Source organism: Elgaria multicarinata, chromosome 6 (assembly GCF_023053635.1).
Source record: "Elgaria multicarinata webbii isolate HBS135686 ecotype San Diego chromosome 6, rElgMul1.1.pri, whole genome shotgun sequence".
NCBI classification, from domain to species: Eukaryota; Metazoa; Chordata; class Lepidosauria; order Squamata; family Anguidae; genus Elgaria; species Elgaria multicarinata.
Genome location: NC_086176.1, coordinates 98,351,395 through 98,473,290, shown reverse-complemented (window position 1 = coordinate 98,473,290; position 121,896 = coordinate 98,351,395). Strand labels below are relative to the sequence as shown.

Genomic DNA, 121,896 nt, shown 5'->3' with positions numbered 1-121,896 from the left:
TCAGCTTCTCAACTTGGAGGGCTTCTGCCCTGAAGGCAGCCAAGAAACGTTTTAAATAAATAAAATAAAATAAAAAATCCTATGCAGAACAGGAGGAGTGTGGAGGTGATAGTCACCTCCACGCTTCTCCTGCTCTGCATTTTTGCTAGATGGGCAGGGTTTTTTTGCCCATCTAGCATGGGCACTGTGGAGGTAGAGTGCAGGCAGCTGGAGAAGGCTAGGGATAGCTTGTATCCCAGCTTCCGGATGACCCTCCCCTCCCCGCCCACAGAACCACCCTCTTTCTGTCCTCTCCGAGGTCACTTTTGAGAGCTCGGAGAGGCAACCATGTGATTTTCTCCACATTGGCTGGGAGGGGGAGGCAGTGGAGAACTCGAACTCTTGGGTCTGAGGTCAGAGCACCAACTCTGACCTCAGACCCAGGAATCCAGACTATCCTGTGGCACCCCATATGCTGCCTAGGGTCTAGTATTGTACTCCTCAGCATTTTTAAAGTAGACCCATGACTAACAAGTCCCACTGGTTTCAAATACAGTCCTTGGCTCAAAAGACATACACATTTTTAAATAACATTTCTTTTTGGGGATGTTTGGAAAATTGAGGAGGGGAAGGGGTTTGTTTTGTTTTTTGGTTAATTTTCTATTCTCCCAGTCCCCCTCCAAATCCCTAGTTACACCAGCCCTAGGCTGGCACAGAGATGGGCCCAATCCTGGAACTTCTCCAGGAGATTCTGCTTCCAGCCCAGGAACACCTCATTTGGGAGCCTGATGCCAACTGCTGCTGATGGGATACTGCTGTTCCTACTTGTGGTAGATTTCACCCACAGTCACACGTGCATAACTGGAGCCCCTTCCCCACTGCCTGTAAAAGTCCTCTCCATCAGTGGAGGGGTGCTTCTGCCCCATCCTAACTCATACTAGTCGGGTGACCGTATGAAAAGGAAGACAGGGCTCCTGTATCTCTAACAGTTGCATAGAAAAGGGACTTCCAGCAGGTGTCATTTATATGCATGCAGGACCTGGGGAAATTCCCTCTTTATCACAACCGTTAAAGCTACAGGAGCCCTGCCCTCTTTTGTATCTGGTCACTCTAGTATAACTCCTGCAACTTTAACAGTTGTGATGTATGCTGCTTGCATACGAATGACACCTGTTGAAATTCCCTTTACTCTACAACTGTTAAAGATACAGGATCCCTGTCCTCCTTTCCATATGGTCACCATAAATACTAGAGAACTGGTGAAGAGGGTTAGGATTCCTCTGACCTTTAATCAGTTTGGGATTTCTAAGCTGCTTTTCAATTCAAATGAGGTTTCAAAGAGAGATTGCATCCAATTGTACTCCCAGAACAGTATGGGTGAGTATCTGGAGTTGGCAAAGAGGGACACATCTTTGATGTCACAGCTGGAGAGGTGTGTGGTAACATTTATTTATTTATTTATTTATTTATTTATTTATTTATTTATTTATTACATTTCTATTCCGCCCAATAGCCGGCGCTCTCTGGGCGGTTCACAAAAACATTTAAGGGCGTCTCTACATTAACCAAAAATACCCGCACCCTTCCTAGGTTTCCCCCCCCCCCCGGTCTTTGCGTGTTCACTACAGGCTTGTTCATTTGATTTATAATTGAAAACTTATCCTCCGGGCAGTGCTCCATAAAGTTCAATGAAACAGCTCCATCTACTGGGTGAATTGTAGCACAATGCCAACTTTACACACTGGGGATATCCCACAGTATCTTGTGATAATTTTAAATAGTGCATTATCTCTGATTTTTTTTTTAAAGCGAGATAATCGGGGAAAGTATGAGAGACATCCTGGAAGTTGATGGCGTTATGAAAAGGACCCACCAAGTTCCGTGAGTGACCATTCATGAGCGTGCAATAAATTGCTCATGTAGAGAAGCTCTTAAAACTTGCAAAACATAACTTGTGAATAGGAGCAATGCACATTAATTGAAACTGAAGAAGATTATAGAGGGATAATTAAAAGCATTTAAAATGTGGCTATCACGTAATGCAACCACATGTTTTATGCCCTGGAACATTCCTGGAGACATCTGGCTACCCACTGTCAGGAACAGGATGCTAGAGTAGATGGAGATTTAGGATCCCCAGAGACATGTGGCCACCCACTGTCAGAAACAGGAAACTAGACTAGATGAAGATTTAGGATCCCCGGAGACATGTGGCCACCCACTGTCAGAAACAGGACACTAGACTAGATGGAGATTTAGGATCCCTGGAGACATGTGGCCACCCACTGTCGGAAACAGGACTCTAGACTAGATGGAGATTTAGGATCCCTGGAGACATGTGGCCACCCACTGTCAGAAACAGGACTCTAGACATGATGGACCTTTGTTCTGATCTGAGCATCTTCATGTGTTAAGTTTGCATTCACATCCCACCCTACCTCTGGAATTTCTTTATGCTCTGGGAAGTGGTGGGCAGGGAGTGGGGTGAGGATGCAAAAATGTTATCCCCGCCCCTCATATCATATGCCAAACAACTTCAATTTATGTTCTAACTCTGAAAAATTACCCAACTCAAGAAGGAGGAGGAGGAGGAGGAGGAGAAGGAGGAAAAGGTGCCAGACAGTAATTCCCCTCTGGTTACAATGGCTTTTACAAAGCCAAATAAAATAGGGAAGACATTCAACAAAACATGTTAGTGACTCAGAGTATCAGATGTGCGATGTTGAAACCCCAGAAGGATGGAGGTATTTCCATCCACCCCACTCCCATCCCCATTTATCATCAGCATTTGCACTGCTAAACTGCAATCCACGGACTCCTTACTGCAGATTTCAGTGGGAGATTTGAGGGAGACATCGCTGGTGTGAACGGTTTGCGGGTTGCAGCCGGAATGGCACCAGGAAGTGGACCGAAAAACCTTCCAGGCTGGCAGAATGCCTGTCTGAATTTAGTGATGGGAAAAACATAAAGAGGATATATAAACAAGACATTTAACATTGCCCTTTGTTCCCGTAAAGCTTCTCTCCAATGAGAAGTTCTTTCACAGCTTGTAGCTTCTCATTTCCTTTCTTTCGCTAAATAATGAACTATTGTTACAGCCGGTCTAGGAGAGCGCTCTGCCCTGCGTAGCCAAAATGGCACCATCCACCCAGAAGAGGGAGGCAGCAGCAGGCTTGGGAGAAGTCCAAAGTTTGCAGAAGTTAGAAACTATTTTATTTATTTTATTTATGCATTTATTTATTTATTTATTGCATTTTTATACCGCCCAATAGCTGAAGCTCTCTGGGCAGTTCACAAAAATTAAAACCATTCAAAGTATAAAACACATAGTATAAAGGCATGATATAAGATACAATATAAAAACACAACCAGGATAAAATCAGCAGCGGTGCAGAAATAAAAAAAAATAAGATACACATTTAAGATACACATTTAAGATACACATTTAAAACAGCAAAGTTAAAATGAAGTTTATAGACTGTTAAAATGCTGAATATAAAATATATTCAGAAAAACACACACACCATAGTTTGGGGAAAACCTCCAAATAGACTGCTGAGGACTGAGTATGCTCAGTGGTCACAGAAGTGTCTGTTGGGATGGGGGCAATGGAAAATGGGGGGTTGGGAGTTAGAATGGAGAATCCTGGAAGAGGACATGGCTGGCAGGCTGGAACCCTGAACAGGAGCACTCAGTACTGCAACATTTTGTTGCAGCAGGTTCCACGTGCATGCTATGCTTTTCAAACAGGATATCATGAAGTATTAAATGATATAGTAAAAAAGCTGAGTGGAACTACATTAGGGTGGCCATATGGAAAGGAGGACAGGGCTCCTGTATAGAAAGGGTTCCTGTATACAGTTGTAGAGAAAAGGGAATTTCAGCAGGTGTCCTTTGTATGCATTCAGCACCTGGTGAAATTCCCTCTTCATCACAACAGTTAAAGTTGCTGGAGCCCTTCCTTTTTAAAATCTGGTCAGGAGGGCAGGGCTCCTGCAGCTGTTAGTGATGAAGCAGTGACAATAGTGATAACTATTGTGATGAAGAGGGAATTTCACTATGTGCTGCACGCTTGCAAATGACACCTGCTGGAATTTCCCTTTCGATACAACTGTTAAAGATATAGGAGCCCTGTCCTCCTTTCCATATGGTCACCCTAAACTACATACTATAAATTACACAGAGCTAGATCCCCATAATGGTGGCTTCATGTCAGGCCGTTCACCCCACCCCCTTCAACCTCTCCTCTGTAACGTTAAGCTCAATTCCCCCATGTTTTGAGATAATTATGTAGTGTATTTCCTTGTTTCTCATTCCACGTGCTGCTTCTGGTGGTAGGGCAATGCAATGGCACAAGATAAGCTGCACTAGAATTTACAGAGTTGGAGTAGAACTCAACGCGAGGCTGCCATTTTCAGCAACAGCTGTCCCATGTTGTTTGTAGCAGGTAACTTGTTTGTCAAGTCAGGTGGAGTGGAGTAGCTAAAGAGCATGGTTTGGGTGTGGAGAAATGACATTCAATCCCATGAAGCTTTTGAGGCCCTTATTCGGGGCCAGTGTTAATTCCTCTCTTGTTATTTTAAATAGTGTACCAAAGTATTTAAAGGATCATCCCCTTTTACACAATCCCATCTGCCTATTGCACTCAAAATCAGAGATCTTGGGGCTTCTCTGCATTAGGAAGAGCCTTACCAGGCTTTCTTCTTCCAGGTCTTTCTGGGTTTACAATGGGCTCCTTTAGATGAACACATGAATTGAAAACTTTCCTTCTTGACAATGCTCTGCATGATCAATGAAATGACACCATCTAGTGGCTGTATTATAGAGTAACGCTGGCATTACAAATTGCCAATACGTCAGCATTAACTCTTATTACAGCTTATCTCCAATCTTTTTGAAACCAAGCTAAAGAGGGAGATGTCCTGGAGGTTGACGACATCATGTAAAGGACCTGCAAACTTCCGTGAGTGACCAATCACGAGCATGCAATAAATCAGTTTTGTTCTAAAGCTTTTACTCTGTTCATGCATTTACTCTTGCATAAATAGGGCCTTTATGGCCATCATTTACACAGCGGGGGGAATTACATAATTTCCAGAGCCTCCATTGAACACAACAATGGAGGCTCTGGATGGAGGCAGCCAGCTGCTGGAGGCTTGTTGGACAGTTGCCCAGCTGATAAAAAAGCTCGTCGAACCTGGGATGAGTTCATCCATCCCTACTTGGAGTCCCACTTCTTTTGGAGGTAGACTTGGTTAAGATGAGAGACAGGGCCTTCTCTACTGCAGCACCCAGATTGTGGAATTACTTTCCTAAAGAGGTTCTTCTGGCTCCTTCCCTTTTCAACTTTAGAAGCCAGGAGAAGAGAAGATTGAGGGGAGACATGATAGCACTCTTCAAATACTTAAAAGGTTGTCACACAGAGGAGGGCCAGGATCTCTTCTTGATCCTCCCAGAGTGCAGGACACGGAATAACGGGCTCAAGTTAAAGGAAGCCAGATTCCAGCTGGACATCAGGAAAAACTTCCTGTTAGAGCAGTATGACAATGGAATCAGTTGCCTGGTGAGGTTGTGGGCTCTCCCACACTAGAGGCCTTCAAGAGGCAGCTGGACAACCATCTGTCAGGGATGCTTTAGGGTGGATTCCTGCATTGAGCAGGGGGTTGGACTCGATGGCCTTGTAGGTCCCTTCCAACTCTGCTATTTTATGATTCTATGATTCTAAGAGCTGGTAAGACTTTTGTTTATTTCTTTGTTGTCTTTAACAACCTTTTTCTCCCCTTGCTGATTATGCTTTGCTGTTTTACCCTGGTGGTTTTTTCCTTTTTTCATTGGTTTTTATTGCATTTCTTTGTGTTTTTACATGAATCACTGCAGGGCCCATTTCTAGGGCCGAAAAGCGGCATATGAATATTTTTGAACTACTGAATCCATCAATAGAACCTTGCTCTGAGTTTCAGCACCTGGCACACTCGGGCAAATGCTAGGGCCCATGTGCTACAGTGGGGGTCCACCAGGACTGTCACCTTGCCTGCTGCCACCTTCCTCACCACCACCAGATGTAAAGGACACGAGAACCTGTTTACCTCTGATGGAGTTGGACGGCTGCTAATTTTTATGCCCCTCAGTCCAATGCCTGGGGCTGGGCATTGCATTTTGCGATATAAAAAACCCCAATGGCTGCCCAGTTCCAGTTGGCTCCTGTCTAGCCGATCACATTGCAACTTTTGCTGCTGCCTTCCAGCCCTACTGCTTACATACAGAAGGGGGTGGGAGGCAGTGGCTGCAGGAGGGGCCATTGCTTTCACGGCTTCCTGGCCACTCAGGGAAGGAGGAGGTGGGTGGCAGCAGTTGCAGAGGCATGGCTAGATGAGGGGGGTGGAGGGCGATGATCTCGTGATTTTATGATTGCGAGATCGGTCCCCTCATCTACACGTGGTGTGCGGCGTCCTAGGAGGAAGAGGACGTTGCACCCGCCATTTTGGATATTTTTTTTAAAAGGAAAATGAGCACCTGAGTGCTCGAATGAAATTGTAAAGTGTTTTTTTTAAAAACAACAACAACCTCGTGCTCCCCCCCAACCCACCTCCGATGGAGCTCTGTGCCCCATGCCCGGTTCCCGGCTCTTCGTGTTTACTCACAAGGAGCCGGGACAAAACCGGGATGATCACGGGATGATCCCTGGGATATTGCCCCGTCTAGCCATGCCCCAGGAGTGCTGCCACCAAGCGGGTGGGGGGGGCGGGTAAGTAAGTGGCAGCGGGAGATGCTGACACTGTCAGCATGGGATGTGTGCGCACGCACGTGTATGTAATTGGTGGCAGTATACTAAGGGTCTACTCATGTCTGGTGCCAGCTCTGAAACGCAGAATGCAAACTTAATAAATATAGCATACCCAGCAAGTTTATTTTCAACTTTCTTTATTTTATTTTAAACATAGCAGTAACCGGAGCTTTGAGATCAGCTGGCATATCTTTTAAATCTCTTTGCGAGCAGGAAGCTTGATGTGTAGATCAAAGGGCCGTTCAGGCTGTGTTACTTTCCCATCAGACACCTGCCAAAAGATGCACAGACAGAGGGTACAATGATGAGAGAAACAAGATGGAGGCATATGCACACTCAGAGAGACTCTGGGCTTTTGGGAAGTACAGAAATAAATCTTGATAAACAAACAAATACATCGAAGGGGGGGAATCTCCCAAAAAACAGAACATCAAAGACAAGCCATGATCAGTAGCATGAAATGTAAGTGTCGCTTGGAAAAGAAAAATGGGGTTGGGAAAGGAGTGGAATTTCCTGGAAAGGAGTGGAATGAATGGCTGGAATACTGTATTGGATCTCTCCACCTGGGAGAGAGGATATGTTGCAATGTATTTTGGTAGGTCCAACTAGACTGCTGACTGGTACATCTCACAGAGACCATATAACATTGGTCTTAAAAGAATTGCACTGGCTGCCTATACACTTCCGGTCAGAATTCAAGGTGTGGGCAATGACATTTAAGCCCTAAAAGGCTTGGAACCTCGGTACTTGAGGGAGTGCCTCTCCCTATGTATGCCTGCCTGAGATTTGATATCTGTTGAAGGAGCCCTCTTCTTCGTCCCACCAATGCAAAACATACATTATGGTGGGACGTGAGAGAGGGCTTTCTCTGTTGTGGCACCCTAGTTGTGGAATACTCTCCCCTGGAGGCCCAACTGGCCCTGACACTGACTTCATTTTGGCTCCAAGTTAAAACATGGTTTTTTATCAAAGCCTTTGAGGGCTAAATTCCCCATGGTTACACATAGTTTTAACTGTTTTTAATTGTTTTTATTGCTTTTAAAAATGTTCCACCGGGTTCAATTGGTTAACGATTTAATACATTTTTAGCTGTGAATTGTTTATGCTTATCTTGTTATTTTATCTGTATGCCGCCCTGAGATCCCAGTGATAATAGAGTGAGATACAAATATTTTAATAAATAAAAATGATAATAAATAAATAACAGTAATCATACTTCCATTTCATTGATTATACCTCTATACCACCCAAAACCTGAATCTCCCTGGGTGGTTTAGAAAGATTAAAGCCTTAAAAATACATAATAAAAACCATTCACAATGCCCATTCTTTTCTCCTGACTTAACCGTTAAGGCCTCGAAGTAATTATTTCCGCCTTCCATATCAAGACGGCACACTACTTCCAAAGGCAAACAGTTATGAGAAGTTGAACTGTATTTATTACACACACCGAGTAGCTACAAACCTGTTTCTGGTCTTCGCCAATTGTTTTCCATCAACAATGCCCCGCCTCTGTCTCTTCTCCTGCGCATGGCTTGCCTGTAGCTGAGCGTTCAGGGTTATTACACCGTCTTGTCCGAACGTGTTCTCCATGTTCGCATGAAGACCAGCTAGACCAGCAGCTCCAGCTTCCATCAGTGGCTACCTGACCTGTATTGCGATTGGAGTGTAAAGGTCTTAGTAGCCCAACATGAGAACATCAAGATGACTTGCACTGCAGTTATCACAACAGTGTAGGATCTGACCATGTCACTCCGCTTCTGAAATCTCTTCGTTGGCTTCCAATTCACTCCAGAATCCAATATAAACTTCTCCTGTTGACCTTCAAAGCTTTTCACGGTCTAGCTCCTGCCTATCTCTCCTCTCTCATCTCACACTATTGCCCCGCTCGTGCTCTTCGCTCCTCTGATGCCATGCTTCTCGCCTGCCCAAGGACCTCCACTTCCCTTACTCGGCTTCGTCCTTTTTCTTCTGCTGCCCCTCATGCCTGGAACGCTCTTCCAGAACACTTGAGAACTACCAACTCAATCACAGCTTTTAAAACTCAGCTAAAAACTTTTCTTTTCCCTATAGCTTTTAAACATTGAGTTTGTTCTGACTCTATACTGTTAGCTTCACCCTACCCGGTGCCTGTTTACACTTCCCTGTGCCTGTTTGCATTCTCTTTCCCTCCCTATTGTTTACTCCAACTTTATTAGATTGTAAGCCTATGCGGCAGGGTCTTGCTATTTACTGTGTGGTCTGTGCAGCACCATGTACATCGATGGTGCTATATAAATAAATAAATAATAATAATAATAATAATAATAATAATAATAATAATAATAATAATAATAATAATAGGATCTACACTGGAGCCTGGTATCCCACCCCTATCCCCACAACATAATTGCAGGCATACGCTGCTGTGTTTATAATGCAATCAAGTGCCACACAATCATGCATAATGTTGTAATCGTGGTAAATGCAGAAAAGTTTAAGAAGTCACATGTATTTTATCATTTGTGTTTACAAGACACTGTATCATGCTGCAATTGCTGGACAAATAGTACGTCATACTGCTTTTTCAGGGATCTCTGCTGCGTATTTGTTTCTCTCTGTTGATCATTACTGGTTTTATTAGAGGTGTTGCATTTTATTGTTTTAACATTGCTCATTGCATGTTATTGTTTTAATATGTTACCCATCCTGGAATTTTTATGCAGAGTGGGATATACCCTGTTGAGAGCGTAGAGGTTAGAGTGTTGGACTGAGATTCCGGAGATCTGGGTTCTCAGCGGGTGACTTTGGACCAGTCACTTAATCTCAGCCTAACCTCCCTCACAGGGTTGCTGTGAGGATAAAACGCAGAGAAGGGAGACTATGTAAGCCACCTTGGGTTCCTTTCAAGAGAAAAAAGGTGGGATATAAATGTAGTAGTAATAATAATAATAATAATAATAATAATAATAATAATTTAAAGATTGAATCAAAGAAATATATTGGAATGAAGCCTATATTCTGTTATTCAAGTTTAAGTGTAAAGTGAAATCTCCCTAAGGCATTCTTTGTCTCTAGGCTCAAGTTCAACAATTCCCACACATGTGTACAGTTCCATGTCAGGCTATGTATATGACTGGAGACACATGGGGGGGGGGGTCTACACTACTGCTTTAAAGCGCTTTATAACAATTTTGACAACTTTTTGGGGCCCAGGACACAAATAGGATATACAGTTTTCAAAATGTTTTCAAAGTGCTTTTAGATTCCCCCCCCCCACGGTAACAAAGGCTAACATAGGGGTAGAGGGACTGTGGCTCTCCAGATGTTGTTGGACTACAACTCTCATCATCCCCGATCATTGGTCATGCTGGCTGGGGCTGATGGGAGCTGGGAGTCCAATAATATCCAGAGAATCATAGGTTCCCCATGGTCTGCCTCTGTGAAAGGCAGCATTGTAAGTTTTTCATAACCCACTTTTTTCCAATCCATGCTAAATCTTTGAGCTGCTCCTAACCTGGTCGAAGAGTCGACGTGGGGATTTCGCAGGCCTCTCCCTTGAAATAGGCGGAGCATCCGCATTCGCACCTCCCATTCACCAGAATTACAGTCCCACCATTTTGACAGGGCTGGCACTTGCACACGTTATATTCAGCAACGTAGTCTTCCACCGCTTGCTCCAGATTGCGCTTCTTTAACTCAGAGTCATGCATCTTCAATGGGACGAGAGTAGAAATTGGACTGATCTGTGGAGAGATTTAAGCAAGAATAGAGGTTGGACTTGTTTGCAGAGAGCTTCGGCTATGGGGCGGTATAGAAATGTAATACATCATCACCACCACCACCATCATCACATCAATGTATACATTACTTTCACCTCAGTAATTACTTACTGCTATTTTACAGTTCTGTACATAAACTTGGCCATCGTTTCATCAGCACCGTAACATGGAGGGCAACCAGCATGCACTTCTCTTATACTTACGTTTGTGGGCAATTATTCGACTTACCTTCGAAACAGCAGTGTGGCTACGCTATTATTTTACCACAACTGAGGCCTCAGGTAGACGAGGGGGTCAGAAGGAGGCGATCTCGCGATTTTATGATTGCGAGATCGTCGCCCCTTGTCTACCCGCGGTGTGCAACATTGCGGGCACCTTTTTTTCTTTTAAAGAACATGGAGCGCACATGCGCAGAAGGTAAGTGGGTTTTTTAAAAAAACAACAATTTCCCACGCTCCCCCCCCCAACGAGCACAGAGTGCGTGGCTCCTGGCTCTTTGAGGTTACTTGCGAGGAGCTGGGACAAACCGCGACGCCTGGCCACGTGTTCCGTGGTCTCGGGATCAGCCCGGGACCACGGAAAAACCGGGCTAGAAGGGTAGGGCAAAATCCCAGGGAAATGGAGGAATTATCCTCCTTGCTCCCAGGATCCCCTGTGCGTCATCTGGACGCACAGGGATGATCCCAGGGTGATCCCCAGGATAAGCCTTCAACTAGCTATGGCCTGAGAGTTAAAAGGCCAGTATTTACATGGGGGTCTTTCATGGCATTAACAAGTGGGGTTTACATGCGGTAGGGAGTAGGAGTGAGCCATAGGCTCCGTGGTGCTGTAGGTGTAGGCCTTTGGGGCAGATGCCCAGAATGAGCAGGAAGCCCCCTCCCCCAAATGCATTAGGACTGGCTTATTGCAATTGGGGAAAAAGTGAAGTAATACTCATTACCCTCCAAAGAAGGGATGGGCCACTTTGGGAGATCTGGGTTGAAGTTCCCGCCCCTGGGCTGGCCTCTCCTCCCCTGCATGGTGCTAAATATTTATCTGGAATGGCTGTGGAATGCCAAAGGGTCAAAATTAGCTTGAAAGCAGGCTATTTCTGATCCCTTTCATGCTCCGTATTAGCTATGGGGAATGAAAAGGGTAAAAAAGGCTACAAAATGGCTGCTCCATTTTGAGGGGTGTGTGTGTACTGGGCCATACATTGGCTAAAGATCCCCCACTTCCTGTATGACCACGTAGGGATGGATCCATCAGTCTATTTTGTGTGCTTTGTCCTATATTTGATTTTTTAAAACGTCTAAAGTTCTTTCCATCCCAAATCTAAAGAAATCTACCAATTTTGGTAAAGTCTTATCAAAAACTGAAATGAAATGCTCGTGCATCTGCACTGGCCAAACTGAGTAGGAATCCACTCCCATTCAGCACTAGCATGGTTTAATATAGAGGGATTGAAATCCAGACTTTTAAGAGCTAGGCACTAAAAACCCTGGACCTGAATGGATGAATTTTTTAGTTTCAGTTTCTTCCACATTCAACATTTTTTTATATCTCAAGTCCTGTCTATCCCAAATATGAAGGCAGTTGTAAACATTGTGCTAAATGCTTGTCAAAAACCAACTTAAAGAAAACTCTCACCCAGCCCTACTATTTACTCCAGAACCTAGAATGACCTAACTGGACCACTGCTTAGATTTATATGCCCTTCTCAATATGTGCAGAATCTTTAACGTGAACTGTGTCCTCCTGGGCTCATGGGAAAGGGATGCATGCATTAAAAAAACTCCTGACATGATAACCCATGATGGGTTAAATAAACCATCATGGCTTATTTAAACCATAATGGGTTATTGTGATGTCCAAACCCAGTCTGTAAGTGGGTTGGGCCAGTTTGAATTCACATTATAAGTTCTATGCAGGTCTACACCTTGTGCCAAGTCATTATGATCCCATCATTGTAACACTGTATTCCTGTTACACATTTATACCTCGTAGGACATACAATGGTAGCTCCCTAACTTTGGTCTCAGTCAGATCCTGAGGTCCTTAGTGATGGGATTATTTATTAATAGTGCCTCCTGTTAGAAAGGCAATTAGCAGAGAAAAACAAAAAGGCAAAACAGAATGAGCATTTACTAGTCTCACATACGCACATGGCTGTCTTAGAATAAAAGGAGACCACAGTCTTCTTTGGGGAAGAGAAGCTAAAATGGTTTTGCTCACAAATGATCTTGCATATAGATGCAGGTACAGCATAGAGTTTCAAAAAAGAAGTTTGTTCAGTCTGTTTTGTATTCCATTATACAGGCAGGAATGAGAGAGCAAACACACGGGCTCCCAGCAACGGTGGAAGTTGGAGAGAAAGAGAAGGTGAAGGAAGGAATCAGAGGGGCACAGGAAGCCACACTGCAAGCTATAGAGATCCTAAGGCTAGCTGTGGTCAAAATAGGGATATCCAGTGTGGGGAACTCTGAGCCTCTTGGGGCTCAATGGATTTTCCTGAACCCCTGGCTCAGCTTGCATTAACAAGGCGAGCTTCAGGCTCCCCGCCAGAACTTGTGGGCGCTGTATGCAAATGGCTCCTTTTCCCTCCTGGGACCTGGGAGGGAGAAGCAGCCATTTGCACACAGCGTGGCAATGGTGGAAGTCCACAAGCTAGCTCAACTCGACCTATCTCAAATTGGGCTTTCTCGCAGACAAACAAGATGGAGTCTGAGGAAAACTTGTGGAGCTCCAACACTCAAATGGATTCCTCCGACATCCCTAGGTTAAAATTCTCAATAACTAACTAACTAACTAACTGTAACACTGTCCCCTTTTAGTAATTTGCTGGCAATATTCCCAACCTTGACACCCCTGACAATTCTTGCAACACATGCACTACCTTGAAGAAAGACAGACACTAAGTCAGTAATGGTATTACATTTCTATAAACTGATAATTTGGAAAGGCCCTAAAGAAAGCTGTAACAACTTGAAAAAACATAATTTTTAGATCATTCTGGTTCATAAATTACCAATGTCTTCCCAACACATCAGTATATAGGGAAATAAAATGAGGCAGAAAATCCTCTTACGTCTTGTTTGATCACAGTGGGAGAGTCAGGGACAGTAGCAGCCCATTGGACATAATCTTCTACATCAATCACCTTTCCGTCCCTTGACAGCATTTCCTTCAGCCTAGCTAAAGCAATGGTCTTCCCTCCTTCAACTAGAGAGATGACGTCGTGGATAATTGGCTTGCTGCTTGAGGTTTCACCTACAGGAGAAAGACATAGCGGCGAATGGATCAGGGATTCTCAGGAAGAGCATCCCACCACAGACTGATTTCATTTTGCCAAAGGGATAATAGCATAAAGTCAAGAAGGACGCAGACAAGCTGGAGTGTGTTCAGAAGAGGGCAACCAGGATGATCAGAGGTCTAGAAACAAAGCCCTATGAAGAGAGACTGAAAGAACTGGGCATGTTTAGCCTGGAGAAGAGAAGATTGAGGGGAGACGTGATAGCACTCTTCAAATACTTAAAAGGTTGTCACACAGAGGAGGGCCGGAATCTCTTCTCGATCCTCCCAGAGTGCAGGACACGGAATAACGGGCTCAAGTTAAAGGAAGCCAGATTCCGGCTGGACATCAGGAAAAACTTCCTAACTGTTAGAGCAGTGCGACGGTGGAATCAGTTACCTAGGGAGGTTGTGGGCTCTCCCACACTAGTGGCCTTCAAGAGGCAGCCGGACAACCATCTGTCAGGGATGCTTTAGGGTGGATTCCTGCATTGAGCAGGGGGTTGGACTCGATGGCCTTGTAGGCCCCTTCCAACTCTGCTATTCTATGATTCTATGATAAATAAATAAATAAATAAATAAACAAACAAACAACCAAGACTGGTAAATCAAGTGCAGGGTCAGCATCAAGGGTTAGCATTGTTGTGCACCTGCTGAGGTCCTGCACCCAAGAGAGGGCCCACTGATAATGCCAGCTGGACCTGTTCCTCTTCTTCAGCATTGCAGCCTGCTTCTTCACTAACCCCTTCTTCACTAACCCCCTCACTCTTGCCCACACAACCGCGGTGATGCAAAGGAGAAGGAGCAGTAGATGTCACTGCCTTTATGCTCGTTGATTCTCTGCTTGGCAAACAAGTAGGTGGTAGCAGTGAAAAGGAAGAGGAAGAGGAGGAGCAGTAAGTGAAAATGCAGGGGAGAAGGTAGACTCTCTGAAGGAGAAGGCCCCATTTTTGTAGATCACAAGATGAATATGAGCCAACAGTGCGACGTGGCTGCAAAAAAGGCAAATGCTGTTTTGGGCTGCATTAATAGAAGTATAGCTTCCAAATCGCGTGAGGTACTGGTTCCTCTCTATTCGGCCCTGGTTAGGCCTCATCTTGAGTATTGTGTCCAGTTCTCGGCACCACACTTCAAGAAGGACGCAGACAAGCTGGAGCGTGTTCAGAAGAGGGCAACCAGGATGATCAGAGGTCTAGAAACAAAACCCTATGAAGAGAGACTGAAAGAACTGGGCATGTTTAGCCTGGAGAAGAGAAGATTGAGGGGAGACATGATAGCACTCTTCAAATACTTGAAAGGTTGTCACACAGAGGAGGGCCAGGATCTCTTCTCCATCATCCCAGAATGCAAGACACGGAATAATGGGCTCAAGTTCAGGAAGCCAGATTCTGGCTGGACATCAGGAAAAACTTCCTGTTATAGCAGTACGACAATGGAATCAGTTACCTAGGGAGGTTGTGGGCTCTCCCACACTAGAGGCCTTCAAGAGGCAGCTGGACAACCAACTGTCTGGTATGCTTTAGGGTGGATTCCTGCATTGAACAGGGGGTTGGACTCAATTGCCTTATAGGCTCCTTCCAACTCTACTATTCTATGGTTCTATGAAGGGAGTCTTGCCCAAGGGCCCTCCAAAATCTAGAGCTAGCGCTTGGGATGTTGCAGGCACCCAACTGGGTCCAGGAGTCCATCAGACTCATAGAATCATAGAATCATAGAACAGCAGAGTTGGAAGGGGCCTACAAAGCCATCGAGTCCAACCCCCTGCTCAATGCAGGAATCCACCCTAAAGCATCCCTGACAGATGGTTGTCCAGCTGCCTCTTGAATGCCTCTAGTGTGGGAGGCATCTCCCCTGCATCTGCCCTCCCCCAGACCTAGTTGGACGCCCATGGTGCATTTGTGGGCTCACGGTTTGAGCACCTGCACAGCCCAACAAGTGCACGGCAGCCATCTGCCCTTGTCCGGAGCCTCCACTGTGCACAACAATGGAAGCTCTGGAAATTATGTAATTCCCCCCATGTGTAAATGGCACTGCAAGCGAATGGTGGTGGTGAGGCGAGTGTCCAACAAATCGGACATGGGTGAGTTCGTCCTTCCCTAGCCTGGGACTGTTGAAGTAAAGGGCCCATTGATTTTCCTATTTTCACCTTCACTTGGGAAAAAAGTAGTAGTAGTAGTTGGTGTTGAGAAACAGGATGGAGGTAAACTAGCTGGAAGTCTGGAGATGCACAGACACATCCAGGCAGCCTCTCTCAGATACGTTGTCTAGACTGAGGGAATACAGCCAGTCTGCTTGTCTTTCTATCCCTTAGTAGCAGCTGATTGGTCCTTCAGCATCACCTGACTTCTCAAGTCAGGAGGATCATGGGATGCTGTGGCAAATGTCCTCTTGGTTAGGCCTGTAATTCTCCAGCCAGCAGCCCCAGTGGCACAAGAAGCCAGTGCGTGATTCACATGATTCCTGGTTTGCCTAGAATGATGCTTGATGGTAGTCAAGCAGTCTTCAGCAATAGGGACAATGCCTACGATGTGGTGTCTTCCTGTAGCCAAAGATGTATTGCATGCCTAGGGGTCCTTTCAATATCCTTTCTTCCATAAGTACCCTGCTTGTCATAACCGCTATTTCGCTCGTGGAGAAATAAACACCCCCAAGCTGAGAGAGCTTAGCAAAAGAAGTCTCAAGGCAGTAATCCTTTCAATGTGCGGGAAAGGGTTTGAAAACACATATGCTGCATGCCAAGGGCAGCTACCATGTGTTCCAACCAACACAATTTAAAGTGTTACATCTGTCTTCAACTTTTCACACAGATGGGTACAGCTTATTTTCCCCACACGAGGCAAGTAGATATACTATCCATAGGTAGAAGATACAGAGTGTCTCTACATTAAAGGAAATTGCATTGTTTACCTGGGGCTTTTGTGCTTCCTGGTTCTTTGGCACAATAGTTATGGGCTGCATTACATGGGAGGAGGGGGTGACAAGGGGCTTGAATTGAATACTTCCTTTCCCTTCAGTTCTACTGACTTCTATTGAAACACCGCCATCTAGTGGCAGAAGATCCTGCTGTTTCCAGGCTATTACCACTTTAAAAGTGGTTCTTTTTATCCTGGGATTTCCAGAGGATTCCACAGGAGACATTCCGGTTGTTGATGATGTCATGAAATCAACCCAAACAATTCTACGAGCATGCAATAAATCTCTCATTTACAGACAAGTAAATCCCATTTTTTCCAGGTTCATCATGGCATTTTTTGGGGGGTGGGTAGGGTGTGTGTGTCTACATTACTGAATTGTGGAATCTGCATGTTAATGGGAAGGAGTCCAGGTGTAGGTGTTTTAAATCATTTGGAATGCTCAATGTGGAAAACATATCCACTGGTCTTTGAAGCTGCCAACTTGGGCAGCTAAAACATCAGAAGAAAGTGGGGACAAATGCATGTCCACACATTGTTGGGGGGTTTGATGTTGTTTTGCATTTTGAACATGAACCTATTTTATTCCTTCTACTTACCGTGTGTACTTCTCCCTTTATTACAGTCATTATTTCTATGTTCAGCAATAAAACTTCCAGAAGCTATATCAACGTTTATGTTATAACCCAGGCAGCTGCTTACATCTTCAGTGGTGACTCCTGAAAATTATTAATAAATTATTAGAAGCGGAAGGAAGGAAAGGTAGAAAAACAAATTTCCTGAATCACAGAGTACAAAAGAATGCACAAGGAAATTATATCCAGGAAGACAATCTAGTTGTATTCATAAAACAAGCAATAAAGATACAGAAGTATCTGTGGCGTTACACCCCACAAGTCAGTTCCCAAATGTATGTCTAGAGTTTGTAAGTCTGTGGTTTTTACAATGTTGGCCTGAGTGGGTGGAGTTAGAATGTCTGGGGAGTGGGAGGAGTGGTATATAAGGGAATGACTGAGGGGATTGAGAGAGACTTTTGGGTACTCTTAGAGTTTTTAGCTCTCTGTGCTTTAGCTCTCTGTGTTTAGAGTACTTAAGTTCTAGAGTATTTGAGGTTCAGTGTAGAGAGTGGTGTCTTTGGAGTGTGGTGTGCACATAGTTGATGTATATTAAACAATACTGATAATAAAGAAAACTCAAGAGTGATTGTGTGAGAGAAAGGAAAGCGCGTATGTGAATGGGTGAAAAGATTGGATGAAAGGTTTCAAAAAGGTTTTTAAATGTTTTATTTGAAACAAAACTTGTGAACTTTTAAAAATAAAATTTATTTATTTTGTTTTTAACTACCACAAAAATCCCACGTGTCTGTTTGGCATTTATCATCTGAAGTTTACACATTTAGCGCCCACTCTGACAATAATTCACCCCAGCACATATAACTCACAGCGCATTATTTTATTATTGAAATCCTTCTCCATTTAACCCCTTTCTCCACATAGTTTGGAGAAAGGCAGTTTTTGTCCCTTGCCTCAGGCGTATCAAGCGGTGGTGCTTGGCTTGAGCACGGAGTAGCCCCGGCCAGGCCTGACGTTCAGAGCCTGTGTTGTGGCAGTATCCACTGATACGTTTTTAATCCTACCTGGCTTTCATGCCTCTCTGATTATTCCCAATTTTACAACAGTCCAATACAGCAAACTATAGTCACTAATGAAAGTCCTGTTTCACTATTTCATAACGGTTGTGACATCAGTTAATCATCAATTAATCAATCATCAGCTGGTGGAAGGACAACGCACAGCACCTAGAACTCTTCTGTAGGAAATAAATACATGTTTGTGAACTGCCCAGAGAGCTTCGGCTATTGGGTGGTATAAAAATGTAATAAATAAATGAATAAATAAATAAAATGTATCCAGCCTGAGCTCCTTGAAGGAAGGGCAGATAAAAACAGAATAAAAGAACCAACTAATACAATTTAAAGCCCCTCAACATGAATATCATAAGTAGGGGTGTGCTCCGCTCCATTACAGATCCGCAGATCCAAAACGGAGTGGGCTGATCCCGACCTCTGAAGCCCGGTTCTGGAGCGGATTGGGGAAGGTCCGGATCGAGATCCGAAGTGGTTCGGGGGCCCTGTGCACTAGTGGTGTGCACGGACCCCCCGCTCCGCTTCACTTGCAGATCCGCCATTTTCCGGATCGGGCCGCTCCGCCCTGCCCCCGCTCCGCCCACTTCCGCTCCGCTCCGCCCGGAGCTCCGGATCCGGATCCGGAGCTCCGTTTCCCCCCCCCATAGGCTTGCATTGAAAGCTAAAAAATTATACAACTTTTTTTCTGTTCAAGTTAGAAACCTCATGTTTGGCACCATGACACCTCATGGGGATATACACACGCACGCCAAGTTTCAAAGCAATCCCATCATCCCCTGATTTTTGGCGAATTTTTGAAAATCGGGCACCCCACACACAACATCCCTGCGAGGTGGGCAGGGGAGGAGGGAGGGAAGGCAGGCAGGCATGCAGCTGGCATTTCTGGGGGCATAAAGAAGTGAGCCAAGGATAAGCCAGTAATGCATATAAAATGGAATAAATCAATCAATAAACAAAGGAGGGGTGGAATTAAAAGCAGCAGTGTTGCTCAATAAACAGCAAGAATAATTTTTTTAAAAAGGCTATATCTGTCTTTTACCAGCAATAGGGGGACGTGCCCGGGGGAGGGGGAAGTAGCTGCCAGTTCAAGACACTGACAGCCACCAACAGCTCTGAGAAGAAGTAAAACGCTCACTTCGACTCATAACAGGCATTGCTCCACCACTGAAAAGTGACCATTCACTTCAACTCATGATAGGCATTGCTCCACCGTTTTACTCTCTTTGGAAGGCTCTAATGGCCTTCCAGTGCAGGAGAGAGTGGGGGCACGTCCACGATGAGATGCCCTAGGGGAGCTCATCCCCTTGCACCACATTGATTCAGTTGTTCACCAAGGTTAGGGTGGGGAGCAGTGCTGTGTTTCTATCTCTTATTCTTGGCTTAGTATATGATTTCAGGTTGTGTTTGTGCATTTGGTGGGGCTACTGTGTTAAAAAACACTGGGAAAAGCCCGTTCAGATGAAGAAAGAGAAGTTTCCCAGAATCCCAAGTTACCTGTTTTGCCTATGCCCTCCTCCAACTTTGGGATCATCATGACCGGGAGCTGACTCTGCCCCTCAGCCCTTTGAAAAAGGTATTTTTCCCGCCGATTTTTTAAAAACGTCTAGCCCGCGACCCGTACGATGCAGAAAGTTGAGAGTGGTCTCAAAATGACCCCCATCCACGACTCTCTGTGCACAAGAATTTTCAGAATGATAGCTTAAACCCCCCCCAGTTATCCCCGATTCTTTCCCTCAATGCAATCCTATGGGCGAAAAGCCGAAAACGCAGTTTGAGCCGCGCGGTTGACCCGATTTTCACAAAAATATAGCCCGCGACCCGTACGATGCAGAAAGTTGAGAGTGGTCTCAAAATGACCCCCATCCACGACTCTCTGTGCACAAGAATTTTCAGAATGATAGCTTAACCCCCCCCAGTTATCCCCGATTCTTTCCCTCAATGCAATCCTATGGGCGAAAAGCCAAACGCCGTTTGAGCCGCGCGGTTGACCCGATTTTCACAAAAATATAGCACGCGACCCAGACAACGCAGAGAGGTGAGAGTGGTCTCAAAATGACCCCCATCCACGACTCTCTGTGCACAAGAATTTTCAGAATGATAGCTTCAAAAACAACGTAGTTATGCGCGATTATTTGCCGCAATGCAATCCTATGGCGAAATGTTTTCAAGATGGCGACCGGAGCGCTCCGCCTGAACTCGGAGCTCCGAAAAATGGGCGCTTCTCTTCGCCTTGCTTCTAGGGGGTCCGCGGTCCGCTCCTACTCCGCCTCTGGGTAAGGCGGAGCAGGCCAATCCGCTACTGCTTCTACGCTCCTAATCGGAGCGGAGCACATCCCTACTGTGCACAGCCCTAGTCATAAGATGCAATGGGTATCTTGACTAAGGACAAAGTTAAACTATTTGTGGGAAACAGTATCCAAACTAACAAGGGTCATAGCTAGGCTAAGAACATAAGGAGAGACATGCTGGATCAGACCAAGGGTCCATCTAGTCTAGTATTCTGTTCACAGAGTGGCCAAACAGCTGCCCATGGGAAACCCACAAGCAGGGCATGTGAAATAACACTGTCCTGCCCATGTTCCCCAGCAACTGGTGCATATAGGCATATTGCCTCTGATAATGGAGGTAGCATATAGCCATCAGGACTAGAAGCCATTGAAAGCCCCACCTAATCCCCTTTTAAAGCCATCCAATGTAGGAAGCTCACACGCACCCAGGTTTGAGGGCCGAAGCGAAGTTTATTGAACATACACAGAGTTTAAGTAGCCAAATCCCTGCTCCTTCTTCCCCCTCCTTCTCGGCCGAAACCCCTTTGATCACCTCGCTTGTATCCTGAATCAACACCCTTAATCCCTTCTGTCTGTCGAGTTAGTCTGCCCTCGTGTTTGTTCCGCGCTAATCTGGAAGTTCAACAGGACATGCTTGCAGTTAGACAATGGCCAATTTACTGGGATGAAGATAACAACAAAAGCCCGTTCTGCCCACGGACAGTTTTCTATCAACATGGAGTTCCGGGCCTGTGTGTCATACTTCATCTCCCCCTTTTTTATTCATTTTATTGTGCAGAAAGGGTGCTGTCCTGAAGAACTTCCAGATTAGCACGGAACAAACATGAGGGCAGACTAACTCGACAGACAGAAGGGATTAAGGGTGTTGATTCAGGATACAAGTGAGGTGATCAAAGGGGTTTCAGCCGAGAAGGAGGGGGAAGAAGGAGCAGGGATTTGGCTACTTAAACTCTGTGTATGTTCAATAAACTTCGCTTCGGCCCTCAAACCTGGGTGCGTGTGAGCTTCCTACAGAGTGGGGCCTGTCGAACAGGGACCACCACTAGCAGCTGCCTAACATACTTGTCGTCGCCTGGCACAGGCTCCGTAGGTACCTCAGTCTCCTCGAGACCCCCGTCTTCTAAAGACTCCTTCAAGCGGTGAGTATGGGCTGCAGGCTATCTCACCTCCTACAATCCAAATTGGTGTCCATCTTGTAGTAGCGTTTAACTATAGTTTAACTATTCACCAGGTGAAGAAGTACTTCCTTTTATAAGGCTCTAGTATTCCTGCTTGCCATCAGGTTACTCTAGAATCCTATCAGCAAATCTAAGAGAGAGACTTTCATTCTGAGTCCATACCTTCTTTTGACATAGTTTCTTGGTCCAGTACGTATACTAGCTCATATCTTCCTCCAACTGTTCCCTTGTGTGCATAATGAGTTCCATACATTTCCAGAAACGTAAAGTATTCTCCCCTATCATAAGTACTGGGCAGATATTTTAAATCATCGACGAACGTGTCAGTCAGGCGGATATCGCGTCTTCGCATGATGTAATTTCCCAGCTCAAGATTTGCTTTTACGTGTAAAAATACTTGTTTCTGTAATGGAGAATGAAGATATTTACGTTCCGCCCTTCTACCAATAGGAAGAACACAGGATTGGATCTTCTTCTACCTCTTGCACTGATAACTGCCTACCTGATGGAAGCTGTATGTCTATTGACATTGCAAATGTAGAGTAATTTAATGGTCAGTGTTTCTAGCAAGGGATTCTGGGAAATGTAGTTATGCAGAGGGGTGATTAGTTTGCAAGGGGGTTGGTTCCTTGTCAAAATTAACATCCACAGGGCTCCTTGTGGGAAACAATGATAGAGCAGCATAACATGTTAGTGTGATCAGCATCCTGCATCAGAAGCTGCACCTACCAACATTCCCTCTTCTGTTGTTAAAAGGATGGAGTAGAAGTGGCTTATTTACATCTGGTCACACCATCTGAAACAGTCCAGTTTCAATGACCACTGCCCTAGACTAACAAGGGGGCATCAACACTCAACACCTTTGTGGGCCTAAGTGCCCCAGCAAAGCCCCCCCGCCCCCGGTGCTAATGGCTTTATGGCCACCATTTCCGCAAGGTAGGAAATACACAATTTCCGGAGTCTCCGTTGTGCGCAACAATGGGGGGTCCAGAATTTGCATTTGCAAGGGGAAGGAGAACTTCCAGAGATAAAAACACGGACACCAGAGCTTGGGGTAAATTAGGTTATACATGGATATGCTACCCTCCATGGATCTGAGCATGAACATGTGGGAATCTATTTGTTTATCTGCAGGCTCTAGCCTGCCCACAGGGCGAGCCACTCCGCTGGAAACAGAGCTCAGTTTTTCCAGCCCCCTTTCCAGCTACACTTAAGTGTTTGGTGAGACCAACCTGTGTCATCCCCATTCTGGCTGCGTAGCCGAGTAGATGAGACAAGAAGGTCCCCAAAGGCAAACCATATCCTGACATGAAAGCTGCAAAGCCCCTGAAGAGCAGGACCTCTGATTTGTCAATCACCATAAAGGTGCCAGAGTGGTTCACCATCCCTACTCTGATTTCTCCAAATTCCCGCACAACCCTGCCTTTTAATAATCAACCTATTTATCCTCCATTCTAAGATTGAGACCAGTACAGAGTAGGCAAAACCCTGAACATTCCTAGATGACAGGGGAAATTCCTATTCAGCCCCTCTTACAAAAGAGGCAACTGGGTTTGATTCCCATCCTAGTTCATAGGGAGGGAGGGTAGAGCCAAAATCGAAAGAGGTCGTTGAATGCCGGGGGCGGGCCTTTATAGCTTTTTGGCTCCGCCCATGCCTCACAAGGTAGTACATGTGCCTGGCACCTGTACTAGTTTCATTTCTTTTTTATTTATTTATTTATTTATTTTATTTATTTAAGGATTTTTATGCCGCCATTCAGCCAAAAAAGGCTCTCATGGCGGCTTACAAAAGTATTTCTTGACAGTCCCTGCCCACAGGCTTACAATCTAAAAGACATGACACAAAAGGAAAGGGGATTGGGAGGGAGGAGGAGGAGGAGGGAAAGGAAAGCAAATTCAGGCACTACAATCTTAGTTGGAAAGTTCAGCAGTTACAGGTGACAGCAGGAGGGAGGGGTGCTCTCAGCTGGAGCTGGACCCAGGCACGGTGGAGAGGTGCCTGGCTGCTGCTTCCTCCCTCACTGGTGGCCTCTCCAGAGACAGTTTTTTGGCTCTCCTCCCGTCGCAACACTCGACCCCCTCTCAAGCCGTTCCAGCTGGGTGGGGATCGGACATCTACCACGTTTTATAAATGGCAGCCATAATGGCCCTGTTTACGCAAGATTAAAGGCATGAATGCTCTGTTCACATCTGTTGTGGTAAAGAGGGAATTTCACCAGGCGCTGCATGCATACAAATGACACCTGCTGAAATTCCCTTTTCTATGCAACTGCTAAAGATACAGGAGCCTTGTCCTCCTTTCCATATATGGGCCGGATCTACACTACTGCTTTAAAGCGCTTTATAACAGTTTTGAAAACGGTATATGGAGAGTGTCCTGGGCCCCAACAGTTGTTGAAACTGTTATAAAGCACTTTAAAGAAGTAGTGTAGATCCGGCCACGGGTCATTCTAGACAAGCAGAGTAGGCCATGGCATTTACTGCTCCTCTTTCTCGCCACTGCCTTGTTTGGATCAGAGTGAGGGGTGATTGAACAACGAGGTTGCAGTGGTGAAGAAGAGGAGTGACTCTAGAGGGGCCCTACTGGGATGTGGACCCTTGGCAGGTGCCTCCACCATGCCTACCCTTGATGACGGCCCTGGGCCTTTTGGGGGTGAAGTCTGTGGCCTCTGCTGCTGAGTTGTTGCCAAAAACATGCAGGATTAGAGCTTGTGCCCATGTGCATTTACTTGGATGGTCCACTTTGGCTGTTGGGTGGTTCAGAAATGCAATAAATAAATGGGATATTCACAGATAAGTGTGCTGAAGATGGCAGCATTGATGTATCTTTGTTCCTAACGGCATGCTAATATCAAATCCCCTGGAATCATGCATAGCTCTCCACAGATTTGATCAACTTACCTTTCCTTTAGACTCTTCCAAGAAGTTACTTATATTGGTACTTCGGCTAGCTGTGAAGTCGAATTTCAAACGCCCTCCTACTTCTTTCTTAACAGGGACTTTGGCTGCATCTTCCGTCTCCGCAGCTGGCGCGTCTGCCCCTTCCGGAAGCGGTGCCGCTGCATCTTCTGTCTCTGCAGGCAGCGCGGCTACATCTCCTGTGTCCAAAAGTGGTGCGGCCTCAGCTCTTGCCTCAGTTGGACTCAATTTTAGAGATAAGCTCGTCTTAAAAGTCTGGTCCCTGCTGCTGAACATATGTTTCAGTGTTGTCACCTGGTCGTCATAGTCCTCGCTTGTAAATCTCTTGTCTCCTTTGGTCTTGGTAGGGGGAGAAAATGGAATTAAATTGGGGTTTTAGTAAGTTACTTGAAGGACCACCTTCTCCCATACCATCCTGCCTGCATTCTGAGGTCATCAACTGAAGCCCATCCCACTTGTATTCACCAGCCTAACCTCCCTTGGCAGGGAACAAGAGAAAGGGCCTTTTCAGTGGAAGCCCACACCTCTGGAATCAGCTTCTATGAGGGTTTGTCAGGCCCCTTCTTTGCAGGACTTTAGGAAGGCTCTGAAGACCTGCCTGTTTTTCCTTGCCTTCTCCTAATCGGTGCAATGCAGGTTTTATTGGTTTCATCTGTTTTTATAGTATTTTATTGAAAATTTATTTACTGCCTCTTTGTGTATTTTTGTAATGTTTTCTGTCTTGTACTTTGCCTTGAAAGGGTTCTTAGGCTGAATTAAGACATATTGAGGGCCTAAACTATATCAAGATTCAGAGGCCCCATATTGTATTTATTTATTTTATTTATTTATTACATTTTTATACTGCCCAATAGCCGAAGCTCTGTGGGCGGTTCACAAAAATTAAAACCATAATAAAACAACTAACAGGTTAAAAACAAATACAAAATACAGTATAAAAAGCACAACCAGGATAAAACCATGCAGCAAAATTGACATAAGATTAAAATACAGAGTTAGAACAGTAAAATTTAAATTTAAGTTAAAATTAAGTGTTAAAATACTGAGAGAATAAAAAGGTCTTTAGCTGGCGACGAAAAGAGTACAGTGTAGGTGCCAGGCGGACCTCTCTGGGGAGCTCATTCCACAGCCAGGGTGCCACAGCGGAAAAAGCCCTCCTCCTAGTAGCCACCTGCCTCATTTCCTTTGGCAGGGGCTTACAGAGATGGGCCCCTGTAGATGATCTTAAGGTCCAGGCAGGTACATATGGGAGGAGGCGTTCCTTCAAATAACCTGGCCCCAAACCATTTAGGGCTTTGAATGTCAATACCAGCACTTTGAATCAGGCCCGGACCTGGACTGACAGCCAATGAAGTTGTAAAAGAACTGGCGTGATGTGATCTCGCCGGCCAGTCCCTGTTAGTAAACGGGCTGCCCTGTTTTGTACCAGCTGAAGTTTCCGGACCGTTTTCAAAGGCAGCGCCACATATAAGGCATTGCAGTAATCCAAACGAGAGGTTATCAGAGCATGGATAACTGTAGCTAGGCTATCTCTGTCCAGATAAGGGCATAGTTGGTATATCAACCTAAGCTGATAAAAGGTGCTCTTTGCCACTGAGTTCACCTGTGCCTCAAGTGACAGTTCTGGATCCAAGAGCACCCCCAAACTACGGACCCGATCCTTTAGGGAGAGTGCAACCCCATCCAGGACAGGGCAAACATCACCTCTTTAAAAATAAAGAGGAAAAGTGTATTACATTATTAAAAGAAGGGTAATGAAAGAGTACCACCCAGCCTTAGGGGATGCTTGTAGTTAAGCAGTGTTAGATTATTATTATTATTATTTATTTATATAGCACCATCAATGTACATGGTGCTGTACAGATAACACAGTAAATAGCAGGACCCTGCCGCGTAGGCTTACAATCTAATAAGTTGTAGTAAACAATAAAGAGGGAAGGAGAATGCGAACAGGCACAGGGAAGTGTAAACAGGCACCGGGCAGGGTGAAGCTAAACAGTATAGAGTCAGAACAAACTCCTTCTCTGAAGATGTATATAAAAGGACTAATAAAGCAAGTTGATTTGAACTTTTAAACTGCCTTTACTTTACACTTATTGCCTCTAATACCAAATGTTGTGTTGCCACACTTTCTCTATGTAACACAACTCTGCTGTAAGTCACAGAAGACTTTCCAAGCCAAAGTGATTTCATCTTAGTTATCTTACATTTTATTTATCTCCAACATAATAGCCCCTCATAATAAGAGGCTCTAAACCATGGCTTATTTGGCTTGTTTCTAAATCAGGCACTAGTTCTACCCTTCAGATGCACTCCTCCAGATGTCCCCAACAAATGAGGTGAGGCAGATGGCTACTATGAAGAGGGCCTTTACAGTGGTGGCCCTCCTTAGAAAGTCTCAAGTGGTACATTGTGATCCTTTCAGTGCCAGGTGAAGCCTTTAAAATAATAATAAAAAATCAGCCAAGTGTTTTAGGCATTCAATTTTGTTTTTGTTTTTAAAAACTGATTTTTAAGCTTTGCACTGCTGCTGGTTTTTACTTTGGTTTTATTCTGCTTTATACATTATGTTGCTGTTTTTTTACAGTAAGTTTTATTGCATTTTTATATTGTATGGGTTTAATTTTTATTTGTTGACCCACCCAGGAAGCTTTGGCTATTTGGCACCATAGATATGTAATAAATAAAATCAGCAGACAGGAGAAGTTGAACTAGGCATTCTGGAGCAGGAGGAAAGAACTACAGAGCTGCTGTTTTCAGCGGCAGCCCTGTGTTCTTTGAAATGTGTAGTTCTGCTCCAAAGCATTTACAGTAGCTGGGTCATGTCCGACCCGCCCCCCCCCCCGCCCCCAACTCAGTTTACCATAAAGAGGCTTACATCATAATTGAGAACTGCAACATTCCATGGCTTGCGATAGTATATACCACTATTCCCATCGCGGACCCTGTCGCAGACTCCATTATAAAACTCATTGTGAAACGGGCTTCCCTTCGGCTCCATACCTAGAATGTTCAGACTGCAAGAATACCACAAAAGAAAAGAAAAGAAAAGGAAAGAGAAAGGGAGTGCATCTTCCATTATCATATTTATTCCAAACAGCTGCCTTATCACACCATTGAAATATCATCAGACACAACAACAAAAATAAAATGGTAAATATCAGCATATCCTGGGTGCTTACATACATACATAAATGCAGAGAAGCATGAAATACAGCTATTTCATATTGTACACAATTTCCATCCTGCCAGCATTTTAAAAAGGCACTGTCATTGTTGGTATACATTGTTGGTATATCTATAGTTGACCACTTGGGAATGGCTAATGGAAAAAGCTGTTGCAGAGGCCATTTATGTGCAAAGTTACTTACTCCACCCACACCCACCCACACCTGGGATGGAATTGATTTTATTTTAAAAGAAAAGACTCCTAAAAATGTGCTTGTTTTTTTTTTTAAAAAAAAAAAACACCCTAAGCCATCTTTTAAGGAAAAGCCTCCCAAATTAATGTACAAAATTTAAAACCACAAGACACAAGAAAGATGTAATCCTATGGATATCAGATATTTGTAAATGAATTTACTAAGGGTGCAATCCTATGCAAGTTTAGATAGAAAAAGTCCTACAACTCCCAGCATTCCCCAGCCAGCCATGATTCCCTTTGTAATCAGAAATAAAGAGGAACCCTTATCAAAGATAACACAAACAAAGAAGGACCATGAAAAGTGGATTACTAAGCTAATGTAATTCTTAATGCCTGCTGTGTGAATAAAATGCTCACTTGGCTCCACAATTCAATACATCGCATATGGAATATAGAAATGATCAGGCATGATTATATCTACATGGGCTATGCCACTCAAATAATGTTATATGGAAGATAAACAGTAACAATAATCAATAAAGCCCATAGAAAGAGAATCATGTTTTCATGGTCCATGTTTGTTTGGGTTATTTCCTTTTGTAATCAGTCATGAATTTTATGTATTACACTAACTGATGAAATGCATTTAAAGAATTCTCTCTTTCTCCCTCCCTCCCCCCCCCCCCACACACACGCACATTCAAGTTGTTTACCAATTATAATTGTTTCTGTGTTGGTAGGTTGAGTTCAAATATTGCAGCCACATTCATAACTAGGTTACCTGCTGATTTAGCTGCAGCAGCCTGTAATTCTATGAGCATTTACTAGGGAGTAAATCCTATAGAAATCAGTGCTATTTACTTCTCAGTAAACGTGCAACAGACAGGACTGTGTTCTAAGACAGACTGCTTTTTATTAGAACTCTCTATATCAGAAACTTTAAAAAATCAATACGATTTGCCTACACACCTGTTCTGGGCTTTACTTATAATGCCACCTGAAAGGAAGGAGAGGCACAGAGGCAGGAAAATAGAGCCACCTCTGTAATCTGATGCCCCAATGGAATGGCTTGATATTGCTTTATGGTCAGTTCAGCACCGAATTTACCCATAGGAAAACCTCAATTGCAAGTTTCCTGGGGATCGTCTGAACTCATTTGATATAGCAACCTTGATGAAACCTAGTCAGGGAAGTGATCTGGGGACTCTATGGCCACATGAGCACAAAAGGACAGTAAGCTAGGATTCCTGGTTTGTTGTAAAGAAGCTCCATACCTTCCTTTGCATGAGGTGGTAAGGCAAATGAGGAAGTGACAGCTTATTGTGGCATTGTGTTGCTTATTGTGTTGCTCCAAAACAAACCAGGGTTGTTGCTGGTTTATGATCCTGGCTTGTTTGGAAGCAACAAACTAGCATCCAGTGCTCAGCTGTCACAATAAGCTATCACTTCCTTGTTAACTTTACCTGATTGCGAGAAAGAAGGAGCAAACAGGCTGTGTCCTCTAGCATGTGCAAATGTGACCTATTTATACTGTTCTATTTTCCATGGGAGAAAGCTGAGATATAGAGACAATTAATGAGTTGCAAATACACCAAGAGAGCCCTGCAAGAGGAAGCTGTATATTCAACATCTTTAATTCTATGAAACAAAAGGGGGAAATGATCAGCAAAATGGGTTCGTAGCTTCTTCTTCTTAACGCTGGAAATGTCAGAGCTGAGCACAGATGCCTACACTCCAGAGAAAAGTCTAAGGAACATCGTAAAAGGCTAATCTGCGGCTTGGTATTATAAAGAAGGGCATCTTTGTTCTTTGGCCATTGCAGGGGGCACCAGTTTTAAAATGTTGGGAATGTAGTGTCAGAGAAGAGATGCACAAGTCAATAATGTAATTCTCATCCAATAGTAGCGGGTGCATTTCATGTTCTTTTTGGACAGACACTTGAAAGCTTACCCACGTCCAGCTGTTCTTCCAATTTCCGATACGTCGATGATACGATCGCGGCAGGGAGCTGGGCGCATGTCTTCGCAGTTGTCTTCATCACTGACATCGCCACAGTCATCTTCTGTATTACACATCAACCTACTCTTTATACATTGTCCTAAGGATAGAACAAATAACAGAAGAGAAGTTTTCTAGTTTGGGCCCTTTGGTAATCTTTCTAAATTAAAGCATGGCAAATAATATAACAGACTGCCAAGAACATCAGAATACCTGCTTGGTTTACAGCATTCCTTTGCTTGGGAGGAGATAGTGGGAACAGGTGATTGAATGATATGTAACCCCCTCCATCATTTGCCAAGATACCCTCTTGCTCTTTTAGTTGAGCCAAACTTTGCTGTTTGTCCACCACAAATAGATTTTTCCTCACCAAGGAAGTGGAAATCTACTTTTACCTTTCCAATTTTCAATTGGTACAGGCAAGCCCATTTAAATATAATCGTATCTGGTCAAGAGGAGAATGGGACAGCTTTCACCTGACACTTAAAGATGAGGAGGGTGTTACATAAGTCATTGCAAAGAAGGCCCTCTCTTTAGAGGCCCCTCCCTCTACTCTCTGAAAGTTGGGGGCATCTGGAGCAAGTGATCCCAGTGCATTTTTTGCCTTAGCCAAGGTCCACAACTCAGTACAACACCGGTCCAAGACATTTTGCTGTCTAAGAGAAAGGACAAGATGGCTCCCCCTTCCTTCCCATGGAAGCTAGTCTGGCTCCCTCCCTGGTGTGTTTCCGGAGGCAGGCTAAAACTTTCTTGTTCCAGCTGGCCTTTGGGGAAAAGTCTGGACCTCTTTTTATGTGTTATTTATATACTGGATTTTTAAAAATATTTATTTATTTATTTATTTATTACATTTATATACCGCCCCATAGCCGAAGCTCTCTGGGCGGTTTACAAAAGTTAAAAACAGTGAACATTAAAAAGTATACAAAATTTAAAACCATCAAAAGTGTAAAAACAACAATATCCATTTAAAAACAACAGTTCTGGGGTCCGTTAAAAACAAGCAAACTCAACATATGACATTAAATGCTGCTGAATGCCTGGGAGAAGAGAATATTTGAAATCTTTTAAAATGTTTTAAAAGTTTTAATATTGTAGTATGTTTAACAATTTTTAAATTTTTGTATATCTCTCTCTGCCTTAACTGTACATGATTTAATTTGTAAAGCCGCCTTGAGTCCCAGTATTGGGGAAAAGGCGGGATATAAATAAAATAAATAAATACATAAATTACAGGTACAGAAACCAATTGGACTGGCACTTCAACCTTAATTCAGCACTGGCAATAGGATAGAGTCCTTGATCACACTCGAGGGAAGCAGACTAGTTTAGGTGATGTAGGACAGACTGTGAGGCACACACAGCTTTGTCTTCCTAAGAGAGAAGAATGGCTGGGGGATTACCACTGCCGCCTCCTAGCTTCTGCTGCTTGAGGCGGTCACCTCACTCTGCCTAATGATAGGGCTGGCCCTGCCTCAGTAGAGGTCCCATTGCTGATCACCCGAGCTCCTGGATCTGCTGCTGCTCTTCTTTCCATTGCTGCCTGTCGAGGATGCCATCAGTTCAGGAGGACATTGGGAATGAAGTCCAAGGTCCCACTCAGCAGAATGAGAGAATGGATTGGGAGGAAGCAGCGCTGCAGGAGTGACATACCACATTTTAAAGTAAGCGAAGTAACACACATCGCATCTAAAGAGAGATGGGCAGTGGACCATTCAATCCAGAGTCTGAAACGACCTAACGGCACTATTGCTGCCTGCTCTCTCCATCTGACCCAGGGGAAGATGTTCAGCAAATGAGCACAAGACTGGAGTCAAGAGAAAAGGTCTGTTTGTTTGCTTGCCTGTCCGTTCCCTCTGGGTGGCAGTGAAATTATGCCCAGAGGGAGAGAAAATGGGTAAGAGCAAGGAGAGGATGGAAAGGAACCCCAAAACGTGGGTTTAGCACTGAGTACATGGACAGGTTTCTACGTGAGTTCTTTGTAGAAGACAGGCTCACTGATGACAACGGTGGCACATAACAGTATCACTCTAGCTTGCACTGTGTTGAGGTGAAGCAATAATTACAAAGATGGCTACAAAAGCAGTAGTGCCTACCATTCTCACACGTGAAGTCATTGCCACAGTCAACTTCCTCTTCAGGACAAGGGGTGTCTGGTACACAACTCTGTCGGTCTCCCAGAGATTCCACGCACGGCTTCCCTCCAAACTGTCCATACTTCACGACACTCCTCGAGCGATACTTTCGGGAAGATATAAGAAGAATGACAGATATGCTAGAACGGGGTGGGGTGCGCATGTGTAAAACAGCCATGAAAAATGATGTGCAAAATTACAGGGATACAAACTTATTACGGCTCCAGAATGGGGCAGGGAGTCCGTTATTTAGTAAGTTGAGGGCTCAGGGATGAATTATTTTTATAGTTAACCTAAAAAACAACCAACTGCATGAAGCAGAATCCAGGTGTAGTCCACCTTACCAGGCCAGAGCCAACACTTCAGCAGTGAAAACTATGAAGTGTCTTGTGGCAAAACCAAAACCTGAACCCGCTCCCCACCCCCAATGGGCATGGACTGCCCCTGTGCAGCTCTGTGCCCATTTTAAGAAGAGATGACCCGGGAGCAGCGGCCACACAGCCCGCGCTTCGCGGGATGGTCCTCAGACCGCCGTGGTTCCCTATATCCCAGGGAAAGTCCCTGGTCATCCTGGGTTGTCCCCAGGATCCCCTGTGTGTCATTTGGAAACACAGGGATGATCCAGGACAATCCTGGGATATAGGGCTGGTGTAGACATGCCCAAGATGTTGCCGGGTGATAACACAGTCATTGCAGTGTTAAGCCAATTCACATGCTGAAATGCAGATTGGCAATGCAGGAAAGTGCAATCCTAGATGCATCTACTCAGAAGCCAACCCCAGTGAGTTCAATGGGACTTACTTCTAGGTAAGGGTGCAGAGGATTGCTCCCTAAAATGTCTTGGTGCACCATTCTGATAACAATTCTTGCCTTCATCTATCTTCCCTATTCTGCCCTTCAGGCTGCCACCTGAAGCAGGTCACTTCATCCTATAGCATGGTAGGGCCGATACTGGCACTTGTTGTTCAATTGATAGTCTTGCACTAATTCTCCCCCCATCCTGCCCGCCAATGTTTGCCAGTCATTTTGTGGATTGAGGGAGGAAAGTGGATCACAATTGCCTGGCCATTTCAAGGCTCACTATTTGGGGGTAGGCCTACATGTCCAGAGTAAGGGGAGAGCTCTGACCTGGGCCGGATCTACACTACTGCTTTAAAGCGCTTTAAAGCAGTAGTGTAGATCCGGCCCAAAATGTGATCTAACATGCCTAACACATAAGCTACCTGTAGCTACTTCTCTATAATGAAATTTATTGTAGGTTTTATTATCTGAATGGCATATATATATATATATATATATATATATATATATATATATATTGTGTATTCCTAGTCTCTTTCCAATTCCCAACAAGTCATGAACTTTTTTTTTTAAAAAAATCTCTTGTTCTTTTTGTTGATCCTTCCCTATAACATTTAAACATTGTCCCTCATTAAACCAGTTGTAGTCTCTGGATGCTTCCAAGCAAGGCTTTTATCACCATATCACCTCTTTCACAGCGTTTTTATGGTGTGTCCAGATGTTATCATTGGAAGCTGCCTCATACGAGAGAGGGCCTTCTCTTTGGTGGCGCCCCAACTGTGGAACAACCTCCCTGACGAGGCCCCCCTGGCGCCGACATTGTCATCATTTCGGCGCCAGGTCAAGAGTTTTCTCTTCTCCCAGGCATTTAGTAATATGTAATGATCCTGGGTCTGGGTTTTTTTTTTGGCTCATCTTTTCTAAAGTTGATATAGTGGTTTTAAATGTATGTGAATTTTGCATGTTTTTGTGGTTTGTAATTTTTGTATATTGTTTTTAAATGTTTTATCTTATGTGAACCGCCCAGAGAGCTTCGGCTATGGGGCGGTATATAAATGCAATAAATAAATAAATAAAATGCTGAGTCAGACCATTGGTCCATCTAAGCCCAGTATTGCCCAACACTGGCTGCTAGCAGCTCTTCAGAGTTTCAGGCAGCAGGTTTTCCAGCTCTATCTGGAGACCCTGGGAGCTTCTGCAGACCAAGCATGTGCTCTTCTATTGAGTTAGCTCTCACCGCTATGTCACCACTTGTAACTCTGCCATTCTCCCATCATTTCCCCCATCTTTTTTCTACTGCAGAAAAGCCATTTAGGAAGAAAAGATGGGATAGCTGCACAATGGCTTCTGATTGGTAGTGCTAGGAGCCCTCTGTCTGGAAGAATCCATATATTTAGAAACCTTCTTAAACTATACTGCAATGTGCCACTTGGTGGCACTCTGAGTTTTTATTAACCACCAATACACACTTCCTACCGTAGCTTTCCCCAACCTGGTGCCGTCCAGATATTTTGGAGGACAACTTCCAATTTTCCTGAGCATTGACCATGCAGTCCAGGGATTATGGGAGTTGAACTCCAAGACATCCGGAGGACCCCTAGTTGGGGAAGGTTGCACTATTGTATGTGGATCTTACCATTTCCTTCATTTAGCATTTCAAGCAGAGTCTGCAGTGGATAATTAATTAATTATTTTTATAATAAATGTTTATAAAATAATGTATAAAATAAATAAGAATGAAAATATTTATATTTTTTTATAATATCTATATACCTAGAATATAAAATTATATTAATCAATATAATTTTACACACATCTTAGATTTATATAAAATTTGAAATTTTATAAACTATTTATATATATTATAAATAATAAATAATTATTTATAAATAATAATAATAAAATTAATTAATTAATTAATAATTCTCTGAATTACGGGAATAGAATATAAGGGCTGAAAGAGGCTCATCTATCACAGAGATTCTATTTTGTTGCCTCGCTATTTTTAAGAACATAAGAAGAACCATGCTGTATCAGACCAAGGGTCCATCTAATCCGGCACTCTGTTCACACAGCGCTAACCAGCCATCAGCCAGGGCTGACCAAGCACAACATGGCGCAACAGCACCCTCCTGCCCATGTTCCCCAGCAACTGGTGCACACAGGCTTATTGCCTCGGATACTGGAAGTAGCACATAATTCTTCCTCATCACCACCACTTTACCTCGCTGTTTCTCCCCTGCCCTACCCTCTGGCCTAGCTCTTTCTCTTCCCTCAACCCCTTTGCCTTGCTATTTCCCCCCTCCCAGCTTCTAGCCTCACAATTTCTCTAACTACCCACTCTTTTGACTAGCCACCCCGCCCATGGCAGCCATTATATAGGGTGACCATATGAAAAGGAGGACAGGGCTCCTGTATTGAACAGTTGTATTGAAAAGGGAATTACAGCAGGTGTCATTTGTATATATGGAAAACCTGGTGAAATTTCCTCTTCATCACAACAGTTAAAGCTGCAGGTGCCCTGCCCTCTTTAAACTCTGGTCACTCTAGTATAGCTCCTGCACCTTTAACTGTTGTGATGAAGAGGGAATTTCACCAGGTGCTGCATGCCTACAAATGACACCTGCTGAAATTCCCCTTTCTATGCAACTGTTAAAGATACAGGAGCCCTGTCCTCCTTTTCATATGGTCACCCTACATTATAGGACTAGCCACATCCTCTGTGGGAGCTATTTTGTGGTGGCAGCTTCTCACAGCAGTTTTCCAAATGTGCCCACAGGTCCAAAAAAGGTTAAGGACTCCTGGGGGGGATCTACACCACTGCTTTAAAGTGCTTTATAACAGTTTTGACAACTGTTGGAGCCCAGGACACACACTGCATATACAGTTTTCAAAACGTTTTCAAAGTGCTTTAAAGCACTTTAAAAGCAATAGTGTAGATCCCCCCTGTTCTAAGAATTGCCTTGATGAAGGACTCAAATTAGTCTGAAATGCGTCGGCAGTAATAAATCCTTTTGGACACACAACTCCTGGTTTCACCCCTTGCCTTTTGGCTTTTTTGCTCACTCGTTATCTGGAGTTTCCTTTCTCTTTCGGCTATAGAACCAGGAAGCAAGCCTGAGAATTGCATTATGGGACACAAATATAACCTTTAGTTAAAGAGATACTAACCAGTCAAAATAAACAACACAATACAAACATGTCTCTAACTGATTAACTATCTGATTCTCTGCTGCACTCCTTCCTTATGACAAGCTGAGTCTCTCGCACACTCGATGTTTATTACATCTAACAGAAGGGAGGCAGGGAGGGAGGGGGCGAGCGGGGAACCCAATGGACTCCTGGTCAGCCTTGCGGGACGTCAGGGTGCCTCGAAGGTTTCAGACCTATTCTGATCTGCTTTGGCCGTGGCCCGACCCGGCACCAAGGCCAAAGCATTTGGGCTGAATCAGCCTGCTTCAGCTTGGATTTGGGGTTCGGGCCAAAGGCAGTGCACAGCCCTAGTCTTAACTGCCCATTCAAAACCCCACTCCCAAATATGTTGCATTACAACATGGAACAATATATTACTGCTGGGAAAATTCTCCCCCTCCCACAAGCTACAGTGAGAGTTGTAGTTCAACAGGAAGGCCTGAGAGGGGTGGTGATGGCAGGTGACATCCTATGAGCCCTGGGGCTCTACTACACCACTATTTTTCTGTCAGGGATGCTATTGTTGCAGACTCTTGCACTGACCAGGGGGTTGGACTATATGGTCTCTAGGGCACTTCCCAACACTAATATTCTATGATTCTTGGACTGCAGTTTATCAATGGCTCTGAACAGGAAGGCCTAACCCGAACCCAAATTTTAGCTCTTGAGGGTCATGCCCAGTGATCAACCTATCCTTCACGAATGTGTATAAAGCCCCCTAAAGCAACTAGAAGATAAGTCACATGCTCACGACTTACTCTTTCTTTTGCACAGGAATTACATGGCCCCCATTCACTCCAGCGGCTCAGCAAGCAGTCGATGGGTGCTAGTGCAGCAGGTTGTCTCGTTAACCTTGGGTAGAACAACAAAATAGTCATTTCCACCCTCTAATGTCCAGTAAATAGGGATGTGCTCCGCTTCTAATCAGACCGGAGAAGCAGTAGCGGAGTGGGGGGCTTCGCCTGCCCTTAAGGCGGAGGCGAAGAGGATTGGGGGGCCGGCGGAGCGTGGCAAAGAGGATCGAGGTGGAGGCGGATCCTTCGCCTCGATCCGGAGCTCCGCCGGAAAGGTAAGTGGGGTTTACCGGGCCCTGCCGCTGTCCCTCTGCCCTCCTCCCCCTTATCTGCCTCCGTCCGCGGTCCGTCAGCATCTCCAATTGAGCCCGTGGTTCCAGCAGGAAGTCTGGGCTGCACTGCGGCCCAGACTTCCTGGTGGAACCGCAGGCTCAATTGAAGACGGCGACGGACCGCGGACGGAGGCAGGTAAGGCCCCCTCCCCCTTGGTCCCTTACCGGGCTCTGCTGCCGTCGCCGCATGGGCGGCGATGGCGGCAGGGCCCGGTAACCCCCCCTATGGGGGGGGACCGGAGCTCCGAGCGGAGCGGAGTGGGCACAGGCGGAGTGGGGGCGGGGCGGAGTGGGCCGATCTGAAAATGGCGGATCTTAAAGTGAAGCGGAGTGGGTGGTCCGTGCACACCCCTACCAGTAAACACTTGCACAACTGCACAGTTGTGCAGGAATGGAGTTTTTAGGGAAAATATATTATGTGGTTATTCATGTTTGTGTAGCTTTGAAGGTGCACATTGACAATTAGCCTTCCCTCAAATATGGCTGATCAGCCCCACCCCATCATCAAAGGAGAAGGCGTGGAGAGCATCCTGGATATCCTGCCCACAAATTCCTTTCCCCTAGCCTGTGGTCAAAGGTGAAGGTGGGCAAAAATCTTGCAAAACAGATTCTGAAGTGTTGAAACCACACTCGCCAGTAAAAGGTTGAATACAGCTCGATTAGGACACACATAACCCAGTAGCACAGAGAAACCACAGTCACAGAAGAAGAAAAAATAAAAGTCATCTGGGGGTGGGGGACCAAGATATTGAGGAAGAAAGACAATGTGCCATGCAAGTGAGTGAGACACTGCAGTAGCTGATTTATTTATTTAAAAAAAAAAAAAACTAGTGTAGATTGGCCAGAAGATTTGAGTTTAATAATTCTACAACATAAAAATATTTGCATTGACATTTTCATTTCAAATAATGCACAGCTTATGGACTGATTTTATGGGGCAGTGGGGTTGTTTGTTGAACCATGGGTTAAGTGTTGTCTGAATGTCTGCAGGGTGGCTTGTTAAACATACAATGCTGCTTATTTTTTTTTAAAATAAGCTGCCCTGAGAACCCATGGTTTGTTTTTGGGTTGTTCAGGGGGGTTAACAAGCCAGACTGCATGGTTAACAAGTTCACCCTGCAGATGTTCAAATGACATGCTAACTCACAGCTCAGGAAACAACCCATGGATCAACAACAACCCACACTCAAACACTGAATGTGGGTTAGTGTGTTGTCTGAATGACCCCTTTGGGTATTTAATTGGAAATAAATCTCACCAAGTTCAAGTATTTCAACTGTACATCCTGATACTGCTTAGAGGTACTAAAACCGCATGGAAAATAGCAGGAAGCATTACATTTCCTCAGATTCTGACTGGGTTTGCACGACACATTAAACCACAATGGGTTGTTTTCTGGAGCAACCTATGATGGGTTAGCACGCCATCTGTGGGCTGCTTTAGCCACTCATGGTGGCTTGCTTCTCCCAAGCAAACAACTCTGTAAATCTATGGCCTACTGAATGGGTTGTTTTATCTGTGTCATCTGCCAGCCCATCGTGGATAAAAGGCAGCAGGCAGTGAGCTGCTTGACATCCCCTTGTCAGTGACACCATGGAAGGGCTGACATGGGCTCCCCCTTCTCCCCTGTCATGGATGCCCCCTTTCCCAGCTCTGATCACAATCTTCATTTATTTATTTATTGCATTTATATCCCGCCTTTTTTCCTTCAAGGAACCCAAGGCAGCGTACATAATCTTCCTCCTCTCCATTTTATCCTCACAGCAGCAACCCTGTGAGGTAGGTCGGGCTGAGAGTCTGTGACTGGCCCAAAGTCGCCCAGTGGATTTCCATGGCCAAGTGGGGACTAGAACCCAGGATCTCCTGACTCCCAATCCAACCAGAGCCCTTTTAAAAAAATTCCCAAGCCCTGTTTTGCACAAAATGGGGCAGTGGAAAATTTAAAAAGCCATAAATCAGGTGCTGCTGGTGATGGAACCCAAACCCCTCAAGGACTGGGTGGTGGTTAGGATTTGGCCCTCTCACCCTTGGTTTTCCATACAGGGCACTTAGGAAATCCAATGGAAGCCTATGGAGATCATTGCCCCATAGGCTTCCACTGGATTTTCAAAGTGCCTCCCTCAAAAATTGGATTGGGGGGGGGAGAAATCCTGTTGCCCCAAGGACCATGGGTCCTTGGGGCAACAGGATCCATGGCTTGGGGCAGGTGAGATTCCCTTCCCCCACCTGATTTTCAGGAGGAGCACTATTTTATTTATTTCCCCAGCCTGATTTTGCACAAAATGGGGCTGCGTAAATTTTAAAAAGCCAAAAACCAGGGGTGGGGTTGGGAGAAATCCAAGCCACACGAAGGTCTATGGGGGCAAAACATTTTTGGGGGGCTTGGATTTCATCACCTTCACCCCCAATTTCCTGCATGGGTCACCTTTAAATTCCCATGCAAGGTAATGGAGGCAACCTCCATTGGCTTGCATTGAGATTTAAAGCATCTTGTGGGCAAAAGGAAAAACCTCTTTTTTATGGCAAAGAGGGTGGCATTGGGGGGGGGGGGCACCCCACCCTAGCACACATGGGAAACTTGCAGGGAGAAAATGGGTGGTTTTAAAGGTTGTGTACGTCGTGGAAAGGGATCGCAGTTACCCCTTTGCCTGCACGTTTCCCATTCATGCTCAAGAAGAAACTTTCATAGAAAGGATAGTTGAATTTATTTATCTTGAAATGTTAACTTACCTTGTCTTCCCTGCTGAAGCAAAGCCAAAAATCAAGAGGGCCCCTATAAGAGGCAAGAAAGTAGACATGGTGCTATTCTTGATATCAATATCAATGCCAGAAAAAAGTAGTCTTGAAACTGGAGGCTTTTAATCCATTCCTTTTTGTTATATATTAGCAGGACAACAAACAGACACAGTGCCAGATGTAGGCTGGTTCTGGTGTGGACTTACGAGAAGTGCTCTAGTTTATTGACCATGCTGGATTTGGAAAGTCTTGGGCATTCCCCAAGTAAAAATGGAAGGGGAAGCCAACCTTTTGTACTTCCTTTCTCCAAGTCCACAAATTCTGAGCAACCCTGAAAACCAACAGTAATACTTCTTTGTTTCACTATAGTGAAACAAAGCACAGCAGAAACTTCCACTAGAGTGAATGTGGAGAAAGGAATGTGGGCAAGACATCTAAGAGCAAGTTAGACCACATTTACAGGGTCCATATTTCATAGAAGTGAAAAACTGTCGCTCGTGTTGCATGGCAGCATGCACAGTAAAGTTACAAGTGTGACTGGCAAGTGATGTTCAAATGGTGTCAACAGAAAACTATGGTGTCCTCAGCAAGAAGCTATTGGTAGATAAATTACCTGGAAGAAGAATTTTATCACACTTTTGAAGCTCTTCAAAAGACTTCACTCCAGTGTGAGAAATTTTCAAATGCTATGCAAATTGGTGTCCTCTTTTGCCCTCTGTTTTGGTGATGCATAATGGCCACCCTACTTGGAAAAAGACAGGCCCAAGGCATTTCATTTCCTGAGGCAGGCAAGACCCCCAATTTTTTTTAACAGAGTCCAACCAGACTGGGGTGTTTCCATACGGAGGCCTCCTAGCACTACTAATCAAATGACACTGTGAAGCTATTCCCTGTCCTTCCTTGACAATTTTTTTGTAGAAAGAAAACAGTTGGAAAATGTGGTGGGAAAACATGGCAGGCTCACAAGTCTAAAGTGATGTCATCCAGACCATGATAAATTCCATGAATGAGGCAGGGTGACTCCATGATAAAAGTCTTGTGTGGATGCACCCTTGTCTTGAAACATGCTAGCAGTGTTACTATAATATTGGTGACAGGACAGGGTGGCCATATGGCCGGATTTGCCTGGATGGCAGATCCGGAGGGGGGAGAGGAAATCCGGATTTTTTTTAAAAGAGCAACTTTAATGGGAATTAACAAAAATGCTTGTAACTCCATTATTTTTTAAGATAAAGACATGAAACTTGGAACAATGGTAGCTCTTAGGAAGGGCTTTAGTCATACCAAATTTGAAACAGATCCATTCATCCATTGATTTTTTAGGAATTTTTTAAAAATTGAGGTTTTAAAATTATTATTTTTAAAATCATCATTTTTAAAGCTAAAGAGATGAAACTTTGCACCATGAAAGGATTTAGGTAGAGCTTTAGCCACACCAAATTTGAAACAGATCCATTCATCCATTGATTTGTTAAGGATTTTTTTAAAAATTGAGGTTTTAAAATTATTATTTTTAAAATTGTCATTTTTAAAGATAAAGAGATGAAACTTTGTACCATGATAGGATTTAGGTAGAGCTTTAGCCACACCAAATTTGAAACAGATCCGTTCAACCATTGATTTTTTAGGAATTTTTTTAAAAATGAGACTTTAAAATTATTGTTTTTAAAACTGTCATTTTTAAAGATAAAGAGCTGAAAGTTGGCACCATGATAGCTTTTAGGTAGAGCTTTAGCCGTACCAAATTTGAAACAGATCTGGGGCCAGTAGCAAACCCTGTTAACAACAACAGCAGCTTGCAATGAGTGAAGATACAGTCAGAAAAGATATTTGAGGGAAGGGGAGAATGTAACACACAGAGTAGAGCAAAAGCTTCAAAGTACAGCAAAACCTACAAAAGTAGGAGTGAGTGAAGTTAATTTCAGATACATTGAATCTCTCACTTGTTCTTTATTTCAGTGATTTTAACATTAAGATGTTATGTAGAACAGATTTGTCTTAAATGTGTGCTGTAAAATCAGACATGTGACCAAGGCTATGTTCGGGTGGGCACGCCCCCTTGGTGCTGGACACGCCCCCTTGGGGGCGACCATGTTGTCCTCCTTTTTGATTTCCAAAATATGGTCACCCTAGACTAGACAGTATCCTTCACCACACCTGAAGGGAGCAGACTAGCGTAGGGGGCTTAGAGGGAATGGCAGGAAGGCTTCTGCTACTACCACTGCCCTGTCCACCCAAACATTTGCTGCCTGACGCAGCCGCCTCATTCTGCCCAATGGTAGGGCTGGCCCAACCTGGAAAAGTGTTGCTCATTCTTCAGTCCTGTTCAACCACAAGGAACTTTAAATACATCCCGAGTTCATGTGGCCACAGGGAAACCCAAGCAGGCATGAACTGAGGCTGCAACTTTTATATTGGAAGCAGATTAATTTAGTTGAATGGAATGTACTACCTTAGACCACAGGTGGGAGACATTACTTTAAAAAAAAATGTTCCCCACATCAAAACACGCACCCTGCAAAAAAGAATAGCATTGGACTTGGGGGAAAGTAATCACTCCCCTTTTTGACTATACTGATTTTCTAACCTGTTGGTTGTTTTATTATGGTTTTAATTTTTGTGAACCGCCCAGAGAGCTTCGGCTATCGGGCGGTATAAAAATGTAATAAATAAATAAATAATTCCAATGATTATTTTTTAAACAGAGGAGAGAATTCACAAGTGAATGTGAACCCTGCCGAAGGAAGTGAGGCAGGTGGCTACTAGGAGGAGGGCTTTCTCTGCTGTGGCACCCCGCTGTGGAACGAGATCCCCAGAGAGGTTCGCTTGGCGCCTACATTGTTTTCCTTTCGTCGCCAGCTGAAGACCTTTTTATTTTCTCAGTATTTTAACACCTAATTTAACTTAAATTTTAACTCTGCTGTTTTAATCTCATATTTTAACCTATATCAATTTTTGCTGTGTGGTTTTATCCTGGTTGTGCTTTTTATATTGTATTTTGTATTTGTGTTTTAAAATTGTTGGTTGTTTTATTATGCTCTTCATGGTTTTAATTTTTGTGAACCACCCAGAGAGTTTCGGCTATTGGGCAGTATAGAAATGAAATAAATAAATAAATATTCCCCACGTATACACTGAAGCGGTGCAGTCCATTGGACAACCTCCTACTGCATCTGGAGGCCAGGCCTCAGAATGTGCCCTGTAGATATTTTAGTGTCTATGAATGGTTGAAAATCCACCCTGCACAAAGACAAATCTTAGAAGAGCAGGGCAGGTTAAATGTGTGGAATGTGGAGCATAATCTCGCCTGCTGACCAGAAGTCGTGCAGTTGCTTGGGATGACAGGGAGCTGCAGGCAGTAACAAAGCAGGGAACACAAATAGGAAAACTGCCAGTACTTTGATTCCGAACAGGGGTTAGTTAGAGATTGTTTACTTTTGGAGACACTCCTATGCAAGGGGGAAGGTTTGATTCTTTAGGAATCCATGCCTGATAAAAGAAATTAAACATTCACTAGCCGTTTGTCTTAGTACCTGTTGCTTGCTCCTCTAGCGCCAAGCTCTGGATGAAGCAACAAATCCTACTACAGGCTAGAACAAACTTTTGAGATTCCCGGACTGTTTTGGGAAGCGTATTTAAAGAGAGCTGTGGCACGAACAGCCACAGTGGGATGGGGACATAGTCCACAGTAGAATGCATGCATAGAATACAAATGTTCCAAAGCGCAATCGCTGGTATCTCCAATAAAAGAATCAGTCAATCGTAGATCCCTGCCCAAGACTGCAGAACGTAAGAGCCATGCTGGATCAGACCAAAGGTCCATCTGGTCCAGCCTTCTGTTCATAAAGTATCCAACCACCTGCCTGTGGGTATCCCACGAGTAGGCCATGAGTACAATAGTGCCATCCCACTTGTGTTCCCCAGCAACTGGTGCAACATACTGCCTCTGAAATGAGAGGTAACATTATGGCAGTTAATGCAGAGGTAGTGATGATGCACCACAGAAAGAACTATACTTATATGTGTCAGTTACACTTGCATGGCTGTGGGATGCATATGTCTTCACATGGTTCCCTAGCAGAGTTCAGAGTTTTCTAAACATCCTTGTCCACGATGGAAGCTTGCATATTGTAGATTATTCTGAGGAATGCATACCATTCATGCAGGATGGTCCAGCCCTGTTTTTCTCTATTGCCCATTAGGGATTAAGTGCTCACTATGTCCCCAAAGTTGCACCAATGTAGGAGTGGTAAGTTCTTTAAGATGGACATCCTTTCTGTTCAAGAGCTTTATTATTCCCTGGATGAATTCAGTTACCCAATTATTGGCTGTTTTCTTTTCTCTGCTGCTATCCTTTGGAGGAGGTATGTGGTGGTGATGATGATAATTTAAGGACAGCCATGCTGGATCAGACCAAGGGTCCGTCTGGTGCAGCATTTTGTTCACACAGTGACCAACCAACTGTCAACCAGGAAGCCATAAGCAGGACATGGATGCACAGCACCCTCCCATCCATGTTCCCCAGCAACTAGTGTATACAGTCTTGCTGTCTTTGATATTGGAGGTAGCACACAGCCTCCTCTTCTCCAGGAATCTAACCCACTTTTAAAGCCAACCAAATTGGTGGCCATAACTCCATCTTGTGGTAGTGAATTCCAAACTTTAATTATATGCTGTGTGAAGAAATACTTCCTTTATTTGTCCTGAAGTGCCCTGGTTTCTAGTATTTTGTGATGGGGAGAAACATGTCTCTTTAGCCACATTCTCTGCACCATGAATAATTCTGAACACCTCTATCATGTCTCCCCCACCCAGCTAAAAAATCCCAGCTATTGTAACCTTCCATGATCCAGCCCCTTGATCATTTTAGCTGCTCTTTTCTGCATTTCTTCCAGTTCTATATCTTTTTTTAGGTGTGGTGACCGGAACTGTACACAGTATTCGAAGTGTGGCTGCACCATAGATTTGTACGAAGGCAGTATGATACTGTCAGTTTTATTCTCAATTCCTTTTCTAATTATGCCTATCATGGAGTTGGCCTTCTTTACAACAGCGGCACACTGGGTTGACATTTTCATCGCGGTGTCCACCACAACCACAATTTCTGTCAACCTTTTTCTGCTCCTATTTTGATTCGTTTGGTTGTTTCTCTTCTATTGACCATACACAAGCCCAGGGTTGTGTACCAAGTCATGGGGGTGGGGGGAGTAGTATTAATGCCATATGTCCTTATCTACATTCCTGGTGACTCAAGGGCCCTGGCTTGATCGTAACATTATCTGTTTTAGTAAGTTAGAGCTTTCATGAGCAAGTGAAGAAAACGTTTAACCATATCAAAGTGATTTCATCTATAAAGTTACGTGCCACACTTGAAATGAAGTTACATTTAATTGTCGGAACTTTTGACAACTGCTTTTTACAGTGTAACACAATCCATAAGTTCCTACATTTCCAGTCTGAGACAAATACATATAAATTGATAGCTTTTTTTTTTTTTTTGCATTACAGGAAAAGTGCAGTAAATTATGTACAGAGCAGATTGCATAACTGGCTGGAAGAACAAATCACTGCAGACTTAATGTTTTCTAGCGAGCAGATCTCCAATTTTGCTTTAACATAAACATGGATACCATTTCAAGTCTGTATTCGTAAGTGCCATGATGGAGAGACCCCCCCTCCCTGGCTCTTGCATCAGTTCCACCCAGTTCTTAAGACTCTTGTTTAAATGGTGCAGTATCACTTTGCAGATTAACACCGGCCATACCATACTTCAGCTTCCAAGATTGCAGAGTTTGTTGTTCAAGAGTTTGATTGCTTTCCAGTTCAACGGCATATTCACTGAGCCTTTTTATAAACACTTGCCCATTTTTGCATCCATCCTTTTCTCAGTCTTGGTTTGCTTTAGGAACTTGAGAATCTTGCTAGAGGACAATTCTGTAACACTAGATGTGCCGGGGAATACAATATTAATGTCATTTCAAACGTCCTGGACAAGAGGCTGCCAAGAGTATCTCAACTTCCGTTGGACAGCATCAGCATTAGAGCTAGCAATTACAGTTTAGAACTCACCAGATTGGAGCCAAACACAGTATTTGCCCATTTTGGAATTCAGACATTCACCTTGACATTTTGAGTGGGAGGGAAACTGCAAGTTTTAAAAGCTTGCAGTAAGATTAGGAGAAGTCTACAACAGTACTTGACCATGTAATGTTCTAGGTGACTCAGTGCTGCAAATTCAGCTCATGGTCCTCTTCCCTTGTGTGAAGGTGAACAGAAGTTTGTGTGGTTTTGTCCTAGAAGGGTGTTTAGTTTCTCATTCATATTACAGTTAAGTGCTTCCAAGCCTCGATGGAAGTGAAAGTGAAGGACTAGGAGACACCATAGAGTGTTCAGTTACTTAAATCTACATGGGAAGAAGGTCTCCAGCAGTTGCAGTTTGGTCTCTAGCAAATTCCTTCCTTGACTTCCAAAGGCTGCAATCCAAGGACGTCCCAGAATGAATTGCAATCCAGAAGTGGATGAGGAATGAGGCAGATAATGCAGAGTGAAGACAGTAATTTGTTACATCCTTTTTTTGCCGCAGCAGTCCAGTTATTCCTTTGCTGATTACACGCACTTCTGGTCAAGCACAATGAGAACTTTACCATCTCACAGCTGGGCCACCCAACACTTGTCTTGAAGCTCTCTGTATGGACTATTGAAAATATGGAGACAAAATATCAGATAAGGTGATTACTCAGATGTGTAAGGGGAAGTGGATGCAGGATTCTGCAGGCATGAGTCCTACTTTTCCATCTTTTGCTAGGGAGTACTTTTTACGTATTATCTTATAGAATTCAACATCATTCTTGGTTTTCAGGAACAAGGCATAATTCTAGGTTATCAGGAACAAAGTGTCAGGCTGGTGCACACTGCCTGATCAACCTTTCAAATACATGAAAGGTTGTCACACAGATGAGGGCCAGGATCGATTCTCGATCCTCCCAGAGTGCAGGACACGGAATGAGGGACTCAAGTTACAGGAAGACAGATTCCAGTTGGACATCAGGAAAAATTTCCTGACTGTTAGAGCAGAACAACAATGGAACCAGTCACCTAGGGAGGTTGTGGGCTCTCCCACACTAGAGACTTTCAAGAGGCAGCTGAACAACCATCTGTCAGGGATGCTTTAAGGTGGATTCCTGCAGGGAGTTGGACTCGATGGCGTTATAGGCCCCTTCCAGCTCTACTGTTCTATGATTCTATAACTCTTGCTGCAAGTGGGAGTGGCTTAAACAAACCCAGACCTTCCAACCACGCTCAGTCTTACATGCGATCCAGGCACTCTGGCTTGTCCCTCCCTGACACGCCAGAAAAATGAATGCTAACCAAACCACAGGCAGAAGCTCCATGATTTGTTTTAATCACACCCACTTGCAGGAGAAGTGATGGGGCAGCATGAACCACCATGTAGCTAATTTTCCAATTACCCAGAATCGTGCCTCGTTCCCAAGAACCCAGAATTACGTTAAATTCTGGGTTATCATTACATGCAAACCAGTTCATTATTTAGGTACATAATATAATGGTTAACCTCTGCACCAGCCTTTTGAAACCTTGAAGGGTGAAAACTGAATTGTTACCGGCCAGGTGGTATCTGGTAACACTTAGCCTCAAATCACTCTCAACAGTTGCCTCCTTACAGTACACTCAGCTAATTTTTAAAGAAAAGCCAAGATTTGCCTTTTAGATGGTGGAGCTTCAATTTTAAGACAAACAGAATTGGGACGGACTGCCACTAAACTAAAAGACACTCACCTATCAAGTCTATACAAATGGATTTCCAAAAGGATCACCAAATGGAGCAGAAGACAGCAGCTGTGGAGCCGTGGTCTAGAAGGGCGACAGAAAACAAATTAGCCTCTTCAAATGATACTGAAATAGTTTGCGGATAATGCTTTAAAGCAGAGGAGCTGAACCCAAAGGCCCTCGTTCAGGGGGCACCTTCCAGGGGTAGGTGTGGCCATAGACTAGGGTGACCATATGAAAAGGAGGACAGGGCTCCTGTATCTTTAACAGTTGTATCGAAAAGGGAATTTCAGCAGGCGTCATTTGTATATATGGGGAACCTGGTGAAATTTCCTCTTCATCACACAGTTAAAGCTGCAGGTGCCCTGCCCTCTTTTAAATCTGGTCACAGTATAGCTGCAGTATAGCTCCTGCAGCTTTAACTGTTGTGATGAAAAGGAAATTTCACCAGGTGCGATATGCATACAACTAGCACCTACTGAAATTCCCTTTTCTATGCAACTGTTAAAGATACAGGAGCCCTGTCCTCCTTTTCATATGGTCACCCTACGGCATAGACAAAAGGGGTGGAGCCAAAATAGCAGCATATTTGAATTCAGTCTTGGAAGAGGCAACTTCAACCCATTATAGCAGCCCAACAGCCATCCCTCTGATGAAACCCCCACACGGTTGCCCACCAGCCAGCCAAGCTCCCTCCCCCTTGAAGCCCCTCCCCCACCTCTTGCCGAAGTCACCAGCCAAGTCATCCAATCCCTTCCTGCCCATTTCTTTTTCTGGCGCAGCGGCAGTGGCTTTTCCTCCCTGAGAAAAGATCCATGGCACCAGGCTGGCCATGCATGCAACCTATGTGCAATTTCCAAAGATTTTTTTTTTTAACTTGCATTTTGAGTAGCAGCACTCTGAACCAATCAGATGCTGCCTTTGGGGATACTGGGCCAATGAGGGCACAGGAGCGATGTAAAGACCACCCTATGCCCTCGTTGGCCATGTCCCCCAACCAATGCCGCATCTGGTTGGTGCAGATTGCTGCTACTCAAAAGGTGACTTAAAGAACATTGTTTTAAAATGGGGGCACTGTGGGGCTACTGGTCTTGGCTATGGCACTTCCCAAGTAGGTGAGGAGAGGTTGAGGTAGCGGCAGGGGCCCAGGCACAAATGGCAGCTGCCTACTCATGCCAACCCATGACACTAGGCCTGCCCAGGACACATGCAGGCATGCAACCCCCTGCTAGCTCATTTGGTTGAGCATCATTTAGGAATGGAGGAACTAGCAATGTTTGAGGTCATCAAGGTTCTTTGAGCTCAATGCTCATCTTGTCTCACTCTCATTCCCAGGAATTATACCCCTGCTTGAGTTTGGAGTTGCAAATGGGACACATTCGCCTGATTTGCAGACAGGAACGAAATTCTCGTACACCCCTAGCATCGATTCAGTCCGTGTAGATTGCCTGGAGCAGGCCCATTGTTTGAGCATGCCCTTCATTCTAACTACAGGCTCAGTGTGTTAAGAGTATTGTTTAAACTTCTAGAACCCTTTAAAAAAAGGAGTGATAGAGTCTTCACTGAAATCATCTCCTCCTCCAATTCCTTATTTTCATCTGCATAGACTAGTGGCACTGTAATGAGCTAGCAATGCTTGTAAGTAGAGCTGTGCACACAGGGCCCCCTCAAAATTCTCTACCCTACTTGTAGGGAGAGAAATTGGGACCACAGAGGAGACACATTTTAACCAAATTTCTCCAGGGAAAGGAGAAATTCTCCACAGTTTCTTACAACCCCATTAGCAGGGGATGTAGCACAGCTTTTCTTATTTTATCTTTTGGGGTTTTTTTTGTTAAGGGTTTTGTTGCCAGGGTAGGTGGGGTTGTACTGCCACTGCAAGTGGCTACAGCAGCAAATGTGTTGGCAGGCTGCCCCCACATTTTACATCCACCATAATGCAGGGATGAGGGGCCGGGGGGACAGGCAATGTTGCAACTAGCTCTAGGGAAGAGGTGGAGCTAGTGCTGAGCCAAAATCTGTCCTCCACTTTGCCGAAAGAGTTCTTCCCCTCTGAAAAAGGCTTCCATTCTTCTGCTTCATCCTCAGAGTGTTTTATAATTTATTATTGTGATGTTTTTGAGCTTTTCTAATCACTCGGAGGCAGCTGATGGTGCGGTGTGGATGTTTTCTCTGTTTCTATTATACATCTGGGATGCACTGCAACATCCCAGACTGGCTGCACTTCCTAAGAGCTTTGACTATGGGGCTGTATATAAATGTAAATGATGATGATGATGATGATAATAATAATAATAATAATAATGGCCTGTGGTGGGAATTATCTGATGATGCCTGAGGAGGCTACAGACTGCCAGGCTATTGAGAGCCATGCTATATTGATTTTATTCTCTGCTGATATTTATGGTGTATCTTATATTTTGGTTTATAGTGCTGATTTGTACAATGAAAAACAGGACACATGTGTACACTCCTCGGCCGCTTCCAAAGTAAGGTACGTGCAAGAAACCCAAACCCACTTCAAACAGCATGTATTTGAATTTTTCTTCAGCATTGATACCCCGCCCTCAAAAGCCATCTCTTTTTCGACCATTTAAGAGAATGGTCGAAAAGAATGCGGGAGGAATTTTTGGCACAGCACTACTTGTAAAAACACACGGCACACCATTATTCCACCAGCTGACCCGTTTCATGGCCTGGCCTTCAAGTTTAGGCAGCGCTAGGGGTGAGCAAATTTGCCTGCGGTTGCCTGAGCAGGTGCTTGCCCCGCTGCTGCCTACTCCCGCTCACTGGGAAGCTTGAGCGTCTCCTGAGGCTCAGCTTGGCCCGTTGAGCACTCAGCAGCCACCCACCCACTGAAATCACAAACTTCCCCTTCCTGCATCAAGGACAGCTGCCATTGATGCAATGAGGGGGAATTGCACAATTTCAGGAGCCTCTGAAAATTGCACACTCCTCCCTTCTGTGCCAGTGGTGGCTTTAAAGGCCCCCATTACCGCAAGAGTTAAGGCATGAATGGAGCATTTGCGCCTTCACCTTTAAGGCCCCCATTGACACAGGGAAGAGGGAACTGCATCAATGGTGGGCCCCAATTTACAGAGGCTCCCACAATGGTGCAATTCCCCCATTCCCCCAATGGTGGCCGCCACTGATGCAGGAAGGGGAAGTGCATCCGCCCGACTCCCGTACCCAACCGGCTGTGCGGCATCCCTAGTCGGCACAGCTTGCCATCACCTTTGATCATGCCACCAAGGTGGAACAGGAAGGGGCGAGACAGATTGTAGTGAGTGCAGGCACAATGTTTGGATAACTCTTAGGCGACTCATCTTCCAAAGGTCATAGGAATGAAAGGCTTGGCATATTATTCCTCATATTGAGGCAGTAGCTAAATCCTGTCGTTTTTTCCTGTATAATATTGCCAGGATTCGATCATTTCTGTCTGTCTCTTCTGCCAAGACGCTTGTTCATGCACTGGTTATTTCTCGGTTGGACTACTGCAACCTTCTTCTCACTGGCCTTCCTTCTTCTCACATCAATCCGTTGGTCTCGGTCCACCACTCTGCCGCTAAGATCATCTTCTTGGCTCGCCGCTCTGATCATGTTACTCCACTTCTGAAATCTCTTCATTGGCTTCCAATTCACTTCAGAATCCAATATAAACTTCTCCTGTTGACCTACAAAGCTTTTCACGGTCTAGCTCCTTCCTATCTCTCCTCTCTCATCTCACACTATTGCCCCGCTCGTGCTCTTCGCTCCTCTGATGCCATGTTTCTCACCTGCCCAAGGGCCTCTACTTCCCTTGCTCGGCTTCGTCCATTTTCTTCTGCTGCCCCTTACGCCTGGGACGCTCTTCCAGAACATTTGAGAACTACAAGTTCAACAAGTTCAACTGCAGCTTTTAAAGCTCAGCTAAAAACTTTTCTTTTTCCTAAAGCTTTTAAAACTTGATTTTGTTCTGACTTTTATACTGTTAGTTTTACCCTACCCAGTGCCTGTTTACCCTACCCTGTGCCTGTTTGCATTCTCTTCCCCTCCTTATTGTTTCATTATGATTTTATTAGAATGTAAGCCTATGCGGCAGGGTCTTGCTATTTACTGTTTTACTCTGTACAGCACCATGTACATTGATGGTGCTATATAAATAAATAAATAAATAAATAAATAATAATAATAATAATAATGGCTTACTATACCAAGCAGATGGGCAGCCCCATAGAGCACACTCAGATACTTACAACACTTTGTGAGGGAGCTGCAAAAGGGTCCATCTTAAAAGGGTTTTCAAAGAGGTCTTCAGCAGGCTTGGTCGATGGTACAGCAGTTTGCCTGGGAACGGGCTTTGGTGGTGCTAGATTGGGGAAAATGACAAGTATCAAGCTACCATTTTCAAGTCATTCTAAGCAGCCCATTCCATATTATGCAGCAAACAAATCCACTTTTGGTCAGTGAGCATACCCGTATTGCACACATGTTGTGCAGCGACAAGCTACATGGTGTCTGTGAGCACCAATGTGCCCCTGGATACATTTCCTGGAGTCTGCCAAGGTGCCCACCCTCTCCCACTTAAAAAAGAAATCATTTCTAATCTGCCCCAGAGGGTTGGAAGACCTTTGGAGAAGATTTGGGGGCACATGGGGGTCTGCAGAGTGGAGGAGAGGATGCAGAATTCCAATTCCGCAAGTTGTGTCCTTCCACTGGTGGGACAAAGGATCTGGATCCAACCCAATAGCTTCTCCAAGGCCACCTAGTGAGCTTGGGCTGAGGGTTGACTGGGGACTGCCATCACGAAGATCAAGAAAGCCTTCCAGTCAAAAAGGATAAAGGAATATTCTCTTCCCTGGAGACTACTTAAGGTATCCACAACATACATTCAAGCATTTGCCCTTAGCTAATCAAAAAGGGGGGAACAAAAAGGCCAACCCTTTTAAGATTACCCAATGAGAACAGCAGCTTTACCACCAATTTTAGCAGACAGCCAACTGGCTTCAAAGTCATCCTGGTCAGCCAAGTCTTGAGGAACCCCCACTTGGTTATTGAAGTAACTGGCAAAGGCTCTGGACGCGCCGGACAGACCTTGTTGCTGTTGCTGCTCTGCCTTCCTTGCCGGCACGGGTGGCTTCGTCAGCTGGAAGTCTTTGAACATCTCCTTTACGTCCTTTATCTCTTTATCCCCAAGTGGATCCAGAGCAGTGAAGGCATCACTCTCTTTCTTGACGAGCTCCTTCTGAGGCGCAGTTCTGGGAGGGAGCTGAGGAGGAGGACTAGCAGATGACATGGGAGACAGCATAGATGGAGGGTGGGCTGCTAGTGTCGATGAGAACTGGTTGACCTGAAACGGGTTCCCGGTGGACGATGGCTGTGTCCAAGCATTAGAAGGAGAAACACGTGTAGGCTGACCCCAGAGGTCGGGAGCAGGAGACTGGACTGGGGCGCCCAAGGAGGCAGGCTGGTTCCAGTTCGGAACTTGTGGAGCACTCGCAAAACCAAGAGCTGGAGTAAAGCTGGCAGGCCGAACACCCAGAACAGTGCCAGGAAAGACTGGAGGCGGTTGGTTGAAGATGGCGGATTGGGGACCCCATACAGGTGTTGGAGGTGCAGCAGGCAAGCCACCTGAAAAGGGCGGAGGGGGACCACACACACACACACTTTTAATCATTATGCCGAAGTTCTCCTCGGGCAACTCCAAGCACTTTTGCGAGAAAAAGACTTAATACGTTGTAGATGCCAATACATGGGTGCACATAGTGCATTGTGCGTCTGTATTGTAAACAAGACTTTTAGTGGTTAAGCAAATGCAAAAGTTTGTGGCAGGCCTAGGAATGTGAAAGCCTGGAAAAATGGGGGGGGGGCTTCCCCATTTCCCCCAGTGATTTTTTAATTTTTTTTAGGTATTTGGAGGAAAAAAAACATATGTTCCTTAATTTTTCCACTTCCTTCCAGTTTCTCAGCTTTCACATCTCCAGGCAGGACCAATATTTGTGTGTGCAAGATATAAGTATTTTTCTTAGATTCTTGCTAAAAATATTTTTTATTTATTTATTTATTTATTTATTACATTTTTATACCGCCCAATAGCTGAAGCTCTCTGAGCGGTTCACAAAAATAAAATCTTCTAAGTGCTTAGGAGGAGTAAAGTTTTTTTTCCTTCTTGCTAGGTCTCCAATGCATCTACTATAACAGTGTTCTTCAGCTCCATATTTGATCGTATTTATTAACATTGCATGTTTAAACAGAAAAAAAGTCCTACAACTCCCAGCATTCCCCAGCCAGACGGGGAAGAGACTTTTTCCCTGTCTAAACATGCATAGGATCACACCTTACAAGAGAAATGTAGTAGTTCTACTTTAGCAACAGGGTTCTTGAACAATGGCACATTTCTTCCTGTCCCAAGGAAGCTCTCTCTGTGCACCCGAGACCTTGCAGAAGTATGGTTACTACTAGCCTTTTATATAAAACATGGGATGCTACCTTCTCAGTAGCTGCATACTCCTTACGGCAGGAGTGGGTAACTTGCGGCCCTCCACACATTTTGGACTACAGGCTGCTCAACCTCTCCAAAGATAATCAATGGCCTACTTTGAACATAAGAACCCAGCTGAGAAAGACAGCCTGCTGAGGTACACAGGAACAGAGCCAGTGTCAAGAATCTCCTCTCCACCCTGCCAGGACATCAACAGTGTTGTAGTGGATCCAGGGCTTGCAGGGACACAGCGACAGCATGTTTTTATTAGCAGGGACCCTGACATCATCTGCCACCCCCCAGCACTGCAGAATTCCCTGATGCTTGAGCTTAGGCTGCAATCTTCACAGTAACTGCGGGTGGGGATGGAATTAATTTCCTTAGCAACAACATATTCTTCCAGGTTGTAATGCAAAGCATCTTGGGGTGGCTGGGTCTGGAATGGGCAATTAGGACTCATCAGCTATATGAAAGACCTCCTCCTGGTGGAGATGAAAACTACCACAACTGGTTTGTTGATATGGATCAAGCCATCTGCCTGCAATGTTTGGTCTCTCCTTGAGAGTGTGGCTATGGGGACTTTGGTGATTGCCTGCCCTTCAAAATGTACCACTACCCCACTACATATGAGCTGGATAAAGCTATGGGGAACATACATGTAGTTTTGTTTCCAAGTATCTGTGCCTGTCTCTGCAGGACTGAATTAGATGGGATGTTTGCTAGAAAAGTCTTCTTAAAAAAAAGTTTAAATGAATAGTGTAATATATTTATTTATATCCCACCTTTTCTCCTCCTTCAGGAACCCAGGGCAGTGCACATAATCCCCCTCTTCTCCATTTTATCTTAACAGCTCTGTGAGGTAGGTTGGGCTGAGAGGCTGTCACTGGTCCAAAGTCACCCAGTGAGCTTCCATGATCAAGTAGGGACTAGAACCTGGATCACCCGACTCCTAGTCCAACTCTCTAGCCACTAGACCATACTGTCTGTCTGCTGTAACCCAACCTTTCAGATGATTACCCAAAGACACATTTCCCATCAATGGCCTTAAAAACACACATTACTAACCCACTCCAGGCATGGGAGCTGCTGTAGGAGCACTAGCTTTGAAGAGGTCTAGATGGCTGTTTTGCACAGGAGAAGGCTGCCGTGCAGTTATCAGTGTGTTTGTTGCAGTCGGTCCAGGAGCAAAGATGTCCGAGCCGAACAAGTCATTGGCTGCACTCTGGAAAGGAAAAGAGACTTGATCAGAATGGTTATTTTTGCTCAGAATGTTCAAAATTACCAGGGATCAGGGCACTTCTATGTCACTACCACCCACTCTCAAACTGCGCTAGTGTCTTTGACATCACAGCTACAAAAACTAAAAAGTGGAGTTGTCAAGTGGAAGAGCTAAATTTGTTGCGTTAACAGGTGCTCCAGAAGAGAAATTCAACCCAATTCGGATGCAGCCATACTCCCCTCAAAGGATCAGATATGCAGTTTGGGGACACTTCTGGATTCTATTCTGCACCTGGATGTTCAGGTGACAGCTCTAGCTAAGAGAGCCTTTGCTTGGCTTAGGCTGGTGCAGCAGCTAGGTCTGTTTCTGATGAGGTCTGACCTGGCCATGGTGGTGATACATGCTTTAAGTTATATCTAGACTTGATTATTGCAGTGCAATCAACATGAAGCTACCTTTGAAGAGTCCTTGGATAGGACTGGAATGCAACAATGAGAACACTGGCGGATGGTCACTTACATGACCCTATTCCACCTGTCCTGCAAGAGCTGCACCAGTTACCAATTTGGTTCTGGGCATAATTCAAGGTGTTGGTGATAACTAAGCTCTCAATGGCTTAGGTTCAGGATATCTTATGGAGTGCTTTCTCCCATGCCAGCCTTCTAGCACCCTAAGGTCTGACAGAGAGTCCCTTCAGGGTTCCAGCTATGGTGGAGACTCAGCTGATGGGCATGAGAGAAAGAGCCTTTCCTGTGGATGTACCAAAATTGTGAAACTCTTTGCCCTGCTGAGCTGAGTTACCCTCCTGCCTTATGGCATTATGATGTTTTGCTGGAACATTTAGGTAGGCTTTTGTTTAATCAAATAACTACATTTTTGTTCGATGCCTCTGCTTAGTCTGCTGTACCTGTTTCTATGACATTCACTTGCTTGGGAATGTTATGGAATGTTAATGTATTTTATGGTTAGTTTCTAATGTTATTAGCCTCCCTGACCTGTGTGTAAGCACCAGAAGGGGGAGATATACACATTTTTATATCAATGAAGAATCCCTTCGATTGCATCTAGAGATGGTTGAGTCAGAATAATAATAATAATAATAATAATAATAATAATAATAATAATAATAATAATAGGAGTATCAGCCTCCATGACTTGTATTTGTGTTAGGTCTGTACAGCACTGACCAAGGGAGGATCTACACAGCGTCCTGAAGGCGTTTGCGTGCGCCTCCAGTGCGCCCCGAAACTCCTTGTGTAGATCCTCCCCTATCCTGGCCAGAAGAGGTGGCGGAGGAGGAGGCGGCCCCTCGCGGGGATGGGGCGAAAAGTTTCCAGGCTCGGCGGCTTCTTCCGCCGAGCTCTCCGACCTTCGGGACACCATCTGCCAGGCCCCAGACAGCGTGGGAGAACTTCCCCCGGCGCGGCGGCGGTTGGCAGCGCCTGAAACCACGCGGCGGTGGCGGCGAGACCCCGGCTCCCTGGGAGCCGCCTCTGTTGGGGCTGAGGGAGGTGAGTTCGCCGGGCGGGCCAGGAGATCCTCGCCCCAAACCCAGATCGGCAGCATGGCCAAGTGGGAGGAGGAGGTGAAGTTAGGCAAGCAAGGGGCTGGCCACGCAAGGCGGAGCGGGCTGGGGGAACGTGATAACAGCAAGAAGAAGGGCCGCTGCCTCCTCCTCCTCCTCCTCCGCCTCTTCTGGCCAGGTAGGCAGGATCTACACAAGGAGTTTCGGGGCGCACTGGAGGCGCACGCAAGCGCCTTCAGGACGCTGTGTAGATCCCCTCAGGATGTCACTGCTAAGAATGTTAGATGGGTGTACATAGCAAGACCTTGATCTTATTTCCAAGCTTCTGAAGCCTACCATGCTGTGCAATGCTGCACATGTAACAGCTCCTGCCGGCTCCGCTATGTGAAGTGCTTCTTTTAATCCTCCTGTGGCGATACCCACCTTTCTGTCCCTTGGGTATGTCTGGATTTGTATGTCTAGCGAGTGCGGAATATTTGACTGAGTAGGTGTGGCTAGTGATGCTGTGAGAAAGGGGGACAGAGGAGTATAAATAGATTGGCTGAGGGGATTGTGGTTTAGTTTGATTTAGTCTTGTCTGAGTCTGATTATGATTATTATTCTTGTGGAGCGTCTGAGGCTTGTGCTTCTTGAGAGTGTTTGGTGTGTGAGGAGTGAGAAGAGACAGGACTTTAAGGGACTTGGGATTGTTGTTTTAAATATAAAAATAAGCAGGTTTGATCTAAATTGAAATACCAAAGATCTGTTCAATTTCAATAAACTTTACTTTGTGTTCTGTTACCACAAACCACGAGTCAGCTCGGATTTATTACTTGCTATTTTACACAGTGTAAAAACATCTACCAATACACCTGCCATTCAGTACCTCAACAATAGAACCTATTTTTCAAAACCCTTTACCTTGTTCCCTCACATATAGGGGAAAGGTTGTGTTGTTTTCACCCTTTCCTCAGGCTTTTCAAGAGGTGGTGCTTGGCTTGAGAAGGGTGTGCTAAGCAAGGCCTTCTGTGTGAGGTTGGTGTCGTCACCCTTCCATTTCTAGGTTTGGGTTCTTGAACTAGACCGAACCATCTGCTTTCCCCCTCTTCCCTTCCAAAGCCACATTCAACACATGCATCACGAGTTTGAGCATCTTACTTACCAGAGTGACAGAAACATGGCAGCATTAGGAGAGAGAAAGTTAGGTTTAGAAAGAATGACTATGGATGGACACACAGAGCGCAAAAGCCACAGAGCAAGCCTTACAGTGGCTGGAGATCTACAGCTTTTATAGGATGGGAAGCAAGTATTTCTCTGCCAGCAAAGCTTTTGTTGAGGAGCGGGGAGGGAAATTCCTTCACCTAGTCCAAGTAGAAAACATGCATGTCACCACTTTGTGCGTGCACCAACGTTCACCTTAACAGTCCTCCTTCCTCTTCCTGGCTTGGTACTTTGTGGAGGTGGGCTAATCGTTATAGAGTCATGGGAGATCAATTGGACGCCGTTCTCGGAGTCTAGCCGCAATCCATTTTGCATGGGCAATCCTTTGGAAGAGCTCTCCATGAAGACGTCGAGCGGGGAGTTGGCAGCAAAGCCGTTCTGTTCTCTCTCCGGGACCCCATTTGGAGTCTTCGCCGCTGGTGGTGTTGGCTTACTCTCAAGCGGCCACTGGCCAGCCTGCATTTCCTGCTTGCCAGTCCGGTTGGAAATCTGGTCAAACTGTTTCCCAAAGTAGTCTACGTCCCCATTCACCCCGCTGTTCCCCCTGGGGCTAGCCACGCTTCCCATCTTCTGACTGGGAGGCGAGAGAGAAGAATCAAGTGGGGGCGGTGCCAATTGGTCGGGTTGCGTGAAAGGGTCATCGCTGAAAGGGTCAGGATTGGGGGTAGGAAAGAAGCTGAGGTTTGCAGAGAAAGCATTTTCAGGCAAGAAAGGTGGCTGCGGCTTGGGCATTGGCAGGGAAGGTGTGATGTCATTCAAGAAAAGATCCTCCCCCTTGAGAGAAGCCGGAAGGGCCTCAATTTCAGAGTTTAAATCCACTAACAGGATCTCTTTATCCTCCTCCTATTAGGTTTGGGAAAGAAGATAGATTAGCAGAAGCGTCATTTAGACATGAGTAAGTAGTCTCATGGGGACATTGATCAAAAGTCATGAGCAAGCAGATTTGCAATGATTTCTTTGCCCTTTAAAAACAAGAAAGGGATATCTGTGACCTAGATGCATTTTCCCAATTTGGACAGTTACTGTTTAGCAGGGGTGTTGAACCTTAGGCCCACGGATGAAATCCGGCCCAACCAATTTAGCCCTCCAGGCTTGGCACACCGCATTCCTGTGATCCCAACCCCTTTACTCCAGACTTCTGGTGGTTTCCTGGCTTTTTGCCCCCAGTTCTAAAAGGTTTATATGCCTCTCCTAAGGCTTAGTTACAGGCAGTGAGGGCTTCAAGCAAAATATGCTGGCATTTTGGGCATTCGGCGCCACCCCCTTTTAGCTGCCTGCCACTCGAATGCGGCCCTCTGAGAGCAACATTGAATTCCGCCCTTGGGTTGATAGAGGTTCAACAACCCTGCCAATATAGAAAAGTTCAGTGCTCTTATTGTGTAAGCCATTTGATATTAATTGTGAGTTATATAGACCAGGAGCATCAATTAGGCAGTTCTGAAATAGTGGTTATGTAGGCAGCACTCCTTGAAACAGCTCTGGTGGCCCACTGGGAGCAACAATATTTGGCCCAAGAACTGCAAGCTTCTCAGAGACATCCGACTGGTAATCTGTTCATCTGAATTTGACCAGGGCTCTCTTTGATTTCTACGCCAAGCTTCCTTTATTATCCTTACTGACCATGTTCTCCAAAAGCATGCTGAACTTCTGCATGTACTTCCAACCCTACTGCTTTCTGATCCAGCCACATGGATACAGAGATGCTTTACACCATCTCAGAGCTTCAGTTGTCCATCTATAGTGGATACCCACCCCCCTTGAATAGAGCCACCCAAGATGCCAGGTTCAATCACTAAATATCGTTGAAAGCATATCACCTTCCACTAAACTATGACCACTTTTCTTCCAGCACTGCTTATTGTACTTATTAGGTCAGTTTAACCAAGGACTCATTGTTGTGAACATTAAGAGGGTGAAAATGATACTAGCTTCATTTCTATATATGGGAAGATTCCGTCGTACAATTGCTCAATAGAATCCACCCTAGGCATCAAGGATAGACAAGTTCTTAAAGATCCCTGCCACTGAAGTCATTTAAAGCAGGGGTGGGCAGAATTGAGGTCTTACAGGATCTAATTAAGGTTTTTCACTAGAACCCCAAGGTCCACCAACAGGAGCCAGGTGTGGAGTAGCAGCTCAAGAAGATGGACATAGAGTTGCAGAATAAGGAGCTTCTGAGCACATGCTCAGACCAGGATTTTGTTTTCATTACCAGAACTAGACCTTGCACTCACACAACACACTTACACACACGGCTTTTTAATAATAATAATAATAATAATAATAATAATAATAATAATAATAATAATAATAATAAGAAGCCACCTAATTCAGGGAAAAAAAGCCTTTTGGGCTGTTAAACAGTTGGGAGTCATGTGCACCCATTCCTCTTGCTGATGTACTGCAATTGTTCAGATCTACCAGTAGTTCCTGATCTATCTGATCCCAACTCTGAATACTTCAAACAAAGCCTTTACTACTCACTGTGGGACTATTCAGGTCAGGAGGAGTAGACATGTCTCCAAATAGATCCATCTGGTCAACACCCTTTAACAGCAAAATATGTAAGAATTAGGACTGCAATCGTCAGTCTACAAGGTCACTCAGGTTCAAGCAATACCATGCACGTGAATGCTTGAAAATCACAAGCCTCTGTAGTCTTAAGTCTAGCCTAGCATAACATGCCCTTTTAGTTCAGCTAAATTTGCTTAAATAATTGGCTCTGTTCTAGTTTAACTGCTATTTGGGAGTCAATTAACCGGCTATTCAAGCTATCGGCCTCTACATACCAGCTTTATTTTGCCAACTTGATCAGCAGTTGCTTCATCGTTACCGTTCTGAAACAAAGCAAAGTCAAGTCAGGGTTGCTCATCAAGCGCTGGGCTCTCGTGCATGAAGAAGACCTAGCAAGAACAAGCTTTTCTCCTGCTTTGTTTTGCTCGAAAGCAGCAGTGGAAGCCTGACAGCCAACTGGCTTTTTGTACTCGGAGAGAGTTGCTTGTAGATTCCTTACCTCAGAGGGTTTATTGGCCTCTTCATTCTGAAAAAGAGAAGATACAGCTTCAGTATTCATAGAGAACGGTTTTATGCCATGTCAATTATTTGTCCATCAAGTCCAGCATTCTGCTTCACAGCGGGGTTCTTCAGGGTCTCAGGTGGAGGTGCTTTCCCATCACCTGTTAATCTTGTTGTTTTTAAACCCAACAACTAGAGATGCCAGGGATCAAATTTATTTATTTATTTATTTATTTATTTATTTATTACATTTTTATACTGCCCAATAGCCGAAGCTCTCTGGGATCTTCTGTGTATAAGGCATGTCTTCTACCAGTACCTATCATCTAGGAGAAGGATATAGTCTTATGTTTCTCCATCTTGTCGACAGGATGTTCACCTTTCGAGTGAATTGCTCTATTAATAACTTGTATTACTGAGCTTAGCTAGGCTCCTTTCAGCCCTGTCTGATATCTGGAAACTCCAGCTGGTACAAAATTCAGCTGCCTGCATCCTTGTTGAGGCTAAGTGTTTTACCATTTCTGTACCATTGCTGGTCAGTGCATTTCTGGGCTCAGTTCAGAATTTACTTTTAAAGCCCTAAAATCGTTTTGTTCCAGGTTACTTGAAGGACTGCCTACACATGTATGGACCCTTGTGTGGAAACCCACAAGCAGTAGATAAGTTCAACAGGAGGAAGCTATTGCACTCATGTCCTGCTTGTAAGTTTCCCATGGGCAGCCGGTTGGCCATGGTGTGAACAGAATTGCTGCACTAGATGGGCCCTTGGTCTGATCCATCATGGCTCTTCATAGGTTCTTATGGCCTTCTTTATGGTGGCCCCTAGCTTATGGAACTCCCCAGTCAAGACATATGCAGCTGGCTAAATACCAGAATAATCAAGTTAAAAGTTTAAGGTGTAGCCAAAACAGGTTTCATTGATCTCTTATGTACAACTATTGGGGAGCTTGAAATCTGAAGAGCTTTAACATTCAGCAGCATTACCTTTCTCTTATCATCCTCTTCTTTTTTCTTGATGTTATAGATTACTTGGAAGAGATCCTTCAGATCCACAACTAGAGGTTCAGCCTAGGGAGACCACATTTAAAAAAAAAAAAAAAGCAGGAATGTCTCAAACTGATTGAGCTTCTGGGGTCAACTGAATTGCAATTCGTATCATTTAAATTAAGTAGTAAATAAATCACTTCCAAAAACTGGAATCCACTTAGAGAAGAATCCTACTATGGTTCTTGGGTGAGTGCTCCAGAGACTACAGGATGGCCCAGAAAACCCCTTCTGAGGTTGGTGACAGTGCTCGGACCTCTGAAAGGGGAATTGGAGATCCGCCCCTTCACAACCAGTGTGGAGAGAACCGTGCCGGCGGCCTATCTGATATTTATTTATCAGAAAAATTGACCTCTCAGAAAAGGGGTTCCATTGGGTGGGAAGGGGAGGAGAACAGAGAGACCAGGATATGATTTCTCCTGAGCCTCCTTCAGCCTCCTCCCCTCCCCTCCAAAGCACCCTTGCTAGACAGGCTAAAAAGTCTGTCAAATGAAAGTAAGAGGAGATAGGAAGAGGAGGAGGCAAAACTCGCCTCTGCCGCTCCTCCCACTCAGTCCAGCATGGAACAGGAATCTACGGAAGCCTCTGCGTTTGGGGGCTTCAGAGCAGGGAGGACTTCGCCATTAGTAATTTATCAAAGGAGATAAACTATGTCAGCTAATCTGCACAACCTAGTGGAATTGCTTTAAGTGTTTCCCAGCATTCCCACCCATAATGGTAATTGGCTGGAGGATAATGGACAGCAGCTCTTGACCTGCTGCGTTGTTCACTCTAGGATCCAACAACAGAGTCCTTGTTCTACTTTGGATACTTTTGAGGAATGTGTAGCTGCACATGGTCTTGGAGGTGTTCATTCTGTACCACCACCACCCCACACACACACCTTGGCTGGAGACAGATATGCAGCTCTTCTTTCCAAGTATCACTCTAGTATGCATTTCCTATAATTTCCATGTAGCGAATAGTGTTACTGACCATTACAGTGGGTTGGATTAGACCAAGTTAATAGTCAAGTTGATGGAAGAGGCGGGGGTGAATCTGTCACACCTGATTTTACTCAAGGTTCTCATTTTTCTACTACTAAGTTTGCTACATCCTTTTTCTACATTGGATTGTGATTTTATTTGTTTTAGCCTGCATGAAGTTTCATAAGCATTTGTGCCCGTTTTTCAAAATTAACTCATTTTTGTTCGTCTTTGTCAAACAAATGCATTTGTGTGCACTTTTTAAAAATACATGCATTTCTTCAAGCGATTTCCCCACTGAATCAACTATCTGTGCATTGTTTCAAATGTATGCAGTTTTTGTTTGCATTTTGTTGTGAATGGCATCACAAACTTTGGAAACTATGGATTTTGATGGATAACTGCATTCTGGTTCTGCTTAGTTTCAGAAAATGCAAGTTCTGCATTACAAGGAAAACTGAACAAATTTCTCGCCCATCCCTGATTAAGTCTCACTGAAATAGGACTTGGGTCAGTCATGAGTGATTAACTTAGTTTGGATCCAACCCAATCACTTTTATTGCAGATATAACACATGCAAGCGAATCTGCAACTGATAGAAATTAAGTGAACACAGAGGTGGAACCAAATGCATTTCAGAAGATCTGATTCACAACTGTGGATGTAAAAGTTAGAAGATAAACAAGCTCATGTTGCATCATTGTGTACATTTTTACATCTGTCTCCTCTCCCACATGTACTATTGCACCTTTAAATCAACATGGAAAATGTTGTTCTTGCTTACAAAACTAGGTACAGAACTGGACGGGCTGTGTCTTCTCAGTAGCAATGTCCATGGAGTATACTGTGCACTGAAGACAGTCCAACTTCACTGCTTTGGCTTTAGAAAATCATTGCAAGTAGCTGAGAACTGGCTTTAAAATTAATGTGCCACTTTTAAACCTGCTGCATGGCTTAGGTTAGGCTGTTTTATATTTGGAAGTTACTTTGGCCCTGTTCAAATGACATGCTAAGCCACAGTGATAAGCATTTTGAGCTAAACATTATGGCTTAGCGTGTCATGTGAACCATTCTTAACCAGGGTGGCTAAATAACCATAGTTTAAACAGGCTCACTAACAATTTTCTGCAAAAGGGTTAACCATGGATTAACATGTTGTCTGAATAGGCCCATGCAGCAAATGTCACCCTGCCCCTTGCACTATTGCCTCCAACAGAACCCAACCTTTTAAGATAAGCAATTTCCATAGACAGATGCTAAATCAGAGTGTCCATTTGTATGTTTAATTCCTCTCTGCTTAGCATTGAATTTGTATAATGTGGCTTCCATGAATCCAGAACACTAATATCAGTGTTCTGGATTACAGTACATCAGCATCCCTGGTCCCAAGGTAGCTCCATTGTTAAAGTTTACCTGCTGTGCTGTTTTTATGGCAAAGAATTGGTGCTGCCCTTCTCCTCCACAAACGTAGCCAAAGGCACGGTTGTCAGTCACATCCCGAGCAATGAAGGAGATTTTGTTGACTGGGTGTTCATGCTCAATAACCTAGAATGAGAGTGGATGCCATAGGACCAGCCTTTTAATGCTTGAACAGTGTACCGCAGCATCCAGAGGGCCACAACTTGCCCACCCTGGGTGAACTGCCTTGACAGACCATCAAAACTCCAGCCCAAGAAATTTGAGCAGTTTGCATATCATCCATAAGATTGACTTCCACCATCAGGAATGCTGCTAAAAAAAAATTAAGCTTAGGTATCCATTACTCAACACAGTATATTATAGCGAAAGTGACCATTAGTGTTATGGGCTAGAGAACTTAGGTTCCTATTAAGTCATGCATGGCCACAACTGATTACAGGTAGCTCTGGATGATCTCAGAACTGGGAAGATTATACAGGCAGAAGAGAGGGAAATTTCTCTCTAGCTTACAAGAGAATGCTAAGGAGAGGTGTGTGTGTGTGCATAGATTATATCATCATCATCATCATCATCCTACATTTCTATACTGCCCCATAGCCAAAGCTCTCTGGATGGTTTAGAAAAGATTAAAACAATAGAATTGATACGCAAAATTTAAAAACATAAAAACAGACAGACAATATACACAAAGACAACATACATCTAAAAACAGCTTCGCGCAATCAGCCAACACCCCAAGACAGATACAAGATCAATTAAAATCTCATCAGATGCTGCTAAACGCCTGGGAAACACACACACACACACTAATGGTGATTGGAAGACTGTCAGTTGCTTTACCCTCGACTCAACAAGATTAAATTCTTCCTGTTTGAAGGTATAGCTAATTCACTACTACATAGGGTTGAAGTTATCCATGAGACATACCAAGAGTCATATTAAATTTGGCTTAGAACCACTTAAGATGCTTCACCTAGATGGATAATTAACTGGTGTGGACCAAAACAGAGATGGCATTTCTTTGAAGTGTCTCCAGTAGGAAAGCTTCTGTTTAGTTAAGCACATTTTTAGAAGTTTAAAAGGTTGAAGGTTAGATTGGCATTTCTCGTGTTCAGAGACAGCTAGCAGTTATCTAAGCGAGTCCAGCTTGCCCTGGATGAGACAGCCTGGCCATAGAACTTACCCCTGTCTTCTCATCTATGATTTTGATCCCAGCAAGAGAGATGTTGACCCATATTTTCTGCTTGTGTTGTCCTTGAGAGCGGGCTGCTATGGCCATTCCCTACAAATGGAAAGCCCACATGAATGCAAATGTTTCAGCTCTGCACAAAAATGCTACCTACAGTAAACCTCCGTTTGTTCAGCTTAGGGTTTGCAAAAAGTGATGTTCTGATCCCAGTGACAGCCATGCACTGCCTTCCAGTTCCCTTACAATCACTCATTTAGGATTGATTACAAGGTTGGGTGGATTCTTCCAACAAAAATTCACCAGCATTCCAACCTCATAATGGTCAGGCAGACAGGGGAGAGATCTAGAGACTCATCTAGTCACTGGTAAGCACCCAACATGACCCTCAACTGGAGGCTAAAGCCTAGAGGGTCATTTGGATTGACCTTTGAATTTTGAACCTGCAGGATAAACAGTTACTTCTTAAATATGGGGATTTAAATACATCGTTCTGTTAAATATACATTTGTTTTAAGACTTGATTCTCCCCTTCCACCACAACAGTTAAATCTGGGGCGAGGAACCTTTGGCCCACAGGCCTTATCAGGCTCATGGAGGTTGCCATTTAGGCCTGCCGAGGGTTGCGCACCCCTTCCTTTCTTTCGTCTAGCCCCAAGGTGGCAGCTGATTGCATGCACTGGTCAAGTTCCTTTCTCCATCCAGAGTTCCATGCCTCTCCCTGGATTGAGAATGGAAAAGTGGATTGAATGGGGCCAGATGACATCATGTGGGTGGATGCACCCCCAAGATTCCTCCCCCCCCAGACCCACCGAGTTGGTCCGGGGGGAATCTAGCCGCCAGACCAAAAGAAGTTGCCCATCCTTGAGTTTAGTGTCCGACATAACACATGAAGGTGGTAACATTCCAGCCAAACCCTCAATAGAATTCACATGAACACACCTGAACCTCAGGACACCCAGGTATGTTTAACTATATTTTGCTAGCAATGTTCCCATGCTGAATTCTTCCACAATGCAATTTCTAGACATTTTGCTGTTCCTTGGATTTACACTCTAAGGAGCTGATAGGTTTACTACTTGGGTTCATGTCCAGTTTAGGTCAGTAAACTGGACATTTGTATAGTGGATTGTATAAGGATCATCACTCAAAAACGTCTAGGAACTATAGTTTTGTACAGATATCAGGACTGCCTTTAACAGCTCCTAACCACCCACAGAGTTATGGTTCTCTGGTGGAAATCCATTTCTTATCTTGTGCCTTAAAAAAGCAAGAAATAAGACAGACATACCTTTAGTTTCATCATTGAATCTTGGCTCATCTTATCTCCCCTTGCTTCGGGAACATCATCAATACCAATCAGTTTGGCCTTGTATCTTACGCCATCACCTTGGAATCTGGCCAAGAGGAATTCTTCTGTCTTTTCAGTTCCTGAAAAACCAGTTTTAGCCAAGTAAATTTGTCTGGCTATGTCACAGCTATAAACATCAGGGTGTGCGTGTCTGTTCGTTCTTAATGATGCCGTTTATAAGGGCCAGTTCCCCACATCTGTGTGTTTAATATACAAGTATGTTTTCCATCACTTCCAGCGATTAGACATTCAGCTGGTAGCAGCCATTTCATCCGTGCACCAGCAACAGAAAACGCTCAAGCAAAATACCATATAGAGAAGCTTAAAGGGTGAATTCACCCATAACAGTTTAAGGTGTGCACCTTATGAAGGTACAGAGCCAGGATTTGCTGCAGAGTTCTGTCCAGCATCTGCTTGGTAGCAGATCTATTTGTGACCATGCAATCTATGACAAGACCCCAAGATGGCAGCCTTCTGCAAGATTCCGGCTGGTCTGTGCCTTCCTTACCAGACTCAGATTTCTGACACCCTAAAAATAATTTCAAAAACCAATTGGGTATATAGAACAATCTCTCTATTCCACTCTATATATTTTAATATCCCAACAGGAAAACAAAAGAATGGACAGGTTTTCAATCAGCAGGTTTCAGGGTCAAAAGCTTACTTGCTGCCCCTGGACTAGTTGTCTACCATAATTGCCTCTCGACTAGTTGCTTATTGGGCCCATACCAGGGGCTGTTCATTTTCAGCTACTCGTAGACCAGGGTTGGGGAACCTCAGGCCCATGGGCCAAAACTGGCCCTCCCGGGAACCAAATGCAGTTCTCCAGGTACCCCAGATGGATATGCCCCCTGGCCCCATTCCTTTTCCCCTGACTGCTGATTGGTGGTTTCCCAGCTTTTGCATGATTTTTTGCATCCCCCGTTTTAAAAAGGTTGAAATGTCTCTAAGGATTATTCTCAATAAGAGCTTTAAGCTAAAACGTGCTGCTATTTTTTTATGCTTCTGGCTTCAGCCCTTTGGCTCCATCCACACTGGAATGTAGCCCCCGAGACCTCCGAAACTGAATTTGCCCCTCGGGCTGAAAGTGGTTCCCCATCCCTGTTTTAGATTGCGAAGCAAGTCCTTAGGAGCTGCATTGCTGACCCACCTCCTGATTCACTTATACCATACCGTACCTTTCTTTTTCTCCTTTTTGGAAGGTTGTGCTTTCAGTGGTGTCTGTTGCTGGGCTGGCTGGCTATTGACGCTAGCTGTCTCTGCTTCACTCGACATAGTGAGAGGCCAGCCTCAACTCCAGAGAGCAAATCCTTGCACTTGATAATGTGACTGGAATCCAGCTAGCAATCCTCAGTGGACAAGCATACTATTTTGCCCTTCAGGAGAGAAAGTTGGGATAATCAGAGCTCTCAGGCATATTGGTGTTGCCTTAAGTTCGAGGCAGGCAACCTAGTATCCTCCAGATGTTTTGAACTACAACTCCCATCTGCCCCCAGCAGGCATGTCAGATCACAGGAGCTGCCGCCCAAAATGTTCGGAAGGCGCAAGGTTGCCAACTCTTGCCTTAGAAAACAGAGTTTAAGAAACAGGCATATAAGCTTCTTTATACCAAGTTGGACTATTAGTTAATTTAGCCCAGTATCATCTTCTGTGACTGGTAGCAGCTCTCTAGGGGTTCCAGCAGAAGGAGATCCTTCTGATCACCTGCTGCTAGAACTTTAAATGTAAACTGAACCTGGGAATTTCTGCATGCTACAGCCCCTGCCCAAGGTAGTTTTGAAGGACTACCTATCTTGCAAGTCCATGAAGATTCGGGAACTCATAGGAGCTAAATGTTGTTCCGTTACCAGTGGCAGACAGGCAAGTTTTGAAGGGTAGGTGGTCATCATAACAACCCCAGGGAGAGTCCAAAAATGCAGGCAGCCAAGGTTAGCCAGATCAACAAACCAGTTGTAGCACTTTTCTTCTCCACCTGGAGGAAGTCTTTCTTCATTGCCCATTCAGTACCAGGCCCTATTGCCAGGCAAAATACTTGGGCCTGGCAATAGGGAAAGCTCACAATAGTACCTGGGAAAATTGGTTCCCCTGCCCCAGCAATTGTGAGAACTGCAGCCAAGGGCAGAGGGAACAGGGGAGTCTGAAGGTTGGACAATGACATCAGCTAATAAAAAGTGTCGCTGCTGCATCCCTGCAAACCTGAGTGCAACGCCACTGTTACTTACAAATATCTGTTTATACTACATAGCCAATTCCTCTCTGTAACTCCGCTTACAATGGTTTTTATACCCATCATGGCTAGAAATGTCCTGATTTTGTGAAATTCACCCCGTGTGTATTTCGTGGATTGTGCAGGGTTGTTCATTTGTGGTGTCCCCCAAACTATCCAGAAAAATATGCAAATAATTCCATAAGAAAGTTTGCAACTATTTACATAATTTATGCTAACATTTAGTGCATTGTCCCCCATGCCATTCAACTTTTCCCATGTATTTTTCCTAGCATGGCATATGTCTCAGCAGAAACCTGAGTATGTTCCTGTGAATGAATCTGTGTAAATTTCGGGAAAGTAATAAATCAATAAATCCAGAAGTCCGTGGCTTGGAGAGGCCAGTACACAGTGGATTCCACAGGTCAGACTCTTAGAAATCCAAATTCATTTTAGCCCGTCTCAAATTTCTCCAGCATCCATAATCATGGCTGCTGCTGTGGCTAACTAGATTTAGTGGACAGACCTAATTCATAGCTCAGAGGTTCGGCAGAATTTGGATCGGAACAGGGGCAGGCAGCTTTCAGACTGGAATATGCATGTTGACTCTGGCCTCCACCATAGCTCTGCTCTCCAATCCCAGAAGGGCTTTCCTACACACCCCAACCCAATCATTCTGAGATTCAGGAAAATGGCTTCCCACCACCACCACCACTTGCCCAGAGCGAAGAGGGGTTTTCAGAACCACCCCCATATGCTTCTCACTCTGCTTCTCGCTCCATTTGCCTGACTGGAGTCAGCAGCTGAGATGCTTAAGGGGATCTGCAGTGAAGTGCCTTTGCCAGGTATCAGCTTGCATAGGAATGAGTCAGTGGGAATGGGTGAAGCCTGCCTGTGCCCTCCATTAGCATAACCCCCCGGCTGGCAACTAACTTATATCAAGGTATACAAAATTGAAAGCTATCATCTTGTTGGCTTGCATTAATTTTAGAGCCTAGATTTCCAGAGGGCCTTTCCAGTAAGTCGGTCGAGGTATAGATGTCTGTTGCAGATTAGGGATTAACAGCTTTGTTACCGTTAAGTGATACCATTTGTTTAAGTAGCTGGAGAGGGTGCACACCCTTTCCGTATGGGGATCTCATTCCAGTTTTTCTCCAGGGCATTCTTTTAAGCCTGATTATAAGTCCTGCAGGGCTATCGAGTACATTAACATTGTCCGTTAGTTTAGTCATGCTTTGTAAATTACAGTACACTCATGTGGCAGGTCCCAGTACTCCAGAGTGAAGATGTTTTCACATAAGCAGCGTACGCAGAGCAAGGTGGCTACAGTCCTAGGAAGGCTGCACCAGTTCCACTGTGGAACTCTGCACTCTGAATGCTTCCATGCATGGCTTGCTTGACCAAGGATCCAAGAGACTTTTTTGATCTAGAATCCAACAGAACTGCTTGACCAAGAACCTAACACACTACAGGAGAGTATTTGAACATGGGTTGGACTCTCAGTGGTGCAATCTCTGGAAGGCTACACCAGCCATCCCAAACCTGGTCTTGTCCAGATGTGTCAGATTTCAGTTCCCAGCATCCCCCAGGCATATGCTGATCATATGCAAGGGTTTAGAACTCTATAACTTCCACGCTACACAACGTTCCTATGCACCAGACCACAGGCTTCGTTCCTGTCATGGGTATTTGTCAGGCCCTGAAAAAGAAAATGCTGAATCATGTTACCAGAACTGCTCTTCCTGAGCTTGATCTGGAAATTCTAGTTAAGGCTGGATTTCAAAGTGTTTTATCTGCAACATAGTATGCTATCCCATTCAACCAGTGGAATCCACAATTTGGTTTCATTTCCCCCCCTGAAGCAATGAAAAGTCCTGCCCCAAATGACTACCCAGAAACACCAGATTTTGCATCTTCAACACAAGTATTATACACCCCAAAGCTACCATGTTGCCTATTCTTATTATACAATACTGGAAACAGGAAGCAAGGAAACCAGTGCCCTACAACATCTGTGCTTTGCAGTTGCACCCATTAAGGGACATAATTGATAATAGAGGGCCCTGAACACCTGTGCTCTTGCACAGGTTAAAGACAGGTAGTGGCAGCAGCAACACTTGTCTTCTGCTTTTGGAACATGTACTCTGGAGTTAATAGTTTCTTTACTTCTCCTCCTCTTGCCCCATGCTACAATAGGGAAAGTCTGCAGAAAAAGACATGGGATTTGGCTATTTCTAGCGATTTAGAGCCACCTAGAAACCGGCGCAGCTGGAGAACCTCAGCTTTCGAAATAAAACCAAGCTTGGCGTGTCTAGACCAGGCTTGCTGAATCCAGGGCTTCGAGGACCCAAGACATGCCCAAACCCATTTGCCATCCTGCAGGGAAGAAGTCCTAACTCTGACCTGTGGTCTTCTGCTGCCCCCATCAAATGAGCAAGAAGGGGGTTTTACAAGAGAGATTCAGATCCTTTCTGTTAAAGGGGGGGGGGGGCTAGACTTACATCTGCTCCCCACTCTGTTTGTAGGGTGACCACATATTTTACTTTACAGAGAACAATTTAAAGTGTTGAACAGTCCAAGTCAAGGGCAATGAACCATAAGGGATAGTAATGGCTTTGAAACTGTATATAATCAGACTGGATAGCAGACACAAAGATCACCTGGTCACCTTTGCCACTATGGTAATTCCATTTTTATTTTAAAATTATAGTAATTTCTATATTCCCATCTATACATATAAATGAGCATATGCACATTTTATGCAGATCTGTGTCCTCTTTTTGGGGATGCATAACAATATACCTTATTTTGTTTTTCCAAGTGCCCTCCTGCATTTTTTTTTATCCTAACAAGGAATGCAGCTGCATTAATTTGTCTAGAAAGCACACACACCCTACCCCCCTCCAAGACAGAGCCATGTTTACTTCCCTGCTCGCAATTTATCTCTCAACTGAACCTACTGAAATGCTGACCAAGGCATTCAGGATACAAAGGTTGCAGTCTTACCAAGTTAATATTTTAGTGATTGGGATTCCTTTGATCCTTCCATGCTCATCTTTGGGAAATGTACATGCTAAGAAACTAATTTTCTTCTGTGTGAACTCTTGCTCAATTTCAGTTTAGTTTCAGTAAAAGGAACTCATAACTATAGCAGGTACCTTGAGATTGGGGGAATGTTGAAAGTGCAGGCAGCTTGAAGACCTGTGTTGGGGGCTCAAATGAGGTCTATGCCTTCAGTTTTATTTAGGTGTCAGGCTCCCGTGGCCTCTCTTCGTGCTTGCAAATTGAAGTTCTGCAAGGAGGCTAGGATCTGGTCAGTCTTGATACCTTTCTAAGTACTACAAAGTGTGGTGTAGTGGCTAGAGTGTCGGCCTGGGAGTCCGGAGATCTGGGTTCTATTCCCCACTCAGCCATGGAAGGTCACTGGGTGACTTTGGGCCAGTCACAGACTCTCAGCCCAGCCTACCTCACAGGGTTGTTGTTGTGAGGATAAAAATGGAGAGGAGGATTATGTACGTCACCTTGGGTGCCTTGGAGGGAAAAAGGCAGGATATAAATGTAATGAATGAATGACTACAATTGCTATCAGCCTTGACACCTTTATATATACTACAATTCTCATCAGTCTTGATAACATTTTAAATGCTGTAATTCCTATCAGTCTCAACATCTTTGCAAATACTACAGCATAATCACCTGGTTTTTAGGTTGTTGTGGAAGGAAGTTCATAAACAGTACTTAAAACTGCTCATCATATAGTTGTAAAACCAGTACTACAAAACGTTCTTGGTTTTCTCTTGCTTTGTGCCATGTGTTGACATGGCACAAGTAGAGCAAAGAGGTTCAAAAGGTGCTTCGGCATCATGTGACGATGGCCTAGAATGTCGCTGTAACTGAGCAAGTTCCCAATCCTGTAACTCTCCATTCTTTGTCAAGCATGGGTCTTGATCCTTCCGTGTCAGCCACCAAATGCGCGCCAATACTCGCGAGTCAGGGCCAAGCTACACCCAGCATAAGTCCTGCATCTGAAGAAGCAGGTTTAACCTGGCCACTTTTATTTTGGAGGGACAACAGCAGCTGTGGTGGCTCAATCCTGATCCGGATTAGGATCAATGACCTAGGCAATTGTAGCTTTAAGGGTCTGGCGCGATGCGATTTGTTAAAAGCTTTTATTGTTAAGTTCTTTGTTAAGTGCACTACAAGGCTCAGTGGCCACAAAGATAAAATTTCATGACTCAACAGTAAGCTAGTAGCAATACATGCAATGGCTTTTCATAACCAAACCTGTTGGCTCAAAATCTCTTCGTTTTATGTATTGATCATTTATGTATTAATAATGACAATTTAAGTGTTGTCCTTTTCTTCAGTTAAACGGTGTAATTTCTAATTTTTGTCGCTCCTGACGAAGGATTCAACAATCTGGAACGTTGAGCTTCTTTGATACCAATAAAAGCTTTTAACAAATCTCATAGCACCAGAGCCTGTCTCCTACCCACACCTGCTATTTGGTGCATCTTCCCATCCCATCCACACTAGCTTTAAGGATCCCCATGCAGTTTTTCTGTTGGGAAAAAATAATAATCACCCTGTACCTGGATGCTATTCAACCTCCAAAACAACTTCTTTGAGGGCACATAAAGGTTACCATATAGATGTCATGTTTTCAGCAGGAAACCTGCACAGGGACCCTCAAAGGCAGAGTGGCCAGGTGTTTTCTACAGAGGACAGTCCTCTATTTAAGAGGCCACCCTATTCAATTCCAGTTTAAAGATAAAGAACCACAAGAACTGTTGCCCATCAACATTTAGCACCTGGGCGACTGGCTGAACAGGCAGGTACACGAGCCACCTGGTCACAGTGATCCACACTACGGTGAGATATATTGCATTTCTATGACAATCTTTCCAAAGGGAGCTTCAGCTATTAGGCAGTATATAAATAAATAAATAATCCATCCATATAAAATAGCATATGCAAATTGGTGTCTTTTGGGTGTGTGTGTATGTGTGTGATACATTCCTCCTTTTTGGTGATTCAGGAGTGGCCACTGTACTTAAGAGGCTCATCGCTTAGCTCTGGGCAACAGTCCCCTTGCCTCAAACCACCACCAGAAGCCCTGATCCTGTTTGCAGACTTTTAGGCTCTAAATTCCCAAGGTTGCTATGCTTTAAGAAGCAGCACAAGATATTTTTGGATTATCACAATACACTTCAAGCACATGTTATGAGTTTTACCAGACTCTAACACACACACACACACACACACAAAGCATTTGCCTTGGAACCTTTGTTTGCAAGTAGATCCGTGAAACGCACCAGTGTTGACCAAGTGGCCAAGTGCCTCAAATATATTTTTCCAGCTCTAACTGGGAAAAATCAGTCAAAACGTTTTTTGGTGGATCAATGCCAGTTTCCAAAAGCCCAAAGCCAACAGATGATGGGCCATTTAGCTTGCGGTGTGCTAAAGAGTCTCTTCTGCCCAGGACAGAGATGATCAACAGGAGCATGACCTGCATATGTATTTGCATGCCGTCATATGCTCTGGGCTGGCATCAGTTGTAAGCATGGTTGGACTCTAGCCAGGGGTCCACACCCCAAGAGCCCCCTGGACTTGCTCCTCCTCTTCACCATTCCAACCTGCTTGTTTACCTGCCTCTTGCACTAGCCCAGACTCAGGTCCTGCAATACATTAGAGCAGTCTTGCCTCAACCTAGTGCTCTCTAGATGTTTTAGATTTCAACTCCTATCAGCTCCAACCAGCATTGCCAATTGTCAGGAATACTGGGAGTTGTAGCCCAAAACATCTGGAGGGCACCAGATTTTTTTGTGTTGGGCAGGGGAAGGCTACTCAGTGCCCAATTCTAGGGGAGGAACAACTTCAGGAGGGAGCAATTTTCAGTGGAGAAGTGGTGGTGGATGGAGTAGGGTGACCATATGAAAAGGAGGACAGGGCTCCTGTATCTTTAAAAGTTGTGTTGAAAAGGGAATTTCAGCAGGGGTCATTTGTATATATGGAGAACCTGGTGAAATTCCCTCTTCATCACACCAGTTAAAGCTGCAGGTGCCCTGCACTATTTTAAATCTGGTCACTCTAGGATAGCTCCTGCAGCTTTAACTGTGGTGATGAGGCGGGAATTTCACCAGGTTCTGTATACAAACAACACCTGCTGAAATTCCCTTTTCTATGCAACTGTTAAAGATACAGCAGCCCTATCCTCCTTTTCATATGGTCACCATAGGATGGAGAAACAAAGAACTTAGCTCCCCTTGGCTGATTTCCCCCCAGAACTACTTTCATTTTCTGTATTATAGCTGATGTCTGGGAAAACCTGGATCTAGAATGGGGCAAACTGGGAAACTTTTATTATTGATATTTATACCTCATATTTCGAGCACTTTTAAATAAAATTGGCCAATGGGAAGCTGCTAAGCACAGTCAGAGGTTGGTTTGTCTAGCCTAGTATTGCCAGCGATAGGGAGGTCCCATAGCTCAGTGGTAGAGCACACACTTTGCATGAAGAAGGTCCCAGGTTCAACTCCCACTATAGGAAAACCTCTGCCAGAAACCCCGGAGAGCTGCTGCCAGTCAGTGTGGACAATAATGGGCTGGATAGACAAAGCATCTGACTCAGTATAAGGCAGTTTCCTACATCTCTAAGCTCTCCAGAGTCTTTCCCAGCCTCAGTTAGAGATGTCAGGGACTGAACTGGTAGAACCCATATGAGTTATGGCCATTCTTGAAGAGTGACCAGCTGAACCCAGAGATCACTCACATAATTTCCCCTCTACCCACAACCCTGAACAAATGATGATTGCCCATTTTGAAGCTTTACCAAGGCTCACATTAGTTTCCAGTGTTATGAGAACTTGAGCATTATCCATAGCTACAGGAACTCTTCCAAAATCCAGTACAAACTTCCAGTGTAGGAGTCACCCTGTCCCTCTTTTATGGGGATGCGGGGGGGGGGGGGAGACGAGAAGGAAAGAAAACTATCTCTTCCAATAGTAGATTTAAAGATGCCTGAAAAAGACACCCACTCCTAGATATTTATCCTGTTTTGTTAACCACCCAGCAACACAGCCGAAATGACCAATTCTGGGGATGCTTCCATCACTGGGAGATGCTTGGCTCAACTCCTGCCCGGGAAGCTTCCCTTGGCCAGTCATGCTCTTTCCAACTCCCACTCTCCTCCCAGCCATGACATAACTCTTGGGGGCCTTCTTCCTGGAAGACATGCAAAACACTGGAATAGCAAGGCATTTTTTTAAAAATCTTAGAAAGCAGCTTTAGAGCCAAGTTCTGGAACTTCAGCAGTGGTGTCAATAGATGAGAGATAGAAAGGTTTGTGGTGGGGTGGCTGGAGACCCAGAAAAAATCAGAAAAAGTTTTTATAATTTTTCAATAAATGTTTTTTGTAAAACAAAAACTGGGGTTCTCTCCTCCCTTTTTTCTGGGATCTCCCCACCAGGACTTTATGTCTTTGCAACTTTCTACCCACTTCCAGGGCTTTCCAATCAACCTTTGAGTGTAGACCTGTCCAAATTCAAAACTGGGATTTGCAGGACCAACCCTGCACCCTGCTGAGCTAAGGTCTCTTCCCCACACCCCACGCTCAAATGTTCCTCTGAGTTTTCCTAGAACCAACATCATTTCTACTCACATGCTATCATGTTGCAACCCAGATATTATGAACAAGAAGTTTCCTCACTACCTAGGGCAGGGATGACAAACTGAATGGACCTCCAGATGTTGTTGGACTCCAACTTCCATCAGCCCAGATGTTGGCTAGGAAGCACAGCCACACCTCCCCCATCCCTGATCTAGAGAATTCTCTGGAGGATAAGGGAAAGCATCTTCAGCTACATTACCCCACCCTAATCCTAACATTCAGTTGGCAGCGTTACAAGTGTCATAGTAAATTGAGATACTGGCACAGAGAAGGTTACATTTGGAACCCAGTAGTCTACCCTATCCCATGGGCAGCCCTTAAAACCACTTGAGTTGAAGTCTAAAACAACTAGAGGGCATCAGGTTGGGTCAAGACTATTAAAATTTAAATAGGAATATAGTACATCTCAACATAGTGTGGAAGACTTTGCCCAGGCGACCTGTATGCCTTGCTTGGTCTGCTGTCCAGGTGCTGTTGATAGACCACCTCAAGGTCCAGCTCTTCCTTCTGATGGTTATCTTTAAATTGGACTTGGACCATACAGCCCTTCAAATAGAGGATGCTTTCAAAATAGAGGACAGTTATCGGGCAGTCCTCTGGATGCCTTCAAAATAGAGGACTGATCCCTGTAAAAGGAGGACACATGGCCCCGCCTAGCCACATTGCTCCTAATCCCATCTCTATGGCACCAGACATTCCAGAACCTTCCACTGCAAACACTATAAGGGTTGTGTTTGGGATAACACAAAAGCACCACATTGGATCAGAACTTGCATACCACCTTGTTGCGAGCAAGGCAGCTTGAATAGCTGCCCATTTGTGCCTGCAAGGCACCCTGGTTGTGCATGGTACAATAGCATATTGATGTCTGTCTGTGAGCCTTGACCTACTATGACGCTTACGCACATAAATCTCTGCATACGTCCTGCTCAACACTGAGAAACAATCTTGCGTTGGCAGTTCCTTTCAAGGCTCCGCAGAGCATTGTGCAATCATTAGCAGAGGGGAGAAGAGCACAAGTTGCATGTGACCGAATAATAGCAAATGGGTCATTTGTGTGACTGAGGCAGGATCTACACTACTGCTTTAAAGCGCTTTATAACAGTTTTGACAACCGTATATGGAGTGTGTCCAGGGCCCCAACAGTTGTCAAAACTGTTAGAAAGTGCTTTAAAGCAGTAGTGTAGATCCTGCCTGAGAAGCTGAATCATAGAATAACAGAGTTGGAAGGGGCCTACAAGGCCATCGAGTCCAACCCCCTGCTCAATACGTTCAGAGCCGTGCAAATGCCTGAGTTCTGCAGAATATTGGAGTGAACACAGACAGTTTGCATTTCGAAGGAGCCTTTCTAGCCCTACAGCTGCAAATATATGGATAAAACCTGCCAAAGTCTTCAAAGCAGGCCTACATCTCATTTCCTCTTTCGTGGCTAGCAAAACCAGAATGGTGCTGCAGAATTGACTTAAACCAATTAATTGGTTGGGCAAAACAACAACTTTCCAACTTTAAGTCAGGGGTAAGCAGCAAATACCATCTGCAGATGTTTTGGACTTCAGCTCCCTACATTCCTGACCACTGGTTTCTGGGAATTAATCTGGAAATCTACATTCCATCCATCCCTGCCTTAAATAACTCAAAACTTGAAAAGCAGGATAAGGGTTTGAAATAAAATCTTCCCAGGAGCTTCATTCTCCTTTGACTCTTGGGTAGGAATTCCTCTTCCAGTAGCACCTGCTGCAACAGCGATAGGTCCAGGTATTTGGGGGGGGGAGGGTTTTATTTATTTATTTATTACATTTATATACCGCCCCACAGCTGAAGCTCTCTGGGTGGTTGTCTGCTTGGGCAAGATGCCATCAGTGTCTGTACCTGCTCTTCATGGCTGCCCATTCACCTGCCCTCTCCTTCTGGGCTCAATTTGTACCACTTCCCAGACAGAGGGCATTAAGGCAAGATGCTGCCCCCGCCTCCTCACTCTCATCGTCGCTTGTATAGGCAGATGAACGGGTGCCTTCAGCAAGAAGTAGGGTGCCCCCAAAAGCATCACCTCCACCAAAAGAAGAGAAAATAAGATGTGGAATTGCCTAAAACTTGCTTGTGCTAATTTACAGACAGAGATGCAAATTTAGAAAGAATTGCTGTATTTTGAATAGAAATGCCAGACATCTCACCTCAGTAGGGAAGAACTGAGGCCTGGTGGCCCATGTGCCTACACAGTCTGTCTGGGTGCTAAAGGAATTGCACTACATGCTTCCGGTCGGAATTCAAGGTGTTGGTAATGACGTTTAAAGCCTCAAATGGCTTGGGACCTCTACCTATGTATGCCTGTCTGAAATTTGAGATCTGTTGGAGGAGCTTTCCTCTGCATCCCAATGCAAAAGATACACTAGGGTGGGATGCGGGAGAAGGTTTTCTCTGTTGTGGCACCGCGGCTGTGGAATGCCCGCCCCTTGGAGGCCCAACTGGCACTGGCTTCCTTTCGGCGCAAAGTTAAGACATGGCTTTGATGGCTAGATCCAACAAGCCTATACAGCGTTTTAATGGTTTTAATTGGTTTTACTGGTTTAAAATTCTATACTGGTTTTAGCTTATGAATGGTTTAATTTGTTTTTAGCTGTGTATATTTATTGCTTAATATTGTTTGTATGATTTTACCTGTACGCTGCCCTGAGATCTTTGTGATTTAGGGCAGGATACAAACGTTTTAATAAATAAACAAGTAACTCTGGATGGGCAATTTCAAGGCCCCTGCTTTCCCTTCTCAGGGTTCTTTATCTTTAAAACCAGACTTTGGCTAGAAAGCCCTTCAAACATAGGGTGCATTTAAATAGGACAGTCCTCTGAAAACACACAGCCACTTTATGAATGAAGAGCTACAGCAGAGTCAGCAGGGGAGCACTGCCTACTATGAAAGGTACAGGGCTAAGCACGTGCCTGACCATGCCAGATCCCTGTCACCAGCCCCGAACTGCCTGCAAGCTATACTCACAGACCCAGAGCTGGCGTCAAGGGTAGGTATAGTTGGGCACCTGCCGATGGCCCACACCTCAGCAGGGGCTGACTGACAAGAGCCCCTTGGAGTTGCCATCTGCTCTTCAGCATTGCAACCTGCTTGTTCACCCGCTTGTTCATCCACCCAGGCAACGGAGGTGGTGAGAAAGCGGGAGAGGAGATAGTCACTGGCTCTCTGCCTGCCTGGCAAGCAAATGGTGGCAATAGCGAGAAAGTGGAGGAGGAGCTGGTGGCAATGGCAGTGAGAACTCGATGAGGAAGGGGGGCCATTTAGGGTGTGTTGCCCAAAGGCACTGAAAAACCTGGAGCCAGCACTGCACACACACCATCTAAAAAGTGAGAGCCAGTGTGTAGTGGCTAAAGTGTTGGACTGGGAGTCGAGAGATCCGGGTTCTAGTCCCCACTCGGCCATGGAAACCCACTGGGTGACTTTGGGCCAGTCACACACTCTCAGCCCAACCCACCTCACAGGGTTGTTGTTGTGAGGATAAAATGGAGAGGAGGGTTATGTACGCCGCCTTGGGTTCATTGAAGGAAAAAAGGCGGGATATAAATGCAATAATAAATAAATAATAAAAATCTAAAAAGGTAAGGATTGCCTTAAGTCACACCCAAGATTTCATCAGGCATTTACAATTTCTTTAACCGAGCGACAGCCTTACGGACGATCTATGCAAGTCTGCCCCACTGCTTTCGTCTTCGTACTTGGTATTTACTGCCATGAGTTCTATTAATAAGTAGCCAGCCAGAGAGCAAGAGCCTTATTCTGCAGGTTGTCTTCCTTCCTTGTGATCTAGACGCAGTCCAAGAGACAGCCCAGGCTCACCGTCGTCAACATGCTTCCGGGAGCACTGACGGCCCCCAGCACAGCTACCTTTCCCCTCGCAAATAACTCACGAACCACTTTGTGGTCAGAGATTAAATCTTCTGTCTCTTGGAATGTAAAGATTACATGGGCTTTCCATAGTTTTTTCCCCCCAATCCTGAATGTGTTTTTTTTAAAAAAAAATAAAAAAATGTGATTAATGCTTAAATGTAGTACAGATGGTTAAGGGAAGAGATGATTTTGCACGCTCACTCAGCAATTCCTACCTGCATGCAGGAAGTGCATCCCCTAGTCAGAGATGCACAGCTACATTTGGAAGCAATAATAACTATGAACCCCTGAAATCTGATACCCCTTCCAAACCTGTGTCAATGTTTAGTGCCATAATTTGGGGTTTGGGGCACAAAATATTGGCATAGGATTGGAGGGTGTAGTTTACATACCCGTGTTTGGATACCAACATAGGCATGCACAAGGGGTGTGCCCAGGCACACCCTAATGTCTCAAGCAATAATGTCTCTCTGCTGCTACTAATATCACCTCATAAGACCCTCCTCCGGCCAGTGTCACCACAAAGCACCACAAATGCTGGGGTTTGAGGAGTGTCTCTTCATTCCTCCCCCCCACCTGCAATGGCCCTCCAGCAGTCATGGAATCTGAATGTGGAGTAAGGCATCAATGGAAGGGAAGGAAAGGAACCTCTTGTGCAAGCACTGAGTCATTACTGACTCTTGGAGAGATGCCAGCTTTCGCTGACGTTTTCTTGGCAGGCCTTATAGCGGGGTGGTTTGCCATTGCCTTCCCTGGCCATTATTACCTTTCCCCCAGCTAGCTGGGTACTCATTTTACCGACCTCGGGAGGATGGAAGGCTGAGTCGACCCGAGCCGGCTGCCTGAAACCAGCTTCCGCTGGGATCGAACTCAGGCCATGGGGAGAGTTTCAGCTGCAGAAACTGCTGCTTTACCGCTCTGCACCACACGAGGCTCATAAGGCATCAATGGAACTATGTTTAATAAATAAATGAATAAAAATGAGACTCAAATGTTCACCTTTAAAAAATAAATTAATTAATACAATTCCCTGGGCACACGCCCTAATGAAATATGCTGTGCACGCCCATGGGTACCAATGCATCTTTGCCTTCATACCCCCATACATTAGGGCAAACTGTAGTAGTTGTGAACAACAGAAATTGTGAGAAGCTTAGGGTGGCCACTTACACATTGCTGCAAATAAGGAAATCCAGTAACAAAAAACCCAAGAAGATACAAATTTGGATCACTGCGAACCAGAGAGGTTCAGCTATGCAGCAGGATAGAAACATAATAAAAATAAAATAAAATAGAAGCTAATTTATATGTGTAGCTGCAAATTTTGAAATTAGTACTATTTAAATAAAAAACAAACCTCACCATAGCGGGGAACACTGACCAGGTGAGCTGTGTACCTGCTCAGTCTGCTGTCCAGGTGCTAACTGGATGGGCACCTTCAAGGTCCCTGAGTGCTCTCCCTTCCTTTGCTTTGTTATCTTTCAACTGACTTGGTCTGGACAGTCGTTAAAGCAGAGAAGGATCTTCAGTAGGGCAGGACACATGACGACAACGCTAAAGAAGGCACAAGTTAAAAAGTCATGGAGTTTTGCAAGTTCTCCATGCTAGTCTGCAGAGACTAGGGTTCTTATTCTAAGTGTAGGAGTCCCATGAAGAAGTCCACATGCTATGGACTTGCTTTCTTGGGTAACAGCTTAAAAGACTTCCTGGGCCATCTCCTCTCCTCCAGGTCCTGAAGCCATTTGTGCATTCCCTCAAATAAGTCGCAAGGGGATGATTGCAACCCAGGCAGGGATCAAAGGAAAGCATGGATGGGCACCTACCGAGGGCCCACAACCCAACAGGCACCCCTTTGGAATTGTGCCTCCTCTTCACCCTTGCATCCTTGTTCATCTGTCTCTCGCTCTGGCCCAAACAGAGATGCTGAGGAGGAGATGCCACTGTTACTTGCCTCCTGGTTCTCTTCGATAATTTGTTAGCTTGACAGGCAATGGTGAGGAAGGGAATGAGGAGCAAAAGCAACTAGTGGCAATAGTAGTGGGATGGTAGACTCACTGAAGGAAAGGACCCATTGAGGGTGTCTTGCCCCAGACCCTTCCAAAACCTGGGGCCAACCCTCATTGTAACCCACTACATGGAGTCTTCTTTCACTGGGAACGTGCATCTCCCCACCCCTCTACTATGGAAGAGAGAAACCTTTACTTGGCTTATAGTAAGGACATTGGAGAAATCCATTATGGATTCAAATGACTTCAGATTTTTTATGAATCTTGACCTGCAGATTCTGCAGCAGACTGGCTTTTTCTGAGACATGTGGACTTGCAGACAGGCTTTGTTTTGGTTTTTTTTTTCTTTTGGGGGGATTTGTGCAAATATGCACAGATGTTAATGCACACTAGCGCAAACGGAATGAAGTTCTTGTACATCCCTATCCCCCGCCCCACCAATTCTGAGAGTAAGTGGACAATGGAACAAAATATGCCTAGCCATCCATGAAACACAGATGGAATGGATTTAGCAAATTCTGTACATCTCTAGCTAACAGAAATCTGGAAGGAAGAAGTACATTTATCTTAGCAGGAGATGGGACAGTTTCCTCTCCTTTGTTCAGCCATGCACAAGAATGAAGCATTATACTTGGTTGCATTCCCCTGGACTAGAATTAGTAATATAGCACTAGCAATTATGTCAAGAATTTGCAAGACCAGCAAATCTATTGTGTTCCTACTACCAAGTGCGGTGGCATACATCGGTCTAGGTCAACTCAAAAGAAGGGTCATTCATGAAGCACTATGTACTTCAAGGGGGAAAAGGGGAAGTTATGAAATTAATGAACTAGAGAATTTCAGCTCAAGGGAAATGACACATTAGCTAGCACAGCATATTTAGGCGTCAATGAGTACACTTCCTTTGAAGAGTGGGGTGATCATAGGGTGGCCACTTACGAATTGCAAAAAAGAGAGAAAAGTCACTTGCATAACATTTCCCAAGAATTGGAAGGCTTCATTGGTAAGTACACATCACCCCAAAAGTGTGACAATGCACTTTTTGCATGTATGTTCTACTTCATCAATGCACCAATAATGGCACCCTCTCTTTACAGAAGTTCCATATTTGATTCCATATTTAATATTTCTAGAGTGCTTTCTGATCTTACAGCAACCTTGTTAAGTCAGTATTATTCACATATTGTAGATGGGCATGGGGGATTGAGTGCAGGGGAAAAGAAACTTTGGCCATGGCTAGACCAGGGCTATATCCTGGGATCGTCCCAGGAACATCTCTGTGCATCCAAATGACACACAGGGGATCCGGGGAGCAGGCAGGGATGACCCCTCCACTTGCCTGGGATGATCCTTAGGTCTAGCTAAGGCCTTGGATGAGATTACCTAGTGAGTTCATGTGGAGAGGAGAGATTCAAACGAAGTCTGCTGGACTCCTACCGTAGTCTTTGCCACTGTGCTATACCCATTCGCCAGCTGTTTTAATTGCTATTTTTATTATGTGATTTTTGAACGCTTCTTTAGAAGATTCATTCTTAAGAGTAGGATATGGATAATTTTTATTTAAGTGTGAAACAGTTCCCTTAAATGACATGATAACCTGTGCCTGGAGTGCACTACAACTGGCTGAGGAATTGCATGATTGGCTGCTCTTCTGTATGATTGCACAACCAGCAATGGTATGGCCCTACCACAAATTTACTACTTCAGCCACTGTCCTAGGGAATAGGTCTCCGATTCCAAGCCTTCAGAAGTGAGCACTCAGCTCACATCTGGCAAGTACTTAGGGGTATTCCCTCTTTTGATCTAAGGAACATGTATTCTTCTTCCAAAGCACCTATATGCCTGCTGACTTCCTAGTTCTACCCACTGAGTGGCAAAGTAATTATGATGACCTAAATAGGTCTTTACTTTGGGAAAAGAAGTGATTCTCCTCTGCTGAAGCCTTTGATCTGCTGTGGGGAAATACATATACACGATTAATAAATCTCAAGACTAAAGGCCCTCAATGACCCAAACATCTACTGAAGTGTACAGTGGCATTTCTGGATTGTATTCTACATAGTTGTACAAGAGAAATTAAGAGGACTATGAATTTTAACTTCATAGAAGTGGTCTTGCTTAGGATAGGGGTGGGCAACTTGTGACTCCTCAGATGTTTTTGCCTACAACTCCCATCAGCACAAGCATAACCAATGGTGACAGATGATGGGTGTTGTAGGTCAAAACATTTGAATGGCCATGACTTGTCCACCCCTGCTTTAGGAGGATCAGAAGTATATTAAGATAGTTTCCTGTCATGCCAGCATCCAAGATAGTTAAATACTTTTTTTGTGGTGGTTCTTGGGATATTTACAAGAATGATTGGCTGCTATATACTCCTGCAAGTTTTATTTATTTTCTAGAACGTTGTCCTTTCCCACCTCCCAGGTTTCTTGAACTTCTTTTGCCAAGATAGACAGAAGCTTTCCAGCAGTTGAAGTTCAAGCCAAGACTTTTCTAAAAAGGTGTTTGAGAAGGAACCTCCAGATGAGGTTATGTTTATCATTATGTACCAACGCAGCTAGCCTCTCTGTAGCATTCTCAGCACCTCACTAAATTATATTACCAGAAGTTAGCGGGAGAGATCCCTAGTCCCACCATTATCATGAACTGCAGTTCATGGAGCTCACCTGAGCAGAGGAAAGTTCTATTGAAGTTAATTATATATATACTCCAGATGTCTATTTTTGGGCCATTAAAAAAGCATTCTTTTCCTTTTTTGCCATTTAATGAAGCATTGGAGATAGTTAAAATATTGTTCTGTAGTGCAGAAACATTTTTAGTACACATATGTGTATGTACATTTACAGACACAACTCAGTGTGCTGTTTCCTATCCATTCATTCCCTCAAACCCTTCCAAACCAAATTCAGCAGCATTGCCCAAGGTATAACTATCCTACTAATTGCAACCAGATTCATGGTGAAATTAGGTTCGTTTTAGTATGTTCAGCACAGATTTTTGAAGCAGAACATTGTATTGCTGAGAAGTTTGCAAAGAAACACTACTAGTAGAGTACTATAAGGTAGTATTCCTTGGTGCCACCTAGGGTATTTTGTAGATAGGCAGGATATAAATTTAAATATGCGGCAGGGTCTTGCTATTTACTGTTTTACTCTGTACAGCACCATGTACATTGATGGTGCTATATAAATTAGGGGTGTGATCCGCTCCGATTAGGAGCGTAGAAGCAGTAGCGGATTGGCCTGCTCCGCCTTACCCAGAGGCGGAGTAGGAGCGGACCGCGGACCCCCTAGAAGCAAGGCGAAGAGAAGCGGCCATTTTTCGGAGCTCCTAGTTCAGGCGGAGCGCTCCGGTCGCCATCTTGAAAACATTTCACCATAGGATTGCATTGCGGCAAATAATCGCGCATAACTACGTTCTTTTTGAAGCTATTGTTCCAGAAATTCTTGTGCTCAGAGAGTCGTGGATGGGGGTCATTTTGAGACCACTCTCACCTCTCTGCGTTGTCTGGGTCGCGTGCTATATTTTTGTGAAAATCGGGTCAACCGCGCGGCTCAAACGGCGTTTTCGGCTTTTCGCCCATAGGATTGCATTGAGGGAAAGACTCGGGCATAACTGGGTTGGTTTTTAAGCTATCGTTCTGAAAATTTTTGTGCACAGAGAGTCGTGGATGGGGGTCATTTTGAGACCACTCTCACCTCTCTGCGTTGTCTGGGTCGCGTGCTATATTTTTGTGAAAATCGGGTCAACCGCGCGGCTCAAACGGCGTTTTCGGCTTTTGGCCCATAGGATTGCATTGAGGGAAAGACTCGGGCATAACTGGGTTGGTTTTTAAGCTATCGTTCTGAAAATTCTTGTGCACAGAGAGTCGTGGATGCGGGTCATTTTGAGACTACTCTCAACTTTCTGCGTTGTCCGGGTCGCGGGCTAGAAGTTTTTTAAAAATCGGCGGGAAAAATACCTTTTTCAAAGGGCTGAGGGGCAGAGTCAGCTCCCGGTCATGATGATCCCAAAGTTAGAGGAGGGCATAGGCAAAACAGGTAACTTGGGATTCTGGGAAACTTCTCTTTCTTCATCTGAACGGGCTTTTCCCCGTGTTTTTTAACACAGTAGCCCCACCAAATGCACAAACACAACCTGAAATCATATACTAAGCCAAGAATAAGAGATAGAAACACAGCACTGCTCCCCACCCTAACTTTGGGGAACAACTGAAAAGATGTGGTGCAAGGGGATGAGCTCCCCTAGGGCATCTCATTGTGGACGTGCCCCCACTCTCTCCTGCACTGGAAGGCCATTAGAGCCTTCCAAAGAGAGTAAAACGGTGGAGCAATGCCTATCATGAGTTGAAGTGAATGTTCACTTTTTAGTGGTGGAGCGATGCCTGTTATGAGTTGAAGTGAGCGTTTACTTCTTAATCTCAGAGCTGTTGGTGGCTGTCTTGAGTTGAACTGGCAGCTGCTTCCCCCTCCCCCGGGCACATCCCCCTATTGCTGGTAAAAGACAGATATAGCCTTTTTTTAAAAAATCTTCTTGCTGTTTATTCAGCAACACTGCTGCTTTTAATTCCACCCCTCCTTTGTTTATTTATTGATTTATTCCATTTTATATGCATTACTGGCTTATCCTTGGCTCACTTCCTTATGCCCCCAGAAATGCCAGCTGCATACCTGCCTGCCTGCCTGCCTTCCCTCCCTCCTCCCCTGCCCACCTCGCAGGGATGTTGTGTGTGGGGTGCCCGATTTTCAAAAATTCACCAAAAATCAGGGGATGATGGGATTGCTTTAAAACTTGGCGTGCGTGTGCATATCCCCATGAGGTGTCATGGTGCCAAACATGAGGTTTCTAACTTGAACAGAAAAAAAGTTGTATAATTTTTTAGCTTTCAATGCAAGCCTATGGGGGGGGGGGAAACGGAGCTCCAGATCCGGATCCGGAGCTCCGGGCAGAGCGGAGCGGAAGTGGGCGGAGCGGGGGTGGGGCGGAGCAGCCCGATCCGGAAAATGGCGGATCTGCAAGTGAAGCGGAGCGGGGGGTCCGTGCACACCCCTAATATAAATAAATAATAATAATAACATAATTGAGCTATAACAGATGAATCAAGCTTAGCATGAAGTGCATTTTGATGGACTTTGAGAGGCTTGTTACATGGGAATATACCAATACACTCACTATAAGGTACCATTGCTACCTTTAAAAATAATATATTCTTTACTCGGTAACTAATGAAGCATCATAACTGGAGGTATTTACGCAGGTAACTAATGAAGCATCATGACTGGAGGTATTTATGCAAAGGCTGGTCAGCCCAGGATCCCTAGTTGCATTCCTGACTAGATGACCCCCCAGATCACTTTGAGCTTCATTATAATGTTTCTAAGTCCCTTTCAGCTCTATATTGCCCATATTTTCACCTGAAATGTTGGCAGGGAAAACACGGTTGACATGCACAATCAACAATGGTAGAAGCAGGAAACAATCTACTTCTTGTGAACTGGAAGAATCTCAACTAAATGTTTAACTGTGCATTACAAGTAAACCAGAAGCGTGGAAGCCACTTGTTCTAGGTTGCTTCATATTACAGCAGACACCAGGTCGGAGCTGCAATCTGCCCGCCACAAGAAGGAACCTTCCGCAAGAGAAAGGGCTCTGTTCATGGAAGGTCCCAACTTTTGCCAACCCCCTTTCCCTTTCCCCACTACAGCTCACCCCCATTCAGCAGGTTCTTCTGATTCTCTGTGTAGCTTTTACAAGGGGCTGGAGGGCCTGCTGTGGGAAGGAGGGGTCAGGGAAATCCACTTCTGCCAGCACATTTGATCTCGCTTATACCTAGATTCAGCCCACTGTTTAGTTAGCCAACACCAGCTCAGCTGATCTACCGTGGATGGAGGTAGTTGCAATTGACACATGTAAACTCTGCCTGCATTTAGTAGAGTGGCTTAGCATCAAAATTGTGCACATTGTGATATAAGTATGAAATCTGGTATGGTGATATTTCTTACAATGTAGATTAAAATTAGATATAGGGGCATCTCAGGAAATCATTGTAACAGCTGTCATCTTGGAAAATGACACCTAAAATCAACCTCCACAAGAGGCTGATTTATTCTTTCTGGATCAGGGTTTCAGATCATTATAGAAACTTGTTTACTGCATAGCAAATTGTCTTGTAACACACAAAAATACATTTAACCATTTTTTTAAAAAAGAACGTAAAAACTTTTTTTAGTCAATTTAATTTTTATCATTTAGTCTTCACCACATTCTCCATCACACTGACACATCACAGTGCATGGTAGTCCAGCACTACTGCATTTGCATGTTATTAGTGTCACATTTCGTTTTACAACCACAAGAAACCAACTCAAGGCAGGCTTTTGAAGCAGGAGGAAGTGCAGTCCACATAGGTACCCAACCAGCATCTTTTCCCCATCCCTAGTTGCTGGGATCAGGATATGATGGCATTAGCTGTAAAGAAGTTCCCCACACATGACCTGCTTGAAAGATGGCACATTTTACATGCTGTAATGGAGCACTTGAAGTTGGTGGAACCTGTTCCATGTGCAAGTAGTTCTTTCCTGGCACTATTTACATCTTCTTCACTTCTAGTATGATCATACATGACTATAACACACTTTTCTGTTGCTTTCAATTGCTGCTGTGTCACATCAGAGACTGGTTGGGATCACTCAGCACATATGGCAGTTGCTTTAGGAAAAGACCATGTCTTCCAAGCTTCAGCTTTACCATACCAGATGAAAACTCATTGTCACACAACCTGTGAAGCTGTGGAAGAATGGCAGAGCTCAAGTCTTACTACATAGCGATGTTGGTATCCCATGTATTGGGATGTAGATGAACTTTGTTCCTGTGCCAAAACCTACCCATAGTTCTTCTTTCATTTTCTTGAAAAAAGTAATTGCAAATACAACTACGCCAATATCAACTGTGCGTATGAGTATTTTTAAATGTCCTTTCTGAACAGCTTCAGCAGCATGGAGAATAAACCTTGTATCAGCCTCCTCATGGGAACACTGAATTAGCAGCGAATGATTGCTTTTGCTGTCTGTGACAATATGGGAACTATTGGTTGTGATAACTTCTTTTCCTGGCTAGCACATTGTGTACTGAATAGCTGCTGCTTGTTGTTATCATTTTTCAGAAAAGAGGTCCACTCTTTGGGAATTAGGGTTGAAGGAAGAACTTGATGAAACTCTGTGTAATCATAACATTTCAAAGTATTAGGTACATATGTGTCAAATACTAAATCAAGTCATTGAGTATGTTTTAGATAAACATGTTTAAGATGACCTGCAAATTCATTATCACAGTACTCTTCAAACGTTGATGGTGCCTTTGGAGGAACTATATGAACAACTGCAGCAGCATCAAGTATAACTGCTGAAGTTTCTGGGAATTTTTGGCTGGACTATTTTCTTCTAAAAATGTGAGCAGATTTTTTGCCAGCTCTCAGATTTCCCATGTCAGAAATAGAAGGAGGGAATATTTGATTTTCATGTTGGAAGAAGGTAACTAAGTCACCTCCCCTCACCTGACATCCAATATAGAAGTGTCATCTGAACAGGGCCAGTGTGATGGAGAATGTAGTCAAGACTAAATGATCAAAGTTAAATTCACTAAACACAAAAGTTTTTAAGCTCTGATTTAAAATAAAAAGGTTAAATGTATTTTGTGTGTGTTACAAGATAATTTAATACATTTGCTTTGCAGTAAACAGATTTTTATAATGATCTGAAACCTTGATCCAGAAAGAATAAATCAGCCTCTTATGGAAATTTTGCATTATTTTCACCAACTCCCCTCCACTCAATTGATGCCTCAATACATATTCTTGTTGAAAAAACATGTAAAATATGACCTCTGAAAATTTCAGGCTTGCAACACAAAATGCATAATTGAAATGAGGATGAGATAGTGCATCTTGTTGACTTCTCAGACAAATGGGTATGAATAAAACCTTAATATCTCAACAAGGGTTGCTCTTATGAAAAGATTGGATTTTTGGTAGCAAATTTTATGTTCTTTAATTTTGTTCTGAGACATCTTTTCTGTGATATTACATAACAGAGTTATTGGGTGAAAACTGAGTTTTAGGTGCCATTTTCCAAGATGGCAGCTGCTATGATTTCCTGAGATACCCCTATATCTAATTTTAATCTAGTTGGTAATAAATACCACCATGTCAAATTTCACACTTGTATCACAATGTGCACAATTTGGCCAGAAATTGTCATTAAGCCGCTCTACTAATTGGATTTTACACTCAATTGCAACCGTCTTCTTTTAGGAAGCTGGCTGTTTGATGCCCAAAGGGTCCAAAGCCAGTAGAATTCCAGTCAACTGAGTACCTCCAGCTCCTAGCAGAGTGATTAGAAGATCACCCTGGCCAATTGAAAGCTGTGGCTGCTAATAACCTTGCTGGACACCATGCTGGACTTTTATAGACAAGAAAATTGAGGGAGAGTCATGCCAGGAAGCAGAGCTGCCTAAAATGTCTTTACCTATAATGAACTCCACTGGAAGAGAGTCAATTTGTTTTAGAGGAATTTTGTTTCACAAGAAAACACTAAACCTTTGTGGCAGTTTTGGCTGTAGGTTGAATTGTTGTTCTAGAGCCACCCTGACTGAAGGGAACCGCATGTACTACAAAAGCAATAAAGCCTGGCCAACCATACTGTATTCATGTCATCACCCATTTCCTGCTTCCTTGCTTTCCTACTTGGCCATTCTGTCTGGGAACTATGGGAGTTGCAGTCCAACCCATTTAGAAGATACCAGGTTGGGAAGGCTGCCCTAAGGATTGTTACGAGGCCCAAGTTCCTATCAAACATTTCAGTTTTAAGCTGTACTAGCCAGCACCACCACTGTATTGAATCAATCCAACTGTCTACCAAGTTGAACAGCCTATCAAGTTGAACCCAAATTTACAGCCACATCTCTGTTTTCACACCCCACCCCAACGTAAGCAAACCCTAGCTTGTTATTTCCCACCAAAACATGTTAAGAGCAGAAGGAAGGCAAAAACAATGTAGTAACTGTCATTATATAACCCTAAGTAGGCTTTCAATCACAACTGGTTTTACCACAGGACAATGCAGTGAGTAGAGTGTCATCGTAAAGGTGGAACACATACAGAGCAAAAGAATTCAAGCAACAAGAATTCTAGCTTAAATTCAAGTTCTTCGGCTGATTCAGTATTACCGATTATGGACACAATTTGATTTAAGTGCTATTCAGGCAGTCTCTCCTCGCCACCCATTTCCACCATGCTGAGGGGAGGAGGAACCTATTGGCCCTGCCCCAACCATTGGGTCCCTTATCACCTTCCCAACATGTGGAAGACTGACTACTGCAGCAGGGACCTTGCTCTACTCATGGAAGCTGTCCGTGTGATCTAGATCCAATACCCTATGGTTCAAAATCACTTGGGGAGGCCCCATGAGTAGAGAAGCCTCCTGGAACATGGAAAGAGAAAGGAACTGGTGATGTGAACATGAGGGAGGGGGCAGAGCAACAGGCTTGTAATCATGAATGAAGTGTCCAAACACATATTCAGTTTTCATGGTTCAAATATAAAATTTAATAGGCTGGCAATTCCCATGTTAGCACCCGTGTTTCACTAGATGTTTGTCTATATAGAGAATTCTGCCATATTCCAGATGGAGAATTATGCCATATTTCTATTGCATTCCTAGTCGGGGCCGGCGCTGCCATAGAGGCCAGTCAGGCGGTCACCTAGCGCGCCAAGGTAAGGGGGTGCCAAACGCTGCACCCAGAAGTCACCCTCCCACTCCCAGAGCTGCTCTGGCCAAGCGAGAGCAGTTTCCGGGTGTGCCGTTCCAAAGCCGCCCTTCCCCCCCCCCCCCAGCATCCCTGGCTTGGCTTCGGCTGGGCCCGCCCAGCCGAAGCCAAGCCGGGACGCTGGGGGGTGGGGGTGGGCTGAACATACGGCTCCACATTCTGGCATCTGGGCATGCCAGACGTCAGAACGTGGAGCCACCCGCCCGCCCCACCGCAGCATCCCGCCCAGCTGAAGCCAAGCTGGGAAGTTTGCAGTCCAGGTGCTAACTATTGCTGGACAACTTCAAGGCCCCTGCTCTCCCCTTTTAGGTTACTTTACCTTTAAAATTAAGACAGTCCTCCAAAACAGATGACACATTTAAATAGAGAGCTGCCCTCTATTAAATGGGACACATGGCCACCACGGTCAAGGCTTATGATGCCATCCCAGACTGTGAATCAGGGCTATTCACTCCAGCGATTCCAGTGCAGGGTGCAAGTTCCCAGTTGTTTTGAAAGTTCAGTTATGCCAAACTAATGGAAAAGGATTATGCAGCAAGGCCCAGAGAATATACCCTTGACGTTTCTAAGCTGGAGTGGGGTGGGAAGTGAAATTTAAAAAGTTATCATACGACATTTAACAGCAGCAACCGTTGCCATTCCAAAAGGAATGCAGAACTAGAATGTGACTGTGCATTCATCACAAGGCCCACCGCACTGATGCCAGAAAGTTCTTGGCTTTGGCCTTGAGTAAGTCAAATAACACACAGCCTCTTCAGTGCCAATGTGGGCAGCCCAGATTTAAGGTATCTTGCTGTGCCATAAACTATATTCACTATAAAGAATTTGTGACCTTGTGTCGATTGTAACCAAGCGATAGTATCAGCAACACTCGTGTTGTAACTATACTATGACTTATTTTATTCCAGCAAGATTTTGCCTGTTAAGCACCTGCCATTTTATTGAAGGTTGCATTTTTATCTGTGGCCTGTCTGTTTTATTTTATGGCACTGTGATGTTAAGTTGATACAAACCGCTTAAGTAGTGCATAGACACCAGCAGTCTGGATAAGAATCACTGCACAAATAAAACAACAACAACTGCAAATAGCATTTGTATGTAATGGGGCTTGTCATGCTTTCCAGCCTAGCAAGAGGAACTGGCTGGACGTAGAGAGGCAAATTACAAGAAAGCAGATCTACTTGGCACCAACACAATCTTCCTTCCATGACTACTGCCTCCTCTGTGAACTCAGAACATCCAAGGTTATCAGCCAGCATATCCTGGAGCATGCAGCTAAACATGCATCTACATCCCAATTGGCAGGATACTCATCACCCTTCTTGGAGAAGGCCTACATATATCGCTAGCCTCTCCTACCTTATTACTCATTTACAACCTGAACTGCTGAGCCAACAGAAAAAAAATAATGTTCAGTGCCAATACATTGTCTTTAGCTGTGTGCTGTGTTTAGAAGTAGGTCAATTCCTGGAAATTTCTCTTAACGCTTACATGCAAGAGACAGACTGTAAGCCATCCATCATCCTCTCCCATCAAATATCACTATTTCAGGAAAGCTACTTATGTCCACACCTTATATCTTACAGTTAATACATCACTAGTAAAACAACAACAACCCGGAAACCCACCAGAAAGGTAGCTGCGTTGACATAGGAAACATTCCAAAATTTATGTTATCATAATACTTTTATTAGGACAACCAATAGATGGCAAAGATAGTGCAAGCTTTTGAGATCTCCACCATGTGCGAGCTTTTGAGATCTCCATCAGACAAGGTGTTGCAGCTTTTGCAAAGGAAAGGTAGGGTGAAAAAAACCTTGACTTCATGAAGTCACAGTGTCCACATGTTCAGAGTTCCAAGATGAAGTGTGTGGGGCAGGGATGGGGAGGCAGAAGTCCCTGAAGACATTCAGATTAGGCTGTGTGCAGGCCATGTGATGGTTGGACCTGCATCTGCCCCCAAAGATGGATGGGAATCAACAGGAAAAAAGTTGGATCCCCTTTTGGGAGTGTGTGGAACTGAGTTTGGGACTGTTCATTATGCTGGGAAGTAATCTTTGCCAGCACTGTTCATTACTCTTGGAAGTAATTTGCCCAGTACAGGTCCTGCACTCTCATCTTCAGCCTTCATCCCAGCTGCCACCCAATCAAAACCTTTTCCAGTTGAGGCAACTTTTCAGAAAGGAAGTTGCACTTACTGTACTTTGACAAAGGAGGTTTTTGCTAGATGACTTTCTCCTCAACCCTTTGAAATAAGTCTATCACCATTACTGCTAGAGCAACATGCCCCTCTAAGGATGAACAACCCTAACTAAGGGCCATGGATGAGCATAATTAAAGAAGGACCTATTTTCCCCCACTCAGGAGCACTTTCCTTGCCAGCCCACTAGTTCTATACATCCACTGAGAGATTCTATAATAATCAGCAGTATGGAAATGTTACAAATAAATAAATAAAGGCTATTGTTAATTAATAACAATTAAGTGGGATATATACACTACTAGGCCCAAGTCCCCCTTCTTTAAGAGGCACCTGTTAATAAATGCCTCCTCCCAACCATACACACATCTAGGAGTTAAAACAGCCTTCCAGCTCTGTTGGACTATTGGCTGCAAGTTTAAGTCCAACACATCTGGAAGGCACCGGGTTGGAAAAGGCTGAGTTAGAGCAGAGGTGGGTAGGAAATAGATCTCCAAATGCTTTGGATGTCAGCTTGCAGGATTCTGACCATTGGCCACGTTGGCAGAGGTTTCCTGGGAGCAGACACCCCAAACATCTGGAGATCTACCTTATGCCCACCACTGAGTTAAAGTAACCTTACTGAGACAGAACTCCTGATGAAGTCACCTGCTGGGGGCATGGCAGCTGCAAAGAACAGGATAATCTCATTATTTTAGTGTACCTATGTGCTGTTACAGCCTCTTGCTGTGACCAGAGAGATGACTTTGCATTTACATGACTGAAAGCATGTTGCAACAGCCTGAAGGTCTTCTGAAAAGGGCCAGTTGATTAAGATGACTGCAATAGCAGTGTCACTTCAAAGAACTGCAATAAAGCTGTACCGCCAAATCCATATACGTGTTTTAGTTGAGGTGGATTCCTAGATCATAGGCTTGCTGCCAAACTCCATGGCCCTATTAATAAATAAGCACTACATCTACTTAAAGAAAATGGCCAGCATTCCCCACTTCTCTGCTTGCCAGACAATGTGTAGGTCTCCTTGTATGTGGGTCTCAGGCCAGAGTCCCACTCGCTGTACTAGAAAGCAAAAAAGCTTTGCCCCAAACATTCCTCCCACTGCTGCAGAACCAATTCTATTGCATCAAGTTTACCATCCATTCAACCTGACAATAGTATAGCAAGGCACGTTTAGCCAGTTAAGGGTACAGTAGAAGTACAACATGAAACCCATTTCCTTTTAGATCCCATTTTATTTCACTAGCAGAAATTATGGCTTGGTTACTTGGTGATTCGCTTCCCACACCCTTCACTCTTCTCATTACACCTGTGAGGGAGAGGTCACCTGCTCCTCATTTTCCATGTGTTCCTTTTCACACTGCTGCAGAAACATTTCTTTCTATTTTAAGGCAATAATTACTTGGCTTGACTTCCCCCTTCCCAGCTTCAACCAAGCCATTGAGGGCCAAAACATATACTACTTTAAGTGTGTGTCTTGCAGCCATGTCTCCCCCCTCCATTTTTAACCTAGATTAGACATAGCCCCTCCCAGTCCAGATTGTAACTTTAGAAGAGGATTAAGGGTATGTGTGTCAAGATCTGGATTGGGGCCCCTCCATCTACTCTAGAGTTAAAAGACAATGTTGCTAGACACCAATTTAAAATAATGTCTGCTTTGGCCCCAAGATGAATTCCAAGATGTCTACCCACCCATTAAACTATGTTCTAACACATGTTGGTGGCTACCCCTGTGGCCACCAATAACAGAGATGCAGGCTTTTAGGGTTGTTACAGTTTACGTGCCTTGTACCTCTTAACAGGAACCTAACAAATCCTGCCTGTTAGCAGGTAAAAAATTTCCTGGTATGGGTCAAACATTTCATGTACCCAGTGGCTCAAAAGATTGCAATTTCTTGGTTGGTTTTCCTCCTGCACATCTACATTCCTCATAAGCGAGACAATTGCTTGCTGACTACAATAATCCTTCATTCCCCAGAGAGCTTAAAGACCCCATTTCCCCAGCCTTAATTGACAATAATTAAATACTCTCCCCCAAAGCCAACATGACTGCAATTATTAAGGCTCAAACAGACATTACTTTAAATGTGAGTCTAGCAGCTATATCAGTTGTTTGTTCATAGCCTTGAGTACGCACAGGGCCCCAATCCAGATTGGGAGACTAGCAGTTTTTAAGATCCTACACTAGAGTAAAAATTGCTGCTAGATACACATTTAAAATAATGCCTGCTTTGGCCCTTATTTTGTGTAATTCGCCATAGTGCTGTGCATATTCCTTTACAGGCATACACTTCAAGATGTACGAGGATGAAATTGGACATTTTATCCCATAGGAAATACTTTTCCTCTCTCAGTTAGCATCGGCAAGGGTGGATGGAGGAAGAGAAGAAAGGGAACACCATCCCAGGAGTGCTTCAGTGGCTTTTTAGAAGTTACATACTCCTTCCAAACCATCCTGTGAGCAACCCACTCCTAAGACGATCCCAGTCATCTTGGCTAGCCAGTCAGTCACACACTAAACCCCATTCAGCCAGTGTTGTTGAACGAACAATTTACTGTCGCCTCCTTGCTCGCTTGAGTGTGGTACTGTTTGTTTTCACTTGAGCAAAGATGAGGTTACAGAAATTATTTTACTCCTGGGAGGAAGCTCTGCTCCAGGCAAAGCGATTACGTTGAGGACACTAACCAGAGACTACGAGGCCACAGACATGACAGTTATTAGAGCCCACTTCCACAGCACGCATTGTACATGCTACCTTATAGTACTGTAGAAAGTCTACAACTAGTATTATGGTAGATGCTAACTTACAGTACTGTAGCAAGTCTGCAACTAGTATTAGGGTATTCTTGATAGGACTTCCTTTAACTTATTCACTACTGTATTTTATTTAATAAACTCAGCCCAAATTGTCTTATCACTTGTATACATTTGCCTGCATTAACCCAGAGCCTTCCAATGCTTGTTTATTTTCCTTTGACTTTTCAAGCCGCCTCCCCCACCCACCCGGCTTCCCAAAACAGCCAACGTCTCCTAGGGTGGTACTACTTTCCATCTAGCGTTTGCTAGGACAGTCTCCTCCAGCCAAGTTTCCTACATTTACATTACACAAACACCATATTTACAGCTGGCTTTACCTCTCCCCCCCCCACGTTTTCCCCCCTTTTGCCCCATTCATTCTGTTACTCCTCCCCCACTACCCAAGGTTGGCAAGACTGCTGAATTCTTTTAAAAGCTCTCTCTCAGCACTCTTTTGGCTTTGAGGGGCAATTAAAAAAAATCTTAAAAAGAAAGAAAGGGGCTGCATAGACATTTTATAGCCCACATAATCCCTTCAAGAGGGTTACTCGGCATTAGAGGGTGAAAACCAATACTTCTTTTTGGTCCAAGGCAGACATTAGTGGGGTGGGGGTGGGGGCGCACGGGGAGAGAGAATAGATGTATATACATAGGCTGAGTTCGGACGACCCGCTAACCAACTGCGGGTGGGGTGGAGTGGTGGTTAATAGGAACAGAATGGGAAACAACCGTTGATTAGCGTGTCCTCCGAACTCAGCCATAGTCATTTCCCTCAGGCTGGGAAACTAGCGTTGAAACCCTGCTGAAGCGAACAGAAGGCAAGTTATAAGGGATGGTGGTTTGGTTGAAACCGGAGCGTTAAAGGAGCTCAAAAACAGATCATCTCAAACTCTTTCACTCCAAGGCACAGCTGGGTTTTAAGCGATTAATAGCGTAAGTCAGCCTTACCTAGCAGCTAGTCGGTTTCATTCTAGAGCCTAGTCAATGTCCTTCCTAGGGAGACTTCACATTGTAAAGAGGGGACCACGTCACTTGAACGCATACGCATAACAGCTTGGTAACTAACACCGCCCCTAGGACCCGTTTAGGCTTCAGAAACCGGAGCTGCCCGCCGGGAAACAGCCCCAAACGCCGAACACCCCCCCCCCTCCTCCTCCCCCAAAGACAGTACTTACAAGACTAGATCTGAGCCCCTTCGTGCATGATCCTACCACTGTAGCCGGCAAAGCAACTGACACTCTCAGCGCGCTTAAATATCCAGCCGTACTCGAGCCTTCTGTTTAGTTAGCCACTCACAGCGAGAGATATGGTTTTAATCAGATGCTGGCAGCTGAGGACTGCCCAGGAATGCGCTGTGATGTTTTTGCTGCCTCGGCTTTGGCTACTCCCCCTTAACGTGTCTTGTGCTCCCAAACTTAACTCCTTCCGCGCCAGGGAGGAGGAAGAAGAAGAAGAGGAGGAGGGGGAGGAGGGGGAGATGGTGGCTGTAACCACACACCCGGTTGGATTTCGCCACTAAAATCTAGGAAGAAAGAGGAATGTTTGAAGTTCTGTATAGCACGAATTCGGCAAGCCTTTAACGTCCCTAGACATTTATAGGAACTGGGGAGGCTGCGAGCCAGGGCAGTGTAGTGGTTAGAGTTTTGGACTCAGGGGACCCGGGTTCTCCTTTGCCCCAGGGAGCTGTGAACAGCCCAGGGAACTCCGGCTATTAGGCAGTATAAAAATGCAATACCGTATTTCTTCGATTGTAAGACGCACACTAATTTTAGTACCACCAAAAGAAAAAAAAAACACCTTAAGACACACCCGTGATTCTAAGAAGCACCCCATTTTTAGAGATGTTTATATGGGAAAAAGTGCATCTTAGAATCGAAGAAATAGGGTAAATAAATAATAAATAAATAGTCCACACTTGGCTATGAAGCTCACTGGGTGACTTTAGGCCCATCACTGATTCTCAGCCTAACCTACCTCACAGGGTTGTTATGAGGATAAAATGGAGAGGACCAGGACTAAGTAAGCTGTCTTGGCTTCCATGCAAGAGGGGAAAAGGTGAGATATAAATGTAATATTAAATAAACAAAAGTTAGGCCTTCAAAAGAATATGATGTGTGATCCTATATGTGTCTACTCAGCAGTAAGCCTCATTGAGTTCAATGGGGCTTACATCCAGATACATGTGCATAGGAAGGCCGCCTAAGTGCTTGTGTTTGGAATTGGGACCCAATAATTTCTTGCACTCCTTAGCCCATCAGCCTGAGCAGTATTCCAAGAGTCGTGACATTTAATCCAATGGGATTTTACAGAGACAGACTCTTGCTAAGTAAGAAGATTGTGACCTTAAAATGGCTCTGTAAAAGCAATGTGCACAACGTCATTAAGGGTTTGGGGTTTTGTTGTTGTTTATGCAAATGAGGTTTACATTTATTTCTGCAGTGTGTGCGCGTGCGTTCATGTGCGATCTGAATTGCAAGCCCTACATCATTCAGAATGTGCATTTGATTTCAGAATGTCTCTCTTTCACTTTGGCATGGGCAATGTAGCATGAAATTTGTTTGAAGGTGTTTTTATAACTTTATCCTCTCCATGTTTGCTGCAAAGTAAGTCCTGTTGAGCTCAATGCCTACTAGGCATGCCAGCCATATATGATCTCTGATATCAAAAGAGATGCTGGGAACGTGAGCAGGAGGGTGCTGGTGCACTTAGGTCCTTCTTGTCAGCTTCCCAGGGGCTGCAGTGTGAACCAAATGTTGAACTAAATAGGCCTTTGACCTGATCCAGCATGTGGCTCTTCTTATGTTCTTAATGCACTGTCAGCACTGAACTCAGTGGGAATCGGGATTTGCCGTAAACGTGGATAGGGTCAAGCTAATAGGGTGATAACTTCCATGACTTCCTCTCCCAAACTTATGAGCTGGAGCAAAGTCCTTGTTTACTCAGAAATCCCACTGAGTTCAATAGGTGGTTCTCTCAAATATGTGTACCTAGGATGGCAGATGTAACCCCAGTTCACAAAGAAGGGAAACACTCTATGAATGCTCAGATACTCTCTTTGTCACTAGCTCTTCATACATTCCAGAGCTAGTAAAAATAGAGAGCCAGCATTGCATAGTGGCTGCGTTGATGCAAATCAGGAAGTTCCTGCTTCACATCTTGTCTCCTCCATGAGCCAAATATTATTTTATTTCGTTTTGTCTCCACCTTTTCCCTCTAAGTAGTCCAAGGCGTACATGGTCCTCTTCTTCTCCATTTTATCCTCACAACAACTCCATCACATTCTTACCAAATACCCAGTTTATTTATTTATTCATTTATTATTACATGTATATCCCACATTTTTCCCCCTCTGAAGAGTCCAAGGTGGCGTACATGGTCCTCCTCCTCCTCCTCCTCTCTGTTTTATCCTTACAGTTACAACAATCCTGTGAGGTAGGTTAGGCTGAGAGACAGTGACTGTCGCAGAGTCACCAAGTGGCTGAGTTGGGACTAGAACCCGGTCCTCCTGAATCTCGGGCCAACATTCTAACCACTACACCACACTGCTTCTCAATAGCTAGCTTTTGGCAAGCCACTCTCAGTCTGAGGTTCAGCCCGCCCCCTCCACACCTTCATCTGCAACATGGGGTATATGAATACTGACTTACTTTACAGGGTTGTTGCAAGGATTATAAGTAGAAAAGCGCTTTGATCACTTGAGACCACGATACAAACCATTAAATGTTGTTGTTGTTACATCCTTGACACTTCCCTGACCAAAAATGCCTTCATTTTTGATCCTGGCCATGATGTCACAATTAAGCTTGGGTAAGAGGAGTGTAGAAGTTTAATAATAATAATAATAATAATAATAATAATAATAATAATAATAATAATATCAACAGATATATTTGTTTATAGGTGTTTCAAGATGGAAGGAGCCCAGTACTACAAATCAAAATGTATTACACAGCTATGCCATCTTTCCCTCAACATATTCTTTTCCGTGTGGGGAAAAAAGATGGAACAAATGGTGGGAAAATACAGGGGGTTACCTCTTGAGGACAATGGACCCCCTGCAAAATTCCACAAATGAGGCAGGATGATTGCACAATAAAAGACTCATCTGGAAGCACTCTATGCCTTTCTGTATTAAAATCTTTTCTATCCTGCCTTTCTGCCTTAATACGAGTCACTCAAGTCTGTTGACAAAAGCACTGCAGTCTAAAAAAAAGATCAACCTTTTTTTTCGGGGGGGGAGGGGAACAAAAATAAAAGATAATGCAAATTATATGTATAATTCATCTCTATAGCCTTAATCATTGATGCAACTCTCTTCACATACAAAACACTTTACAATCTTGGTCTGGTGTCTCTTTACAAAGACCCAATGAGGTAGATTAATATTGCTGCCATTTTACAGATGAAGGGGATGACTGAGGTCATGACTTGTCATAAGCCGAGCAGGAATTGGAAAACTGGTCTCCCATATTCAGGTCCAAGATTCTTCTAACTATTGGATCACACTAGCTTTTGCATGCAGTCCGCTAAAAGTCCCAAATGAGTGAGTATATTTATTAGTTTATTTGTAGTGGATACTTTAAAAACTTGAATACCAGTTCTAGAGATAAATCTAGCAGCAAGCCACCACTTTAACAGTTGAAAATATAACTTCGATCACAATGTTCAGAGCGCCGTCCAGCTCAGTTTTATTGGATGAGTTTCAGTTATTGAGGCCCGAGGATGTGGACAAGGTGCTTGGCCAAGTCCGGTCGACCACCTGTGTGCTTGACCCTTGCCCCTCATGGCTCATTACATCAAATAAGGAGGGGATCGCCGGCTGGGTCCAGGAGGTTGTAAATGCCTCCTTGAGAGAGGGAGTGGTGCCGGCCTCTTTAAAAGAGGTGGCAATTAGACCACTCCTGAAGAAGCCTAATCTGGACCTGGAAGATGTTAACAACTACAGGCCGGTGGCTAATATCCCTTTCCTGGGCAAGGTGCTTGAGCGGGTGGTTGCAGGACAACTCCAGGCACTCTAGAATGAAACGGATTATCTAGATCCATTTCAATCGGGTTTCAGGCCTGGTTTTGGAACGGAAACTGCCTTGGTCGCCCTGTGGGATGACCTCTGTCGGGAGAGAGACAGGGGGAGTGCGACCCTGTTGGTTCTCCTGGACCTCTCAGAGGCCTTCGATACCATCGACCATGGTATCCTTCTGGATAGGTTGTCTGAACTGGGAGTTGGAGGTACTGCGTTGCAGTGGTTCCACTCCTACTTGGATGGCCGATTCCAGAAGGTGGTGCTGGGGGATTATTGCTCTGTGCCGTGGCACCTAAGCCATGGGGTGCCGCAGGGCTCTATCTTATCCCCTATGCTGTTTAACATTTACATGAAGCCGCTGGGGGAGGTTATCCGGAGATGTGGTCTGAGGTGTCATCAATATGCGGATGATACCCAGCTCTACCTTTCCTTTTCATCAAACCCAGGTGAGGCAGTGACTGTTCTGAACCAGTGCCTGGGCACGGTAATGGACTGGATGAGGGCTAACAAACTGAGACTCAATCCAGACAAGATGGAGGTACTGTTAGCGGGTGGTTCATCTGTCCGGCGAGGTGATGTTTGCCCTGTCCTGGACGGGGTTGCACTCTCCCTAAAGGATCGGGTCCGTAGTTTGGGGGTGCTCTTGGATCCAGAACTGTCACTTGAGGCACAGGTGAACTCAGTGGCAAAGAGCACCCTTTATCAGCTTAGGTTGATATACCAACTACGCCCTTATCTGGACAGAGATAGCCTAGCTACAGTTATCCATGCTCTGATAACCTCTCGCTTGGATTACTGCAATGCGTTATACGTGGGGCTGCCTTTGAAAACGGTCCGGAAGCTTCAACTGGTGCAAAACAGGGCAGCAAGGTTATTAACAGGGACTGGCTGGCGAGATCACATCACGCCAGTCCTTTTCCAGCTTCATTGGCTGCCAGTCCAGGTCCGGGCCCAATTCAAAGTGCTGGTATTAACATTTAAAGCCCTAAATGGTTTGGGGCCAGGTTATCTGAAGGAACGCCTCCTCCCATATGTACCTACCCGGACCTTAAGATCATCTACAGGGGCCCTTTTCCGTGAGCCCCTGCCAAAGGAAGTGAGGCAGGTGGCTACTAGGAGGAGGGCTTTCTCCGCTGTGGCACCCCGGTTGTGGAACGAGCTCCCCAGAGAGGTCCGCCTGGCGCCTACACTGTACTGCTTTCGTCGCCAGCTGAAGACCTTTTTATTCACTCAGTATTTTAACACTTAATTTTAACTTAAATTTAAATTTTACTGTTTTAACTCTGTATTTTAATCTTATATCAACTTTGCTGTGTGGTTTTATCCTGGTTGCGCTTTTTATACTGTATTTCGTAATTGTGTTTTAACCTGTTGGGTGTTTTACTGTGGTTTTAATTTTTGTGAACCGCCCAGAGAGCTTCGGCTATTGGGCGGTATACAAATGTAATAAATAAATAAATAAATAAATAAATAAATGTAATTGTCCTTACTTGTAGACTATACAGAGACTGGGTTATTTATATTTAATACAACAGCCTCCACCCACTTTTGTATTATACTAGTCTTTGTCAAAACACACACACACACACAGACACACCCACACACCCACACACACCCCTACCTGTACCTACTTTTCCTATCTCCATAAAAGGGCTTTCTCTGTTGTAGCACCCTGGTTGTGGAGGCCTGCCTGGCATAGATACTGGCTTTGTTTCAGGGCTAGTTAAAACATGGCTTTTTTCAAAGCCTTTGAGGGCTAAATTTGCCTAAATTTGCACATAATTTAATTGTCTTTACTGTTTTTTTGGTTTTTTTTTTTTTACTGGTATTAGCTTGTAAATGGCTTAATACATTTTAGCTGTTTAAATTATCTATCATTTTATATTGCTTGAATTGATTTTATTTGTATGCTGTCCTGAGATCCCAATGATATAGGGTGGGATACAAATGTTTTAATAAACAAACAAAGAACAAAAGCATCATTCTCCTTCCACTGCATAATATTTGTCTAGAAGCTCCAGGCTAATTACTTTACAATAGAGGTGTTGAACCTCAGGCTCATGGGCTAAATCTGGCACTCCGCAGTTCCTCAGATGGCCCCGCCTCCTTCCCCAGTGGCCGATGGTTTGATGGTTTCCCACCACCACTCCATTCTGAAAGGCTGAAATGCTTCTTGTAAGGCTTAATTATTGGCAGTAAGAACTTTAAGCTAAAGAATGCTGTTATTTGGGGTATTTCTGGTATTTTGGGGTCTGCCCCCTTCTGCCTTCAGCTCTGCCCACCCTCTACTGGAAGGCAGCACCTGAGTTCTTCTCTAAAATTGAGTTTGGTCCATTGCACGTTAGAGTTTGGAGACCCAAAGCATGTGTGGATTTCAGTTCAAACCAACAGGGCAAGTAGCCATGTTAGTCCATAAGAAAAAATCCCAAATCCATCGAATCACATTGGCTAAAGCCCTTCTCAGCCACTGGATTTACCGGGAATTACAGGCTCGTGACTGTGAGCTGGATTCTGCTCATTGTTTGTAATTAACCGGCGACGATCTGATATACTGGTTTAACTTTCTTCAGTTGGATGTGTTATGGGTGGTGCTAACAAGATTTTAAAGATGAATGCATTTCAAACAATTAAAAAGCAGTTAAAGCGTATGAGTGATGATAATGCTAGAAAATTAATGTACAGGGGGATTTTTCCCCTCCCAAGGAGGCGTGGTTAATAAGAAAGACAAATAAGATCCAGTCTACTTGTAATCTGTGGGAGGAGTCAGAGGGAGGGGAGCGAGCAATGGGGGAGTTCCCACAGCCCCCTGCACTGAGACAAGGGTCCTTTCTACACCTAAGGGTTATCCCATGAAAATGGAGGGATTGTCCCTGCCTGCTCTCAGGTTCCCCTGTGTGGCATTTGGATGCACAGGAACAATCCTGGGATGATCCTGGGATATAGGGCTGGTGTAGACATGCCCAAGGAATTGCTCGCTATCTCTCTCAGCAGGGTGTCTGCCACACCCATCCAAATATGTCAAGGATAGCTAGGATGGATACAGATGCAGCGAGAATTTGATAAGGGATGCTTGATCCTGTGGACACCCCTACTCAAATTCTTCAGAGCAGAATTGAGGGGGGCTCAGGTATCCTGTCCCTGAGTCCCATAAAGCAAAGGGCTCATATTGGGAGTGATGGGTGCCAGAGGCTCCTTGGAAGCTAGGAGATGCCCGCCGTGTCTCTCATCTAGTGGTGTAGTGGAGCCAAGATGCACAGGGATGCGACGTTGGCACTGTTTGATTAGCAGGGAAGTGGACGTCATCTGCCTGCCACCTCACTCTGAATTCCCTTTCCCCTCTAAGCTTAGCTGCAATCCCCACAGTAGCTGGGAGGAAATGAATTCCCCCAGCAACAATATATTGCTCCCTATTATAATGCAAAGTATTTTGGCCTGGCCTGGTCTACAAGGGGCAGTTAAGACCCATTCACTTTTACAAAATACTTGTTCCAGCTGGAGATCAAAAACTACTGGAACTGGTTTGTTGATATGGGTCAAAACTACTGGTTCCATTTTTGGAGTGCCTTGGGGGCCATGGCTGTGGGGATTGCCATGATGAACATCTGCACTGTGAAAGCTAACACTACACCACTGCTCCCATCTTTTCCCAGACTATTTGCAAAGTGAAGGGGCCACCAGGGTAGTGATGGTGACAGACTTTTTCCATGGAGGACCATGGAAGTTGAACCATGGCTCCCAGGATCCCTGGCTGGAAATGCTAGCATCATCTGAAAACTCTCCTACCTCACTTCTTTCTTTTAAATACATGTATTTGGGTATGACCTTTAGGACAATTTGGTCCTCAAGGTGGCTTCCAGAACAAATGATTTAAATGATATTCCAATAAAAGAGGGTAGAAACATCTCTAGAAAATTCTAGAGTGGAATACACAACCGATAAAACCAATTGGTGTAGGATCATTGTGGTTAGTTGGTGGTGAAAGCAAGGCACTCCCCACCTGATCTTAGGCAACTGTGATACTTATGCCATTTATTGAATGTGTGTGTACACATAAGAAGAGCCCAGCTGGATCACATCAAGGGTCCATCTAGTCCAGCACTCTGTCCACACATTGGCCAACCAGCTGTCGATCAGGGACCCACAAGCAGGACATGGGTGCAAAAGCATCCTCTTGCCCATATTACCCAGCAACTGGAGTTGTAGTCCAACACATTTCAGATTTGGGAAGTCTTTTTTATATAAACTTATGAGTTGAAGGCTTTATACCAATGAGCATAAAGCCTTCAAATGCTTTATAATGATGCCATTCCTGCCAACCAATGGTGACTCCAGGTTTTTGAAGCAAGACATCCTCAATACCCCCACCTTCTCATCACCATTTTTTATCCATTGCTATTGCTCCTCGTCCTCTTTCTCATCATTGCTACCTTTGGCTTGCTTGAAAGGTGGCAGAGAGCCAGTGAGCAAGTTTCAGTAGCATCTACTGCTTCTCCTCACCACTTCTGCTGTCTGTGAACCAGCAGGTTGCAATGGAGAAGAAGAAGAACAGGGGTGGTGGTGTCCTATCAGTGGACCATGCTGGGGTGGAGGTGTCCTGCCCTCGACAGGTGTCTGCCCTTGATGCTGGCCGTGCCCCCAACACACACATATTCACTCAATAAAGTGAGTGAAATGAGATCTTCTCTCTGTTATGTCTTTACATGTTGAGCCATGGCATTTGAAGAATGCCATGGCCATTGTAGTGTAGTGGCTAAAGTGTTGGACTGGGAGTCGGAAGAACTGGGTTCTAGTCCCCAGTCAGCCATGGAAACTCACTGGGTGACTTTGGGCCAGTCACAGCCTCTCAGCCCAACCTACCTCACAGGGTTGTTGTTGTGAGGGTAAAATGGAGAGGAGGAGGATTATGTACACCACCTTGGGTTCCTTGGAGGAAAAAAGGTGGGATATAAATGCAATAATTAATAAATAAATTTGAAACAGTTTCCTTGTCTCAAGTGAAACCCAACCAGAAATCTAGAAGGAACAGACTATAAAAAGCAACCGGAGAAAAGGAAGTGATACAAGCAAATCCTAAGGACAGGCAGACACTGTAATCCAGGATGTAAATGTCTGCCACCACACCAGCAAGCTAGAGATTACTCATGGTCATATGGTCGTCACCCTTTCCTGTGGATCTTGATGGGAGAGCAATTGAGGATTCCAACAGACTCTGCAAAGGCACCAGCAGCCTGACCATGAATGCATATTTTTAATCCGATCTTAAAATATTGCTTCAATAGTAGACTGTAGACTCTTGGTGGGGGAGGAAAAAACTGCCCTGGGATTAGCTGCTGTGTTGTGCTGCTTCAAGTAGATCTCTCTCTCTCTCTCTCTCTCCAAACTACCACTGCTATTATTCCAACACATTTTTGTTTTAAAGCTAGAAGTGTTGCCATACGTAGGGCTCCGGTTGCCAACAAGGGTTTAAAAGTAATCCTGCCCTGCCCTGCCCACCCATGTCTAATCTTCATTCAAAATGAACTCCCAATGAGTAGAATAATCACTGGTTTAGACAGCATTAACATTCAGAAAGCAGCAGAGAGAATTACCAGTGGTGCCACTTGTCAGCCGCGAGTACGACCGACATGCTGAGAAATAACGCTGCAGGAGAGAGTTTGACTCCTGCGAATTTTGAGATTTAAAAGCCGCGGGAGAAGGAGTTCAGATGCCCCCTCCCTGAATTGTTTGAAGCACGTCTGAAGGGGGGGGGGTCATGAGGCTGCATGGGATAGCCCCGTCTCCTTGCCTTCCCCCTGTTGCGCATTTGGAGAGCATGGACAGGATCCCTCTGGACATGTACAGTTTCTCTACACGTGATCATCCCAACATTTTCCGTTTGTGGATGAGCTCTGTATGTCTACGTTTGCAGGCAGGGCAAAGATAGGCATGGTTGGGCAACTCAGAGGCCACTGACAAGAGCCCAATAGACTTTCTCCTCTTCACCGTTGCAACCTATTTGTTCACCTGCTTCTTGGTCTGACCTGGAGGCTGTCTATATGTGCGCAAAGCCCCATGGTGGCTGTGAATCTGTGCTGCATCAGATATAGATTTGCAGCCACCACAGGTCTTTTCCGCGAAGCTGTGCAGTAAAAACGTCGGGGACTTACCCCAAGTATTTCAGTGGGAGCAAGGTCACCCTGGCTCTTCCACCATCTGGCCTCAATCTGTGGCTGATCTGGGGGTGGTCCTGGTGGAAGGTGACCGGCAATTGGTTGCTGGAAGCCAAGAAGAGGGCTGGGGGGCAGCTCCAGGAAACCTTGCACTTCCTCCTTGGCATGGGGATTACCAGTTGGAAAATAGGCCAACTGAGGAAGGAGACACATTGAAGGTGTCTTGCCCAAGAGCCCAGAAAAATCTGGAGCCATTACTCTTTCTCATGGTTGCTGAATGAGCAGCCAGTGGAGGAATATGACCAGTGGGTGTGTCATTGGCAGAGGATGGGGTGGTTCCTACAGTCCTACAGCTCCCTTGCACATGCGTTTAATGTGTGAGGGGTTCATGTGAAACCCACCCACCCGCAACATGACACAAACCACAAAATAGGAGCTTTCAAGAAGAAGACAAAGAAAACCTTCATTCTTTCAGAGTTATTGCAAGTTTGAAGAACTAGTTAGGCCTGATCTTGAATATTGCGTCCAGTTCTGGGCACCACACTTCAAGAAGGATGCAGACAAGCTGGAGGGGGTTCAGAGGAGGGCAAAGAGGTTGATCGGGGGTCTGGAAACAAAGCCCTATGAAGAGAGACTGAAAGAACTGGGCATGTTTAGCCTGGAGAAGAGAAGATTGAGGGGAGACATGCTAGCACTCTTCAAATTCTTGAAAGGTTGTCACACAGAGGAGGGCCAGGATCTCTTCTCGATCATCCCAGAGTGCAGGACACAGAATAGTGGGCTCAAGTTACAGGAAGCCAGATTCCGGCTGGACATCAAGAAAAACTTCCTGACTGTTAGAGCAGTACGACAATGAAACCAGTTCCCTAGGGAGGTTGTGGGCTCTCCCACACTGGAGGCCTTCAAGAGGCAGCTGGACAACCATCTGTCAGGTATGTTTTAGGGTGGATTCCTGCACTGAGTGGGGGGTTGGACTCGATGGCCTTATAGGCCCCTTCCAACTCTACTATTCTATGATTCTAAAACATGCACCGACCATTCTAAATTGCCTGATGGGATGCTGAAATTGATGCACATGATGCATCATTCCTAGAGTAGGCAACCGACAGCCATAAGCAAAAAGTGGTCTCTGTTGGCCACTATCTAGGCAGGAGGAAATGCTCACGAGCCCCAGTAACTCCAGTATTTGGTCCCGTAGATGTGTATGCCACAGCTTCCATCTTCTCCTTAGCCGACCAGTGAATCAGTAGGGCCTGTCAAGCCCCATCATTGCAAGCTTTTCGGAAGGCTCTGATGACTTACATGTTTTACCTGGGTTGTCCCTGAGTATGTTTTACCTTCCTTCCTTCCTTGATTTACATAAAGCTCTTCATCCAGTGAAATATCCAAGCAGTTCTGGGGTTTTAGCTGCAGTTGTGTTCAGATCTTAGTAGTGTCTGGGCCAGTTTCCCCCACCCCCAGTGTTAGCTGATTCTATTAACTTTTGCTGTTTTATCATTGTATGGGACTTTATCATGTAAATTACCGGGGGCGGGGGGGGGGGCTTTTGTCCTTAAAGCAGGGATTTCATCTACCTAGTCCATGGGCAAAATTGGCCCCACTGGACGCCTACTCCATCTCATAGAGGTTTCCTTCACACACTCCATGTCCTCCGCTAGTTGGATCCCAAGAGAGGAGTCCTTCATGTTATCTTTGGCTGGAAATAACACAGGTTATTCCACTTCACATGTCATGTGCTGCCCCTGCAGGGATGGAGTGCAACATGTGAAGGAGGCATCAAACTCAGCAGGCCCATAGCAGAGCTAATCCTCCATGTGCCGGCTGAGTGATCCATTCTGTGCCACCCCATGGCAAGTGGCGCGCAAAGGAGGTGGCCAATTCCAGGTACATGTTGAGTCCCTTGGCTTTGCCTGGCCCATATCCTCCTCAGTAGACAAGGCTGATGTGCTGTGTGGGTCCTCTACCCAGTGCTTTGGCTAGTATGGCTTCACTGAGTGCACAGCTTCCCTGTCTGGGGAAAGCCCACGTTCAGTGAAATTGGGTATCCACCTGAATGGGAACAATGATATCAGGGGGTGTGAACATGCCCCTAATGTTATTTATTTATTGATTTATTTATTTAACTAATTTACAAAATGTGTATACTGCTCCATTTCTGAAACAGATTCCCAAGCGGTGAACATAAGTAAAACAGTAAAAGATACAAAAATTAAAACACCATTAAAATCATACTTTTTAAAAAACAGAATGCCAATCAAAACCAAGGCTGATTGTTAACAATGCTTCCTGGAATGGGGCTGTTTTCAGGAGGTGGTGGAAGCAACACAGTGTTGGTGCTTGCCTGACCTCCAGGGGCACAGAGTTCCAAAGAAAGAGGGGCCACCATGCTGAAGGCTGTTATCATGCCCTCTGATGACGTTGGTGACCAGGCAGGTTGGTAAGGGAGAAGGTGCTTTGTCATTCAGCCTATAGAGTGCTGGATGGGTTTGGGTCTTCAGGCATCCCAGCTTACAAGAATTTGTAATATTTTAAATGAACAAATCATGGACTAATCTCCCCCACCATCCCCAGCACTCTTTATATTAGCTTTCATTGAATCATAGAATAGCAGAGTTGGAAGGGGCCTATAAGGCCATCAAGTCCAACCCCCTGCTCAATGCAGGAATCCACCCTAAAGCATCCCCGACAGATGCTTGTCCAGCTGCCTCTTGAAGGCCTCTAGTGTGGGAGAGCCCACAATCTCCCTAGGTAACTGATTCCATTGTCGCACTGCTCTAACAGTCAGGAGGTTTTTCCTGATGTCCAGCTGGAATCTGACTTCCTGTAACTTTGAGTCCGTTATTCCGTGTCCTGCACTCTGGGAGGATCGAGAAGAGATCCTGGCCCTCCTCTGTGTGACAACCTTTTAAGTATTTGAAGAGTGCTATCATGTCTCCCCTCAATCTTCTCTTCAAACCTGAGCACCCACCCTTCGATGGTGAGAAGGAACCATCATCCAGTGCCTTTACATTCTTGTTCATCAGACAGTTCAAGAATACTACAGTAAACCACAGTTTTGTTCTCTGACCAACTCAACATCGGGGTATTGTGAGAAATTCCAGTAATATTATCCCCAGTTCTCCAAACATTAGTAACTTCTATTGTCCAAACCTTCAGTTACCTTTAAAATGCAAGCAGATATGTGTGTGTGTGTTTAATTATTTAGATATACTTTTGAGATATGGTAAATGTGTCCTTCCTCCTTGTATAGGTTGACATTTAGATAGGCTTGTACATGTGGACAAATGTGAATGGCTAATTGGTTATAATGAGGCTGAAGTTTATATGGAAAATATTAGAGGGTCTGTTGTACCTTCTTGATCTTATCTGGAATAAAATATTAGCTGGTGTGCGTGTGTCAGATTTTCTCAAAATTGTAAAATGCAACAGTAAATACACCAAGGTTCCTATGAAATGAAATGGTCTCCCCTCTTATTTGACATTGAAGGTACCTAGCTACTGGGCTAGCGGCCACCAAATTCCTCATCCTCACCCCTGGACCCACACCAACCTCTGTTTGGCAAGAAATATTTTTAGGCATTCCTTCCAGCCTTTCATGGGTGCTTCCAGGGGGTTGTCTATATGTCCTGTATTTGCCCATTGTGGCTGCACAGTTGTGCCCCGTTGTTTAGACGACGCAGCTGTCAACTCACAGCCACACTGGGCTTCCCCTGGCAAAACTGCACTTTTTCAAAGTGTCGTTTTACTGCCACTTTTTCAATTGCTCCGATGCCACCATGTTGTTTCTTCGCCTGTCAGTGGTGGCTTCAGTTTGGGTTAAGAAAGTGAACGTAGCTAGAGGCGGATCCCAATGCAGGGGATGTGAAACTCCGGGGAATGAAAGTAAGGCAATTATGATATATAACACAGAAATTAAATGAACTGTAGCAGGCTTTCAAAGTTGTGCAGAGTTGCCGGGGGGTGGGGGCGAATGGTTTTCGTGGTTTTCTGGTCCCTTGATGTTTGTTCCTCATCTCTGCTGTCTGACAACGGCGCTGCAATTTTTCCTGCCTGGAAGCCCATGCTCACTCCTGCCATGTAACTGTATTGGTTTGGCTTCACAGCAGCGAAGGTATGGGATTTGGGGGGAACCAGCTAGAAAAGTGGTGTCGTATACACCACCACCCCCCGGAAGCTTTCATTGTGCAGTCACCCTGCTTCCGACGGAGATGTCGGCCTGATCTACACCAAGCAGGATATAGCACTATGAAAGTGGTATGAAAGCAGTATATAAGAGGCAGGAGCCACACCAAGCAGGATATAGCACTATGAAAGTGGTATGAAAGCAGTATATAAGAGGCAGGAGCCACACCAAGCAGGATATAGCACTATGAAAGTGGTATGAAAGCAGTATATAAGAGGCAGGAGCCACACTACTGCTTCATAGTGGTATTGAAGTACACTGACAACTGTTGGGGCCCATTGACACAGACCATATACCATTTTCATACCTGTTTCATAGTCAAGAATAAGAATTACCATCATAATTCATTATACGGTCACAGACCCTATGAGAGACAGTGGCAGACATCATTAAGACAGTAAAAACCACAATCATTAAATTGTTATGCTGAAGGCAGAGAAATAATTAAAACATACGCATGTTTAAAATATATAAACATAGTTAAAACACCTGAGACAAAGAGGAAAAAAAATGAAAACAACAACTTGAAATAGAAGTTTTAGTTACGTTGGGGAAATCATCTTATGAGTCCTTTCTACAGAGAAAAGGAAACTAGCTACTTCTAGGTTTCATACCGTTATATCCTGCTTGGTGTGGCTCCTGCCTCTTATATACTGTTTTCATACATATTTTAGATTGTAAGCCATATGGCAGATTGTCTTGTTTTGTTTTATTCTGTACAGTGTCATGAACATTTATTCATTTATTAATTAATATTAATAAATATTAATAATAACAAATACAGCTTTCATAGTGCAATATCCTGCTAGGTGTAGATCTGGCCGTCGTCTTCCACTTGTAACTCTACCATTCATTCATTCTTCTGTCTTTTTTCTTAATGCAAAAAGATCCACCAAAGAGGGAACAATGGAAGAGCTGTACAATGTCTTTTGATTGGTAATGTTAACAGCCTTTTCTTGGGAAAGCACGCTCCCCTTGCTGTAGGGAAGAGATTTATGTTTCTTAACATAGAGACAACTTCAGTCCAAGTCTTGTTGACTTCCATATTTTTAACAATGTATAAAACTGATCATAGAATCATAGAATAGCAGAGTTGGAAGGGGCCTACAAGGCCATCGAGTCCAACCCCCTGCTCAATGCAGGAATCCAACCTAAAGCATCCCTGACAGATGGTTGTCCAACTGCCTCTTGAAGGCCTCTAGTGTGGGAGAGCCCATAACCTCACCAGGCAACTGATTCCATTGTTGTACTGCTCTAACAGTCAGGAAGTTTTTCCTGATGTCCAGCCGGAATCTGGCTTCCTTTAACTTGAGCTCGTTATTCCGTGTCCTGCACTCTGGGAGGATCGAAAAGAGATCCTGGCCCTCCTCTGTGTGACAACCTTTTAAGTATTTGAAGAGTGCTATCATGTCTCCCCTCAATCTTCTCTTCTCCAGGCTAAACATGCCCAGTTCTTTCAGTCTCTCTTCATAGGGCTTTGTTTCCAGACCCCTGATCATCCTGGTTGGCCTCCTCTGAACATGCTCCAGCTTGTCTGCGTCCTTCTTGAATTGTGGAGCCCAGAACTGGACACAATACTCTAGATGAGGCCTAACCAGGGCTGAATAGAGAGGAACCAGTACCTCACGTGATTTGGAAGCTATACTTCTATTAATGCAGCCCAAAATAGCATTTGCCATTTTGAACTACTGGGATTTAGAGTTGTAGTCCAACCCATTTGTAGGGCAACAGATTGGGGAAAGCTTATTATTAAAACAAGAGAGCTATTCCCCCCCCCGACCTGTTTTTTAAAAACAATACAAACCCCCTCTCCCCACCCCCATTGACAATTACCATGGTGGCAGGGGGTGGGGTGGGGTGGAATTATAAGGATTTGTTTTCCTTCCAATCTGGTATTTTGGAGGAATGTGCCTTTAAGGGTTACTATAGCAATGCAAGCTGCTATTGAAACTGTAAACATTAATGGTGACTTGGAAGCTGACCTTGCAAAAACATTTCTCTCTTTCGGAGCAAGAAGTGCAACAACACTGCTATAATATGCAACTCCCACTGAGAGAACACCAGGAATCAGAGGTTTTTCTAAAAAGAAAAAAGAAAGAAAAAGAATTCCTTGACATCCTAGATAGATAGTTCAATCCCAGTGAAGGGAAAATAATACATTCTAATTTTATAAGAAACCAAAGTTCCTGCTTCAGCATATTCTGAGCATTCGACATGTATTTTGGGAGCCTGCAAGGCTGCATTTAACTCACACAGAGAGAGAGAGAGACACAAGATACACTTGCCAAATCCAAATCCAAATCCTCCCCCACCCACCCCGCTTTCCTTCCTCCCTTTTCTTTTAGAAACATGAATGACAAAAGTTGAAAGTCAAAGAATCAGATATCTGTTCTTCCATGTTGTTATAGCTGTTGGCCAACCATTCAGTTAGGTGGTTGCTTGCTATTAATACAGGATGCATTGATGTTCATTAGTGGGAGATAAGCATTTTAGAAGCAGGTCTCCTGATGATTGGGGATCTCATAGAATAACAGAATAGTGGAGTTGGAAGAAGCCTATAAGGCCATTGAGTCCAACCTCCTGCTCAATGCAGGAATCCACCTTAAAGCATCTCTGACAGATGATTGTCCAGCTGCCTCTTGAAGGCCTGTAGTGCGGGAGAGCCCACAACCTCCTTTGGTAACTGGGGGGATCCGCACGTTGCTCCCAGAGCGCTTCTATGCGACCCCAGAGCACCCCGAAAACGATAGTCTGACTTCCCTGTAAAAGAAACGAGGAAGAGCCGTCCATGCCACTGCCGCCGCCGAGGAGAGCTCTCCGCCGGCGAGGAGAGTTCTGCAAAAGAAGGCGGGGTGAAGAGCGGAAGAAGCTCTCTACCCCGCCTTCTTTTGCCGAGCTCTCCTCGCCAGCGGAGAGCTCTCCTCATCATCGTCAGCAGCGACATGGACGGCTCTTCCTCATTTCTTTTACAGGGAAGTCAGACTATTGTTTTCGGGGTGCTCTGGGGTCGCATAGAAGCGCTCTGGGAGCGACGTGCGGATCCCCTCCTGGTTTTGTTGTCGTACTGCTCTAACAGTCAGGACATTTTTCCGGATGTCCAGTCGGAATCTGGCTTCCTGTAACTTGAGCCCATTATTCTGTATCCTGCACTCTGGGATGACTGAGAAGAGATCCTGGCCCTCCTCTATGTGACAACCTTTCAAGTATTTGAAGAGTGCTATCATGTCTCCACTCAGTCTTCTCTTCTCCATGCTGAACATGCCCAGTTCTTTCAGTCTGTCTTATGTTTTTGAATGAGATGTCCCTTTGCTGTGGGGAGGAAGTACCTGGGGTTGGCCAAAATGGGGGATGCATTACAGCTTTATCATGTCTCCCCTTAATTGCCTTTCCCAACAATCTAAACAGTCCCAGCTGTTGTAGCCTTCCCGCATAGGGGAGATGCTCCAGCTTCTTGGACTCCCCCATATCCAGATCCATCAGAAGGGGTGTGCAATGAACCCTCTATTCCAAGATAGACCAATAACACCATCTACAGTGTCTGGGACTTTGGATTTCTGATAGGCACCACTGTGTGGACCAATTTGCTTGGTTATAGGTTCAATTCACTTTACTGGTTTAATCCCATTTTCACAATGGGTCTGAACTGGTAAATTCTTTAGTCATGGAAATCCAAACCCATTAGGAAAGTGGAGCCATCTTTTGAAAGAAATTCTGACTGGCCAGAGATGGACCTTGTTTGGGCATTGGTCCAAAGCTACATTCCATCTCACATTGGAGGCCACCATCTACTGGTCTCAAATTCCCATAAATATGCGGGACTATTATCCCATTGCATCACAGAGATGTACTGTAAGAGGCTAACATTCTCTCAGGCCATCTATTTTGCAAGGAACTGTGTGCTTGAACTAAAACCCATAATTCTATTTGAGCAGATAAAATGTAAGTAGCTAAGTTAGAATGACTGAAGGTACAATCCTATACTGGTTTATATAGAAAAAAACCCTCCTACAACTCCCAGCATTCCCCAGCCAGCACATTTTCCTGTTGAAATGTGCATTGGATTGTGAAAGTTTCTGTGTGATTTTGTTGCCTTCTCGTCTTCGCTTTTTTGCTGGGTCAAAATCCCATTTCTAAGATCAGTTTTCTTTATATACCACGACAGTTGGCTTCATTGGTTTATAAATGCATTCCTCTGGAATTTCTCACCCAAATCTTCCCCAGGTGCTAGACTGCAGGGGTGTTAAAATACCCTTTGTGATCTAAGGGGTATTTAGATTAGGGGTGTGCATGGACCCCCCAATCCTCTTCGCGGCCGATCCACAAATTGCTGATCAGGCCCGCTCCGCCCTGCCTCGATCCGCCTGGGGGCCACTCCGCTCCGTTGCAGAGCTCCGGCTCTGAATCGGAGCTCCACAGTGGCGGGGAGTGGCGTCAGGTAAGGCCCCCTCTCTCCTCCCCCTTACCTGTGTCCGTCGTGGCCCATCCCAGGTTCACTGAGCCCGCGGCTCAACCAGGAACTGTAGGCCCCGATTGCGGCCTACACTTCCTGGTTGAGCCACGGGCTCTAGTGAACCTGGGATGGGCCGCAACAGACTCAGGTAAGACCCCCCTCCCCCTTGGTCCCTTACCTGTCTCTGCCGCTGTCACCACACATCCCTAATTTAGATCACGGAGTTCTATTAAATTTTGGATCCTCTGTTTTTGGGAAAAGTCAATCCAAAGCACTTTTTTTTTTAATTATTATGTCTAGAGTGGGAAAAGATAGGAGGGTCCTTGACAGTAGGTCCTCATCACCCCCCAAATATCCAGACAGCCAAGGATTTTCCAGGCTAGGTTCAGCCTGTGCTGGTAGGCTGTTTTAATTTCTTTGCGGTGGGAGGAACCTTCCCTCTTGCTCTTTGTCACAGGGGGGCTATGCAACATAATAACTAGAGATGACACAAGGAACATGAGGAATAACCACATTTGGTCAGAAACACAGGATTATGGGAAGGGATCTCATCCCCCTCTTCACCTATGGATTGCACTTGTGCACCATGTCTAATCAAAGGAAGGAGCTACAGGGAAAACCAACTCAACCGATAATGAAGACTCTTAACCACAGGCTAAGAGTGGATCAGCTCCTTGACCACCTATAAAAATGTCCAGGTCAGGGTCATTGATAAGAGGAACGAGGGGGCTTTACTACTCTCTTCCCCTCCTCTCCACTGACACTTGATCGGAACTGGGTCTGACAATGAATGAAATTCGTCATATAGCCTTTCTCAACCTTGTTCCCCCCAGGTACCTTGGATCACAACTCCCATCAGACCAGTCAGCATGGCCCAAGAGTCAGGGATCATGAGTTCTCCAATTAAAGATGTGTACAAAAATGCATGTTTTAGTGAAAATATTGTGCATTGTATTAAGGGAATTGCTAGCAAAAATGTGCACATTAGGCAAAATTTCATGTATTAGGAGGAATATGTGCACAAATGAGTATGAATTTTCATGCTTACGAAAAGGAAATCTTTAAATTTACCAAAGAGAATGAACCGAATTTAAGATTGAAAAAAACCCTCCAGGTTTGGGACAAATTGAATTTAAGGTTAGAAAAAATGAGGAACGTAAAATAACCAATTCATCCATGTAGAATCATAGAATAGTAGAGTTGGAAGGGGCCTATAAGGCCATTGAGTCCAACCCCCTGCTCAGTGCAGGAATCCACCTCAAAACATCTCTGACAGATAGCTGTCCAGCTGTCTCTTGAATGCCTCTTGTGTGGGAGAGCCCACAACCTCCCTAGGTAACTGGTTCCATTGTTGTACTGCTCTAACAGTCAAGAAGTTTTTCCTGATGTCTCGCTGGAATCTGGCTTCCTGTAACTTGAGCCCGTTATTCCATGTCCTGCACTCTGGGAGGATCGAGAAGAGATCCTGGCCCTCTTCTGTGTGACAACCTTTTAGGTATTTGAAGAGTGCTATCATGTCTCCCCTCAATCTTCTCTTCTCCAGGCTAAACATGCCGTTCTTTCAGTCTCTCCTCATAGGGCTTTGTTTCCAGACCCCTGATCATCCTCGTTGCCCTCTTCTGAACACGCTGCAGCGTGTCTACGTCCTTCTTGAAGTGTGGTGCCCAAAACTGGACACAATACTCAAGATGAGGCCTAACCATGTTTACCTATAACGGCTATTTTTTTGTTTGGTTGTTGTTGTTGTTTTAGCTGCTCTCTTCCCCACCTTCTACACAGTGTTAGCAAAATTTATTTATTATTATTATTATTATTATTTATTTATTTATATAGCGCCATCAATGTACATGATTTGGAACACTAGGATGCTCCTTTGTGAAAAGCATTACAGTATACAGTGTGTTAATGGTTCACCATCCATATCTTGATAATCCTGGGATTTATGCCAAGGGACTCTCTTGAATGAATGAGCCTTTGAATTACTTCCAGAAGGATAGGCAGAGACAAAATTGATTGGAGATTAGGGGCGGAGGAGAGGCGGAGAGTTGCCGTTTTCATCATAACACAATTTCCATTAGCATTGCTGAATCATTAGATTTGGCATTTGGAAACAGGATACATCTTAAGAGAGAAACAAAAAAAGAGACGTTTACATCGGCGGCTGTAGAGTGACGCAAGGGATTGTTCTATAGCTGGGATGTATTATTGAGGGAGGGAAAAAATGGAAGGGACAGGATGGGAGGTGTATTCTTTGAGGAATGGAGAGAGTTAAATAAGGACTGAGGATCTAAAAATAGGAACATTCCACTTACAGATTGGCAAAATCCTGCTTCAGAAATGGAGCCAGCTATTGAAAAGAAATGTCTAAGGAGGTGAAGTAGATGAATCATCCCTATCAGAAACGCAGGCAAGTCAGAACCAACCCTGTTTCACTTGAAGTTGTGTTAGTTCCTGGATTTAATGCTTTTGAATTTGGCCATTCAGCCTATGCTGTGAGCTACAAGTGAGGGATCTAAGCTCCTGCGTTCTCCCGGGGTGAACTTTTCATTTGTATGCTAATGAATGTTTAATCAGAGCTCACTTAGCGCCACAAAGGAAGCAGGTAATTGAAATTCTCCAGGGGGATTTTGAAACCAACAATATACAATCCTGTCTTAAGAAAACATAAATGATGGGCTAATTATATATTAATGGCGTTACAATTAAGAGAGGGAGGAAGAGAGATGGCACCCATGAAGGCTGATGCTTATACCACCCACCTTGTAAACTGGATAAGTGAAGGGCTAGTCAGACAATTGAAATGGAGGCCACATTCCATAACAGGTTCCAGAGATGTTTGGGGGTGAAGACAGATTTAGGACATAACTTTTACTTGCTGGAGGTGATCGGGCCTGTGGCTGTTTGCAAGCCAGCCAGCTGTCAACCATCTATGAGTTGTCCAATTTCATTGCTCTAGGGAAGGTTCCCCCCTGTTGTTTCCTAACACACCGAATGAAAGCCCCACTGAAATGTGGGTAACTGGTACATACCAGGATGGTTCTTCCCTTGCACATGGAAATATTTTTAGCCAGATATTCTATAATAAACTTATGGGATTGATTTGTTATTGCATTCCAGTTCTAAATAGAAAGCAGATTTAGGCATTTTTCTGTCATTGGCATACAGACAGAAACAAGGCAGTAATAATCAGAATGGCTTTGGAGACCACAGTGGAGTGGTTTTACAGCCAGTGCCATGATCAATGAAAACTGGCACACAACCTCTTTCTTTCTGCCTTCAGTGCTATTATGGAATTTAGAGAAAACAGCCTCAAGGCAGCTGCAAAGAGTTACCAAGCGTTTTCATGGGACTCCAAAATATTATGAATTTGATCTGGAATGTTCATAGATAGATAGATAGATAGTGTAACAATGGCTAGATCTACACCAAACAGGATATTGCACTATGAAAGTGGTATAAAACGGGTATATGGAGGCAGGATCTACACTACTGCTTTATAGTGGTATTGAAGTGCACTGACAACTGTTGGGGCCCATTGACATACCACTTTCATAGTGTTATATCCTGCTTGGTGTAGATGTGTGAATGGGCCCCAACAGTTGTCAGTGCACTTCAATACGGCTATAAAGCAGTAGTATAGATCCTGCCAATATCTCATCTTTTCTTAACCGAGTAAATCCTGTGACCTTGGCAGTGCTCAACCTCCAAATTCACTAGAGGCCGACGATGAAGATTTCTGATCATCCGATAAAGTTTTCAGAAGCAGCATTTGGCATTTTGATTTTTATCTTAGAAAAGGAACAAGGAAGAGTCTTCCCTTCTTCTTTTTTTGACTCCAGGATGAAACAGGCATCCCATGTTTTCCTTTTTAAAAAATCCTTTAAAAAACCCAAACATATTCACATTTCAAAGCGGCACAATCTGCCTTCCAGAAGCAGAGAAAATGGTGCAGTTTGTACTTCAATGTGGGGTGGGTGGGTGAGAGGGGGATTCCAATCAGATGAAGAACTTGTTCCTTTTTAATCCAAGTGGTGCGAGTAAGAGGCTATTTCTGTACCCTTTCCCAGGTTTGGGGTGAGGGTTTTCAAGCACGCTCGGACTCATCTGGAGGAACGCGCCATTGCGAACCCAACTGTAGAAAAGCCCTTCAAAGCAAAGTAGAAACTTTCAGTTTAAACTAGTGACAAGGGAACTAGAAGTGCTCCTGGGCAAACATGAAATTGTCAACCTCCAAGCAGGATCG

The 121,896-nt window shown here is 44.5% G+C and overlaps 2 protein-coding genes across 5 annotated transcripts; both read right to left on the bottom strand.

Moving 5' to 3' along the window:
* Nucleotides 1-6,889: 6,889 nt before the first annotated feature.
* On the bottom strand, nt 6,890-40,227 carry C9 (complement C9). Its single transcript, XM_063128130.1, has 12 exons — nt 40,085-40,227; nt 36,987-37,080; nt 32,197-32,341; nt 30,053-30,200; nt 27,617-27,755; nt 24,721-25,077; nt 21,980-22,220; nt 17,306-17,425; nt 13,592-13,773; nt 10,260-10,488; nt 8,229-8,413; nt 6,890-7,034 (listed from the first exon to the last, which is right to left on the bottom strand). The coding sequence occupies exons 1-11, from the start codon at nt 40,150-40,152 to the stop codon at nt 8,259-8,261; spliced, it is 1,878 nt and encodes a 625-aa protein (XP_062984200.1). The 5' UTR covers nt 40,153-40,227; the 3' UTR covers nt 6,890-7,034; nt 8,229-8,258.
* Nucleotides 40,228-45,459: 5,232 nt separating this feature from the next.
* Nucleotides 45,460-99,180, bottom strand: DAB2 (DAB adaptor protein 2). 4 transcript variants are annotated; one of them, XM_063128127.1, is made up of 15 exons: nt 99,027-99,180; nt 68,441-68,638; nt 67,203-67,342; nt 65,909-66,007; nt 64,720-64,851; nt 62,282-62,365; nt 61,296-61,322; nt 61,072-61,119; nt 60,767-60,829; nt 58,478-59,125; nt 55,404-55,560; nt 52,835-53,488; nt 52,114-52,226; nt 47,888-47,962; nt 45,460-46,784 (listed from the first exon to the last, which is right to left on the bottom strand). In XM_063128127.1, exons 2-14 carry the CDS (start codon nt 68,535-68,537, stop codon nt 47,897-47,899), a joined length of 2,328 nt encoding a protein of 775 aa, XP_062984197.1. In that variant the 5' UTR covers nt 68,538-68,638; nt 99,027-99,180; the 3' UTR covers nt 45,460-46,784; nt 47,888-47,896. The 4 variants fall into 4 exon arrangements, 3 of the variants coding, with proteins under 3 accessions (XP_062984197.1, XP_062984198.1, XP_062984199.1); XM_063128128.1 differs by having other exon boundaries at nt 52,952-53,488; XM_063128129.1 differs by lacking the exon at nt 58,478-59,125.
* Nucleotides 99,181-121,896: the final 22,716 nt, after the last annotated feature.

Bases quoted from the DNA above. Each gene is read 5' to 3' on its own strand.
- DAB2 (XM_063128127.1), bottom strand. From the start codon at position 68,537: ATGTCGAGTGAAGCAGAGACAGCTAGCGTCAATAGCCAGCCAGCCCAG. The intron at 62,366-64,719 runs GTAAACTTTAAC...TGGTCTCCCTAG, and splicing joins CCATAAAAACAGCACAGCAG to GCTGAACCTCTAGTTGTGGA. The intron at 60,830-61,071 runs GTATGTAGAGGC...TTGCTGTTAAAG, and splicing joins AAGTTGGCAAAATAAAGCTG to GGTGTTGACCAGATGGATCT.
- C9 (XM_063128130.1), bottom strand. From the start codon at position 40,152: ATGTCTACTTTCTTGCCTCTTATAGGGGCCCTCTTGATTTTTGGCTTT. The intron at 30,201-32,196 runs GTAGGCACTACT...TTCTATCCTTAG, and splicing joins TGACTTCACGTGTGAGAATG to GACAATGTATAAAGAGTAGG. The intron at 17,426-21,979 runs GTATGGACTCAG...AATAATTTTCAG, and splicing joins AGAAACTATGTCAAAAGAAG to GAGTCACCACTGAAGATGTA.